This window comes from Schistocerca gregaria, chromosome 9 (assembly GCF_023897955.1).
Source record: "Schistocerca gregaria isolate iqSchGreg1 chromosome 9, iqSchGreg1.2, whole genome shotgun sequence".
In the NCBI taxonomy this organism is placed as follows: Eukaryota; Metazoa; Arthropoda; class Insecta; order Orthoptera; family Acrididae; genus Schistocerca; species Schistocerca gregaria.
Window position 1 is genome coordinate 96400872 of NC_064928.1, and position 144179 is coordinate 96545050.

The 144179-nt window shown below is 42.6% G+C and overlaps 1 protein-coding gene across 2 annotated transcripts; it reads right to left on the reverse strand.

Moving 5' to 3' along the window:
- Nucleotides 1-12464: 12464 nt before the first annotated feature.
- On the reverse strand, nt 12465-98809 carry LOC126291805 (15-hydroxyprostaglandin dehydrogenase [NAD(+)]-like). Of its 2 annotated transcripts, none has more exons than XM_049985502.1 (7): nt 98750-98809; nt 43586-43679; nt 33227-33350; nt 31198-31304; nt 22434-22607; nt 18463-18617; nt 12465-14308 (listed from the first exon to the last, which is right to left on the reverse strand). In XM_049985502.1, the coding sequence occupies exons 2-7, from the start codon at nt 43676-43678 to the stop codon at nt 14182-14184; spliced, it is 780 nt and encodes a 259-aa protein (XP_049841459.1). In that variant the 5' UTR covers nt 43679; nt 98750-98809; the 3' UTR covers nt 12465-14181. The 2 variants fall into 2 exon arrangements, with proteins under 2 accessions (XP_049841459.1, XP_049841458.1); XM_049985501.1 differs by lacking the exon at nt 98750-98809 and adding an exon at nt 84811-84881.
- Between the last annotated feature and the right edge of the window lie 45370 nt (nt 98810-144179).

Below are 144179 nucleotides of genomic sequence, written 5' to 3' on the forward strand. Positions count from 1 at the left end.
GCCACAAAAAATTTCAAATTTCTTCTTTTGGATATTGAAGTTCACGATAATGTCTTACCTACTTTTAAACACAAACTAGGAGGATACATAATCGGAAATTCTTTCTACTCTATTGATGAGTACCTGCAGATAAAGCAATGATTGTTTTTTTGTAAATTGTATTGCCATTGGTATTTATATTCTTAAAACTTAGTTTTAATGTGTTTTGCTATAACTCATTTTTAACTGTTTAAGTTGGACAATGTACAATATTTTCTTGTCAAGCAATTGTTTTATGTTATTGTAGCTATACCTTTGATTTAATTTTAAGTATCAAGCTTACTAATCATTTTATGGTGCATTTTTATCATTTTATATACATGTATTATATCTGTGTTATGTAATCTTGACTCATTCCACATCCACATGATTTATCACAATATGGATTGATGGAATATGAAATAAATAAAATTTATCTACAGCTAGCCTATATGATCACTTGCCCCCGGTCCAATCACAAATTTCATTTAATATCACATATAATCAAAGGTGTGGTACAGAGTCAGATGTGTTTGGGAAATTAAGAAATACTTCATCTATCTGACTGCCTTGATTGAAAGCTTTCAGTACGTCATGTGAGAAAAGTGTAAGTTGGGTATCACATCATCAATATTTTTGGAGTCCATGATGATTGGCATTGAGGAGGTCAATCTGATCAAGACACTTCATTATGTTTCAGCTCAGAATATGTTCTAAGATCCTACAACAAATCAATGTCAAGGATATTGGATGGTTGTTTTGATCTCTTCTATTATCCTTCTTGCAGATGGGTGTGATCTGTGCTTTTTTCCAAGAACTGAGGGGCAAACTCAGTCTCAAATTAAGTATATAATCTGACAGGGATTCCATTGGACCATGGAGCATTGTTCAGTTTTAATAATGTCAGCAGTTTCTCAACACCACTGCTACTAATATTTATTTAATTCATCTTTTCAGTGATACAAGGATTAAATTGGGAAAATTGTTCTTGGTTTTCCTTTGTACAGAAAAATTTTAAATCAGAGTTAAGCATTTCAGCTTTTGCTGTGCTACCCTAAATTTCAGTTCCTGTCTCATTCACTAGGGACTGGTCACTATGTTTGGTGCCACTAACAGCCTTTGTCTGTTAACAATGATAACTCTATGCAAATACTACTGCTGTCAGTTAAGTGAAGGCTGTCAGCCACTGTATTGTTCATGGCGAGAGATAATACTGAAATTTGGCATTCCCAGCACACTCTTGACAGTGTGAATATCAGAAAATCGAATTCCCTCATGATTTCTGAAGTAGATGTGCTATGTGTTAATCCCTGTTGTTTAATGATAATCACATCAGAAACTGTTTCACAAGAATCACCTAGTACAAATGACGACTCTGCCAATGCCCTGCCCTTTTATATCTTATGCATGTGGTGTATCTGCATATAGCTGTCCCGTGACTATTGTCACCTCAGTGTAAACACACAATTGCACAAAGTGTTTAGATGTTTATTTATTAGCCTTTCAGTGTGTTTACCATGCAGTTGGCTTTGTCAACTGAAGTTACACATTTACATGTACTTTTCAGTTAAATATATACAGTTTCTAACACAGTTTCCTGTCTCATTTGCTAGTGATGGACACTAACCTTGATGCCACTAAGGACCTTTACATACAACCAGAATTCCTTTGGGTTTTGTGAAAGATCATTTCACAATATTCTGCTATTGTAGTCACTGAAGGCATGATGCATTGCTCTCTTAACAGCCAAACATGTTTCATTCAGCATCTCTATCTGTAGCCCTACATCTTATTTTACACCTATAATGCAGGACTCAGCAGTTTATTTACAATGACTGTATACCTTGGAGATTCCCTCCCATTCTACTTGGTACATATGAATCTAGTGCATGGTCAGTTATTATTTTAAACTTGAGCCATAGTTCCTTTCCATGCACCTGTTCTGTGATGAAAGTTTCAAGTTACTCATTGAGGTATGCCACTACGCATTTTACAATACCAAATAGCGGAGATACTGAGTCGCTATAGTCACAATAAAAAGATTCACACAATCATAGCTTTTGGCCATTAAGGCCTTTGTCAGCAGTAGACACACATACACACATACACTCACACAAACACAACTTGCACACACGTCTGCAGTCTCAGAGAGCTGAAACTACACTGCAAGCAGCAGTACCAGTGCATGATGGGAGAGGCAACTGGGTGGGGGTAAGGAGGAGGCTGGGGTGGGGAGGGGGAGGGAAGTATGGCGGGGTGGTGGACGGTGAAGTGTTGCAGTTCAGATAGATGGCAGGACAGAAGGTGCTGATGGGGGAGGGGGTAAGTAGTGGAAGGGAGAGAAATAAAAATAATAACAAAAAGAAAAACAAAAATAAATTAAAAGACTAGGTGTGGCGGTGAAATGATGGCTGTGTAAGGGCTGGAATGGGAACAGGGAGGGGGCTGGATGGGTGAGGACAGTAACTAACGAAGGTTGAGGCCAGGAGGGTTACGGGAACGTAGGATGTATTGCAGGGAAAATTCCCACCTGCACAATTCAGAAAAGCTAGTGTTGGTGGTGAGAAGCAACTTTCCTTCTCTGGTATTGTTACATTCCATCCTGGATTTCCCATTGTTTGACAACTGATTTTTATCTAATTTACTGAACGTACACATCTTTGTGCTTGTTTCAGTTGTCCTTTGTACTTTTTTAATCATTGTTGTCATATCCATGTCATGTTCACTGATACTACTTTCAGTGAGGACATCATCAAAAAGATCAGATCTACTTGTTGCCATTAGATCCAACATATTTCTATCATGAGTGGGGTTCCTAACTGTCTGTTGTAGGTAGTTTTCAGTGTAGGCATTTAGTAATGCTTCACAGCATGTCTTATCACTCACACCCCTATCAAAACTGTAATTTTCCCAGTCAGTTGTTAGATAATTTAAGTCCCAACCAATGATTGCAGTATGACTGTGGACCTTACGTGCAAGTGAACTGACGTTTTCTCTGAAGCTTACATTGGCAGATGAGTGTGGTAGGCAACAAAAGGCTTCAGTTAACATTTAATATGCGCACTGTCCGTCCCTGGTAGCTGAGCGGTTGGCACTACGGAATGTCATACCTAATGGCCAGAGTTCGATTCCCGGCTGGGTCGGAGATTTTCTCCTCTCAGAGACAGGGTGTTTAGCTGTCCTTGTCATCACCATTTCATCCCCATCAACATGCAAGTCATCGAAGTGGCGTCAACTCGAAAGGCTTGCACCAGGCGAACGGTCTACCCGAAGGGAGGCCCTAGCCACATGGCATTTCCATTATTTGCACCCTGATACAGAATCTTATCCAAACAATTTTGTACGTAACTTCAGTTTCTATCTTGATGGATTTGAGTTTTTTATATACTGCAACAAATACACCATATCCACTTCCCGTCTGCCTATTCTTTCAATATACTATTAATTTTTCCCCTAAAATCTCATTTTCAGGTTTCAGTCAGCTTTCTGTATCTAGTATTATGTGAGCTTCACTGCTTTTTATGAGCACTTTGAAGTCTGGCACTTGGTTGTGAATGCTTTGGCAGTTTACCATTAGGATTTTAATACTCCCACCTTTGGGAGGCATTTCTTTTCAAGTTACACTGATACCTCTGCGTTACCTGCAGCTATTGTTATCTTGACTGGATGGAGAGTCACATAATCTCATATCCCTTGAGTGCAGCCCACACACAGTCAGCTACCTGAGTAGCAGCCTTTGTTCAATAGTGCACACCTGACCCATTTAGGGAGATCTTACAGTTCTCAACGCTATGGCGCAAGTCATGAAACTCACCACCTAGCTTGTCATAGAACCTTCAAAGTCTCTGGTTCAGTCCTTACGCTCAATGCAGAACCAAAATTCCACAAACAGTTTTGAAGACAATGCTGCAAATTTTGTGAGCTTCATTGAAACTTGCTCCACAAGGCTGGTTCTCTCAACCTTCTCTGTCAGTCACTGAAACGATTGAAGTATATCAAAATACAAGTGAGTGCTGATAACAGTTGGTGAAAGATTATGCAAAAGTGATGTGAACAGTAAAGTATGTGAATCTTGAACTTCAAATCAACACAAAAATCTTGTACACATGATCTCACACAAACAAAAATTCTGAAGTCAGCCTTTATATATAAATAAACAAGAGTGTTGCATGGATTTTTTGCTTAGCTGTTCTTGTTCACACTTCTACACTGGTGTGCCAAAGAAGAACACTGCAGCATGAGTTTATCTCTGTGAAAATCATTAAAATATGCAGGACCAACAAAGTTAACCTTTCCCCAGTTGCAGATAACAATGCAATAAATATAAGTAAATAATCTAAAGCAAAGACTGGGACAGCTGCTGGTGCAATCATAAGACATAGATAGAATTGTTGAATGAGCATAAAAAATACACAAGCTGGGAACAGGTTGTTGACCATGAAGTCCCTCATTGTTGTCACCTAAGCAGACTTTCAACCTCATACGTCAGCTGTGAGGTACCTTACAGGTCTTATTTACCTGCCACATTTTATCTTATCTCATTTTCCTGCCTCATTTTTTGCCTCACAGACTACCAATGACATAGAAAATCAAACTCTATGAACTATATTAAAAACAAAGATTCCAAGACTTACCAAGCAGGAAAGCGCCGGCAGACAGGCACATGAACAAAACACACAAACACACACACAGAATTACGAGCTTTCGCAACTGGCAGTTGCTTCGTCAGGAAAGAGGGAAGGAGAGGGAAAAATGAAAGGATGTGGGTTTTAAGGGAGAGGGTAAGGAGTCATTCCAATCCCGGGAGCGGAAAGACTTCCCTTATGGGAAAAAAAGGACAGGTGTACACTCGCACACACACACACACATATCCATCCGCACATACACAGACACAAGCAGACATATTTAAAGGCAAAGAGTTAAGGGCAGAGATGTCAGTCGAGGCAGAAGTACAGAGGCAAAGAAGTTGTTGAAAGACAGGTGTGGTATGAGCGGCAGCAACTTGAAATTAGCGGAGGTTGAGGCCTGGCGGATATCGAGAAGAGAGGATATACTGAAGGGCGAGTTCCCATCTCCGGAGTTCGGATAGGTTGGTGTTGGTGGGAAGTATCCAGATAACTCGGACGGTGTAACATTGTGCCAAGATGTGCTGGCCGTGCATCAAGGCATGTTTAGCCACAGGGTGATCCTCATTACCAACAAACACTGTCTGCCTGTGTCCATTCATGCGAATGGACAGTTTGTTGCTGGTCATTCCCACATAGAAAGCATCACAGTGCAGGCAGGTCAGTTGGTAAATCACGTGGGTGCTTTCACATGTGGCTCTCCCTTTGATCGTGTACACCTTCCGGGTTACAGGACTGGAGTAGGTGGTGGTGGGAGGGTGCATAGGACAGGTTTTACACCGGGGGCGGTTGCAAGGGTAGGAGCCAGAGGGTAGGGGAGGTGGTTTGGGGATTTCATAGGGATGAACCAAGAGGTTACGAAGGTTAGGTGGACGGCGGAAAGACACTCTTGGTGGAGTGGGGAGGATTTCATGAAGGATGGATCTCATTTCGGGGCAGGATTTTAGGAAGTCGTATCCCTGCTGGAGAGCCACATTCAAGGTCTGATCCAGTCCCGGGAAGTATTCTGTTACAAGTGGGGCACTTTTGGGGTTCTTCTGTGAGAGGTTCTGGGTTTGAGGGGATGAGGAAGTGGCTCTGGTTATCTGCTTCTGTACCAGGTTGGGAGGGTTGTTGCGGGATGCGAAAGCTGTTTTCAGGTTGTTGGTGTAATGGTCGAGGGATTCAGGACTGGAGCAGATTCGTTTGCCACGAAGGCCTAGGCTGTAGGGAAGGGACCGTTTGATATGGAATGGGTGGCAGCTGTCATAATGGAGGTATTGTTGCTTGTTGGTGGGTTTGATGTGGACGGATGTGTGCAGCTGGCCATTGGACAGATGGAGGTCAACATCTAGGAAAGTGGCATGGGATTTGGAGTAGGACCAGGTGAATCTGATGGAACCAAAGGAGTTGAGGTTGGAGAGGAAATTCTGGAGTTGTTCTTCACTGTGAGTCCAGATCATGAAGATGTCATCAATAAATCTGTACCAAACTTTGGGTTGGCAGGCTTGGGTAACCAAGAAGGCTTCCTCTAAGCGACCCATAAATAGGTTGGCATACGAGGGGGCCATCCTGGTACCCATGGCTGTTCCCTTTAATTGTTGGTATGTCTGGCCTTCAAAAGTGAAGAAGTTGTGGGTCAGGATGAAGCTGGCTAAGGTGACGAGGAAAGAGGTTTTAGGTAGGGTGGCAGGTGATCGGCGTGAAAGGAAGTGCTCCATTGCAGCGAGGCCCTGGACGTGCGGGATATTTGTGTATAGGGAAGTGGCATCAATGGTTACCAGGATGGTTTCTGGGGGTAACAGACTGGGTACGGATTCCAGGCGTTCGAGAAAGTGGTTGGTGTCTTTGATGAAGGATGGGAGACTGCATGTAATGGGTTGAAGGTGTTGATCTACGTAGGCAGAGATACGTTCTGTGGGGGCTTGGTAACCAGCTACAATGGGGCGGCCAGGATGTTTGGGTTTGTGAATTTTAGGAAGTAGGTAGAAGGTAGGAGTGCGAGGTGACGGTGGGGTGAGGAGTTTGATGGAGTCAGGTGAAAGGTTTTGTAGGGGGCCTAAGGTTCTGAGGATTCCTTGAAGCTCCGCCTGGACATCAGGAATGGGATTACTTCGGCAAACTTTGTATGTAGAGTTGTCTGAAAGCTGACGCAGTCCCTCAGCCACATACTCCCGACGATCAAGTACCACGGTCGTGGAACCCTTGTCAGCCGGAAGAATGATGATGGATCGGTCAGCTTTCAGATCACGGATAGCCTGGGATTCGGCTGTGGTGATGTTGGGAGTAGGATTAAGGTTTTTCAAGAAAGATTGAGAGGCAAGGCGGGAAGTGAGAAATTCCTGGAAGGTTTGGAGAGGGTGATTTTGAGGAAGAGGAGGTGGGTCCCGCTGTGATGGAGGACGGAACTGTTGCAGGCAGGGTTCAATTTGGATAGTGTCTTGGGGAGTTGGATCATTAGGAGTGGGATCAGGATTGTTTTTCTTCGTGGCAAAGTGATATTTCCAGCAGAGACTATGAGTGTAGGACAGTAAATCCTTGACAAGGGCAGTTTGGTTGAACCTGGGAGTGGGGCTGAAGGTGAGGCCTTTGGATAGGACAGAGGTTTCGGATTGGGAGAGGGGTTTGGAGGAAAGGTTAACTACTGAATTGGGGTGTTGTGGTTTCAGATTGTGTTGACTAGAATTTTGAGGTGTTGGGGGGAGTGGAGCTGGAAGTGGGAGATTGAGTAGATGGGAGAGACTGGGTCTGTGTGCAATGAGGGGCCTCATCAAACGGTCCCTTCCCTACAGCCTAGGCCTTCGTGGCAAACGAATCTGCTCCAGTCCTGAATCCCTCGACCATTACACCAACGACCTGAAAACAGCTTTCGCATCCCGCAACAACCCTCCCAACCTGGTACAGAAGCAGATAACCAGAGCCACTTCCTCATCCCCTCAAACCCAGAACCTCTCACAGAAGAACCCCAAAAGTGCCCCACTTGTAACAGAATACTTCCCGGGACTGGATCAGACCTTGAATGTGGCTCTCCAGCAGGGATACGACTTCCTAAAATCATGCCCCGAAATGAGATCCATCCTTCATGAAATCCTCCCCACTCCACCAAGAGTGTCTTTCCGCCGTCCACCTAACCTTCGTAACCTCTTGGTTCATCCCTATGAAATCCCCAAACCACCTCCCCTACCCTCTGGCTCCTACCCTTGCAACCGCCCCTGGTGTAAAACCTGTCCTATGCACCCTCCCACCACCACCTACTCCAGTCCTGTAACCCGGAAGGTGTACACGATCAAAGGGAGAGCCACATGTGAAAGCACCCACGTGATTTACCAACTGACCTGCCTGCACTGTGATGCTTTCTTTGTGGGAATGACCAGCAACAAACTGTCCATTCGCATGAATGGACACAGGCAGACAGTGTTTGTTGGTAATGAGGATCACCCTGTGGCTAAACATGCCTTGATGCACGGCCAGCACATCTTGGCACAATGTTACACCGTCCGAGTTATCTGGATACTTCCCACCAACACCAACCTATCCGAACTCCGGAGATGGGAACTCGCCCTTCAGTATATCCTCTCTTCTCGATATCCGCCAGGCCTCAACCTCCGCTAATTTCAAGTTGCCGCCGCTCATACCACACCTTTCTTTCAACAACTTCTTTGCCTCTGTACTTCCGCCTCGACTGACATCTCTGCCCTTAACTCTTTGCCTTTAAATATGTCTGCTTGTGTCTGTGTATGTGCGGATGGATATGTGTGTGTGTGTGCGAGTGTACACCTGTCCTTTTTTTCCCATAAGGGAAGTCTTTCCGCTCCCGGGATTGGAATGACTCCTTACCCTCTCCCTTAAAACCCACATCCTTTCATTTTTCCCTCTCCTTCCCTCTTTCCTGACGAAGCAACTGCCAGTTGCGAAAGCTCGTAATTCTGTGTGTGTGTTTGTGTGTTTTGTTCATGTGCCTGTCTGCCGGCGCTTTCCTGCTTGGTAAGTCTTGGAATCTTTGTTTTTAATATATTTTTCCCATGTGGAAGTTTCTTTCTGTTTTATTTACAAAACTCTATGAACTATTTAACATGATTCTAAGACCACTTTTCACATGTTGGCCATGGCACTCAGCATTTTCCCACACACACAAGCTGCTCTGTTTTTTTACTGTATAAATGATAAATCATTACTGAAAGATGTGTCATATTAATGTAACAGGAAACAAAGAACAGCCTTCAGAAATAGAGGTCGCAGCTACAGCACAAAATTCAAAATGCAGGAACACTAATAAAACTAAGTTCCTCGTTGAATAAGTAGGAGATAGTTACTGGTAGGAGTTGCAGCTGTGAGAGAAGGTCCTGGTTTTGTCTGGGTACATCATACACTGAGAACATTGTCCACAAAAGCAACATTTTCAGTTGAGTCCCAGTCTGACATACAATTTTAATCTTCCACGAAGTTTCAAAGCAACAAACATTCCATGGCAGGATGAAAGATTCATCTTGGAATTAAGGTAACAACTTCATTGACCATTATTCCTTCAAATTCACTTATGATTTACATTCATGGCATTCCAGCTGTGGTAAATAACCTCATACCCCCCCCCTCCACCCCCCTCCCCCCCCCCCCCCACACACACACACACACGCAGAGAGAGAGAGAGAGAGAGAGAGAGAGAGAGAGAGAGAGGTAAGCAACTATTTTATGACTGCCACATGATCCAAAAAAAAAGAGAGAGTAATACAACAAGCATAGAAATTGTTTATAGCAAATAAAGTAACTCAAGATTTAATAGTACACATTACCAGCAAAATATAAAAAAACTCTGGGATGCTGAATGCATAGTTGATTATAGTTGAATGAGGGCACTGGTCTACAGGTATGTAACAGCACAATTTTTTTCTTTTAGAAATAGTTTTCACTGTGTTAGGTAAATATAATTGTTTAAAATTTTCAGTTTACTGCACCAGAATAGCATGGAGAGCTGCATCAAACCAGTCTCAGGACTGAAAACCACAACAAAACAGCACCAGGATAATACTAGAAAAGTGCACAAGAACTGAGAAATTTCTAAATTACAGAAACATGCTGTGAGAGTGATTTGTGGAGTGCCTATATAGAAATTTCAATGTAATCTATAAGACCACCTCAGTACTTAAACTACCACTTCTCTTCACACACCAACTGATAAAGATTCATTATGACTTGGTTTAGTCATAGTTTAGATTTTTACAGGGTCTCAGTACCAAGAACACTATTTAGCCATACAGTGAGAAGGTACTTAATTTATTAGATAGTAAGTTACTGGCTACTGCTATATTCTGTGTATGTCAAAGGTACTTGTGTGAACCAGAATATATTTTAAGTAAGTTATTACAGGAAATGGCAGAAAAGGTTCAAATGATCTCTTCCTACCAATAAACAGAGTGTGTCAACAGAAAAGAGTCTTGCATTAAGCTATGTCACCATCCTACTGAAAATTAATTACATGCAGTATCATCCCTAATTCCATGTTAGGGCTTTGCTTTTTCTTGAGTCTATGAATCACCTTCCATCAGTAATGTTATCAAATGCCAATTTTGTTTTATTAACAGATGATGAAAACACTGCAATAAAAATCAAATCATTAAAGTTTTGGAAAAAACACTTAATGAAATTTTTATGAACATTATCAAGTGGATCCTGCCCAATTATTTGCCACTGAACTTTGTAGAAGAAGTTGACTATTAAATTCTTGGCATTACAACTTGTTAATAAGTTCTAGTGGGAGGAGCATACCACAGACTGCTTAAGTACATAAAATAAACTTTATTTCTGCAGATATTGTCAAACAGATGATTACAAAAACGTACCTGAGTTACTTTCATTCCTTAATTTTATATGTGATACTTTTTCAGGGTAATTTCTCCAATCCAAGGTACAGTTTCTGCGTCTACAATCGAGTAATAAGAATTATTTGTGCTCTGACCTCAAGAACATCCTCCAGGTACCTGCTGAAGGAACGGCAGGTACTAACAATGGCTTCTCAGTATCTGAATTCAGAATTCAGTTTGCAGAACACTGTGGCTATTTTCTAAATATTAGTTCATTGCCTATGACTGGAAAACTGATGGAGAAAAAAACTTGAGACAGTTTTTAGTTTTTAATTTTTCCTGTCAATATTTTTGAAGCATGTTGAACATGCCATTGTGTTGAGAAATATCTGAAAAAAAAATTAAATGCCCTCTCCAAATATTAACAAAGACAGGTAACAAAATGTACCGTAATTGTAAGTGGCCACTTAACCATCTACAGGAGGTAAACTGATCCATGATGTGAGGTATACTGAGCCACTATTGTTAATTTGTATACATTCAAAAACATAATACATAACAAGGCACCTAATGACTGCATGTAATGGAATACAGCATAATGACATACAAACAAAAAATAATAAAATTACAATAGCTTACAAAATGCTAATAAAAGCTAATACGATGTGAGTTCATTCATATCACTTTGCACATTCAAATGGTCATAAAAGAACTGGATTCAGTAATTACATGTTCAACTTTCATCTCACATACAAAACCTGTTTCACCTGTAGGCCAAAATTTAATTGTACTAGTCAAACATCAATAAAATGTCTCTATCTCTTAGGACATGCAAAATTTTAGCAGCATAAAATTGTGGGCCTTCTTGTCTGATGGTGTGCTGTGGAAGTGATAAATGTGATCAACTGTTGATGCAGTCCAATATTACAGAACTATTTGAAAGACCAGGCAGGACATTGTGTAGCATGTGATCATTAACTGGGACATAGCTGCTCCTGAAGCAATAATTATTGCAACCATGGCCACAAGTTCACCTCTATTTGTAAGTGGAGGCTGTCCAAGTGCTCTGCAGACTATTTGAGTCATCACTATCAGTGACTTCTAGACAGTGGTTGCTCCTACCTTACCCAGCTAGAGTGTGTCTTCTTGCTGAAACTCGTATTTGCATTGGAGGTCAGTTTCATTTTATGAACACCCAGAGCTATATCAGTTCTGCCATTTTCTCTCTTTACCATTTATTCAGTATAGATTTTTGACTCCCCTTAGCAGATTATAATGTCAGAATGCTGTCGGTTTTTGTCTTTAAGCCTTAATGGCTACCACATGCAGTGACAATAAGCCATAGTCAAGAAGCATTCTTTCTTGAACTTCTGTGAAAATTTTCAGATGTTCATTTAACTTCTTAAAACTGAAATCATCAATTCGTAAGGTGAAAACCTTTCCTGTACATTGTTTAAGAGTTGCTCTCCAGACACCAATGAATGATTGTCATATTTGCAAGTAAACTTGTCATTGCGGATATTCTCAATAATTGGTGGTTTTTGTTATGTTATTTTGACATTATCAATCCTGTAATTTACACCATGTCTAATTATAATGTTTCTATTGATTTATATATAACAATAATTATAAGAGAGGGCTTAAAGGATTTTTGTGGGTTTAACTGAGTGCTTAGTTCAGTTAACCCTCCATAAAATATTAAAATTTTGCAGCAGCATAACCTCAATTAAAGGGCCGCATAGCTACAACGTGCAGACTGAAGTGCCTTGCCATGGTTAGTGCAGGAGTTTGAGTCCTCCCTCAGGTGTGGGTGTTTGTGTGTGTGTTGTCCTTAGCTAAGTTAGTTTAAGTTAGATTAAGTAATGCGTGAGCCTAGGGACCGATGACCTCAGCAGTTTGGTCCTATTGGGATTTGCCACAAATTTTCCAGAATTTAAATTAAAGGAAAATTTGAAAATAAAATAATAAAAAACTCTAAAACTCTAGAAAGCACATTTTCAGTGAAAGTTAATAACAAAAGGTAGAATAAAGACAAACACAGAAAAATCTTTCAAGCTTTATTAATTCAGTAACAATTAATAACACAGCTAGCTAATTAATAATGTAGCTAAGGCAATGGAGGCTAACAATGTAAGATAGCTGTGTTTTCAAATAACTAAATGACTAAAATCTCCCTACTCGACCACTCATCACAGTATGGTTCATTAATCTCCATGAGCAGTTAATTTCACTTATTTCTAATGTGTGGCAGTCTGCTAAGCAAACATATCTATAATATGAACAATTACAGGGATTTATAGTTTACACCTCAGTTGTTTAAGCAGTTTTTCATTTTTAGGGTGTAACTATGAATGGTTTGTATTTACCTTATGGCAGAAGTTGTATTACAGTCATTAGAGCCTGTGGAATGAATGTGTTCTATTCAGTCAAATATTGCCTGTAAATTACTTTGTGTGAAATGCTCATGACAGAATGTTCATTCAGGACTGGAGAATAATGTGGGAGGTATGGGTTCTAATGGACGAAAACAAAAATGCAATAAAATTTGTATTTATAGTACCACAACATATATACTGTGATAAAAACTAAAGGAAGTCAACACAAGATTGCATAATGTTGTATGCCACTAGATTCAAATTTGCACTTCAAATCTAATTTTGAGTCGCTAAGGACACTTGACGCAAATGCTTCATTTAATTGCTTTCACAACAAACTAGATAGTATTCCAAACATAATAATATCACTTTACCTATGCAGACAACAATATCTCTGATTGACAGCCTGTTAAAAACTTTCACTACTACACAATGATGACTTCTATAGTCAGTTCAAAAAATACTTTCTTACTGCTTGTAGTTGTCAATGAGTAACTTAAAGAATTTGATTTATTCTTGTATCAGCCAATTAATATTTGTCACATTTTCACATGGTAACAACCACTAGTGTAATAGCATCAGAACAGACAGCTGAAAGAAGTAATAAGCAAAATCTTAATGGCTAAAAGCATATACCAAAGACAGTGTGTGAGGATATGGGACCCTCTAGTGAATCCAACTCCAGTCCATCTTAGCAACTTATTTGCTAGCGGCTAGCCCTCTTCTTCCTGTCCTCCCAGTTAAGTTTCAAACATGCCACCAAGCTTAATACCACTAAAAACACAAAACTTTGATGATTTTATGGGTGATACACATACAGTGAAAATGTCTCAAAGAAGCTAAGTGTGCCATGTTATTTAACGACAGCCCTTAGAACTATCTGCCACAAACATAGCAACTTTATTTTTCTATCTTTTACTCCACGTTAATAAATATTGTACAGTAATACAGTGCTGTGTTTGAAGCTTTTTAAGATGCAAAATAGGAAATTTTAAGAATAATGGAGAGGATCTTGAGCACTAGAGTTCAGAAATCATAGGTAGAAACAGTGAAAATGAACCAGTGAAAATGAAAGTTTAAATGAGGCCTAGAGTTGCGCTGTACAATCTTTGTGGTTAAGGTTAATGCTTGGAGCAAGCAGGAAATCTGATTTTGAGCCCTGCTATGGCCCAAATTTTGAATTGTTTCTACATATCCATAATTCTGTAGTCCTAGGCATTTGTGTGTTACTTGTGTGTGATATAATATTTATTTGAGTAGCCTGTTTCCTTCTAAATGTGGAATTTTTGTACTCAGTAACAGCATAATGAAGTAAACATGAAGTTTACAGCAATGATTTTTGTTTACATAGAATGTGTATTACAAAGTTCTTGTTTTCAGACATTATTATGTAGAAGGCTGCAACAGCCTTGGGTAGATCACTGGTTTGATCATTTCAAGGCTTGCTACCCACACGGATCCAGATTCGCCTTCACGAATGACTCGCATTAATCCCTCAGCGATGAACTCCGTCCTGCAAGCAGAAAGCAGAGGATGCATAAGATACAGTATTTTCATCCCTTCTCTCCAGAGTAATCATTCACATGCAGAGGATGCATAAGATACAGTATTTTCATCCCTTCTCTCCAGAGTAATCATTCACATAGGAGTTGGAAAGAAGATTTAAATTGTGCTGGATTCATCCAATCATTCATCCACACATTCTGTTCCATCTTAGTTATTCATACAGAAACCTAAGTAGAAAGTTAAGAAGTTTGAAAATAATATACCAATATATACACCCATTGATGTTTTTTGCTATTCATAACCATGTGCACAAACCAAAACCCCCTGTCACAGTCACAACACAATAAGAAAATTTGACCTGCTTTGTGAACTGCCAAAACCTTAGCACTGCGCAGACTGGAGTTCATTACACAAGAAAGTGTTCAATACTCTCTCTCTTGTCAAATGAAACCTGCTGCCAAAATGCAAACAGCAGCTCAACAATTCCTAATAGCAACATCAGTTCATAATTTAAATGCATATTTAAACCAGCAATAATTATTTATCTATATTGTAACTCAGAGCACTTCTGTGCTGTCAAGAAACACTCACACTGCAAATTAGTCCAGCCAGAACACCTGTGCTTGGATTAGAGGACGTTTTGAGAATCTGATGGGGCAATTATGTTGTGTAGAAATTATAAAAAAAAAGAAACTTTCTGGGGGGGCAACCACAGCTTAGAGATATTATAAATAACAATAACATCACTCAGCACTCAGCAACCATTCAAATTATAATAAAAATTACAACAGTTAAAAAGTGAAGAATGATGAGGTGTTTCCAAAAGGTGCATAGCTATATGAAGGTGCTTTATTTGCAGCTACTCGTTTCATGTCAGTATAGACACATCCTCAGGTTTCTGTAAAAAATACAAATCAGTATATGAAATCTTTGAAATGGTCGAAATATGGAACCATAGTGCTGGCATTGAAAAAGGAACAGTGATGGGTACTCACAATGGTTATACCTGTATTTCCATGTCATAGATGGACACTTATGGAGTCTCAGTTTTTGGGAAGTTATCCATATTAGAAGTCAAATTACAGTGGTGAGTTGTCATAGAAAAAATGAGTACACCCAGCTCTAAGTTTACAAAAGAGATACTTTACGAAATTTCATAAGAACCATACTAGAATATTTATCAATTGTATGAGACCCATTCCAAATAAGACTAACAAAGGATGTAGAATGTATACAACAAAGAGCAGCATGAATGGTCACACATTTGTTTAACCTATGGGAGAGTAAAACAGAAATTCTGGTAGATGCTGAAGAAAAATGTCAATTATCTTGCCAGAGCCTAGTAACAAAATTTCAAGAACCACAATGTATTACAATTTCTTTCCATGCCATATACGTATATAGCCAGGAAGAATGATTGCTTAAATTCTTATGTCTGTACAGTAATTAATAAATCATTTCTTTGTGGCCCCTGTGGAAAGGATATGTGGAAGGCTATGGTATATTTTTGGATTCTTCACTTATACTGTGGAGAGCACCATTCACAATGGTTTGCAGGCTATGGATGTAGACATAAGACTAGAAGCTTCCTTAATTAGGTGTCATAATTATGAACAATCTGCTACCAGCATATTACCACATCAAAACCAAAATCAGGTCTGAATTCAAAGGCGGCACATACACAGACAAAGAAACTTCATTTGTAGTTGCTTTTTATGGTCTGTAGCAACGGTCTTGCCACAGTGGAAACACCGGTTCCCGTGAGATCACCTAAGTTAAGCACTGTCGAGCATGGCTGGCACTTGGGTGGGTGACCATCCAGCCGCCATGCACTGTTGCCATTTTTCGGGGTGCACTCAGCCTCGTGATGCCAATTGAGGAGCTACTCGACCGAATAGTAGTGGCTCCGGTCAAAGAAAACCATCATAACGACCGGGAGAGCAGTGTGCTGACCACATGCCCCTCCTATCCACATCCTCAACTGAGGATGAGACAGCGGTCGGATGGTCCTGATGGGCCACTTGTGGCCTGAAGATGGAGTGCTTTTTTTTATGGTCTGTGATCAAAATGAACTGTCACCAGTACTTCACACATAAATAATGTGGATTCAATAGCACCACTAATGACTTTTTGAGGGAGAACTTGCAATTTGTCAAGAAGACAAATCACCATATCCTATATTACTTGTTTTGGTGTTGCAGAAGAGGCAGTATGTCTTTCTTGAAATAAGTGTACACTTTCATATGGTTTCTACACTTCTGGATACTGTCATATGCCAAATGTCATGTGATTAAGCATTTCCTTGTCCAGTAACCCTACCATCAGACTATTTAAAATATAAAATCTCATTTCTTTATCATGCCACTTATTTTTTACTCTAATATTCTTGAAAATTTAGAGGAATGTTACTATTCTGGATTCTTCTTTATTCATCAGAAAAACGATTATTTCAGTTTAATAAAATTCACTGAAATAAAATGAACTGAGTCAATGAGGATGAAATCAATGAAAATGTAATGGAATCAAGTTATATAAGTGAAAACCATTCATAATTGCAGAACTTGCAGCATAATGAAAATGTCATGACAAATGAAAATATGTGCCAAAATGAACTCGCTTTTCAGAAACAGTTACATAAACTCCCATTTCTCAGAATTCTTTGCCATTAAAATGGATTCCGTCTAGGGTTTAAAAACTGGGAAAAAAGTTAAGCCACAATTACTATCACACAGTTGACACTTACCAGAATTAAACAAATGTTAATAACAGCATAAGTTCTTCCTTCTCATACATTTCATATATTATGTACCTGAAGGAGATGCGTTTTGTCTTCCATAGTACAGGATATATATCCAATTAGAGAATGTCTGGTTACAATTTTTATGTGTAATGGAAGAAAACATAAATGACTTTCATAGCTTCTCAGTCCCATAGGCATGCTAAGGTAGCCTAGAGGTGGAAATTTAGTAATCTTAGCCAGATGTACAAGTAGTATGTGATACGAAAAATTTGTGCAGCACCTGATACAGTCCTGTTCTAGACACTTTTACTGATTTGAGTAAATTGTTTCATTTTGTAATTGAATATTGCAACTGTTAAATTTAATAATGTCTAATAAAAATACAAAAGTATGAGGGACTTCATTGTTTATGGAATGTAAATTCTAAATTATTTCAAAACAATGATTTTTAATATCAAAAACCAAAACCGATTGTAGTTTTAAAATTATGTTACATCATCATATTCACATGGGTGAGTAATAAAACCCAATATTAGTCATATAAAATCAAGGATGATAAAAGAAATTGAATTGAAAGAATAAATTTGAATTTTTTTATGTATGAAGAATGTCTTGAGAAGGAAAATAACATTTAAGTTGAAAGAATCAAGTTAAGAAAATGTAATATAATAAATTATGCAAAATCTGTTGCAACATAGTGAAACTCATTGTGATAAATTTTATGATAGAAGACAGGGGCACACACTTAGTGGGGGCATGGAAGCAGGCTTTTGATATTGAGCAAAAGCAAAGATGTAGGCTTGATGCTGGCAGAGACATGGGAGCAGGAGTCTGAAATGTGGCCTCAACTGCTTGTACTAATGTGACGTCAATTGTCCCCATAATGGGACAGAGCTACTAGGAGCTGCCTTCCACCCCAGCCCTCTCTGGAAGGTTCCACATTGCCATTACATCTACATAAGCAGAGCTCTGTGCCAGTACCAGCAGTCACTGATTTCAACTCCTCGTGCTAATGAGGGAGACAGCTGTCGTAGGCTCAAGTGTTTTATTCAAAATGATGCACCTTGTAAACCGGGAAGATTTTATTGAAGCATTCCACCATGAAAGACTCCAAGGACAAAAATATTATGACCAAATTGTTTAGAAAATATAAATATATGAGTGGCAGAGGCTATGAGATATTTTGTCTTTTGTCATTGGTCATTTCTCTATTGTGACGTCACACTGCCTTTTCTGCCTTACTTATTTAAATACTAGTAGTATAGAAAATTGTCCCATTAAGTGTTTTTATAAAATTTAATCACTCTCAAGACTTTCACATTTTACTTCCGAAGAGAAGCATTTCAGTTTTACCTCTAACTTATCTATCTCCATATTATGTGTTACAAATTAAGCAAGGGTGTTGTAAAGAACTAACATACTTGTTGATGGGGAACATGTTGAGAGCCTGGACAAGGGGTTCCTTGAGGTAGTCGTGAAGCACAAACTGGTGGGCATCATGCACCAGAGGAGTGTCTGAGGCCCCGGGGCACAGTGCCATTACAGACACTCCAGTCTTGTCCAGGTGCAGTTTATCCTGCAAACACAAAAAGTTCCTCTTTATTTTTATAAATATTATTATCACACTGTTAGTGAAATAACAAATGCAGTGTGGGTAAACATTTGGAGCGAAGCATTATTATGGGATCAAATGGCTGGGTAGGATAGAAATAATGATACATTTGCATCCCAGGAATTTTCTCAGGTTAACCTCACAGATGTTATAATTCCATTGAGGGAGAATGTGGAGTATTTTGAATAGGAACGAAGGTGGAATGAGCTCGTAAGTATAATGGTTTCAAAGATTATGGATACAATGTGGTGTCAGGAATCAAGTTTTCTTAAGGATGTAGGTCAGGTCAAGATATTTTTGCTAATTTAGGAGGTGAAGGAATTGTATAATCTGGTACAATACAGTGAGGTGACAGAAGTAGTTGGATGCCTCCTAATATGATGGCACGCCCCCTCTCACCTGGTGTAGTGCAGCAACTCGATGTGACGTGGACTCGAAAAGTCACTGGAATTACCTTCAGAAATACTGAGCCATGCTGCCTCTATAGCCATGCATAAATATGGAAGTGAAGTGCACGATTTTGTGCATGAACTGAGTTCTTGATTTGTCCCATAAAAGTTCAGTGTGACTTAAGTCAAGTGATGAGGGTTTCCAAAACATTCACTTAAATTGTCTGTTGCTTAGGAATATGAATCCATTAATGGCTGAAAATCCTCCCCAAGTAGCTGAACATAACAATTTCTAGTCAATGATTGGTTCAGTTGGACCACAGGCTGCAGTCCATTCCATGTAAAAACAGCCCACGCTGTTATGGAATTACCACCAGCTTGTACAGCCCCTTGTTGGGAACTTGGGTCCAGGGCTTCATGGGGTCTGCAGCACACACTAATCCTGACTGAATTTGGACTCATCTGACCAGGCCATGGTTTTCCAGTCATCTACAGTCCAATTGATACAGTCACAATTGCTGCAGGTGATATGCTGTTATAGTTCGATTCTTTTATCTTGGCGGTTCACGCATGTCTACCCAGACGCGGGAGATTGCTGCATTGCCAGTTGTATGCGCCAAGAGAAGCAGTGCCACAGTATAGTTAGCAAACTTCCGTTTAGGGGGGGAGCACGCAGTTTCTGAAGTAAAGCCCCCACGGCCGCATTAACCCTTTCGCTGCTACAGAGACGGGCTCCCTGCATTCCGCGATGGGTGCGATTTTGTCATCATTGCACTGCTCACCTGTACAGACACGTAGTGTTTCAACTGCTTTGACACACTTTATCTTTCGATTTCACAAGAACTATTTGGCCCAAAAATTTGATTTTTACACATCTTTCTTGACTGATACCTCCCCCCCCCCCCCCCCCCCCCATAAATGACTTAATTTTATTTTGATGTTGAACGCAGTTATTGTGCAGCATTAGATATATTACACCACTGCACGAAATTTTGAAGAGTTTACAGAGATAAAAGTCCATAGCATATACTTTCCGTATGGTCAATTTTAGTTGCCTCTAGAAATTTAAAAAAATTACATTCAAACGAATAAAATTCATGAAGTAAGACACTTTGAAATTGTTTTTAAATAAAGAAAATATTAAGTACCAATCAAGGTTTGAACTCAGAACTTTCCGCTTAGCAGCCAAACACTTTAGCCATTATGCTAATGGAGCTTGTCATTCAATATATTTCTGGAGGACTTTAAAATATCACGCAAAATACCGACAAACACTGTTGGTATGATTATGAATTACTCACGTTTTGTTGAAGTACAATAGGAAATAAACAATTATCGCTGTTCTTTATTGTGAAAAAGCGGTTAGTGAGAATGATACAAACACCTTTCCTTGCTATCGCCTGAATTAGGAGGCTTATTGTTTGTTTGGTTTAATTAATTAATAGAATATGAAGCGATTGGTATAAAGAATGCTTTTTCCAAACTTTCTATAAAAGAAAGTCTGCTATCAAGACATTCCTTTTGTTCAATTACTTTATTTATGACTGAACGTTTCTAAAACTGAAGGCACTCATCCATTCTCTGCACTGCAATCGAGCTCTGGCAACATCGTTCTCTGTTCATTGGTTGACTGTGTTTTGTGAAATCAGATGTGGAGAATGAACCTAAACGTGGCTGCCATCATAAATGATGCACACTTTAGCAAAGGCACTCGCATCAGTTATCTGCTGCCATTGCCCACTTATGCTAAATTTCTCCATAGTGTCATACTGGACATGTTTTTCACACATCCTTCACTGATTACTGTGGTTATTTCATGTAGTGTTGCTTGCCTCATAGCACTGACAACTCTACAAAAACACCGCTGCTCTCTGTCATTAAATGAAGGCCGTCAGCCACTGGGTTGTCTATGGGGAGAAGTAATATCCAAAATTTGGTATTCCAAGCACACTCTTGACACTGTGAATCTTGGTATATTGAATTCCGTAAGGATTTGCAAAATAAAATGTCCCATGCATCTAGCTCCAACTACCATTCTATCTTCAAAGTCCATTAATTCCCATTGTGTAGCCATAGCCACATAAGAAATCTTTTCAAATGGATCAGCTTAGCACAAATGACAGCTCTGCCAATGCACTACCCTTTTATATCTCATTTACACATTACTATGGCCACCTGCATATGCTCATATCATTGTCTCATAACTTGTCACCTCAGTGCGTACGGATGGGAGCAGGTAGCTAAATGTTGAAACTGTGGCATAGTGGCTATTGTTCAAGAATTTGCTGGGAGTGACAGAACTTGCACAGTTTGGAAATGCATGCCACATTCATATGGGTTAGGTTGAGGTACACAATGGTCTTTTATGTGTGGATGATGATCATGTGATTTAGTATCCATGTTCAGTCAATTAGTACTTTTAGTAGTTTCAATCTAATTTTGGCATATTCATGAATGATTCATGGATTGTGGATAACAAGTGCTTGAGTGGTAGTCCTAATTATTTTACTATTTTAATTAGGTGGGCTGGATGTTTGTATATTTGGGTAAGGACCTCTGGGATGGTATGGGTGGGTAATTTTCCTTGTAATGGTTTTTACGGAGCCAATGGAGATGGAATGGTTGATGTGGAGCTGAAGGGGGAATTGGAATGAATGGAGGGTAGGATGGATGACACAGAAGGCATCAGGCTCAATACCTTGGTTTGGGTGTATGGGAGAGAACTCAGCTGCGTGTAAGCAAAGAAATGGTAACAACATGGATCTTGGCACTTTCTGGATATTGGCCTTCAGTATAATTTTAAATTGGACAAATAATAATTTGATGCAAAATGTAATTCATAATTATGATGTAGGAGTTGGCTGACACAGTAATGACATCAGAAGCCACCATAAGGTAATAAGCAGCCTCTGCTGACGGTGGGCCATTTTTCTGTGAGCTTCAGCAGTTGCTAGCAGGCTGATGACACATCGATGACAGCCATATTGAAGTGTAGCAATATATTTTGTGGTGAATACCATAATACTAAACAATATTAATGCAAAGTTTTTTGTGTTATTCAACTGTTTCACATTACCTCAGAAATATGAAGCCATGTGTGTGTGACTCTGAATGAGACGAGTATAAAATGATATGTATAGCCATAGGAATTATTGATTTGAGAAACTACTGACAGGAGCTCAAATTTTATGGCAAAAACTAAACACAGGTAGATCTCAAGTGGAAAGCAAGGTATGTGTGTGGTGGAACAGCTGTGTATAATAACTGAAACCAAGCTTGCAAGGCAGTTCATAAGAACATGTCAGTGTCCCTGCACCACTTCAGCTGGGTGTCTGATTGCTTTACATAACACATTTATTTTAGAGAGGTACAGATGTGAGTAGCTACTGACCCCATAGGAACGGGTCATAGCAGCTACTGCATGCTTTGTGCCTGCATAGATGGGAAGCACAGGTACTGGCTCCAGGCCTGCTACAGAGGACAGGTTGACCACGACACCACCCTTTCCGCCTTCGTGCTTGCCCATGTGCTTGTAGGCCAGCAACATCGTGTGCACAACACCTTTCTGCAAAGCAAGATAACACAGTTGAATTATATCACAGGAATAAGACTAAAGCTGGAGTGGGTAAACATTAAACAGGGTGTACCACAAGATTTTGTTCTGGGCTCAGTCCCGTTCTTGACCTACATAAGTGATTTACTAAAGATAATGAATGCCTCTTCTAAAGCTATATGGTCCATACTATACTAGATCGGGTGGATGTCAGATCAGACTTATAAAGTGTTCATAAGAAGTAACTTAATCCTATTAAGACTAATATTACAAAATTTAAAAGAAATAAAAATAACATTTAGCTTTCCAGATTGCAAAATTTTGAGGGTATTGGATTTCATTCAGATGTGTAATAGTCTCTTCTTCATTATTGCCATGCATTATCAGTGAATTTAATTTTTCATTTTCATGGTATGGGACACAGTTTCATCATTTTAGGTTCTCTGATTGCTACAAATTTTGTGAAATAGTACCTGTGCATGTGGTTGCATCACATCCAAATTGACTAAATGTTAACTTTCATACATTTTTATTCACATTATACAGTTGTAACACTCCAAACATTTCTTTCCTTTTAGAAAATAATAAATCTAAATTTTTAATAATTATCATACGAAAATTTAAAGGGTAAATTATTTACATAGAAGGCCTGCATGGCAAAACATTCTAAGTTCGTCTTTATATTTTTATCTTTGTTTATTATGGCATCTTTGGTGTTGGTGCAGATAAGATTTGGTATTAGCATGAACCAGCTGTGAAGATGTCTTCTCTCCACAAAAGTAACATTTTGTAAATAAAAGCAAATAAATGCTGAATGCAGTGGAAAACCAAAAAGAGAGAGGAGTTAGTGTATAAGAAAATTCAAAGTCAAATACCACTTGCAGCATTCAAAAGTTGAGACAAACTCAGGTCTATGATAGAAACTGCCAATTATTTGGCTAGGATCTTTCATGAGCTCCAACAAAACACAAGATGAGTGAATATATGCTGTGATTGCTGTTCTCAAATGTTCTGATATATTTGTTTATTGGAGTAATAAGCAGCCAGGTTTCAAATTAAAATATATAGTGAAAACAATCTTAAGCTCACGAGATCAATAAGCTCACTCCAGATAACCTACATGTGTGATGTTCCAGGGCATCCAAGTGAATAATAAATTTAGCTACCATCAACACACCTTCAAATTAAGATAATAGTTCAGTTTTGTCTGCTTTCCACTTAAAAATCTCTCTCCATGTGCTGACCTGCAGATGGGATTATTAACACACTTTCACCCACTACTGTCCTAATCATCTGGAGTAGTACAGCCAGAGTCAAAAAAGTATTTATTGTGCATAAACAGATTGTAAGAATGCTATTTAAAGTTGATGCTTAATATGTTTCAGAAGCATTGTTAGGAGCATGGGGATACCTATGCTTAGATTATGTGCAAAAATGTTTACTCTTTCATGATACTGTGTACTCCCTCATAACATTATGTGAATTTAGCATAAACTATGCATTTCAAAAATGCAGTACCTGATGTAAAAATAATTTGCATACAGACTATGCATTCCTATGCAGGAATTAGACTGAAGTTTTTAAGGTAGTGATATTCTAGATAATGTTTTTGGGAGGGGAGAGGGTTTTGTTTTTAAGACTGCATATTCTTTAACCCAGATAAGTGAGTCTTCAGTTAAGCATGTATTACCCACAGGGCTGAATCCAATAATAACTCTGAAATCCAAGGTTGATCACAATATTTAGTAAACTGTGACCCAAGCTATGCATACATTAATAAGCTTCCATACTCACACAATCCCAAGACAAAAGTGTTTCTATAACATGGCATCTTTTATGTTTTTTCTCTGAAGCTAGAAGAAAGAAGACAGTCGAAACCAATTTTAAAAACTCATGAACATTAGTGTTTGGAAATTCTTCATATCAGTGAGACTTATTATGCAAGCACCTGATATAATATTTAGGTGACACTGCAAGCTTTTTAATATGGTGCAAGAGTCTGGAAACTGAAAATCCACAGATATTCAAAAACAAAGTAAAAGCTCATGTTAGATATGTAAATCCCATTTAACAGTAATTTTTTGTGTACAGATACATAATCGCTTTATTTGAAGAATTAGGAAAAAAACAGCTGAACAGCTTAAGATTAGGTTATCTGAATTTGTTGTTAGTATGCTATATTTTTAAAAATGTACGCTGTAGTAGTTCTTGTGCCTACTAATTTTTAACTCGATTAATTTCATGTCCCTGAAGGCTGAGATTTAGGTGCGTATTATATGAGTGAATCAGTATTAGTGATTCAGCACTCACACTACTGAAAACATTGAATTTAAATCTGATGCCTGCCTTCTGTTAAGCCAAGATTCCAGAAGTACAAGGGTTACACCAACATCCAATCTACACCATACTATGCAAAGCACTGTGAACTGCATGGAAGTTAAGTTACTCCTGACAACATACAAATACAATAATAATACTGTTAGAAAAGATTTATTAGAAAAGTTACAGAAGTGCATGTTGGTATCAATAATCTACATAATCACAATTCACATTTAAGTGTGTCACACTCCTTAATGGACTGACAAATTTGCTTTTGAACAGTTAACAAATCATTCTCTTTATTCGCCCATTAACTATGTGCATTGTGTGAATGTAGTCAGTTAATTGCCAGGGCTAATTGCTATAAAACTTCTCATATTTAAGTTATCTACAAATTCATGTCCCTCACTTTGATATGTGTAAATAATATTGCTTTCTTACAATCAGATATTCTTTAGTGTTTAAAAGTTATGTGTCATTAATAACTGTTTTATTTCTATTTTGAATTTATGGAATTTCACAAGTTTCTTTATTGTACCAGGCAATGCACTAAAAAGTATTTTGGTTTGATTATACACACTGTTTTCCATTAATGGCTTTCTAATGTGTGTTGCAGTGGAACTGGTCAGGGGGTCAGGGCACCTCTCTCTCTCTCTCTCTCTCTCTCTCTCTCCTCCCCCCTCTCTCCTTATCTCTCTCTGTTTTTTACACACACACAACATAGGCTATGACATACTCCAGTGTTAACAATTTTTGTTATCTAGAAACCAAAATAATTACCATATTTTCTCATAAATAAAACTACTAGACACTATCAACACAAGATTTATTAGCAAATTAATTTGATACAGTAACTCTAGTCTGAAACTACTATCATCACTCGTATTTATATGATTTATTCTGGAAATCTTTAACAAGAAATAGTAAACTGTATTAGAGTCTTTGAATGTAAAGATTGATGGATTCAAATACTTCTGGGCTGTGAGTTATTGTATCTTTGTAGTAAATCATTGTGTATCAGTCTGTAGTAGCAGAGCTGCAGCAGTTGGATGTAAAATGTTATTACAGAAGTAATACTAGTGTCACAGTGAGTTACAGAGGAATATTGTGAAGTGTCTGTCATGACATTGTGATGTTGAAGAATTGAATCAAATTGTGACATTATACTGAAATATGACATGAAAAACAAAAAGAAAGGATAAAAATTCATTGTACAACAGAGTTCATACCTGTCAGTTGACAATGAATAATACATCAAGCCATAATACAAGTACTGATGAAGATCTACAAGAACCAGATGAGCACAGTTTTTAGTTTTTTAAGTGTTATTTCTAACTTACTTCTCACTTAAAATGTTTGCACACAGTTAGTGTTACTTCAGCAAAGGAAGTGTACAAGAACAATATATGACTTTCAATAGTTACAAAGGATGGGTTTGTGATAGCATATCTGTGGAAATCATCTCTGTTTCTTGTTTTGTAGTTATGAACGTGATTGTTCAATGCTGAAAATTTATACTTTAATGCACAAGTGTCATTATTTTAAATTTTTGAATATTTCCTGTATGGCTTTCAATGGGGAACTCGTATCATTAAACCAATAGTCCCTTTTCGAAATTAGGAAGATTGTTTATCTGTACCTGTATTTCCACAGTAAATTACGCCACAGCTAAGCAAGCAATTCATATAAGCATAATAATGAATCTGCTTCCTGAGACTGCAGCCAGCCCATGATAGCATTAGGAACAGTCACTTTTTCCTGCATCCAAAGAGGTGAAAATCACTTCGAGACAAATTTGGGCTATAGTACACATGTACTAAAACTTATCATTTAGGGTCATCATTGACAAAGCAGACTATCTGAGCAGCAAGGCTAGGGCCCATGCCGCAAAGAGGCCTGCACCATAGAAATTTAACAGAAAAAAATGTCAGCTTTAGTGTTGCAATGTAGTTGTAAAGCACATAAATGTAGATTTTATGAGCTCACTCAGCTGGATCCACCAAAATAGCTGAGTGGTCAGTGTAAATGGCTGCCATAAGGAGGGCACAAGTTCGACTCTCATTACTGTTGAGGTTCTCTCCTTGGTGGCAGAACTGACATGAGGTTCCCATTTCAAAACAAATGGCATTATGACACTGCCCTCTGCTTACATTTATAATATCATCCCATTTGTCAAGTCATACCTGTTAAACAATGACTAAACATTAAAATTCAATGGAGATATTCATAACTATGCAACAAGGCAGCAATCTGACTTACATATGATTGTCCAGAACTACCTGCTACCAAAAAAGTGTTTTAAATGTTGTAATACAAATGTATAATAATTTACCAAATGAAATCAAAGCAACAAAGAACTCAAGAGCCTTCACACCTAAGTTAAAAAAATATCTCTTGTACCGTTGCTTTTATGCAGTTTATCATTCTTTTTTTTTTTAAAGGTGGTAAAATTGTAAACAATTTTATGGTAAATGTTCAATTAGGTCTGAAAATTATATACTGTGCATGTCTATGAAATATACTGGATTATTTTACTATTACATTTGTACTGGCTGTTTGTTATTTTACTATATAACATTTGTATTTACTCTTTTGTTAAAGATAGCTAACTTCCCCATTACAAAATAATGTAAAATCAATTTATTGAAAATTACTTGCAAATATGTTCTCTTGACCTGTCCAATATCATATGTACAACTGTACAAATCTATGATTTGTAGTGACTGTTTTGTTTAAGATAGATAATTTCCTTGCTACAGAATAATGTAAAAATTACTTGTAAATAGCTCTCTTGACCTGTCCAATACTATGCTTGCCTGGATCAATAAAAATCCAATACAATGCTATACAATAGGTACAGTCAGTCTCATGTTGCCAGTTGGGGTGCTACAGGAATGAGAAGCAGTGGCTGCACAGTGTGAGAAGCTTACAAAAGGCTGGAACACTAGTATACTGACCACATACCCTTCCATGCTGCATGACAGCACAAGGCTGAGGATGACACGGCAGTCTGTCAACATCCCTTCTGCCTTCAGGACCTGGACGAGGAGCTCTGTTTTTATGCAGCTGCATTTTTCAGTGGACAGCTGATATGAATTAATTCAGCATCCACCTTGCCTCAAATTCCCACTGGCACCTAATCAAATCCTTGACACTTCAGCTGGTAGAGTCACTAAGAAAATGTTTTACTGAGCCTTGGGCATTGCAACCAATTTCAGTTTCATGGAAAGCTAATTATTTCCATACCTCATTTCATACAAACCAAGCCCCATAATTACTTTTGGCTCAGTGTTGCTGCCACACACAGGTTCTTCAGTCTTGAAGTTGGGTTAAACCATTTCCAGATAGGCTAACTTTATTCATTAACAATGAATTCCAAGAAATTTATATGAAGGCTTAAGATCCACAGCATGTGACAGATAGTTTACTGACTCATTTCGTCATAGCTAGGTCATGTGACTGTCTTGAGCATCTTAGCAGGAGACTCAATAGTCAACCAAAGAATTGAATTTTCCACAAAAAAAACTGTTTTAAGGAGGAAACTATTTTTATCGTAATAGTTACAGTACCACACTTCCAACTGCAAATAACTTGAAGCAGTTGTCAACATAACTATTACAATATTACGAGAAATGGGGATGACACATAACTTGTAGGATGGCTGTACCAGTTATAGTAGGCGCATAACAGAAATGTGACATACTAAAATTTCATTTGTAATAAGATGATTTTCTCTGTAATTAAGTACTACCATAAAATGTGAACTACTTTATGTGAAATGAATAGCGAAAGTGACATATAACCTCATTAGCTTAGCACATCTCAAATTGTAGGTTATAGCAAAATATTATTGAAGTACATCAAAGTGGTCCGATACTCCAAGAATGAGTGTAGGGGAGCATAAGCAGGAATCCCATATCACAGTTCATTGAAAGGCTCTAATGGAGATAGTTTGACATTGTCTTCCTCCAACCTCTTATGAAGTGTACCTGTGGCTGCGTTGTGTGCCTGACTTCAATATGTGCTTGTATGGTCTACTCTCAGATTGGTGTTCCTTTGAGTTAAAGACAGGGAAAAGGTGAAACCCAGTCAGATAGCCTGCTCCTCTCAAATAGCACCAATGAGACAACAGAGTTCTAATGTCTCCATCCAATGAATGGTTGACCATAAACATTACCACATGCCTTCACCTCAATACACACTGAGGAAAGCTTTGGAATTTAATCCAAAGACTGGTGATCGGGAACTTTACACCACCCTGCTTCTCCACTTTGCTCTAAAGCCAAAGGTGAAACTGCCAATAGCACATAACATAACAGGATGGTTATGCACTCAAGTGCCATCCACATGTGAGGTTAACTTGGTGATCTGATGGGAAATGTTGTATCCAATGCAACAAGGCCATTGGCACACACATGCCCAATTCCCATAAGGATAATCTCCCCACCACCTCTGCCCCAACTCTGCTACAAAATTAATTACAACTTTATTTCACCATTTGTCCAGAAGAGAGAGGAAACGCCAGGAAGTTCAGAGTCAAAAAGACATCTTCTCCAGGAGCAGGGACCTTCTCAAATTCAAACTCTATGGAACTGAACGGCCATGGCTGTGAAAGTGTCGAAATTGGGAGATGAGGAACATCTTGGTTCAGATGATTTAGCACTATGTACAGAATATGGGAAAATACTCATGTTTGCTGATGACACCACTTTATCAGTTAATAATCTCTCAGAGAATGTGTCAAATGAGGCTGCAAATAAAGCTTTTGTGGATTTGACAAACTGGTTTGAAACCAATGGCCTTACAGTGAACATAAAAAAGACAAATTACATTCATTTCTCTTCTAACACAAATGTTACTAATGAAATGAATCTAAAAATGAGTAAGCACGAGATTTTGAAGGTTGAGTCCTCCAAATTCTTGGGTCTGCATATAGATAGCAAAATGAAGAGGCACCACCATATTCAAGATCTTTACAAAAGGCTAAGCTCAGCAACATTTGCCTTAAGAATAATTTCAGACACTGAGGAAATGAGCACAATAAAAATTGCATATTTTGGCTATTTTCACCAACTTATATCCTATGGTATAATATTTTGGGGAAATCAACCAATAGCAAACAAAGTGTTCCATGCACAGAAGCGAGCAATAAGAATTATGTGCAGAGTACATCCTAGGCACTCGTGCAGGGATCTGTTTAGAGCTCTACAAATCCTTACAACCCCTGCCCAATATATTTTTTCCCTGATGTTCTTTGTTTCAAAAAATAGCAGCTTATTCAAAATCAATAGCTCATACCACAGTTATAACACCCGAAGGAAACTGGATATCCATTATGAGCTAAAAACGAAAAGCATGGTCCAGAAGGGGGTTTTATACAGTGACACCAAGATGCCCTTCCACCGCACATTAAAGAACTGGTTGGAAACATGCCAAAGTTTAAAGAAAATCTGAAGCAGTTCCTTTTAGATGAATCTTGTTACAGTATTGATGAATTTCTTAGCAAAAATGCATAGAATCTCTTGTTTGTGCTTAAATCTTACTGTGTGACCTCTACAATTGATTAATCATACTCTGTAAGTACAGTGTAACTTAATACAATACCCAAATTTATGTATGTCTGTATATGACGCCTGTACAACTTAAGAACAATACCCAAATTTATGTATCACTGTATATTCTTTCAGATGTCCTGTATCTTAACTAATATGTAAGGGTATATGCTAAATTTCACAGTTTCTTTAATCTAATGATAAGATCAATGTATCCTTGCACAAAACAATAATCTGTAAAAACCTCGACTCGTTCTATATCCAGGGATATGTTCCCATATGGATCAATGGAACACGAAATAAATAAACGAATAAAATAAATAAAGACATAAAGAATCAGTTTTACCACCTAATTCGAAGGTGGTTTTGAAAGGTTAGAATGCTGGCTGTGATGTCACACTTTTCCCAAATAAGCCAAAACAATAGCTTTCAAAACTCATATTGTTGAACATTAATTATATCAGTCAGTACTTTAAAAATGGCATGAAAATAGTGCAATAGCTAAGTTAATGTAATCTGATGCGAAGTTTTGTGAGCAAGCAGTGTTATAGATGGCACCTAAGTTTCTAAACTGATGTATAGATACTACTAATGCAATGAAATGTCAGATGCTAAAGGTGCATAGTACTCAACGAATTATTTGGTTGTTTTTTGAACGAAGTCACATGGCGCCGCATGTTTAAATTAATCATCACATACAGTAATTTTGTGGCAGCAGCCACAGTACTCACAATGTTGATGTCAATTTGCTTTTCCCACAAGGAGTCTCGCATGATACCTGCATTGCTGACAACAATGTCGAGGCGCTTGAATGTGGACTTGGCTGCCTTAAATACCTCTGCAAAGAACAGTCAGTCACTTAGTTACATGTTCCAGTGATCATTTACGTGATTTACATAGAAATGGTGGGAAGCAAATCTTTTTCATTTTGTATATAAGAGATTTGTTTGTACGTGTGTTAGGTGGTACCAATTTAGAGAATATTAAATAGCACAGATGTAACATATTAGTCTGTCATTACTCATGGAAGAATTCTGATACTGTGCAAGGAAAATAATGTGTCTAGATTGAATCTTCATTTTACAGTGGAGTGTGCACCAATTTGAAACTTCCTAGTAATTAAAACTGTGCCGGCCTGGGTGACCGAGCGGTTCTAGGCACTACAGTCTGGAACCGCGTGACCGCTATGGTCGCAGGTTCGAATCCTGCCTTGGGCATGGATGTGTGTGCTGTCCTTAGATAAGTGAGGTTTAAGTAGTTCTAAGTTCTAGGTGACTGATGACCACAGAAGTTTAGTTCCATAGTGCTCAGAGCCATTTGAACCAATCAAAACTGTGTGCCAGACTGTGAGAAAAACCTGGAACCTTTGCAGAAGTAAAGCTGTGAGGGCGGGCCATGAGTTACACTTGGACAGCTCCATTGGTTCAAGACTTATCCATAAAAGGCAAAGCTTCCAAGTTTGAGTCCTCATCCGGCAAAGAGTTTTAATGGCATCTACTATGGACCCATTGATCCTATCAATCCCATAGTCGTACGGCTGTCAAACGTTTCCGAGTAATGCAAGCAACAGTATCATGGATCTATGGATGGGGGATCCAGATGAAAGCGAGTAACAGCACCAGAGAATCCTAAAACACAGTTGCAATATGCCATGGTCCTGATGCTGTCCGATCCCAAAATGTTCTGGAAGATGTTTGCTCTTCTTACCCATGGCAAAACTCGATCTTCCCGCATACAGCTAACAGTTTCTGAATGGGAAACCCACTGCATAATGTTTCCATATATACAGAATTCTAGCACTTGTAGACTTAGAGAAGGCTTTTGACAATGTTGACTGGAATACTCTATTCCAGATTCTGAAGGTGGGAGGGGTAAAATACAAGGAGCTAAAGGCTGTTTACAATTTGTACAGAAAGCAGATGGCAGTTATAAGAGTCGAGGGACATGAAAGGGAAGCAGTGGTTGGGTAGGGAATGAGACAGGGTTGTAACTCTCCCCTATGCTATTCAATCTGTATATTGAGGAAGCAGTAAAGGAAACAAAAGAAAAGTTCGGAGTAGGTATTGAAATACACAGAGAAGAAATAAAAACTTTGAGGTTCGCCGATGACATTGTAATTCTGTCAGAGACAGAGGGTAGATCACATAACTAATGAGGAAGTATCGAATAGAATTGGGGAGAAGAGGAGTTTGTGGCACAACTTGACTAGAAGAAGGGGCCGGTTGGTAGGACATGCTCTGAGGCAGTTTAGTACTGGAGGGCAGTGCGGAGGGTAAAAATCGTAGAGGGAGATCAAGAGATGAATACTCTAAGCAGATTCAGAAGGATGTAGGCTGCAGTAGGTACTGGGAGATGAAAAAGGTTGCACAGAATAGAGTAGCATGGAGAGGTGCATCAAACCAGTCTCAGGTCTGAAGACCACAACAACAACAACATATACAGAATGTAGATCGATTAAATACTACCTACTTCATACAGTTATGCTAAAATGCTTATGATTTGCATATTCAATCATACAATTTTGACGCTTGTTGCAAGCTGCCTTCACGGTGCCACAGTTGTAACAGCCACATTGTATAAAGTTGACAGATGAAAAAACACACATCAGAGCATGAAACTGTATAGCTGAAGACAACAATGAACGGAGATGTCTAGAGGACTCCTTTATCCAGAGCTGGACGTCAAATGAATGATGACGATAATGGCGCTGGGAAACGACCTTCAATTTGTGACTTCATTGGCAGCAAGAGCACTTCTCACCTTCCAGGGAAGCAGAGTTGGTGACATCGGCTTTGACAAAGATGGCGTTCCCCTTCCCAAACTCTTTTTCCAGCTCTTCCACTGCCTTTTTGCCAGCCGCCTCATCGACATCCGACAGCACCACCTGAAACCAGTCGAAAGTAGATGGTGTCAGCTTGGATCGACTGCAGAGGGAGACATGAATGCTGACGATATTTTGTTACATCCAGACGTCAACGCTGGGAGAATATTCATTCAGTCATATGAATGTGGCTTAATCTGATTATTGTCTGGAGGCCATGAAATATTTTTTATTTGCATTAATTGATTAACGTTTCATTTGCACACCATGCAGGCAGCATCATACAGAGATATCTGTAATGATTAATCTGGTTTCAGAGAATTGTTTACTGACGTGTGTACGATATACAAAGATGGGTGGTACATGAAAAATAGATACATTGTCCAACTTAAAAAAGCCTGCATTGTGACTCGTGAGCACACTAGATGGTAGGCTTGTGATGGCAATCCACAAGATGGCAGCACTGCAGGAGGCGAGATTTTGTGTGTTAGAATACGCGAAGTGTTTGTAGGTTATGAGTGTTCAGTGTGCATTCATCGTAAGCAATCACAGAAAATGTTGACTTGGCCACCAGAGCATTTTGGTTTGGTTTCGCCAGTTTCGTGATACTGAGTGACAGTGCAAAGGGAAAAGAACAGGACGAACACGTGTCTCATGGGAGGTTGTGGCAGGCAAGAGACAGAGCTTTGTGCCACAAAAATCAGCTGCGCTTGCAATCCGTGAACAGAACTTTCGGGAGAAACCATTGTGGAATATTTAGAGGCGGCATGTTGCATTTCAACCCCTACCACTTGCATCTGTTACAACATCTGACCAAGTTTCAGCCATTCTGGTCTATCTCTTTGTGTTTGTCATTCGTGTAAATCAAGGAAGTCGAGTGATTGTCAAAAAATGAATGAAAAATAATTTCGTGTGGTGATTAAACATTACTTTACGAAAGGCAAAACGCCCTCAGGAGACTAGAGAGTAGATTGATAAACATTGTGGTGACTCTGCACCTTCTGTTCGAACAGTTTATAAGTGGTTTCAAACTTTTGGAGTGGCCATGTGGGCACAAGTGATGCTGAACTTTCTGGAAGCCCTGAGGAGGTTACGACCCCAGAAATCATTGATAAAATCCATGATATGGTGATGGATGACGGAAGAGTTCAGGTGCCTAAGATTGATAGTCCTCTGGGCATCTCGAATAAATGGGTAGATAATATTTTGTATAAACATCTGGACATGAGAAAGCTATCCTCAAGATGGGTTCTGTGATTGCTCACGCTTGACCAAAAATGGAATCATGTGAAGTGCGAGGATGGTTTGCAGCTGTTCAGGAAGCATCCGCAGGACTTAAAGCGTCGTTTCGTCACTGTGGATAAAACACGGGTGCATTACTATACTCCTGAGACCAAACAACAATCTAAACAATGGGTTACAAGGGAGAATCTGCACCAGAAAAGGCGAAGACCATTCCTTTCGCCAGAAAGGTTATGGCGACTGTCTTTCGGGATTCGCAAGGGATATGGACCGCAAAGAAGCCCCTTTTCATCATGACAATGCACCAGCACACACCTTAGCGGTCGTGGTCGCAAAATTAATGGAAATAAGATTCCAACTCGTTTCACATCCCCCCTATTCTCCAGACTTGATTCCCTCGGACTACTATTTGTTCCCCAATTTGAAGAAATGGCTGGTGGGACAAGCATTTTATTCAAACGAGGAGGCGATTGCAGCAACTAATGACTATTTTGCAGACTTGGACAATTCCTATTTTTCAGAAGGGATCAACAAATTAGGGCATCGTTGGACGAAGTGTATAAGTCAAAAGGAGACTATGTCGAAAAATAAAAAAGGTTTATCCCAAACAAGTAAGTAGTTTTTATTTTTGCACGGACTTTTCAAACGCCCTTCGTAAATCTGTAAAGATGCATGTTATGCGTACACTTTATAACAGACTATAAACCACTAATGTTCAAAATGATGCGGCAGTGTTATATTTAAATAACAGTCTGCATGTCCGATGAAGTCTGAGAGCCGGCCGCGGTGGTCTCGCGGTTCTAGGCGCGCAGTCCGGAGCCGTGCGACTGCTACGGTCGCAGGTTCGAATCCTGCCTCGGGCATGGATGTGTGTGATGTTCTTAGGTTAGTTAGGTTTAAGTAGTTCTAAGTTCTAGGGGACTAATGACCACAGCAGTTGAGTCCCATAGTGCTCAGAGCCATTTGAACCATTTTTGAAGTCTGAGTGAAAGCTCCATGAAGCAAGATTCACGCAAAACCGATATATTACGACAAGACTACGGAAAAGATATCTGGGCAATGTATTCCTTTTTACAACTGAACATGAATTTTCATGATGTTTAGTACCCTTTCGTATGTGTTAACAGACAAAATCTCGTGTGGCATGTTTAATTATGGTTGGTTGGTTGGTTGGTTGGTTGGTTGGTTTATTTTGCGGAGGGGACCAGACTGCGAGGTCATCGGTCCCATCGGATTAGGGAAGGACCGATAAGTACGTCGGTCATGCCCTGGCATTTTACGGAAGCGATTTAAGGAAACCACGAAAAATCTAAATCAGCATGGCCGGACGCATGTTTCAACAGTCCAGGGCGCTAACCACAGCGCCACCTCGCTCGGGGATGTTTAATTATACAGGACTGGTTATACGGGGTGAAAAGTATTTAAAGCGACAAGCTCTGGGAGACTGTAGGGGACATAAAAACAAATATTTTTCCCTAATGTCATTTTTCCCTATGAGGAGTATTTAAACCGGTAGATAAAGATTTCTCTGGCGATAAATTAATTAAACCAACAAAATCTTTTCCACTTTTTATGACCTAGAGACAACACATTAAGACAACCCAATTTCAATTACAGTAGATTTTTAAAAATGCCTCCATCGACAAGTAAACAAAGGTTACACCATCGGATCATGTTCTGTCTGACACTGGCAAAAACCCCAGGAGTATCCTGAATTGTTCCTGCTGCTGCTACTATCCGGGCAACCAGATCCCCTTCTGATGCAGCAGGAGTTGCGTAAACAAGGTTGCGCATCTCTCGCCACAGAAAAAAGTCCAGAAGGGACATATCTGGGGATCGAGCAGGCCATGGTACAGGACCACCTCTACCAATCCGCGTTTCTGGAAACCGTCGGTCCAGGAATCGACTCACACGACGACTGAAATGCGCCGGCGCCCCGTCATGTTGGAACCACATGCGTTGTCTTGTAGGGAGCGGGACGTCTTCCAGCAATTCTGGCAATGCTCTGGCGAGAAAATTGTAATAGTGCCTGCCATTTAATGGCCTAGGTATCAATTAAACAGTCCCCAACAACACCGACCCACACATTAACGAAGAATGAAAGATGAGCGCTAGTAACTGTGGCATGTGGCTTATCCTCACTCCAAACATGCGAATTGTGGATGTTGAAGGCTCTACCACGCCCGAACGTTGCTTCATCGGTAAGCAACACAGAGGATGGAAATGTAGGACGCATTTCACACTGTTCCAGGTACCACTGAGAGAAATGTGCTCTGCGGAAATAATCAACTGGTTTCAAGATGTGGACACACTGTAAGTGAAATGGACGTAATAATTTCTCTCGAAGGACTGTTCTTACATTCGTCTGATTCGTCCCCATGTTACGTGCAATTGCACGAGTGCTGATTGAAGGATCCCGCTCCACATGCTGCAAGACAGTTTCCTCAAATTGCAGCCTTCTTATCGTGCGACGGCGTCCCTGTCCAGGTAATCTGCTAAATGACCCGGTCTCACGCAGACGTTGGTACACAGCATCAAAGGTCGTATGATGCGGGATACGGCGATTAGGATATTGTTGTTGATAAACCCGCTGTGCAGCTCGTCCGTTGTGGTGCGCTACGTAGTACGCACAAACCATATTAGTGTACTCACTCCACGTGTATAGCTCCATTAGTAAACAGAGACAATGCACTATTACACTGGTGGACAGCAGTTTCCTACAACTGAAGAGCGTAATACACCCAGAGGATGTCGGTTTGAATACTTTTCACCCTGTAGAGAATACTGTTAGCTTGCACTTGTTCTACTACTTACTGTTACGTCCGCCCTAAGTCCCTGCAGAAGGCAGCTTACGTTTAAATGAGCCAATTTCACTGGAGACTGATTTATTCTCTGGTTCTGAACTTTTTGTAACTCATGTCTTTTACATGACATTTAGAGCATCTTATGTATTCTATGACCATACTTCTGATAGCAATATACTTTTTATATAAATCTATTCCGCGTAATGTAGGCATGTCTTAAAACCATTGTCTATTACCAATAAGTACCAACAGTTTAAGGCTAATACCCTCCGAGCAACTATTTCAACAACTAAATATTCTATCTTTACCATGACTTTACATACAAAAAAAGTCGAGTTAATATAAAATGGTGCATTGAAAATTTCAAAACCAACTTAGACCTGCATTAACATAATACAAATATGTGCAATGATGTCCATGTAAAAAGAGTGAAGAAGGCTGCTGCACAGAAAGAAACAAACATTCAAAGTACAAAATTGTACAACAAACTTCCAGCACATATAAAAGAGATTTTTAAAAAATTGTCTACATTCAAGGAAGCAATATTCAAGTTTTTAATAACCAACTGCTATTACAGTGTAAACAAATAACCCTTCAACAAGCTAGTAGCAAGGTAATGTTCTGTGTTGATACCACATACCATACTCAATGTCAATAGCATTTTCTGTCAAATGTTTCCTAGGAACTGAATTAATATTCTGAACAGAAGCGTTACAACTATTTGTATTTTTATTTAAATCTCAGTTAAGTCTTCCATGAATAACATCTTTTATGCCATTAATCGAAGCTGTGTGTACAATTTCAATGTAACATTGTATAGGGTACCGTACATCCTTATACACATATATTTCTACTGCGTATTTTCAGACGAAATCGATGCACTGTAAATTGTCTCTGGATGAATAAACTACTACTAATGCTACTACTACTATTAGAGATGCTATGACGGAGGCGGTGTACGGAGCTTTCTCTATATATACACGAGCGACTAAGCTCCACTCAACAGTGTTATTGATGGACCACCTCGGGTTTACACCAAACCGGGTTAACCGATTTGAAAGTTTTGCGTAAACCGAGTTCAAAACAACTTGTACGAAAAAACTGAGACAACATTCAACACCGTTCCCTCATTCGCCGCTGTGCGGCTTACGATTCAGTTCAGTCAATCAACCGGAGATTCGCGGTTTCCTAACCAGTGATCATACATACTCAAGCCGCTATTTTTGGTCTTTCGGCTTGAAATTTTGAAAATAGATTTGTGAAAAATCCGAAAGATGCTGTACAGATTTTTGACAATTATCGGACGATCGTAAGGTAGGCAAATGGTTGTTCACGATTATGACGGGATACTCCACTACAGGTGGCACTATTGAGTCTGTTCTTTGAAACTTTGAAAATACACTTGTGAAACATGCAAAATTCAAGTTTTAAATTTTGCTAGCCATTGGCCGATCATACGGCAGCCAAAAGCCTGCTGACGAGCATAAATGCGTAATTCGCTACATGCCGCAGTTTTGGGTCTTTTGTTTTAAAATTTGAAAAATAAACTTGTCAATCTTTCGAAACTTGCTGTATAGATTTTGACAACTATCAGGCGATCGTAGTAGCCAAATTCCTGTCAACGAGTATGACTGCGAAACGGGAGTCTTCGAGTCTTTCGACATGAAATTTTGAAGATGGTGATTCGCCCGGAATTTGCTGTAATGGTAAGGCAGTCAACGCCTCGTCATGAAGATTAATGGACGCCACATTACAGACTAAAATTACAGACTAAAATCCGAAAATATGCTCATCAGGAACCGAACTGGATGGTGATGGGACGATCGTGAGGTAGCTAAATGCTTCGTCATGAATGGTTGCTGTGTTGTGGGCTGCAATTAAAAACTACTCACGAGACATTTGCTGTAGGGATTTTGGTGACGATAAGGCCATCTTACGGTAGCCAGATAGAGCTGCTCGAGCATGTGTGTTCACTGTTACGACTTCGTCATAGTTTCCCTCAGACACTTTCTACGCAAAATCTTAACTCCCGAGTGACCATTACGCTAATGTTGCGAAACAAAATAAATCACAATAATCTAGTGCATATTTTTAAGATCACAGTGGGCGAGTCCCGTTCTGTAGGCATAGACTCGACTTGATTGAAGTCGGATTCGGTCGCCGCGACGGCGATAAACTCCAACCTCGGACGAAACTGTGATCGACAATGGCGGGATCTGCGTACGGCGTGTACACAACACGGGTTGTAAGTCAACTCGAGCTGACTTGAAATCCTCCCAACTCGGTTTGGTAACTCGAACCGACCCCCATCTAAGCAGTGTTCACAGCTCTCCAGAGCGAACTGCTGCACGCCATAGTCCCTGCTGTCAGCAAAGATATGCCAGCCACAGTTTTATATTAGTTTATCCTTATGATTGTATTCAAGTGCTTTGGCCTCTAAGAAAGCGCATTACTCATCTTCACAGGGTGAATGGTCTGACTCCGATCCTATAAGATATCTAAATCAGTCAGCGAACAAAATAAATAGCTTACATTCTATTAAGGATGCTTTTTTTTTAAAAAAAAGAATTTCCTATTGTTTTGTCGATCGGTGTTTATTTCCACGAATAATGTTCCAAACATTTCTTAGTTAAAAGTCTGTTGCGTCATTGTATCACGAATGAGCGACTGTAAAGTACTGCTTAAGGTCAGGAGGGTGTTTTTTTTTTTCATGTTCTGAAAGCTAAGTACACACAACACACATAAGTAAACAACTATTGAAGACGTGTGGTGTCGAACGAACGAATGCAGAGTTATGAACAGCAGCTATTGCAGCTCTTTGACAGTGACGAGGGAAGGTGCATGACGCCAATAAGTTTGACGGTGGAAATATTTAAGGGTCGTTTCTCCCGCAGTGCTTCTGTACAGATAGTAAATGATATATCTATCAAGTTGGTTCAAAGCGGTCCTGTGCTTAAGTAGGAGATACCGAAAACACGAGACGCGTTCAATAAGTATGGCAACGCTTTTTTTTTCTCGGCCAATTTCAGTTGAAAAAATGCGTAAATTTTTATACACACATCAAAAAAAAGTTTTGCATCACCACGGTTCCGAGAGTTTCGGAACCTGCACAGAATATTGGAGTAGAGATCAACGTAAACATCATTTGCGCCCTTTTTAATGCTTGTGCAAACCACACATTGCATAAAGCGAGACCTTCAGAGGTAGTAGTCCAAATTACTGTACACACCGGTACCTCTAATACCCAGTAGCACGTCCTCTTGCACTGATGCATGCCTGTATTCGTCATGGCCTACTATCCACAAGTTCATCGAGGCACTGTTGGTCCAGATTGTCCCACTCCTCAACGGCGATTCGGCGTAGATCCCTCAGAGTGATTGGTGGGTCACGTCGTCCATAAACAGCCCTTTTCAATCTATCCCAGGCATGTTCGATACGGTTCATACTAGGAGAACATGCTGGTCTCTCTAGTCGTGCGATGTCGGTATCCTGAAGGAAATGATTCAAAATATGTGCACGATGGGGCCGCGAATTGTCGTCCATGAAGATGAATGTCTCCCCAATATGCTGCCAATATGGTTGCACTATCGGTCGGAGAATGGCATTCACGTATCGCACAGCCGTTACGGCGCCTTCCATGACCACTAGCGGCGCACGTCGGCCCCACATAATGCCACCCCAAAACCTCCACCTTGCTGCACTCGCTGGACATGGTATCTAAGGGGTTCAGCCTGACCGGGTTGCCTCTAAACACCTCTCTGACGGTTGTCTGGTTGAAGGGTTATGCGACAATCATCGGTGAAGAGAACGTGATTCTAATCCTATGCTCTCCATTCGGCATGTTGTTGGTCCCATCTGTACCGCGTTGCATCGTGTCGTGGTTGCAAAACTGGACCTCGCCATAGACGTCTGGAGTGAGATTTCGCATCATGCAGCCTATTGTGCGCTGTTTGAGTCCTGCGGCTACACGAACAGCATTATTCAGCATGGTGCCGTTGCTGTCAGAGTTCCCCCGAGCCATAACCCGTAGGTAGCGGTCATCCACTGCAGTAGTGGCCCTTGGGCGGCCTGAGCAAGGCATGTCATCGAGCAAGCAGTTCTAGGCGCTTCAATCTGGAACCGTGCGACAGCTACTGTCGCAGGTTCGAATGCTGCCTCGGGCATGAAAGTGTGTAATGTTCTTAGGTTACTTAGATTTAAGTAGTTCTAAGTTCTAGGGGAGTGATGACCTCAGATGTTAAGTCCCATAGTGCTCAGAGCCATTTGAACCATGTCATCGACAGTTCCTGTCTCTCCGTATCTCCTCCATGTCTGAACAACATCGCTTTGGTTCATTCCGAGAAGCCTGGACACTTCCTTTGTTGAGAGCCCTTCCTGGCAAAGTAACAATGCGGACGCGATCGAACCGCGGTAATGACAGTCTAGGCGTGGTTGAACTACAGACAACACGAGCTGTATACCTCCTTCCTGGCGGAGTGACTTTAACTGATCGGCTGTCGGACCCCCTCCACCTAATAGGCGCTGCTCATGAATGGTTGTTTACACCTTTGGACGGGTTAGTGACATCTCTCAACAGTGAAAGGGACTGCGTCTGTGATGCAATATGCACAGCCAATGTCTACCTTCAGGAATTCTGGGAACTTGCAAAAAAAATTTTGATGTTTGTAGGACAAAGTGGAATATTTACGCTTCAGCCCCTAGAGAAATAATGTGGAAGCGGTTCGATGAATCCTCCGCTGCGTACTTTAGTGTTAATTGCACAGTCGTCATGCAGCTGTAACTTTTCTGACTTTTAGGCCACCTGGCTTGATGGTCAGACTGTAGGGTGCACTTCTGTCATGCTGAACGATTCTTTTCAGTCGTCGTTGCTCCCGTTCTCGCGCATATTTTTCCGGCCGCAGCGATGTCGCAGATTTGATGTTTCATCGCATACCTGATATTCAGGCTACACTCGTGAAATGGTCGTGTGAGAAAATCATCGTTTCATCGCTGTCTCGGAAATAGTGTGTCCCATCGCTCATGCTCCAACTATAACACCGCGTTCAAACTAACTTAAATGTTGGTAACCTGCCATTGTAGCAGCAGTAACCGATCCAACAACTGCGCCAGACCGTTGTCTCTTATAGGTGCTGCCGCCCGCAGCGCCATGTTCTGACCGTTTACATATTTCTGTATTTCAGTACGCATGATTATACCAGTTTCTTTGGTGCTTCAGTGTATTTTCTTCACATGTCACATACCATGAAGCCAGAAGATTGCCAGGTTGTTCAAATATGGTTCAAATGGTTCTGAGCACTATGGGACTTAAAAACTAAGGTCATCAGTCCCCTAGAACCTAGACCTACTTAAACCTAACTAACCTAAGGTCATCACACACATCCGTGCCCGAGGCAGGATTCGAACTTGCGACCGTAGCGGTCTCGCGGTTCCAGACTGAAGCACCTAGAACCGCTCGGCCACACCGGCAGGCGCCAAATTGGTATTCACGCGGTACTTTGATAAATTTTATTATTAGTGTGCAGTTTTCAGACAACTGACGGTAACGGTACAATTATAAGGGCAGATCAAAAAGTTTCCGTTCGAAGGTCGTATTCAGAATCGGCTTGTCAATGATACGAAACAGCCCTGAGCACCGAAGGCCAATCATCCCAACGACGCACCAGGCTGAAGATACACGTTTGCTAGAAATACGATGTCCTGCTGTGTGAAAGAGTCCGCAACTGCCTGCTGCACATCCTCGTCCAATAGGAATAGTAGACAATTCAAGGGCTTCGTTAAAATAAAAAAAAAAGAATAAAAAAACTGACGGCGTGATAATCGCATGGGGAGAGATTAGGATTGTAAGGTAGGTACTCAACTTTCTCTCACTTGCGTTGGCCTGATTTCTGCGTTACGACGGCCGGCCGGGGTGACCGAGCGGTTCTATGCGCTTCAGTCTGCAACCGCGCGGTTCGAATTCCTGCGCGGTTTGAATCCTGCCTCGAGCATGGATGAGTGTGATATCCTTAGGTTAGTTAGGTTTAAGTAGTTCTAAGTTCTGGGGGAATGATCAGATGTTAAGTCCCATAGTGCTCAGAGCCATTTGAACCATGTTGTTAACTCAGACCAGTTGTCTGTTGTGTGTTGGCAGGCTGGACGCATGTGCAAGCTCTCGTTGCCTGTGGAAAAGGGACTTCGGGAGTGTATCGAATGATCAGATTGATGAGACGAGTGCAGATTTCAATAGGACTCGCTCGCTGCCGCAGTGCTGACCTTGGCTCCAGCGGCGAGCAGCGCCCTTGAGAAGGCCCTTCCCAGCCCGCCAGCCGCTCCCGTGATGAGTGCCACTTTGCCTGAGGGATCCATCCTGGAACAACAACAAGAACAACATCAACATCAACAGATCCTGTATCACCATGACGATGTGACGCCGTTTTGCCTCAACCACTCGACTACACCGGTCCACGTCGGTTACTCCAACAAAGACGTTGAACTTAATATCAGATAATATTCTGTAGTTTTCTTTGCTACCGGACTATTAAGCCGTGGTCAAATGGATTTCACACTATAACCCAACGTTTGGCCCCCGTCTACGGAGGACATTTTGGAGGGAGGTCATAGCTTGTGTGAGTGTCCGATTCGCACCCTGGCTCGCTAAAGACAGCTGCAAAATTTCGTTTACGCTTACTTCCGCGCAGTGGGTGACGTCACACGTTTTGAATAACCGAGCATAACCAACACCACCTAGGCCATAGGCCTTTGTGCACACTTGTGACGTCACATACTGATGGCCGGGTCTGTATCGGAACGCTCCTGTTAAGCACTCTGCAGCTATACGAACTTTACAAGTTTCAGAGCTGAGACCGCATAGAGATACTCGTGCTTTCCTCTCCTACACGGCCTTGTAATGAAAGTATGAAAATTTATATCACTGCCCAAAGTAAGTGAACAAAACTGCCCTATGATATTTCAAGATGTAAAATAATTTTGAAGATTTGCCTTGAATACGGATTTCTAGGCTCGAATACAAACTGTAATTTTAAATTCTCTCTTTTACCGCAGGAGCTATGTTTTCTTGCAGTAAAAAATCGGCAATATGCAGTAACAAGCAGACGTTTTCGGTTTTAAATAAAGCAGCTGCAGCTCCTACAGAATTTAAGAACTTGTTTCCCTGGTTATTTTCGTAAACTTTCCTCTCCACTTCAAAATTTGCTGAGCTCACACGAAACTCAAATCATTTGTCGAAATGGAGCAGCTCCTGACGTGATGTTTAATAAATCAAAAAACCCTGTTCCTCCAGAACTTAAGAAACTTAAACATGAAAATATTGTTTCTCCTATATCCTTGACTGAAATTCGTGTCACAGAGTGCTGTTAATTTAATCACAATGCTCTTACATGGAAATTCTGATTTCTATACTGCTTAATCTGTCGAACACTGAATTCATTAAAACAATTTTCTAAGGCAGTTTATTCAAATTGAAATAATTTCCGAATAGCTGTATCTGTAAAACTGAACAAAATCATTCTGTAGCTCTTCCAAATACAAGTACTGAACGCTCAATAATCTGGTAGGAATGATAAGGAATACTAAACATTTTCGAGCCACACTAATGAATACAACTATTCTGCGTGACAATAGTTGCTTCGTGTTAACCTCGCAGCAATGGTCCAGCATTAAGAAACAAATTATACTGGTACATGATGCATAACTGCTTTTAAAAACAACTGGCAAATGTGGTGCAATGGAAACAAATAACACGCTATAAATTTCTTGTCATTTACGTACCCTTGAAAGATGTGTAGACACGAATTCCTGTCTGGGAATAGCTGCAATCCAGCGATTTCTCAACTTCACACATTTGAGAAATCGAAACATGTGCTCTTTCATGCCTTTTAGGGACTTCCATGGCAAAAGGGAATGCAACACTTGTATCCCATACTTCGAAGAACTGTAGGTGAATACTTTATGAAATATATGTCACTTTCACATGGCACACACTTTCAACACAACATACACGCCAACAGGACTGCCGACTGAAGATAAGATGGCGAACAGTTTGTGACGTCACGTGCCAATATGGCCGCTGTGCGTAGGCCTTGTATCTAGGCAACTGGCGGTTGGCGACTCGTCGAGTAATGGACTGTCGCACCCTCTCAAGTGCTCCCTGACGATCTACAATGGCTCCACAGGCTTCCATGACACGCAGATCAAGATCTTTTTGGATCCGGGTGTTCTGCTGGACAGAACACGTGTCCCTGGACAGAACACGTGTCGCTAGAGATGTAAAGGACTGAGGCCAGGGAATGTACATACCACAGAAGTGGTCCTCCTGTCATGATAGCTATCGAATAGTGCGTCTCTAACTCCGAGACCGAAATGTTCTACAGTTCCACCGTGCACAAATCACACGTTTGTTCTTATTTTCAGGGGCACGTCTTCTAGTGTTGGACGACTTTCCGAATAAAGTTTCCATAGACATCACCTGTAAGACATGCTGGGAGAACGTGTGGCCCTATCAGTAACCAATACAGTTTCAGGCCAGACGTTAATATTAAACTGTGTTGAGGTCTAGCCTGTACTGTAGCCTGCGGACTGTGATCGATCTATATCTATTGGTCGTGGAAGTTTTGAACCACCCTGTAGACAAAATTCAGTTGCTCCAGGTGTTCCTGAGTCACCCATTTTTGACACCAGCCCTGCGTGACGTAGGCGGGTCTTTCCCCCACAGTGTTTCTGTACAAATAGTAAATGATATGAGTATTAATTTGGCTGAAAGCGGTCCTCTGCTTTAGTAGGAGATGTCGAGAGCATAAGAGGCGTTCAATAAGCAATGCAACACATTTTTTTCTCAGCCAGTTTGGGTTGAAAAAATGCGGAATTTGTTGTGGGATATCGTGGAATATTCCAGCTTCAGTTCTCAAAACTATTTATCACCTAGCCTACACCTTACTACATTTTTGCATTAAATATATTATATTTAGATTTACATAAAAAAGTTCTAAAATCATTCAAAGTGTCGAAATGCAATTTTCATATTGTGAATGACATGTGCCATTTGCGCGAGTGACCGTGTCAGGAATTATCATACGAGTACAAGCGGGTTAATGGAATAACAATTTTAGCTTTTGAAGTTGTGTCTTTGCATGTTTATGTGCTTCTAATTCAAAATTACTTTTCTTGAGGATAACTATGTGAAGCTGTAGCGTCTTATGAAATTATGCATCAATGTGCTCGGGATGTCTGAAAGTGTAATGTTAAGCGAAATGTGTTTAGATGTAGAAACACATCGATAGGTTTACAGAGAAAAACACCAACAAAGAATCTGCAGCGAGCACAGAAGGTGAGTATAGTGGCACGCGAGTGCAACTGTGCTTTGTTAGCGGCCGATGTAAAATAACTGTTTGATCGGTGATACTCTTTGGTGGTTTCATTGTGTGCTGCGGATAAGGAACTAGTTACCAAACGTGTCGCGCTGCTTCTCGTTCGGAATTACTACTCGGATCATTAATCTTAAAACTAGGATATGCAAATCGGCGAGCTGTCTGACTGCTAGAGATGTGCGATTTTGTCTGTAGAAACCACGAACAGTATAGTGCATATCTGAACTGTCGAATTAAGGCGGAAATGCGGTACTAGAGATACTAAAGTCCTCATTTTTTATCATTCGTTCACTTTTTAACACACATATACGCTCATTCACTTTGTTTGCTAGTGTTACTTTCCGTATTTACGTATTAACTAGTTGTTATGCCGATTCTCAAGTGGATCACTGTCGTCTGTTGTTCAAATACTTGTATTTCTGCCATTACCCTAGCAGACAGTATCCAACCACGGTTTGTCCGGTCTGTTTACTTAAGCACTTTGGTAGGAGTAAACTTTTGATTTTGGCAGGTGTGTGAATGGTCATTATTTTATAGTCTTATAAACCTTTCTTGCGTGTGTGGACGTACTATTCGGATAATTCTGGGAAAAATTAAAGATTCTTGGTTTCAGTTGCTTACAAACTTAGATACGTTGGATACCGGTTGAGACGTATCAGGGTTTCTCCACCAGCACGGTCATTTTTAGTTAGACTAATACTCGAGGCGGTCGTGTTACGCCACACAGGGAACATTGTAGATGTCCCGTGTCGTGCATTTCGCTAAGTTGCATTTGCATTGAATGGCGCTACACAGGTTCTGATGCGGTTCAATGTTCTTGTATTGGTGGTGGGCATTTCTTATGTGGTAGGGTAGTCGTCCTTGGTTATCGTTTACCTCGGTCCTAAGCAATCTTTTGCAGGATTTGAGTCTGACAGGTCCGCATGCAGCACCGCGTTAAGAGCCGGGTCGGGACAATATGTTGTCAAACATCACGGGTTCATCACTTCGAACCGGAAACAAAACGATAATCCAAAGAAAAGGTTCAAAGCCGCACCCTCAACCGTCAAAGTGGTGACGATGGTCTTCTGAGACTCTGCCTGATGTACTCCCTCTCATAGCAAAGATCAACTCTAAAGTGTATTGTGCTACACCCACAAGACTGAAGAAATCACTTCAGCATCTTCGTCGCCGCAGAGATTCACACGAACTTCTTCTCCATGACAACGCGAGGCCCCACACAAGTCATTCATTCTACAGCCCGTGTATGGCACCTTCCGACTTCCATCTGTTTGGCCCAATGAAGGATGCATTCTGCGGAAAGCTGTACGTCTCCCCCTCCACATCCTTCTACCTTCCCCAGTTCGTATCCTGTGCCAGCTCACCCACTTCCCGTACTTTCACTTCTTGGAGAACATTCGGATCCAACATTTATTATTATTTATTTAGCGTATGACTAATACAGACATGCCATGAAATTAAATTACATATACATATGTACATATTGACACACAAGAAACTTAACTTTGCCTTTACAACTGAATATCCAGTCCTTCAATCCAGCGCACTACATCTGGAGTTGCTATCTGGAAGTCCACTTTGGCGCCGTGATAGGCTCGAATCCTGCATTCACTGACAATGTGGTGAACAGTCTGGTATGGATCCCCGCAGTCACAGGCTGGATCAGACAGCTTGTTCCACTTAAAGAGAGCATCCCTGCATCTGCCATGGCCGGTCGGATTTCTTTGAGAGTAGTCCAGGTCTTGCGTAGTAGGTCGAATCCACTTGGAAGTTTAGCACCTGAGAAGATGTTATGCAGGTGCACATCTGTCACTGCTTCCCACCGACCTTTCCATTCTTCAAGAGGTTTGAAATCCTTAGCAACCATGTCAGCAACATCGGACAGAGTTGGATGGCGTGATTTCAGTCTCTCACGATTTAAAAGTGGCAGGTCGCTATGCACGGGTAGATTAGAATTCCTCGAGATCTTGTGGAATTCTCTCATGAGGACAGTACATCTCCGTAGATCAGCAGGCATTATACCGGTCAACAGTGGAAGCCAATAAACTGGAGTAGATCTGATTTCGCCAGATATTCTGCGCATTGTCGTATTAAGTTGGGTATCAACAAGCCTTGTATGATGACTGTTCATCCAAACACGTGCACAATACTCAGCTCTTGAGTACACCAAGCCCAGAGCTGCAGAACGCAGGGTGGTTGTTGAAGACCCCCAGGTAGTTCCGCATAGCTTATGGAGGATGTTGTTTCGAGTCCTCAACTTTTGACCTAAGTTAAGAAGGTGGTGTTTAAAGCATAGTGTACGATCCAGGATGACACCAAGATATTTTGGGTTTCAATTATGACGAAGAGTTCTGCCTCTGAAACTTACTTCCAGTTTCACGTTCGCCAACCGGTTATTCAGATGGAAGCAACACACTTCTGTTTTACTCACACTGAGTTGGAGTCTCCAGATTTTGAAGTAATTATCTAATGCAGACAGGTCATTGGCTAGAATCTCCTCTGTTGTCTTCATTTCCTGATGTTTTACGGCTAGAGCCAGGTCATCTGCATAGCAGTATTTGCTGGACGAAGTGTCAGGTAGATCAGATATAGTTTGAACAGTAAGGGTGACAGAACTGATCCTTGAGGCAAACCGTTGTTCAGCTTTAAGTGTTTGGCAGAGGGTTCATCGAACCACATTCATACTATCTCTCTCCCATTCCACTCCCGAACAGCGCGCGGGAAAAACGAACACCTAAACCTTTCTGTTCGAGCTCTGATTTCTCTTATTTTATTTTGATGATCATTCCTACCTATGTAGGTTGGGCTCCACAAAATATTTTCGCGTTCTGAGGAGAAAGTTGGTGACTGAAATTTCGTAAATAGATCTCGCCGCGACAAAAAACGTCTTTGCTTTAATGACGTCCATCCCAACTCGCGTATCATATCTGCCACACTCTCTCTCCTATTACGCCTGCCCTTTTTTTGCACAATTCCCATGTCCTCCGTCAATCCCACCTGATAAGAATCCCACACCGCGCAGCAATATTCTAACAGAGGACGAACGAGTGCAGTGTAAGCTGTCTCTTTAGTGGACTTGTTGCATCTTCTAAGTGCCCTGCCAATGAAACGCAACCTTTGGCTCACCTTCCCCACAATATTATCTATGTGGTCCTTCCAACTGAAGTTGTTCGGAATTTTAACATCCAGGTACTCGGTTGAATTGACAGCCTTGAGAATAGTACTATTTATCGAGGAATCGAATTCCAACGCATATTTTTTGGAACTTATGTGGATCACCTCACACTTTTCGTTATTTAGCGTCAACTGCTACCATACAGCAGTCTTTTCTAAATCGCTTTGCAACTGATTCTGGTCTTTGGATGACCTTACTAGACGGTAAATTGCAGCATCATCTGCGAACAACCTTAGAGAACTGCTCAGATTGTCACCCAGGTCATTTATATAGATCAGGAACAGCAGGGGTCCAAGGACGCTTCCCTGGGGAACACTTGATATCACTTCAGTTTTACTCGATGATTTGCCGTCTATTACTACGAACTGCGACCTTCCTGACAGGAAATCACGAATCCAGTCGCACAACTGTGGCGATGCCCCATAGGCCCGCAGCTTGATTAGAACGGTGTCAAAAGCATTCCGGAAATCTAGAAATACGGAATCAACTTGAGATCCCCTGTCGATAGCGGCCATTACTTCGTGCGAATAAAGAGCTAGCTGCGTTGCACAAGAACGATGTTTTCTGAAACCATTCTGGTTACGTATCAATAGATCGTTCCCTTCGAGGTGATTCATAATGTTTGATTACAGTATATGCTCCAAAACCCTACAGCAAACCGACGTCAATTATATAGGTCTGTAGTTCGATGGATTACTCCTACTACCCTTCTTAAACACTGGTGCGACCTGCGCGATTTTCCAATCTGTAGATACATATCTATCGGTGAGCGAGCGGTTGTATATGATTGCTTAGTAGGGAGCTATTGTATCAGCTAATCGGTATACAATCTGGACCTGAAAACTTGCCCCTATCAAGCGATTTGAGTTGCTTCGCAACATCTAAGGTATCTACTTCTAAGAAACTCTTGCTAGCAGCTGTTCGTATTTCAAATTCTGGAATATTCCATTCGTCTTCTCTGGTGAAGGAATTTCGGAAAACTGCGTTCAATAACTCCGCTTTAGCGGCACAGTCGTCGGTAACAAACAGTACCATCGGTACTGCGCAGCGAAGGTATTGACTGACTACCAATAGGATCGCTTGGCAATGACATATCAACTAAATAGCAGAAACAGTTCTTTTCAGAGCTCATTAACAACAAACATTGGACCAATTTTCGTATCCAACAAATTAACTGTTAATCTTAGCTCCTACGCACAATATTCCCTATCTTCGGCACTACTCCGTTCGAATTTGACGTAATTCTGAGCAGTGGGTTTTGTTACAACTTTTTGAAACTGGAACTTTAACTGTAACCACTGTATACATGACATGTGGTTGAAAGAAGGCGAAACGAGTAGGTGACAATGTTAGGACGTGCGGACCTCATGACAGAATGTAGAGATCGATTTGCCGCTCTGTAAGGCAGGATGGGCAGCGAACTGTGACTGATCTGACGATAGATTACCATGCTGGCTTGGCCAGAATTCCTGAACACGTCACTCAGTACATATACAGGCTTAGAGGGTCCGTTTATGTTTCCCGTTATTTCGTTTTGACCTTCAGCTCGGAGTAGTCTGCAAACCCACGACTTGTTACATATTCTCATTATCTATAGAACAATATTTACTAAAAACCAGGAGTTGGCAACTCCGATCTTTTAAGGCTTTTATGTATTCAGAAGAGATAGGAGACCCAGTAGTGAAATCAGAATCTAAAACAGGCCGGGAGAACTTAAGATCACATGAGGATGAAGGGACAGATAACATTCCGTCAGAATTTCTGAAATCATTGGGATAAGTGTGTAAGTAGGCTGTTTAGGTTTTTATGTTGGTAACGTCAGGTAGCGCTCAGTATGAAAATCACTGGCGGTGCTGTGTGCAGTCTGTGGCTGGTTTGCATTGTTGGAATATTCGCTATTGTAGTGTTGGGCAGTTGGATGTGAACAGCGCGTAGCGTTGCGCAGTTGGTGAGCCGCCAGCAGTGGTGGATGTGGGGAGTGAGATGGCGGAGTTTTGAGAGCGGATGATCTGGACGTGTGTCCATCAGAGAGAGTACATTTGTAAGACTGGATGAAATGAACTGATACATATATTGTGACTTTTGAACACTATTAAGGTAAATACATTGTTTGTTCTCTATCAAAATCTTTCATTTGCTAAATATGCCTATCAGTAGTTAGTGTCTTCAGTAGTTAGAATCTTTTAATTAGCTGGCAGTATTGGCGCTTGCTGTATTGCAGTAGTTCGAGTAACTAAGATTTTTGTGAGGTAAGTGATTCATGAAAGATATAGGTTATTGTCAGTCAGGGCCATTCTTTTGTAGGGATTATTGAAAGTCAGATTTCGTTGCGCTAAAAATATTGTGTGTCAGTTCAGTGATGATCTACATCTATATCTACATGACTACTCTGCAATTCAGATTTAAGTGCTTGGCAGAGGGTTCATCGAACCACAATCATACTATCTCTCTACCCTTCCCCTCCCTAACAGCGCGCGGGAAAAACGAACACCTAAATCTTTCTGTTCGAGCTCTGATTTCCCGTATTTTATTTTGATGATGATTCCTCCCTATGTAGGTTGGGCTCAACAAAATATTTTCGCATTCGGAAGAGAAAGTTGGTGACTGAAATTTCATAAAAAGATCTCGCCGCGACGAAAAGCGTCTTTGTTGTAATGACTTCCATCCCAATTTGCGTATCATATCCGCCACACTCTCTCCCCTATTACGTGATAATACAAAACGAGCTGCCATTTTTTGCACCCTTTCGATGTCCCCCGTCAATCAGAATAAGTAAAGAGAGAAATGTCCGAGTACGTTCAGTTTTGCTCAGCTGTTTGAAAATCAAATAACGCAGAGGTTTATCAGCACAGTAATTCATTAATTTTTCTAAGGCGTCGTTTCAAGTGGCAACAAAACGACTATTCAAGTTGGTGTGCAGAATGTATAACTCTGGTGACATACCACCTGACATTTGGGCAAATATCATCCACAATGTTCCGAAGACTGAAAGAGCTGACAAGTGCGAGAATTATCGCACAATCAGCTTAACAGCTCATGCATCCAACTTCCTGACAAGAATTATATACAGAAGAATGGAAAAGAAAATTGATGATGTGATGGATAACGATCAGTTTAGATTCAGGAAAGGTTAAGGGACCACACAGGTAATTCTGACGTTTCGGTTCATAATGGAAGCAAGGCTAAAAAAAAAAATCTAGACACGTTCGTAGGATCTGTCAGCCTGGCGTTCGAAAATGTAAAATGGTGCAAGATGTTCGAAATTCTGAGAGAAATAGGGATAAGCTACAGAGAGAGAGACAGGTAATATATAATATGTACAAGAGCCAAAGGGGAATGATAAGAGTGGATGACTAAGAACGAAGTGATCGGATTAAAAAGGCTGTAACATAGGGGTGTAGTCTTTCGTCCCTGCTGTTCAATCTGTACATCGAAGAAGCAATGATGGAAGTAAAAGACATTTTCAGGAGAGGGATTAAAATTCAAAGTGAAAGGACCTAATTGATACGATTCCCTGATAACATTACTACCCTAAGTGAAAGTGAAGAAGAATTACGTGATGTGCTGAATAGAAAGAACAGGCTAATGAGTACAGGATATGGCTGGAGAGAAAATCGAAGAAAGGCGAAAGTAATGAAAAGCAACAGTAATGAGAACAGCGAGAAACTTAACATTAGGGCTGATGGTCACCAAGTTGATAAGGGTAGCAAAACAACCCATGACGTCCGGAGCAAGGAGGACATCAAAAGCAGACCAGCACTGACAAAAAGGACATTCCTGGGGAAGAGAAGTCTACTAATATCAAACGCAGGCCTTAATTTAAGGAATAAATTTCTGAGAATGTTCGTTTGGAGCACAGCATTGTATGGTAGCGAAACGTGGATTGTGGGGTAACCGGAACAGAAGAAAATTGAAGCATTTGAGATGCGGTGCTACAAACGAACGTTGAAAATTAGGTGGACTGATAAGGTAAGGAATGGGGAGGTTGTGCGCAGAATCGGAGTAGAAAGTAATATGTGGGAAACACTGACAAGGAGAAAGTACAGGATGATAGGACATCTGTCAAGATATCACAGAATGATTGTCATAGTATTACAGGGAGCTGTAATGAGGGCAAAAACTGTGAAGAAAGACAGAGACTGGAATACATCTAGCAGATAACTGAGGACGCAGGTTGCAAGAGATACTCTGAGATGAAAAGGTTGGCACACGAGAAGAATTCGTGACGGTCCGCATCAAACTAGTCAGAAGGTTGATGACTCAAAAAAAAAGGGCCTTTAAATACTACGCATATTAGATGATGAGTATCGTGTTACAGTAGACCTTCTGGGTGACGAATAACAAGCGTTTTTTCAATAGATATATATGTACATTATTGACATAAACGTCTGGTCATTGGTGTTCCTTGACAACGAGGCCGACGCACGAGACATTTGGCCGCCTTTGACTGCTTTTCCGTTCAAGACTTCAAGTACGTTTTCGAAGGGAGACCAGGCGGAATATCTCATGCAAATAATAAAATACACAAAACAGGACTTGTCCCCTCTTAAATCTTCTTACATAATAATTAAAATTTCATGTTATGAACGATAATTCTGGATAACAAAAAAATGAATGTAGTTCTGCTAATGAAGCTTGTTGATTTATATTCGAAATTAGCACTAGATTTCACTTCGACTCAATGAAATTATTTATTTCCGAACTTTGGCTGCAAAATCTGTGGAAAATCTCGTACCCACACAAGATCTAGTTTCACTAGGATTTCTATAAAGTCTACAACATACTTTGACTTCCGCACAGTTGCAATAGAGTTATCTGGTAAGACCGAACGCCATAGTATACTATTCATTCGCAGCTGATGGCTATTCACCATACATACACCCACACACACACACACACACACACACACACACACACACACACACACTGACAATATCATAATCTTGACGGCACACCAGACTTTCCCCTACATTCTTCTCGCGTTCCCATTTGTCTTTCGAAAAAGCTGAGACAGCAAGTGTTACGACTTTAGGGCGAGCACCGAAAGCCCATTCATTACGACAGGAAAACATTAAGATGCAAATGACGCCCGTCCGACGCTTCTTTCCACATGTAAATGAAGTTTTCGACGTAACACCTTTAGAAAACACAACAAACAGGAAGAAAATAACATTCCCACGGGAACGGCATTTATTTGTAGAACAACAATCACATGAAATTTAAATTTTTATTTGTGTGACACCGACAGCTGTTCTACTACATGTTCACGGTACTGAAATCCGTCACAGTTGTAAAATATTTTTATTGGCCCAACTCATACACAACAGAAGTCGCTATACACTACCACGATTTCGGTATATTAGCCCCATCATCAACTGCATCTGAAATCTAACGTAAAAGGACAGTTGTAACATACTCCATTGAACAATTAAGAAATTTTAAAAAGTTAAAGATTAACATTTATAAATTACAATTCGGATGAAATTATTAAAAATAGTCTACCTAGCAGTACTAGGACGTCATATCAATGCCCAAACAACTTGTAGGTAAACAACTACCGCAGATGGACCGTCAAGTAACGTTCCAGAGTAGTTTTTGTCGATGTATACCAGATTTTCCTCTCATTGCACAACTGCAGAAAACCAACTCATTTGTCTTATCAATCCACTTAATTTTCGACATGCTTCTGCAGCACATCTTAAATGCTTCGAGTCTCTTCTGTTCAGATTTTCCCACAGTCCAAGTCACGCTATCATAAAATACTGTGCTCCAAACGTACATTTTCGCAAAATTTCTTCCTCAAATTGAGGCTGATATTTCCTACTAGTACAGTTATTTTAGTGTACTGTTTGCATGTGATAGTCTGCTTCTTATGTACTCCTTGCATTTTTTTCTGAAGCTGTCGGCGTCCTTAACTTCGAAACTTCCTGGCAGATTAAAACTGTGTGCCCGACCGAGACTCGAACTCGGCACCTTTGCCTTTCACGGGCAAGTGCTCTACCAACTGAGCTACCGAAGCACGACTCATGCCCGGTACTCACAGCTTTACTTCTGCCAGTATCTCGTCTCCTACCTTCCAAACTTTACAGAAGCTCTCCTGCGAACCTCCGCTATATCCTTTCTTTGAGACGAGATACTGGTAGAAGTACAGCTGTGAGTACCGGGACTGAGTCGTGCTTCGGTAGCTCAGTTGGTAGAGCACTTGCCCGTGAAAGGCAAAGGTCCCGAGTTCGAGTCTCAGTCGGGCACACAGTTTTAATCTGCCAGGAAGTTTCATATCAGCGCACACTCCGCTGCAGAGTGAAAATTTCATCCTGGAAACTTCCTTAACTTCGTTTGCTTTGCGGCCCCCAGATGTGATTTTAAGTCTGTCACTAACCTTCAGTCTAGAAGACTGAAGTCTCAGTCCTGAGTGTATCCATATTAAGCTATTCACTCCACTTAACAGATCCTGCAAATTTTTCCTCAGTTTCACTGAAGACAGCAGTATCAGCAGCGAATATTAACACTGATATCCTTGCCCTGAGTTTATTTCCTAGAAATAAGACTCACCTTTTATTTTTGTCATAGCTTCCTCAATGTATAGAATGGACGGCTGGGTTGAAGACTACGTCCCTCTCTTGAACCTTTTCTAATCCGAGCACTTTGTTACTGCGTTCCATTCTTATTTTCCCATCTTTTTTGTTGTATTAGCATTGCAAAAAGCGCTTGCATAAGTGTATAATATCTAATAGGAGCTATTTCGAATTGGATAACATCGATGCAGACGGGAAAGTAAAACTGTTTCCGAAAAACGAACATTTTTAACACGCCTTGTTTACTGGAGTAAAATGTACCCTCCGCACACGCACGTCACTGTATTTAGCAGAAAATAAGTGTAGACATCGATGTATAAGGAGTAATGATAATAACATGAATGTGAGGTAACACTGATGCTACAAGAAGGAGTTTTACAACTTCAATGTGCATACAAAATCCGAAAGGAAAGCTGTGAAATGGAACGCACGATATCGAATAAGTCAGCAGAAAAACCACTGAAAAGTACGAGAGAGAGAGAGAGAGAGAGAGAGAGAGGAGAGAGAAATCAGAGACCCGCATTTTAAGTCGTCGAGGATTCTGCATACGGCGGCAATCTCGGAGAACTACATGCCGTGGACTTCATGTATTCACCTTAAGGCCTAGTAGTCGCTTTTTCTGGTTAACAACGTTTCGCGTAGTTCAAGGGGATCGACCCGGAGGTATAGCGTGATGTTGAGTCTCTAGAACGTATAATCATTCTCCAAGGCACAGTGGGAATTACAGGACAACTTAACGTGCTTCTGTTGCAGGATCCTGTAGCATATTCTACGCTCGAAGGTAACGACGTTCCTGTAAGGAAAAAAAACCACTTCTAAAATGACCTGCATGGATTCTGGAGAAGCCACTCTGGAGCAACACAGCTTGCTTCAGTCGTATGTTGCAAGCACTAGATGCAGGAGAGTAAGTAGATCGCGTCCTTATACGTGTTCGACAATCTACCTAACCGCAGACTACTAACTAACTCTGATTAGTCACCTTCACATAAGATTCCTTTCATACTGCAGACACACGTAGGGTGACCAGATGCAGTTGTTTAAAAATGAGGACAAACAACTTCAAAAAGGAGGACAAAGGAAGAAAAATGAGGACACATCAAACGGGTCAACTGCAGATAAGGATACCACCCGTCATCTTTGGACAAGTCACGTGACTGCCGGTAATTACCGGCAAAACTAGTAGTTAATTGTTACTGATGGTCAGCTGGTGATTCCCAGAGCAATGTTTTTTTTATTTTAAATTAAATCATTTATTGTGGTTACAGTGTGGCGTCAATTGTTTTGTTAAGTCAACAACACGGTATTGTTTACAAAGCGAAAAACTTAAGACCAGTCACCTCCCTTAATTCGACGCACCGCTAGCAACATCTACAATTCAAGCAGCAGCTGACGACATGTAAACTGCACTTTAACCTTCCGAATACAAATAAATTGAATGCATGTGAAACAATGAAATAAAAGCATGACAGTTAATCTGTCGAGTTATTTCTTACCTTTATTGGCTACTGAGACGTTTGTTCCAGATCCATGTACACTCCTGGAAATGGAAAAAAGAACACATTGACACCGGTGTGTCAGACCCACCATACTTGCTCCGGACACTGCGAGAGGGCTGTACAAGCAATGATCACACGCACGGCACAGCGGACACACCAGGAACCGCGGTGTTGGCCGTCGAATGGCGCTAGCTGCGCAGCATTTGTGCACCGCCTCCGTCAGTGTCAGCCAGTTTGCCGTGGCATACGGAGCTCCATCGCAGTTTTTAACACTGGTAGCATGCCGCGACAGCGTGGACATGAACCGTATGTGCAGTTGACGGACTTTGAGCGAGGGCTTATAGTGGGCATGCGGGAGGCTGGGTGGAGGTACCGCCGAATTGCTGAATACGTGGGGCGTGAGGTCTCCACAGTACATCGATGTTGTCGCCAGTGGTCGGCGGAAGGTGCATGTGCCCGTCGACCTGGGACCGGACCGCAGCGACGCACGGATGCACGCGAAGACCGTAGGATCCTACGCAGTGCCGTAGGGGACCGCACCGCCACTTCCCAGCAAATTAGGGACACTGTTGCTCCTGGGGTATCGGCAAGGACCATTCGCAACCGTCTCCATGAAGCTGGGCTACGGTCCCGCACACCGTTAGGCCGTTTTCCGCTCACGCCCCAACATCGTGCAGCCCGCCTCCAGTGGTGTCGCGACAGGCGTGAATGGAGTGAGGAATGGAGACGTGTCGTCTTCAGCGATGAGAGTCGCTTCTGCCTTGGTGCCAATGATGGTCGTATGCGTGTTTGGCGCCGTGCAGGTGAGCGCCACAATCAGGACTGCATACGACCGAGGCACACAGGGCCAACACCCGGCATCATGGTGTGGGGAGCGATCTCCTACACTGGCCGTACACCTCTGGTGATCGTCGATGGGACACTGAATAGTGCACGGTACATTCAAACCGTCATCGAACCCCTCGTTCTACAATTCCTAGACCGGCAAGGGAACTTGCTGTTCCAACAGGACAATGCACGTCCGCATGTATCTCGTGCCACCCAACGTGCTCTAGAAGGTGTAAGTCAACTACCCTGTCCAGCAAGATCTCCGGATCTGTCCCCTATTGAGCATGTTTGGGACTGGATGAAGCATCGTCTCACGCGGTCTGCACGTGCAGCACGAACGCTAGTCCAAGTGAGACGCCAGGTGGAAATGGCATGGCAAGCCGTTCCACAGGACTACATCCAGCATCTCTACGATCGTCTCCATGGGAGAATAGCAGCCTGCATTGCTGCGAAAGGTGGATATACACTGTACTAGTGCCGACATTGTGCATGCTCTGTTGCCTGTGTCTATATGCCTGTGGTTCTGTCAGTGTGATCATGTGATGTATCTGACTCCAGGAATGTGTCAATAAAGTTTCCCCTTCCTGGGACAATGAATTCACGGTGTTCTTATTTCAATTTCCAGGAGTGTATCTTACATTCCGCTTCAAGTTCATTTCTCCCTTTCTTGAAAGCCGGATATTTACCGGAAAGGACATCATAAAATGTACACTTTCGTTTAAGCATAGCCAAATATTTTACGTAACTCACTCAGTTTAAAATTACTCACAAATCACACGTGCACTACAGGAAGCCAAGCCAATACAGAGCGAAGATACGAAGCGAAAATTTTAAATAATCGCTATTTGCATTCGCTTATAGGTCGATCAACGGTAACATCGACGATCTTGCTGCCACCTACTAACACCACCTTCGTGCATGTTTATCACGAAGGCTGTGCCAATAAGAAAAGAGCAATAGAACTGGACGAATTCTAAATTTAATTGTATTACGCTCAACTTTGCGAAAAAGCCGGACAGTGTAAAAATCCGCCCGGACCCCGGACAAAGAGCTGGTCACCCTACTCACACGTATCTCTTAAATGTTACAACTCGCATTTGACACCAACGTAATGAGGCTATTGCTCAACATGATACAAACAGGGTGCCCAAGGAGGAATGGTCAGTAGTCAGGGAAACAGCAAGAAAAATCTATTAAACAGGGACTTATATGCTATGAACAGTTCTTCTTCGCTACTGTGAAACGAATCTCTTAGCTATCCACATTTTGAGAAGTGGTATGTACCAAAACAAGAAAAAAATGACTAGTTACCGTGGGCTGTAAAGTGGATATCTTAACAGCTATGAGCCTTGTTGATCTTCGGCACTCTGGAACACATCTCCTCTACTGAACTAGTTATTGTAGCCTTTTAGAGCGTATGTTTACTAGACCTTTTAGTGCTGAATGATCGTTCCTGTCATATACTCGAATACTGACTATTCCTGGGACACTCTACGTACAGGGTGCAACGGATATGAGTCCAGATATTTTTATATGTGGTACCTTAATATGAATATACAGAAGCGTGTTGACAGCTTTTTCTCTGCGTCGGATACTCTTTCCACAAACACGTCACAGATTTTACGACCTGATGTTTTCTGCATGGTTGTAACTGCATCACTAAGTGGGCTACACCTGTCGGTATAGACTGTTTTCTGTCCATGCGTCCAGACTTGGGAACTTTTACTGGCTGACATGCCGCACAAAACAATGACAGGAAGAAAGCTTATCGCTTACTACATTCTCGGTGTTCATGCAGTAAAACTCGAGCATTGGAAACGGCTTTCAATTTGTCACTTCTTTCCTAACAACTCTATTAGGAATATATTTTGCTTTCAGTGTCCACACATACCGCTGAATGTACCGTGTAAAATTATATCATTGTGCGGCATATAATGCGGGAGATACTACGTCATAAAAACTTAGACCCGCGGAAAACTACCTTCTCTTAGAAAGGTGAGCAAATTAACCACAGTAAACTCATCCAGCGAATAATCCAAAACTAACAAAAGGAACATGATTTGGGTTTTGCGTCTACAACCATAAAAGTTTCACATGCTTAACGTGAAACATACGTTATCTCATTGGTAGGTTTATCAGAAGTTTGAAGCTCTTTTATACGTTGTAGGTCGATTTTTGAAAGAATCGGTGATGGGTTTCAGGCGATGGACAAAAATACAGGGTGTTACAAAAAGGTACGGCCAAACTTCCAGGAAACATTTCTCACAAACAAAGAAAGAAAATATGTTATGTAGACATGTGTCCGGAAACGCGTACTTTCCATGTTAGAGCTTATTGTATTACTTCTCTTCAAATCACATTAATCATGGAATGGAAACACACAGCAACAAAACGTACCAGCGTGACTTCAAACCCTTTGTTGCAGGAAATGTTCAAAATGTCCTCCGTTAGCGAGGATACATGCATCCACCCTCTGTCGCATGGAATCCCTGATGCGCTGATGCAGCCCTGGAGAATGGCGCATTGTATCACAGCCGTCCACAATACGAGCACGAAGAGTCTCTACATTTGGTACCGGGGTTACGTAGACAAGAGCTTTCAAATGCCCCCATAAATGAAAGTCAAGAGGGTTGAGGTTAGGAGCGTGGAGGCATGGAATTGGTCCGCCTCCACCAATCCATCGGTCACCGAATCTCTTTTTGAGAAGCGTACGAACACTTCGACTGAAATGTGCAGGAGCTCCATCGTGCATGAACCACATGTTGTGTCGTGCTTGTAAAGGTACGTGTTCTCGCTGCACAGGTAGAGTATCCCGTATGAAATCATGATAACGTGCTCCATTGAGCGTAGGTGGAAGAACATGGGGCCCAATCAAGACATCACCAACAATGCCTGCCAAAACGTTCACAGAAAATCTATGTTGTAGACGTGATTGCATAATTTCGACCGGATTCTCGTCAGCCCACACATGTTGATTGTGAAAATTTACAATTTGATCATGTTGGAATGAAGCCTCATCCGCAAAGAGAACATTTGCACTGAAATGAGGTTTGACACACTGTTGGATGAACCATTCGCAGAAGTGTACCCGTGGAGGCCAATCAGCTGCTGATAGTGCCTGCACACGCTGTACATGGTACGGAAACAACTGGTTCTCCCGTAGCACTCTCCATACAGTGACGTGGTCAACGTTACCTTGTACTGCAGCAACTTCTCTGACGCTAACATTAGGGTTATCGTCAACTGCACGAAGAATTGCCTCGTCCATTGCAGATGTCCTCGTCGTTCTAGGTGTTCCCCAGTCACGAGTCATAGGCTGGAATGTTCCGTGCTCCCTAAGTCGCCGATCAATTGCTTCGAACGTCTTCCTGTCGGGACACCTTCGTTCTGGAAATCTGTCTCGATACAAACGTATCGCGCCACGGCTATTGCCCCGTGCTAATCCAAACATCAAATGGGCATCTGCCAACTGCGCATTTGTAAACATTGCACTGACTGCAAAACCACGTTCGTGATGAACACTAACCTGTTGATGCTACGTACTGATGTGCTTGATGCTAGTACTGTAGAGCAATGAGTCGCATGTCAACACAAGCACCGAAGTCAACATTACCTTCCTTCAATTGGGCCAACTGGCGGTGAATCGAGGAAGTACAGTACATACTGACGAAACTAAAATGAGCTCTAACATGGAAATTTAGCGTTTCCGGACACATGACCACATAACATTTTTTCTTTATTTGTGTGTGAGAAATGTTTCTTGAAAGTTTGGCCACACCTTTTTGTAACAGCCTGTATACTTCTCTCGGCGAGAAATGCTAAGAGAAAAGTAATAGGAAGCGATCTTTGTCCGCTATTGTTCAGCTTGTACTGCGAAGAATCACTGACGGAAATAACAGAAAGGTTAAGCAGTGGGAATAAAATTCAGTTCGAAAAGATATCAGTTTTAAGACACGCCTATGACATTGCCATTCTCAGGAAAAAAAGAGCGTAGGATATAGGTTGAGCCACCTACATCTATGCAGATGCTCCCGAAGTCACCATACGTTGGATGGCTGAGGGTACGCTGCACCACTACTTCGCATCTCCGTTCTATTCTATTCGCAGACAGAGCGAGGGAGAAAGGACTGTCTCCGTATGACCCCTAATTTCTAATACAGGGTGTCCAGAAAAGGACTCCCTGATTTCAAAATAAAATATCTCGAAAACAAAGTTCGATACAGGAATGCAGTAAACGATATGTTTCACAGCTGTAAGAAGTTTATACAGCAGTTTGAAATAATAGTTGCAAAAGCTCCTAACAGATGGCGCTGTAATCTCCATACGTAATGCCTAGCACAAATAGTGATCCGAAGCCCAGAGCGATCAGTTCCACTACTGAAACGTGAAAGGAGGTTAGCGTACCGAAGGAAGAGATTAAAACCATGTACTCCATTGAACAACGCGTTTTTCTGGTGGTGGAGTACCACAGGTTAGAAGAGAGTCCTACGGCAACAAGGCGAAGTTTTCAAGCACGATTTGATGTTCCAAAAGGACCCGATGCGAAAACCATTCGTACGCTCTTCGCAAAATTTCAACGAACAGGCAGCGTAACTGATGATCTAGTGGGGCATGTTGGCCGCAAGCAAACCGCAGTTACGCCTGATAATATCGCCACAGTTTCTGGAATTAGTCAGCGAAATACAATGTCACCCGTCCGTAGAATTGCATCTGAGACTGGTTTGAAGCGTTCCAGCACGCAGAAAATACTGAGAAAGAGCCTACACATGTATCCATTCAAAATTCAAACGCACCAGGCCATACACGTACGAGCTGTGCAACAAAGGGTTACCTTTGCTAATCAGATGCTCACAATGATTGATAGTGAAGGATTTGATGTTGGCTGCATCTGGTTTACAGATGAAGCACACTTCCACCTGAATGGATACGTGAATAAGCAGAACTGGTGATTTTGGTTTTCCGAAAAGCCGTATTGGTGTGAAGCGAAACCCCTGTATTCTCCTAAAGTTACTGTGTGGGGTGCAGTATGCAGCAGAGGCATTATTGGCCCTTTCTTCATTCGAGAAACGGTCACTGGTGCACGTTACGATGCAATTTTGGAACAATTTGTCGCCACACAGCAACCGTTAGAGGATCGACCAGGTACTGAATGGTTTATGCAAGATGGAGCCCGACCACATCGGACCGAACAAGTGTTTCGCTTTCTTGAGGAATACTTCGGGAATCGAGTCATTGCTTTGGAATATCCCAAATTTACTGGTGCAGGCATGGATTGGCCTGCATATTCGCCGGATTTGAATCCCTGTGACTATTTTTTGTGGGGGCAGAGTGAAAGACATGGTGTACCCCAAGCATCCCGCCACGCTGGACGAGCTTGAATCGGCGACCTCTGTGGCATGTGAATCCATTTCGGTTGAGACACTAAGAAATGTGATGGCGAATTTCATTCTTCGTTTGCGCCACCTCTGTAGTGCCAATGGTGAACGTTTTGAAAACATTGTGATGTAATTGTTTGCAAAGATTGTTTTCATACGATTATTTCACTTACGTGTGCTGATATGAGCTGTACAGCGTACAGCGCCATCTCTTAGCAGCTTTTGTAACTATTATTTCTAACTGCTGTATAAACTTCTTCCAGCTTTCACTATAAACATACCGTTTACTGTATCCCTCTATCGATCTTTGTTTTCGAGATATTTAATTTTGAAATCAGGGAGCCCTTTTCTGGACACCCTGTACCTTATCCTCGTGGTACTTACGAGCAATGTATGTTGGCGGCAGTAGAATCGTTCGTCATTCAGATTCAAATGCCGGTTCCCTAAATTTTCTCAATGGCGTTTCTCGAAAAGAACCGTCGCCTTCCCTCTAGGGATTCGCATCCGAGTTTTGGAAGCATCTCCGTAACACGTGTTCTTCGGATCTACCGGTAACAAATCTAGCTGCCAACCTCTGAACTGCTTCGATGGCTTCCATCAACCCGATCTGGTACGGACCCCAAAACACTCTAACAGAGCTCAAGAATAGGTCGCACCAGCGACCTAGCTAGGGTCTTCATTACAGTTGATTCACTATTTCCTAAATTCTCCTAACAAAACGTAGTCGACCATTCGCCTCCCCTACCACAGTATATACATGCTCGTTCCATTTCAAATCGCTTTGCAACATTACGCCCAGATATTTGAACGAATTTACTGTGTCAATCAACACATTAGTAATACTGTATATGGAAACTACAGGTCTGTTCTTCCTACCCATCCGCATTAACTTTATTTTTCCAGATTTTTCTGCGATTTACCCGCCACGGTAGCCGAGAGTGATACCGCGCTGCTTCGTGGACTCGGGTAGGCGCGCCGACCCCGGATCGAAGCCGCCTGGCCGACCAGCCTGAGTGTGGTTTTTAGGCGGTTTTCCACATTCCGCGAGGTGAATACCGGGCTGGTTCCCACGTTCCGCCTCAGTTACAAGACTCGCAGACATCTGAACACGCTCGCACTATTCCATTAATTACACTCGACGCAGACAGTAGGGGTACACTAATTCCGTCCCGAGGGGTATGGGGTGGTGGCAGGAAGGGCACCCCTTTCCACTAACATTGCCAAATCCGTTCCTAACAATGTCGACCCAGAGTGAGTACGGGACATGGCAGCAGTCAAAGAAAGAAAGAAAGAGCTACACTCCTGGAAATTGAAATAAGAACACCATGAATTCATTGTCCCAGGAAGGGGAAACTTTATTGTCACATTCCTGGGGTCAGATACATCACATGATCACACTGACAGAACCACAGGCACATAGACATAGGCAACAGAGCATGCACAATGTCGGCACTAGTACAGTGTATATCCACCTTTCGCAGCAATGCAGGCTGCTATTCTCCCATGGAGACGATCGTAGAGATGCTGGATGTAGTCCTGTGGAACGGCTTGCCATGCCATTTCCCCCTGGCGCCTCAGTTGGACCAGCGTTCGTGCTGGACGTGCAGACCGCGTGAGACGACGCTTCATCCAGTCCCAAACATGCTCAATGGGGGACAGATCCAGAGATCTTGCTGGCCAGGGTAGTTGACTTACACCTTCTAGAGCACGTTGGGAGGCACGGGATACACGCGGACGTGCATTGTCCTGTTGGAACAGTAAGTTCCCTTGCCGGTCTAGGAATGGTAGAACGATGGGTTCGATGACGGTTTAGATGTAGCGTGCACTATTCAGTGTCCCCTCGACGATCACCAGAGGTGTACAGCCAGTGTAGGAGATCGCTCCCCACACAATGATGCCGGGTGTTGGCCCTGTGTGCCTCGGTCGTATGCAGTCCTGATTGTGGCGCTCACCTGCACGGCGCCAAACACGCATACGACCATCATTGGCACCAAGGCAGAAGCGACTCTCATCGCTGAAGACGACACGTCTCCATTCGTCCCTCCATTCACGCCTGTCGCGACACCACTGGAGGCGGGCTGCACGATGTTGGCGCGTGAGCGGAAGACGGCCTAACGGTGTGCGGGACCGTAGCCCAGCTTCATGGAGACGGTTGCGAATGGTCCTCGCCGATACCCCAGGAGCAACAGTGTCCCTAATTTGCTGGGAAGTGGCGGTGCGGTCCCCTACGGCACTGCGTAGGATCCTACGGTCTTGGCGTGCATCCGTGCGTCGCTGCGGTCCGGTCCCAGGTCGACGGGCACGTGCACCTTCCGCCGACCACTCGTGACAACAGCGATGTACTGTGGAGACCTCACGCCCCACGTGTTGAGCAATTCGGCGGTACGTCCACCCGGCCTCCCGCATGCCCACTATACGCCCTCGCTCAAAGTCCGTCAACTGCACATCCGGTTCACGTCCACGCTGTCGCGGCATGGTACCAGTGTTAAAGACTGCGATGGAGCTCCGTATGCCACGGCAAACTGGCTGACACTGACGGCGGCGGTGCACAAATGCTGCGCAGCTAGCGCCATTCGACGGCCAACACCGCGGTTCCTGGTGTGTCCGCTGTGCCGTGCGTGTGATCATTGCTTGTACAGCCCTCTCGCAGTGTCCGGAGCAAGTATGGTGGGTCTGACACACCGGTGTCAATGTGTTCTTTTTTCCATTTCCAGAAGTGTTTCTGCCATTCACCACATCAACTAGAAATTTTGTCTAAGTCATTTTGTATCTTGCTACAGTGACTCAACTTCGACACCCTACCATGCCGCAGGGCATCATCAGCTAACAACCGGGGTCTGCTGCCCCCCCTGAACGCCAAATCGTTTTTGTATGTAGAGGACAGCACAGGTCCTGTCAGACTTCATTACGGAGCGCCGTAGCCATCTCAGGCGTCTTGTCACGGTCCGCGCGGCTCCGCCCTTTGGAGGTTCAAGTCTTCCCACGGGCATGGGTGTATGTGCCGTCCTTGCCGTACCTTAGTTTACGTTAGGTTAAATACTGTGTCAGCTTAGGGGCCGATAACCTCAGCATATGATTCGATAAGTTCTTACCACAATTTCCAATTTCATGTAGACTTAGAGAAAACTTTTGACAATGTTGAATACTCTCTTTCAAATTCTAAATCTGGCAGGGGTAAAATGCAGGGAGCGCAAGGCTATTTACAATTTGTACAGAAACCAGATGGCAGTTATAAGAGTCGAGGGACATGAAAGGAAGGGAAGCAGTGGTTGGGAAGGGAGTAAGACAGGGTTGCAGCCTCTCCCCGGTGTTGTTCAGTCTGTATATTGAGCAAGCACTAAAGGAAACAAAATAAAAACTCGGTGTAGGTATTATGGAGCAGAAATAAAAACTTTGAGGTTCGCCGATGAGATTGTAATTCTCTCAGAGACAGCAAAGGACTTGCAAGAGCAGATCAACGGATTGGACAATCTCTTGAAAGGAGGATATAAGATGAACATCAACAAAAGCGAAACTAGAATAATGGAATGTAGTCAGATTAAGTCGGGTGATGCTGGGGGAATTAGATTAGGAAATGAGACACTTAAAGTACTTAAGGAGTTTTGCTATTGGGGAGCAAAATAACTGATGATGGTCGAAGTAGAGAGGATATAAAATGTAGACTGGCAATGGCAAGGAAAGCGTTTGTGAAGAAGGGAAATTTTTTAACATCCCGTATAGATTTAAGTGTCAGGTAGTCGTTTCTGAAAGTATTTGTATAGAGTGTAAGCATGTATGGAAGTGAAACGTGGACGATAAACAGTTTGGACAAGAAGAGAATAGAAGTTTCCGAGGTGTGCTGCTACAGAAGAATGCTGATGATTAGATGGGCAGATCACATAACTAATGAGGAGGTATTGAATATAATTGGGGAGAAGAGGAGTTTGTGGCACAACTTGACCAGAAGGAGGGATCGGTTGGTAGGATATGTTCTGAGTCATCAAGGGATCACAAATTTAGCATAAGAGGGCAGCGTGGAGGGTAAAAATCGTAGAGGTAGAGCGAGAGATGAATACACTAAGCACGTTCAGAAGGATGTAGGTTGTAGTAAGTACTGGGAGATGAAGAAGCTTGAACCGTATGGAGTAGCATGGAGAGCTGCATGAAACCAGTCTCAGGACTGAAGACCACAACAACAACTTAAATTGGGGCACTGCTGACTGTAACTCTGACTCTGATGAACTCTCGCCGCCAAGAACAACGTACTGGGTTCTATTACTTAAGAAGTCGTCGAGGCACTCACGTATCTGTGAACTTACTCCACACGCTCGAACCTACGTTCACAGCCTGCACGGTTAAATCTAGAAATATGCATGTGCCTGTTGCCCTTCATCCAAAGTCCACACAATACCATCCACATCGGTGGTCGCAAAGTAGAAACGAAAAGGTCTGCTACCTTGAAAGCAAAATAAGACAGATCGGACGAAGCAGTGCGGACGTTAGAGATTAGAACAGACAAAGAGGACAGTCGCCGTTACAAAAGTCTGCTAGTGTCAAACACAGGCCTCGTTTTGAAAAAGAAATTTCTGACAACGTGCGTGTGGGGCATAGCATTCTATAGAAGCCCGTCTCGGACTCAGATAACAGAAAGCATGTGCAAACAGACCTTATCAAACAGAAAGCTGGTTACAGCTCGTAGGCACACAGGTCGCATTACTGCTCTAAGACGTGCAGGGGTCGGGTTTTATGTAACACAGATGTTTTTTGATGTTGGTGATAGTGTAAAGGTGGATTGCTTTTACACGAAGAAATTTGTCAGTGAAGTAGAAGATCACAAATAAATCCTTCGGCATTTCTTAAACAGACCTTTATATGTAGCTAAATATATTACGAGTGCTTGCAAGTTATTGAAAATGTGTGTTGCTGGATAATGGAGGCCTTTTAGATCTATAGTGACTTTGAATCTTTATAAAGATTATTCCGAATTCTATGATCTGCTCTATTACTTGGAAAAAGAGTTATGCGAGGTGTGTGAAAAGTAATGAGACTGGTTTTTTATCTACTAAAGTTTTTACGTTTTTCAAACAACAAAATTGTCCACTCAGATTAGTTCCCTTCGGCAGCTATGCACCGATGGAGTCGTTCTTTCCAGTCTTGGTAGCAGCACCGAAAGATTTTAATTGATAGGGCCTTTGACATGCAGATCACATTCTTTTGAATCTTCTACAGAGGCCCCAAATAAGGGCCTTTCAAACATTTTTCAATTTCGAAAAAAGAAAGAAGTCACAAGGACTCAGATCAGCTGAAAATGGCGGCTATTGAGCAACAGGAATGCCTTTTGAGGTCAAAAATTCCGTGATGGGAGCGGCTGTGTGACATGGGGCGTTGCAATGATGCAGCGTCCACTTGTCTGCAATGTGCGGTCTTACTCGGTTCATCCTCTCCTTGAGCCTTTGAAGGACACCTTTGCCCACAGTTCGTCCTAGAGGAGCAAATCCTATATGCACGGTGTCCCTAATGTCAAAAAAGCAGATCAGTCTTGTTTTGAACTATGATTTTCTCATTCGAACTGTTTTCGGTCGAGGAGGAGTCTCTGACGTTTTTTCTTAGAAACGTGCTCAAAAATCCAGGATTCATCACCTGTTACCACACGAATCAACCATTCATCGTCATTGGCAGTCCCCTCAAGAAGATCAATGCAAGCATTTCTTCGATTGCCCTTTTCTCAGTTGTGGGACTTTTCGGCCATAAACCTTTGCGCAAATCTGAGGTCGAAATTTGATGTACGGTGAAAGTGTTTAACAGGTCACCTGTCATCTCTATTGTTAAACGTCGGTCTGATCTCACAAGAGAACGCACACGTTGGTGTTTTAGTGGGTTTTTGCAGTTTAAGACCTCCTGAGTGAGTTTCATCTTCAAAGTGTTGTCGGTCTTGCAAAAAATGAATTGTGCCAGCGAAAAACTTTGTACTCTTGATAAGTATTGTTCCCCATAGGTCTGTTTCAGCTTTTCAATGGTCACACAGGCGAATTCCGCAAGTTTAACACAGAATTTGGTGGCATAACGTTGCTCTGAATCCTGCTCTTTCATTTTCGCAATACCCGACAAAAGCAGAACTTCAGTGAAGGCACTCTCAAGAATAATGTGATGGCTGTATGGAGCTGAACCTCTGACTGTTAAGTGGGACGTTCCGAAGGGTCGGTGCTGGGGTCACTGCTGTTTCTTATTTATATAAACGATATGCCTTCTAATATTACAGGTGATTCAAAAATATTTCTGTTTGCTGATGACACCAACTTGGTAGTGAAGGATCTTGAGTGTAATATTGAAACAGTATCAAATAATGTAGTTCATGAAATAGGTTCGTGGCTTGTGGAAAACAATTTGATGCTAAATCACAGTAATACTCAGTTTTTACAGATTCATATAAATGATATGCCTTCTAGTATTACAGGTGATTCAAAAATATTTCTGTTTGCTGATAACACCAGCTTGGTAGTGAAGGATCTTGTGTGTAGTATTGAAATAGTATCAAATAATGTAGTTCATGAAATACGTTCGTGGCTTGTGGAAAACAATTTTAGGCTAAATCACAGTAAGACTCGATTTTTACAGTTTCTAACTCACAGTCCAACAAGAACCGATATTTTGATCAAATAGACGGGCATATTATAAGCGAGACGGAACAGTTCAAGTTCCTAGGCGTTCGGATAAATAGTAAGCTGCTGCGGAAAGCCCATGTCCAGGATCTTTTTCAGAAACTAAACGCTGCTTTATTTACCATTAGGACAGCATCTGAAGTAAGTGACAGTTCAACACGAAAAGTAGTCTACTTCGCATATTTTCATACGCTTATGTCGTATGGTATTACATTTTGGGGCAATTCTTCTGATTCAAAAAGGTAATAGTCTGGGAATTCTGACATTGCCCTCACAGTATATCCTTTCTTTAACGTCGTTTGTTGTTAGCAATATTAGCCTATTCCCAAGAGTTAGCAGCTTTCACTCAGTTAATACAAGGTAGAAATCAAATCTGTATGTGGAGTGCACTTCATGACTCTTGTGCAGAAAGGAGTGCACTATTCTGCTGCATCCATTTTCAATACGCTACCACAAGAACTCAAAAATCTTAGCAGTAGCCCAAAGTCTTTTAAGTCTAAACTGAAGAGTTTCCTCATGGCTCGCTCCTTCTATTCTGTCGAGAAGCTCCTGGGAGAGCTAAACAATTAAGCAAATTCCAGTGTTACATTGTTGATTTTCTTTATTTAAACTTAAGACTTTTTTATATTTCATTTTATCTGTTTCTACTATCGTGTTATAATTTCATGTATTAACTTGTTCCATAACCATGGAGATTTCTATTTAATTTGGTCCCACGGAGCAATAAATAAAAAACACCGGTCTGCACATGCAGAGCAACACAGCGTTGCCAGGTCGCTCGAAGAGTTGTCAGTCTCTTTACTTTTCTCGTACCATTTATGACAAATTTGTCATGTTCATATAAAATAATTGCCACAGCTCTCCCTGAATGACCTAACTGTGCTTTTCCACAGTTCTAACATGTAATTTTACACCCGCGACTCTGTGCGAATGGCTGCAGTTTGTCATTACTATTGAATAAAATTCTTGATTTGCTGTTGATATTATAAAAAGCAAATGGGTACTTGCGAGACTAAATTTTTCACGAGGTTATTTGAAAGTCTGCCAATGTATGGGGTGATGCACTAATTTTAGTACCTCCTGACAGGTTCCTGTTGACCAACACCCGGACGTGGTGTAATTTTGGGCATTTTCCTTCTTCATAGTATATCATCGAGCTACAGCCATCAATGGAAGCGAGCTGTAAGATCGTCTGAGAGAAGCAAAGGTTTAAGGCAGAAAGAGTCAATCTTTGCCTACCATCTTTTCACAGAAAACCAGTCTTAGGATGTGCAATGTGAAATTTTCCATTCTGTTTAGAAATGCAGGAAGATGACTGTACTGGAAAAACTGAAAATTCACTAACATGTGCCACAGAATGTGAGCTTAGTATTAAATACCCAAATGCAATTTCCTTTTTTCCCCCTCTGTTAAATTAAGTTTTCTTTGAGGTTCGCCGATGACATTGTAATTCTGTCAGAGACAGCAAAGCACTTGGAAGAAAAGTTGAACGGAATGGACAGTGTCTTGAAAGGAGGGTATAAGATGAACATCAACAAAAGCAAAGCAAGGGTAATGGAATGTAGTCGAATTAAGTCTGGTGATGCTGAGGGAATTAGATTAGGGAATGAGACACTTAAAGTAGTGAAGGAGTCTTGGTATTTGGGGAGCAAAATAACTGATGATGGTCGAAGTAGAGAGGATATAAAATGTAGACTGGCAATGGCAAGTATAGTGATACTTTACTATGTACTATGAAGCTTTTGTTTCAACTTTTTGATTTATGGCATGCTGGTGCTCTCCTGGGTCTTCGGCCGACGGTCGTTTTTGAGTTTTTTCTGACGTTTCGCAAGCACGAGTGGCTAGCATTGTCAAATATTCACACTCCATTGCTATCTGCTGACTTCAGTTACCAGCAATGCACGGTGAACATGTCAAAATGCCAGGTGTTCCAAAATTTTTCTTCTGACCGAACTCTTTGAGAATCCTGATATTTTAATGGAACACCTGGTTCACTTTGAAGGGCAATAACACTAATAAAATTTTAATACAAGAGGGAAAAATAATTTAGTGAATAGCTGAACTCCCACTGCTTCGTTCGCATCGACTGTACGGTCTGCATAGATTTTTTGTTTTTCTGTAATTGAATTTTTATGTTGTCCACAAATTGCAACATATTCTAAGCTTTTCACTCGTATTAAAGCCATAGAAATATGGTCTTTTCCGAATTCGCTTCTGACCAAAAGGCGATTCTGATAGCTCTTGTGGTGATATTCTAACCGAGAAGTTACATAGCAGTTTTCATAGATTCAGCTTTAAAATTTTTTATTTTAATGAAATATTTTCTTAAATAACTTCATCCCCTGATTCATCCCCTTAGAGTTTGAATTTCCAAAAATAGTGGAATAAGCATTCTTTATTTCATAGATTTAGCTTTGAAAATGCTTTCATTATGAAATAATTTCCTAAAACTTTTCATCCTCTAACTCCCTTAGGGGGTTGAATTTCCAAAAACACTGAAACATGAATTTTTTATTTCTAGCCTAGAAGTTAAATGCCAATTTTCATGACTGTAGCACAAATAATGCTTTAGTAATTCTTTAATAATGATGATGAGAAATTACTCACTACAAGTATTTTTTTTATTTCTGATTGAGAAACCCAATACCAATTTTCGTGGTTCTATCACCTTAATTGCCTCAATATCTACATATTTGTAAAAGGCCTTTCATCCTTTATTTCACTCCTCTTAGAAGTTGAATTTCGAGCAATCTCTTCTTAAACGATGTCTATAGTATAAGATCCACATCCTCTCCAAATTTCAAGTTTCTATCCTTAACGGTTTGGACTGAGCAGTGATGTGTCAATAAATCAACGTACGCTATTTGACTCCCTTGAGGGTTGAATTTCAGAAACAGTGAAATACACATTTACCATTTCGAACTAAGAAGCCGAATACCAATTATCGTAGATTTAGCAGTAAAAATGTTTTCAGAATGAAATATTTACATGAAAAATTTCACCTCCTATTTCACTCCCCTTAGGGGTTGAAATTTCCAAAAACATTGAAAGCCGTATTTTTTATTTGTAACCAAGAAGTTAAATACCAATTTTCATAGTTGCAGCTTTAAAAATAATCTAATAGTTCTTTCATAATGATTTATTGTTAAAAATCTCTCGCGCCCCATTTCGCCTCCATAGAGACTACATCTCCACAAATGCTGAAACACGTATTTCTTTGTTTCTGACCGAGAAAGCAAAAATCTTTTGTCATAGGTCTCGCTTCCAAATTGCCCTCCTAGCGATATATTGCGAAACAGTTTTTCATCTCGTAGGTATTTCACCTCTAAGGAAAGAAATTTCGGGAAACGCATTCTTTAACTATTCCTGCAGTATAAGAAAACAACACCCTCTCCTAATTTAAAGTTTCTGTCTTCTGCGGTTTTGGCTGGACGACGATGAGTCATTTAGGGCAGAGAGAGAGAGAGAGAGAGAGAGAGAGAGAGAGAGAGAGAGAGAGAGAGAGATCCATTTTAAATCATAAATAATAAGAAAAAACAACAATATTTTTTTAATAAGAAAAAATGTCGAAAAAGCCCAGCGTTATTAATTATTCATTTTCGCGTTAATTATACATTTTCGGGGAGCAGTTATTCAGTTCCTGTTGAACACAAGTGTTCCGTGGAACATAACTTGGGACTAATGAGGGCAAAACTCCAGAAAAAACTCTAACTGAACGTCTGCTTAAGTTTCCGGGGCGAGTGATTGTTGGCTTTTTGTTAATAAAGCATACGTCTGTATCTACAGCTGTGCTCCGCAAAACCACCTCATTTGTGGCAGAGGGTAGCTTAGGTACCACTGTTACTTCGCCCCTTCCTGTTCCAAATGCGAAGTTCCGGGGAAAGAACGATTCCTAGTGAGCCTCTGTGTCGGATCGAACATCTCAATTTTTTCCAAAAAGGAAAATAAATCTGTATTGTAAAAGGATTTACCGCTAACGACGTGTTTCGCATGATTGATTCCTCTTCAAAATGTTTGCAAGTAATGACACAAAAGTTTCTGTTACATGGAAGTGTGGGAATCTATCTGACACTAACAATCACTGAGATGGGGTGTAAAAATTATTGTACCTCCCTCGAAATAGCGAAAGACTCATTAGTCAGATAGTGGGAAGCCTCAGTAATATGAGGCTAAAACGAAATAAGGACGGCACAGAATGGCGAAATGAGTGAAGCTATATTAAAATTATTAAAAATTCTATTGACCTAAGAATCAACATGTAATCCACTTGAGATAAGGAATAATCAGAGTACGGAAGTAAATACTCACGAAGCTAAAGTGGAAAGCGTTGCATGGCTAGGAAGGCAGTCATAAACATTTAATACATTTGAACAGACAATTTAGCGTATCCACGTAACAACCAGTGGATCGGTTCAGGTAAGCCACTCTGCCCTTTCTTGGACGCACGAACTTCCCCTCACCGGTTTCAGACATATTGGCCGGACGTGTAAAGCACGACTAACATATCTAACAGGAAGATGCAACTCTCAACCATTTTCGAGAAAATAATAGTTTGAAAATTTTATGGCCGCCTACATCCTCTGAAAGATCATCATCATCCAAGGAGCTCGCAGCTGGGAGAATTAAGTGGTTAGTTTCATAATCGCGAGGTCCCTTGATCGAATCTGGCTGCTGGTACTTTTTTCATTCCCACGTTATTCTGCCAACGTGCAGTATTAATGTAATACCATCTCAAATGTGTTACGCTGGTGCAGCCAAGCGACTTTTGTTTTTAAATGCAAGAGAAGAACATCATAAAACGATTACAAAATTGTGCGTATATCATCGAAAAGAATAGCTTCTGCAGTAGACGTTATAAAAAAATCAATCAATCGTACACCATCATTCGTCAGTAGCAATATTGGGCGAATTATTTATTTGTAATTTCTGCTACCAATCACGTTTGTTTGTTTTATGTTTAATCTAAAATAATACAACGCGTTTCGAACATGTTCTGTTACCATAAGGCGTTTGTACATACATACATACAGAGCAATGTTACTTAAAAGTAAATTGTCTTATACTAAATTAACCTAGAACTTTTTGTCCATTGTTCGTTACTGTAGTGGCTGGCGTGGCATATGAGGGAGACGGGGCCAGTGGATGCCCAGAAATCGATGTCAGTAATATCTTCTGCTGGTTTTTCTAGTTGTTGGTTATGTATGACATCATACTCTGTACGGGATTCAGATAGTTTTGCATCAGTTGTGTGCTGCGAGAACCGTTTGAAAGGCGTTTATAGACGCGCGGTTGGAGGCGCTATGTCACGGATTGCACGGCCCCTCCCGCCGGAGTTTCAAGTCCTCCCTCGGGCATTAGTGTGTGTTGTTCTTAGTATACGTTAGCTTAAGTTAGTTGACGTAATGTGTAAGTCTAGGGACCGGTGACCTCAGCACTTTGGTCCCTTAGGTATTCGCACACAATTTTTATGTCGGAATAATTGTTGTTTTCCAAGTTCACACTGTCATCATCATTCTGGTTCACGCAGTGCTCCATAAATTATATACAATACTTATCAAAAATGTAAATCCTTCGGCAGCCAAGAAGAGAATAACAGGACGTTGGTCCTGTTTGGGAGCGTCTGATAATAACGTTTACCGCGCAAAACATAGGCTACACGAACGCGACACTAATACCTTGCCTACACATCGGTGTTTATACAGGGTGAAAAGTATTTAAACCGACAAACTCTAGGAGGTTGTAGAGGACATCAAAACAAATATTTTTCCCTAGTGTCATTTTTTCTTATGAGGATTATTTAAACCGATGGAGGCCGTATTACGCTCTTCAGTTGTTAGAGGCCGTATTACGACCTTCAGTTGTTAGAGGGCGTATTACGCTCTTCAGTTGTAGCCAACTGCTGTCCACCAGTGTAACAGTGCATTGTCTCCGTTTACTAATGGAGCGATACATCTGGAGTGAGTACACTGATACGGTTGGTGCGTACTACGTAGCGCACCACAACGGACGAGCTGCACAGCGGGTTTATCAACAACAATATCCTAATCGCCGTATGCCGCACCATACGACCTTTGCTGCTGTGTACCAACGTCTGCGTGAGGCCGGGTCATTTAGCAGATTACCTGGACAGGGACGCCGTCGCACGGTAAGAGCGCTGCAGCTTGAGGAAGCTGTCTTGCAGCATGTGGAGCGGGATCCTTCAATCAGCACTCGTGCAATTGCACGTAACATGGGGAAGAATCAGACGATTGTAAGAACAGTACTTCGAGAGCAATTGTTACGTCCATTTCATTTACAGCGTGTCCACAACCTGGAACCAGTTGATCATCCACTCAGAGCACAGTTTTCGCGGTAGTACCTGGGACACTGTGAAATGCATCCTACATTTCCATCCTCTGTGTTGTTTACCGATGAAGCAACGTTCGGGCGTGATGGAGTCTTCAACATGCACAATTTGCATGTTTCGAGTGAGGATAATCCACATGCCACAGTTACTAGCTCTCATCAACTGCGGTTCTTGGTTAATGTGTGGGTCGGTGTTGTTGGGAACTATTTAATTGGGCCGTATCTGCTACCTAGTCCATTAAACGGCAGGCACTATTACAATTTTCTCGCCAGAGCATTGCTAGAATTGCTGGAAGACTTCCCGCTCCCTACAAGACAACGCATGTGGTTCTAACATGACGGGACGCCGGCACATTTCAGTCGTCGTGTGCGTCGATTTCAGGACCGACGGTTCCCAGAAACGTGGATTGGCAGAGGTGGTCCTGTACCATGGCCTGCTCCATCCCCAGATATGTCCCCTCTGGACTTTTTTGTTGGTTTAATTAATTTGTAGCCAGAGGAATCTTCCTCGTAGGAGAAAATAACATTAGGGAAAAATAATTCTTTTGATGTCCCCTACAACCTCCCATATTTTGTTGGTTTAAATACTTTTCACCCTGTATAATGATTTGATTGGCAGTTCCCTTGTACTCTTTTTTTATTTCGTTATATCCTTACGAAAAATATTTTCTTCCTTTCTTCAGGATAATTTTTTTTTAAAATAATAAGTGAAAAATTAAATATTGATAATTTGCATAGTCGTAATAAATCTGTTGTTATAATTACGTGGGAATGAAAAAATTACCAACTGCGGGGATCGATCAAGAGACGTCGGACATACTAAACTAAACTAAGAGTTTATTTTTTTCACCTTACCACTTTTTTTTGATTTTTTGTTTTTATGTGGGGGATCAGGTCATTGGCTGGCGGAGGCAGGGAGGACAAGGGTCGCAACAGGACGCTTGGCCACAATGTCTCCACCCTCCTTTTTCTGGGGATGGGGTTCAAGATGTAAAAGGGATTTTTTTCTTTTCATATTTTTTAAATTTTTATTTGAGGTATTTTCTTGTGGCTATTGATTTTTATTGCCTTTCATGGGTACTTAACAACAACATACAAAATCTAAAGATGGCATTCAACACATCCAAACGTAAGAAGGGCTCCTAACGCCGTCTAGAAAGTTCACTAGAAACGGGATCCTGCAGTGGCCCTGTTGGCGTGTATCCATGTCGGCTCACCGCTAACTTAAAAACGATGTTACTTCCTGAACGTTGAGCTGTCTCCTCATTTCACTTCTCATAAACGGAACACCCCAATTATCCGTCTACATCTACGTCTACATGGATAGTCAGCAAATAACGTTTAAGTGCCTGGCAGAGGGTTCATCGAACTACTTTCACACTTCTCTATTATTCCACTCTCGTATAGCGCATGGAAAGAACGAACACCTATATCTTTCCGTACGAGCTCTTGAGTTCCCTTACTTTATCGTGACGATGGTTCCTCCCTATGCAGGTTGGTGTCAACAATATTTTGGCATTCGGAGAAGAAAGTTGGTGACTGGAATTTCGTCGCAACGAAAAACGCCTTTCTTTTGATGATGTCTAGCGCAAATCCTGTATCATTGCTGTGACACTCTCTCCTATATTTCGCGATAATACAAATCGTGCTGCCCTTATTTGAACTTTTTCGAAGTACTCCGTCAGCGCTATCTGGTAAGGATCGCACACCGCGCCACAGTATTCTAAAAGAGGACAGTCTTCTTAGGAGATCTGCTACATTTTCCAAGTGTCTTGCCAATAAAACGCAGTCTTCGGTTAGCCTCCCCCACAACATTTTTATGCGTTCCTTCCGTTAATAACGAACCGAAGTAACTGGGAAAACATGTTCTGTATTTCACGTGCCGCGCAAGATATTACGTTGCTCTTGCAGTATGTACCAGAAGTCTATGACGTTCTCGTCGTCGGTGCGATACAGATAATACGTGGCCATCCTCTTCATCCAGTTTACGGCGTTTGTCCTGGCGGTGGGAAAGTATACTTTGCCCTGGAACAGTACGTCTTCAGCTTTGATTTATTCGCTCAGCTGCGAAGTGCTTGAGTACCATACTTGGTATATAGGCAAGTCAAATAGTTCCAAACTCGATGTTCTTGAAAACGGCTAGAGATGCGTCTTCCTGTTCGCATATGATGATGCCCTGCTGGTGCCCTACACACATTACCAACATGAATCATCTCGTTAAGGGAGTTTGTAGGGCCCTCCTTGTTAGCTTACCTTCGATTCATTCGCTACAGTCGTTATCAGTGATCGCTGCATTGCCTGATGACACGTCGTATTACATGTTTGTCGTCGTCTTCCTATCGATGATAAGCTTTACGCGTCAGCTTTGTGTTTACTTTCGTTTTATTACACAACTGGCCATTAAAATTGCTACACCAAGAAGAAATGCAGATGATAAACGGGTATTCATTGAACAAATGTATTATACTAGAACTGACATGAGATTACATTTTCACGCAATTTGGGTGCATAGATCCTGAGAAATCAGTACCCAGAACAACCACCTCTGACCGTAATAACGGCTTTGATACGCCTGGGCATTGAGTCAAAGAGAGCTTGGATGACGTGTTACAGGTACAGCTGCCCATGCAGCTTAAACACGATACCACAGTTCATCGAGAGTCATAACACATCTGAAATGTAACGTCCACTGTTCAAAGTGCCGTCAATTCGAACAAGAGGTGACGAGACATGTAACCAATGACACCCCATACCATCACGCCGGGTGATACGCCAGTATGGCGATGACGAATACACGTTTCCAATGTGCGTTCACCATGATGTCGCTAAACACAGATGCGACCATTGTGATGCTGTAAAATGAACCTGGATTCATCCGATAGAATGACGTTATACCATTTGTGCACCCAGGTACGTTGTTGAGTACACCATCGCAGGCGCTCCTGTCTGATACTGCGTCAAGGGTAGCCGCAGCCATGGTCTCCGAGCTGATAGTCCATGCTGCTGCAAACGTCGTCGAATTGTTGGTGCAGATGGTTGTTGTCTTGCAAACGTCCCCATCTGTTGACTCAGGGACCGAGACGTGGCTGCATCATCCGTTACAGCCATGCCGATAAGATGCCTGTCATCTCGACTGGTAGTGATACGAGGCCGTTGGGGCCCAGCACGGCGTTCCGTATTACCCTCCTGAACCCACCGATTCCATATTCTGCTAACAGTCTTTGGATCTCGACCAACGCGAGCAGCAATGTCGCGGTACCATAAACCGCAATCGCGATAGGCTACAATCCGACCTTTATCAAAGCCGGAAACGGATGGTACGCATTTCTCCTCCTTACACGAGGCATCACAACAGTGTTTCACTAGGCAACGCCGGTCAACTGCTGTTTGTGTATGAGAAATCGGTTGGAAACTTTCCTCGTGTCAGGACGTTGTAGGTGTCGCCACCGGTGCCAACCTTGTGTGAATGCTCTCAAAAGCTAATCATTTGCATATCGCAGCATCTTCTTCCTGTCGGTTAAATTTCACGTCTGTAGCACGTCATCTTCGTGGTGTAGCAATTTTAATGGCCAGTAGTGTAGTTCAGTAATTGTCACCCTATATGTAGCGGACCACAGCCAATTCCTGCAACAAGGGACGTTCCTCGACAGCTCTTTCTGCATTTCGCTATAATTTTCTAGCCTTGCAATTTCTCTGTGTGAAACACCACCATCCCCGAAATGCCTTACGGAGATTCCGACGTTATCCAGCGCGCCATTTGAATATATTCTGCGCTGCACTCATGGACTGTGTGGCTGGTCCCGGCAGAGGTTCCATTCCTCCCTCGGGGATGGGTGTGTGTGTTTGTCCTTAGGATAATTTACGTTAAGTAGTGTGTAAGCTTAGGGACTGATGACCTTAGCAGTCAAGTCCCATAAGATTTCACACACACTTGAACATTTAAGAAATATATATATTCTGCTAACTAACGGTACTGCGACATTCGCTTAGGGTAAACTCGAAATTACTTTTACGTATGATGATTTCTCTCGATTAAGAAGGAGAATATGTGTTCTGTTTGTGCTCACTCACATTCGCCCGCTCGGAACTATATCTAACGCATTCCCGTAGTAATACAGCAACTACCTCGGCACCAGTATCTGTTGCGTTCTATGTTTTGTGAACTGTCAGAGCGAAGTGGGTTTCACACGATCGTTATTAACCATTCACTTATTAATAATTTTCCCCATAGTCGTTCCCATATTTGCTATTTAAATTTACGAAAATCGGCGTATTTCGTCGTAGATACTTTCTTCAAAATTATATATCTTTTGACAGGAATTCTTTGTAAATCTGTACTTACTAATTATTGAAGATATGAGGACTGAAGATAATATTGCTGTAGAAGTTTTTGTTGGTACTGTATATACGGAAAAATACAGGCATGCGTAATACCGCTAGACACTCGTCACATTCATGCCGTGTATCACTTTTCTTCTTCTTTGCTTTGCAGACTACAGAATCTCTGGACGGTGTTTTCTTGACGGGAGTAGGCCGGAGGGGGGATAAACCTAACAGAACCGTGAAACGATTGTTTATGCCTCGCAAAATGTCGGAAGAAATCGAATGAGTTATACACCACTAAATAGATCGATTTCTCAGCTTTCCAATTGTATATAACACGTCGTGCCATCTGTTAACAGAGAAAAAGGAATAGAAGCTACAGTATGCTCGGACCGTCTCAGACGGCAATGCAATAACAAACTTGAAACCACTGGCCGGTTTCGAGCCGGCAGTATAAGCCGATGGGCTACGTTGCTACGATTTGGTTGCTTTTTCTGTCGCAGATCTTGATTAGTTCCACGTCCCCTGGGGCTGTGCATCTTGTTGTAATGTTGTAAGCATGCTGTTTAGGTTTTTGGGTTGGTAACGTCACCTAGCGCTCTGTATGCAAATCACTGGCTGTGCTGTGTGCAGTCTGTGGCTGGTCGGCATTGTTGGAATATTCACCATTGTAGCGTTGCGCAGTTGGAGGTGAGCCGCCAGCAGTGGTGGATGTGGGGAGAGAGAAGGGAGAATTTTAAGAGCGGACGATCTGGACGTGTGTCCGCCAGAAAGAGTAAATTTGTAATACCGGATATCATGAACTGATATATACAGGGTGTTACAAAAAGGTACGGCCAAACTTTCAGGAAACATTCCACACACACAACGAAACAAAATGTGTTATGTGGACATCTGTCCAGAAACGTTTACTTTCCGTGTTAGAGCTCATTTTATTACTTCTCTTCAAATTACATTAATCATGGAATGGAAACACACAGCAACAGAACCTACCATGCATACACCCTCCGTGGCATGGAATCCCTGATGCGCTGATGCAGCCCTGGCGAATGGCGTATTGTATCACAGCCGTCCACGAGCACGAAGAGTCTCTACATTTGGTACCGGGGTTGCGTAGACAAGAGCTTTCAAATGCCCCCATAAATGAAAGTCAAGAGGGTTGAGGTCAGGAGAGCGTGGAGGCCATGGAATTTGTCCGCCTCTACCAATCCATCGGTCACCGAATCTGTTGTTGCGAAGCGTTCGAACACTTCGACTGAAATGTGCAGGAGCTCCATCGTGCATGAACCACATGTTGTGTCGTACTTGTAAAGGCACATGTTCTCGCTGCACAGGTAGAGTATCCCGTATGAAATCATGATAACGTGCTCCATTGAGCGTAGGTGGAAGAACATGGGGCCCAATCAAGACATCACCAACAATGCCTGCCCAAACGTTCACAGAAAATCTGTGTTGATGACATGATTGCACAATTGCGTGCGGATTCTCGTCAGCCCACACATGTTGATTGTGAAAATTTACAATTTGATCACGTTGGAATAAAGCCACATCAGTAAAGAGAACATTTGCACTGAAATGAAGATTGACACATTGTTGGATGAACCATTCGCAGAAGTGTACCCGTGAAGGCCAATCAGCTGCTGATAGTGCCTGCACACGCTGTACATGGTACGGAAACAACTGGTTCTCCCGTAGCACTCTCCATACAGTGACGTGGTCAACGTTACCTTGTACTGCAGCAACTTCTCTGACGGTGACGTTAGGGTTATCGTCAACTGCACGAAGAATTGCCTTCGTCCATTGCAGGTGTCCTCGTCGTTCTAGGTGTTCCCCAGTCGCGAGTCATAGGCTGGAATGTTCCGTGCTCCCTAAGACGCCGATCAATTGCTTCGAACGTCTTCCTGTCGGGACACCTTCGTTCTGGAAATCTGTCTCGACACAAACATACCGCGCCACGGCTATTGCCCCGTGCTAATCCATACATCAAATGGGCATCTGCCAACTCCGCATTTGTAAACATTGCACTGACTGCAAAACCACGTTCGTGATGAACACTAAACTGTTGATGCTACGTACTGATGTGCTTGATGCTAGTACTGTAGAGCAATGAGTCGCATGTCAACACAAGCACCGAAGTCAACATTACCTTCCTTCAATTGGGCCAACTGGTGGTGAATCGAGGAAGTACAGTACATACTGACGAAACTAAAATGAGCTCTAACATGGAAATTAAGTGTTTCCGGACATGTCCACAACGTCTTTTCTTTATTTGTGTGTGAGGGATGTTTCCTGAAAGTTTGGCCGTACCTTTTTGTAACATATATTGTTTATTCTCTATCAAAATCTTTCATTTGCTGACTATGCCTATCAGTAGTTAATGCCTTCAGTAGTTTGAATCTTTTATTTAGCTGGCAGTAGTGGCGCTCGCTGTATTGCAGTAGTTCGAGTATAGGTATAGGTTATTGTTAGTCAGGGCCATTCTTTTGTAGGGATTATTGAAAGTCAGATCGCGTTGCGCTAAATATATTGTGCGTCAGTTTAGTGGTGATCAGAATAAGCAAAGAGAGAAATAACTGAGTATGTTCAGTTCTGCCCAGCTGTTTGAAAATCAAATAACGTACATCTACATCTACATCCATACTCCGCAAGCCACCTGACGGTGTGTGGCGGAGGGTACCTTGAGTACCTCTATCGGTTCTCCCTTCTATGCCAGTCTCATATTGTTCGTGGAAAGAAGGATTGTCGGTATGCTTCTGTGTGGGCTCTAATCTCTGATTTTATCCTCATGGTCTCTTCGCGAGATACACGTAGGAGGGATCAATATACTGCTTGACTCTTGGGTGAATGTATGTCCTCGAAACTTCAACAAAAGCCCGTACCGAGCTACTGAGCGTCTCTCCTGCAGAGTCTTCCACTGGAGTTTATCTATCATCTCCGTAACGCTTTCGCGATTACTAAATGATCCTGTAACGAAGCGCGCTGCTCTCCGTTGGATCATCTCTATCTCTTCTGTCAACCCTATCTGGTACGGATCCCACACTGCTGAGCAGTATTCAGGCAGTGGGCGAACAAGTGTACTGTAACCTACTTCCTTTGTTTTCGAATTTCATTTCCTTAGGATTCGTAAGAGGTTTATCAGCACAGTCATTTATTAGTTTTTCTAAAGGGACGTTTCAATGTGCGGAGCAATCTGAGTGAGTGAATGAATGACGAAGAGTGTAAGTGCTACTCTGCGATTAACATTCCGGTATTGGAGAAGCGAACGACCAGAAGACTTGATAACTCCTAACCCTATGCCCCCTCAGAGGGCGTAAACAAGAGGCCTATAAACGTGAAACGAGAGAACCTTGCCAGACGTACCTCTTAGCGATGCTGCGCGTCGGTGCGTCGCTTTCAGACTGTGGAGGATCTCCTCTTGAGTGGTGGCAGCCACGGCGCATGCGCGCAGGGTGCAAGGTCGCGACTTCCGGCAGCTGATAGCTGACTCACGGCGTTATGACACCGATCTGGGTTCACGCAACCCGGAGCGGCCAGGCGAAGGACGTTCTGACTGCTCCGATCAGCTGATAAAGACAGTGCGCCTAACTCACGCTAGACGTATTGGAAACAGCAGGTGAACGTCAACAGGTACACTGAAGCGGCAAAACGTTACGACCACCAACTCGATGCGGTAGGCCAGGGTAGAAGATTCGAACAACTTACGGGTCTGCTGCCGGGTGACGCCGTAGACCACCGCCGGTATTTCGACAGGAGCACACCCTCCCATTCTCAAGGCACAAACGCAAGGAGGAAGAAATGTGCAAGGAAATTTAATACCTCGGTTCACAGAGGAGAAACAAAGGAAGATACCACACACAGAACAAGTGTCAACACAAACAAAGATGACCAACACCAGAAGTATCGATAGTGACTAATCAACAGGTGAGGTAGCACTAATTTTGTAGCCGCGCGGGATTCGCCGATAGGTCTCAGTCGCTGCAGCCATAGACTGTGCGGCTGGTCCCGGCGGAGGTTCGAGTCCTCCCTCGAGCATGGGTGTTTGTGTTTGTCTTTAGGATAATTTAGGTTAAGTAGTGTGTAAGCTTAGGGACTGATGACCTTAGCAGTCAAGTCCCATAAGATTTCACACACACTAATTCTCTCCCTCCGTTTTTTGATGAGAGACGGAGCCGGATTCCAAGCAGCATTTAAACAAAATCCACCATCTCTGTTAATAAGTTTGCTGGATAGTTTGATTTCAACAGCTTCCTTAATAACACTATCCCAATAGCTGGACGTGCAAGCCAGAATCTCCGTGTTGTTGTATTCCATAGGTTGACCGGTGTCGAGGCAATGTTCTGCAATAGCGGATTTGCTCGGCTGTTGTAAGCGTGTGTGACGTTTATGTTCAATACACCGGTCTTCCACAGTCCTGATTGTCTGACCAATAAATGACATGCCACAACTGGAAGGAATACGATAGACACCAGCCTTAGGCAAACCAAGATCATCTTTTACGGACGCCAACAGGGCCTCAATCTTAGAAGGTGGTCGAAAAACACATTTCACATCATATTTCCGCAAAATACGGCCAATCCTGTTGGAAATGCTTCCTGCGTAAGGCAAAAAGGCCGTAGACTTGGGTGCCACTCCGTTGCTATCGTCACTCACCCGTTGCACAGAAGGCTGATGGCGCAACGCACGTTTGATCTGCCTCTCAGTATAACCATTCTGACGAAAGGTCACTTCGACATGTGATAGCTCAGCTGCCAAACTTTCAGGGTCTGAGATATCGTGGGCCCTGTCAACCAAGGTGCGAAGTACTCCTTCACGCTGAGCTATCAGCTCGCAGACACAAGTCAGTGTGGGTGGGCCTCCTATAAACAGAATGTCCCAACGTATCATCAGTCTTCCTTTTGACCAACACATCAAGGAAGGGAAGGCATCCATTCTTTTCCACCTCCATACTGAACTGAATATTCGGGTGGATTGAATGCAGATGTTCCAAAAACCAGTTTAAATTCTCACATATTTTATACTCATAAGGCACCTAAGCAACTTTGGATCGATTTTTCCCGGGATTTTCGGGGAGTGCCTCCGAATATTTTAACCACGTGAGGTGTTAGGGGTCCTCTTTCACCACACAAAACTTCGGACAAATCGCCGACCCCACGATCCTGCCGTCTCCTTGTCAGTCAGCGAAGATTAAAGCTGTCTAGTCTCCTAATGTTAGCTTTGTAACAGCACCAGGTTTCCGAGGCATAAAGCTGGTTATATCATTGCTTTGTAGACCGACATTTTAGTTTGAGATCATGTGATTTCCATACTCGGTGCCGGCCGAAGTGGCCGTGCGGTTCTAGGCGCTGCAGTCTGGAACCGCTAGACCGCTACGGTCGCAGGTTCGAATCCTGCCTCGGGCATGGATGTGTGTGATGTCCTTAGCTTAGTTAGGTTTACCTAGTTCTAAGTTCTAGGGGACTGATGACCTCAGATGTTGAGTCCCATAGTGCTCAGAGCCATCCATACTCGGTGAAAACTGAGACTGCATTGGCTATACGAGGTGCAACTTTTGTCGTCAGGCTGTTGTCGCTTCTAATTTGGCTACCTAGATATTTAAGGTGTGATACGTTTTCCAAATGTTTGTTGTTCAACTTAATACTGCAGTCGTCTGCACTGGAAGGAAGATACTGTACGATCATATGTAATACGTTCAGGATATGTGAGAGTGGCTACAACACTTCTTAAGTTATAGAACCCAACATGTTCTCCTCGACGGATAGTGTTCATCAGAGACGAAGGTATCGTCAGGAATGCCCCAACGAACTGTGAACACACCACTATTATTCTCTGTATATACCGGGTGATCCAAAAGTCAGTGTAAATTTGAAAACAATAAATCACGGAATAATGTAGACAGAGAGGTACAAATTGACACACATGCTTGGAACGACATGGAATTTTATTAGAAACAAAAAATACAAAAGTTCAAAAAATGTCCGACAGATGGTGCTTCATCTGATCAGAATAGCAATAATTAGCATAACAAAGTAAGACAAAGCAAAGATGATGTTCTTGACAGCAAATGCTCAATATGTCCACCATCATACCTCAACAATAGTTGTAGTCGAGGAATAATGTTGTGAACAGCACTGTAAAGCATGTCCTGAGTTATGGTGAGGCATTGGCGCCGGATGTTGTCTTTCAGCATCCCTAGAGATGTCGGTCGATCACGATACACTTGCGACTTCAGGTAACCCCAAAGCCAATAATCGCACGGATTGACCTGGGAGGCCAAGCATAACGAAAGTGGCGGCCGAGCACACGATCATCACCAAACGACGCGCGCCAAGAGATCTTTCACGCGTCTAGCAATATGGGGTGGAGCGACATCCTGTCTAAACATCGTACGTTCCAGCAGGTGCTTATCAGCCAGGCTGGGGATGGTGCGATTCTGTAACATATCGGTTTACCTCTCACTCGTCACGGCAGCAGTTACAAAACCAGAATCACGCATTTCCTCGAAGGAAAAAGGCCCGATAACGGTAGACGTCGTAAATCCAACCCATACCCTGACTTTCTCGTCGTGCAATGGAGTTTCAGCAATACTAGGATTTTCGGCAGCCCAAATTCTACAGTTGCGGGCGTTGACAGACCTTCGGAGCGTGAAATGAGCTTCGTCGGTCCACAACACGTTACTCAATCAATCGTCATCTTCCGCCATCTTTTGAAATGCCCACATCGAAAATGCCTTCCGCTTCACTAAATCGCCAGGTTACCGTTCATGATGCCGATACACGATTGTCATGCGCAGTCACTGACGGTTTGCTGTCCATTGCCATCTGTCGGACATTTTGTGAACTTTTGTTTTGTTTTTGTTCTAATAAAACCCCATGTCATTCCAAGCATGTGTGTCAATTTTTACCTCTCTATCTACATTATTCCGTGGCTTATTAAGTTTTCAAATTTATACTGACTTTTTGATCACACGGTATAACTGATTTGGCGGACAGAGTGAGCATCAATCTCCGGCTGACTACAGATGGTGTTGTGGGGTAGGGTAAGGGGTCGAGGTTGAGGAACTGTAAGAGGATACAAGATGCCTTAGACAACATTTCTAGTTGGTGTGATGAACGGCAGCTGGGTCTAAATGTAGAAAAATGTGGGTAGACGCACATGGGTAGGGAGAACCAACGCATAATGTTCTGGTACAGCATTAGTAGTGTCTTGCTTGACACAGCCACATCGTTTAAATATCTATTCTTGAGTACTGGTCGACCGTTTGGGATCCATACCAGGTCGGAATAAAGGAAGACATCGAAGCATTTCGGCGGGATGCTAGATTTGTTGCTGGTAGGTTTGAACAACACACAAGTGTTACGGAGATGCCTTGGAGACTCAAATGAGAATTCCTGGAGGGAAGGCGACATTCGTTTCGAGGAACAAGACTGAGAAAATTTAGAGAAGTGGCGTTTGAAGCTGACTACCGAAAGATTCTCCTGTCTCCAACATAAACTGCGCTCAAGGCTCAAATGGTTCAAATGGCTCTAAGCACTAGGGGACATCTGAGTCCCCTACACAGAACTACTTTGCAAAGGTCCCGAGTTCGAGTCTCGGTCGGTCACACAGTTTTAATCTGCCAGGAAGTTTCATATCAGCGCAGACTCCGCTGCAGAGTGAAAATCTCATTCTGGAAACATCCCCCAGGCTGTGGCTAAGCCATGTCTCCGCTACATCCGTTCATTCAGGAGGGCTAGTTCTGCAAGGTTAGCAGAAGAGCTTCTGTAAAGTTTGGAAGGTAGGAGACGAGATACTGGCAGAAGTAAAGCTGTGAGTACCGGGAGTGAGTCGTGCTTCGGTAGCTCAGTTGCTAGAGCACTTGCCCGCGAAAGGCAAAGGTCCCGAGTTCGAGTCTCGGTCGGGCACACAGTTTTAATCTGCCAGGGAGTTTCATTATTGTTGTTGTTGTTGTTGTTGTTGTTGTTGTGGTCTTCGGTCCTGAGACTGGTTTGATGCAGCTCTCCATGCTACTCTATCCTGTGCAAGCTTCTTCATCTCCAAGTACCTACTGCAGCCTACATCCTTCTGAATCTGCTTAGTGTATTCACCTCTTCGTCTCCCTCTACGATTTTTACCCTCCACGTTCCCCTCCAGTACAAAATTGGTGAATCCTTGATGTCTCAGAGCATGTCCTACCAACCGAACCCTTCTTCTAGTCAAGTTGTGCCACAAACTTCTCTTCTTCCCAATCCTATTCAGTAACTCCTCATTAGTTATTTGATCTACCCATCTAATCTTCAGCATTCTTCTGTAGCACCACATTTCGAAAGTTTCTATTCTCTTCTTGTCCAAACCAGTTATCGTCCATGTTTCACTTCCATTCATGGCCACACTCCATACAAATACTTTCAGGAACAACTTCCTGACACTTAAATCAATACACGATGTTAACAAATTTCTTTTCTTGAGAAACGCTTTCCTTGCCATTATCAATCTACATTTTATATCTTCTCTACTTCGACCATCATCAGTTATTTTGCTCCCCAAATAGCAAAACTCCTTTACTATTTTAAGTGTCTCATTTCCTAATCTATCCTTATCCTCGTTTTGCTGTTTTTATGTTCATCTTATACCCTCCTTTCAAGACACAATCCATTCCATTCAACTGCTCTACCAAGTCCTTTGCTGTCTCTGACAGAATTACAATGTCATCGGCAAACATCAAAGTTTTTATTTCTTCTCCGTGGATTTTACTACCTACCCCGAACTTTTCCTTTGTTTCCTTTACTGCTTGCTCAATATACAGATTGAATAACATCTGGGAGAGGCTACAACCCTGTCTCACTCCCTTCCCAACCGCTGCTTCCCTTTCATGTCCCTCGACTCTTATAAGTGCCATCTGGTTTCTGTACAAATTGGAAATAGCCTTTCGCTCCCTGTATTTTACCTCTGCCACCTTCAGAATTTGAAAGAGAGTATTCCAGTCAACATTGTCAAAAGGTTTCTCTAAGTCTACAAATGCTAGAAACGTAGGTTTGCCTTTCCTGAATCTTTCTTCTAAGACACGTCGTAGGGTTAGTATTGCCTCACGTGTTGCAACATTTCTACAAAATCTAAACTGATCTTCTCCGAGGTGGCTTCTACCAGTTTTTCCGTTCGTCTGTAAAGAATTCGCGTTAGTATTTTTAAAATTACCCTCGTAAAAAATCCCGACAGCCCTGTGTAATACGGAACTGACTGCTAAATGTTATGGGAGATGCCCCCTCAGTGTCAAAGAAGGATGGGCGTTTTGTGTTGGCAATAAAGAAGTAGTAGCATCATAATGGTTCGCTCAGGAGGGTTCAGTGATTTCGAATGTGGACTAGTCACTGGATGTCACCTGAGTGGCAAATGCATCAGGCAGAGTTTAACCCTTCTAGAACTCCCGAAGTCAACTGCTGGTGATGCGTTTGTGAAGGGGAAACGCGAAGGAATAACCACAGATAAAACAAGACCACACAGACGTGATGTAGTGACGAACAGGGACGGTCGAACATTGATGCTGATAATGTTTGGTTTGTGGGGCGCTCAACCGCGCGGTTTTCAGCGCCCGTTCTAATTCCCAACCTTTGCTCAGTCGAAACTCGCCACATTCGTGAATGATGATGAAATGATGAGGACAATACAATCATCCAATCATCTCGTGACAGGTGTTAATACCTGACCCCGCCAGTAATCGAACCCGGGACCCCGTGCTCGCGGGAAGCGAGAACGCGACCGCAAGACCACCAGCTGCGGACGGTCGAACATTGCACAGGGTGGTCGTATAAACTGGCGAAAGAAATCAGTCATGAGTCCCAGCAGTATAGCTAGTACACTGACTGTGAGCGGTGAGTTACAAAAACTGGGGTACAATGTTACATAACCCACGCATTTCTGTAGTAAACGGTAAGCGACGCTTGAGGTGGTGTAAAAACAGTGGACGACTGGGAACCAGTGATTCGGAGCGACGAACCACGATTTGCCTTGTGGCAGTCTTAAGGGAGCGTCGGGGTTGGCTGAATGCCTGGCAAACGTTACTATGGGTCATTTACGACGGCGGCCGAGTTTAGGTTCGTTCTGCGTACCTGACGTCACAAAATACAGTCAGCCAATGAACAGGGAACGACGTTGCCAGACTTCGACTGCATTGCAGAGCACGGACGAGCGTCTTCAGTTTTAGAAAAGTTCAGTCATAAAGTAATTGAACAAAAGCAATGTCTTGATAGCAGACTTCCTTTTATAGAAAGTTTGGAAAAAGCATTCTTTATACCAATTGCTTTATATTCTATTAATGAATTAAACCAATCATGCAATAAGTATCCTAATTCAGACGATAACAGGGAAAGGTGTTTGTATCATTTTCACGAACCATTTTTTCGCAATAAAGAACAGCGATAATTGTTTATTTCCTATTGTACTTCGACGAAACGTGAGTAATTCATAGTCATACCAACAGAGTTTGTCGGTATTTTGCCAGAGATTTTAGAGTCCTCCAGGAAGTCTGTAGAAAAACAAGTTGCGATAGCGTTATGGTTAAGCCGGCACGTTAGCTCAGCGTGTTCGGTCAGAGGGTTACCTGTCCTCTGTAATAAAAAAACTGAGTGATGGACCAATGTAGAACCTAATCGAGTTTCATCGAACGTCCGCCCTGAACAAATGCAGTGAACAAAATTGATCAAAAAAAGAAAAAAAACAGCTGGCACGGTCACTAAGCGTGTTCGGTCAGAGGGTTAGCTGCCCTCTGTAACAAAAAAAACTGAGTTAATAGATTAACTACGAACTAAAACGAGTGTCTTGCGACGTCCGCCACGAGCATATAGAACGAATGAAAACGAACAAAAGGAGAGTAAAAAAAAATGACTGCTAAGCGAAAGGTTCCAACTTCCAAACTTGTTCGGTGCTTAATATTTTCTTTATTTAAAAACAATATCGAAGTGTCTTACCTCATGAAATTTATTCGTTTGAATGTAATTTTTTTGAAATTTCTAGTGCTTTGCCTCTTCATAATAATCATAATAAGTGTTCGGTTTTTCTAATTTTGTCCTCCAATACATTATTCACAGCAATTAAAAACAATGAAAAGGCACACATACAATATTCATGTTATCTGTTTTGTTTGTATATCTTCTCTTCCGCAGTCGTTGTTTTACTATTCATATTGAGATATATTCTTTTGCGACTGTATTAAAAGTATTATTTAGAGCACCAATTCGGCTCGTACGTTGCCGAGCTACTTGATTGTCTGTCACAGTTCTTTGTTTCGCTGCTTTGGCAACATCGTCAGATTAGATGTTTTCGTCGACTGATCTATGTTTTGGCAAATATTTGCTGTCCGTTGTGACAAACACAAATTGTTTGCGCACTGCGCTTCATTGACAATATATTTTAGTTTCTATGTTTTATTACGTCCACAATTCAGTTTTGTGTACTTCGCCAACTTTGTTTTAATCAGAACTTTTTAGAAAAACGCGAAATGGCTCTGCTATAAATAAAATTTTTATTATAGTCGCGAAAGACGGAATATTTCTCAATATTACATACGACACCTATCGGTACTTAAACGAGATATTGTTACACAGTAAATTTTATATGAAATTTAGGTATCATGTCCACATGTCATTCTCAACTATACGGAAAGTATACGCTATGGACTTTTACCTCTGCAAACTCTTCAAAGTTCGTGCAATGGTTTAGTACATCTAATGTTGCACAATAAGTGCGTTGAACATCGAAACAAAATTAATTCATTTGTGAGGGGAAGGTATCAGTCAAGAAGAAGTGTAAAAATCAAATTTTTGGGCCAAATAGTTTTTGTAAAATCGAATGATAAAGTGTGTCAAAGCAGTAGAAACACCATGTGTCTGCACAGGCGAGCAGTGTAGTGATGGCAAAATAGTGCACAGCGCGGGAAGCAGGGAGCGCATATCTGTAATAGCGAAAGGGTTAATGCGGCCGTGATGGCTTTACATCATAAACTGCGCGCTCCCCCCTAAACGTAAGTTTGCGGATTATACTATACTATGGCGCTGCTTCTTTTGGCGCGTGCGTCGTTTGCAACTGGCAACGCAGCAATCTCCCGCGTCTGGGCGGGCATGCGCGAACCGCCAAGATAAAAGAATTGAAATATAGTCATCACGTGTGGTACCTAGAATGAAGTACAGGGAAGGTGGTGTTACAGTCTGGGTTCGTTTTGCGTTTTACTGCACTTGCGAAAACATAAAATACGCAAGAATACGAACACATTTTACCGAAATATGTTCTAGCAAACGGTGAACAGCTTGGAGACGATGACTCTATGACAGAGCACCCTGACGTAAAGCGGCATCTGTGAGACAGCTGTTTATAGACAATAACATTTGTAAAACCGACTAGCCTGCCTGAAGTCTGGGGGAAAAACAAGTTTCCTCAATACAAGCACTATGGGACTTAACATCTGAGGTCATCAGTCCCTTAGACTTAGAACTGCTTAAACCTAACCTAAGGACATCACACACATCCATGCCCGGCAGGTTTCGAACTTTCGACCGTAGCAGCAGCGCGGTTCCGGACTGAAGCGCCTAGAACAAATTTATGAGCCAGGAATTAACTATAAAGCTACGTTCTCAGTTAAACAAAGCAACTGGAAAACAACGAGTTGTGAAACGAGAGTAACCAAAGACAAGTTCACAGAGTGAAAACACTCGAGGACATATGGCAAATGTATAGAAATTTCCGCGGGAATTTATTTAACTGACAATGTAGCTTTACAGCTGATGCCTGGAGCATAAAGTTTTATGGAGGAAACTTGTTTTTCTCCCAGACGTCTGATGATGCTCCTGTGAGAGTGAAATGCGCCACAAATTAAATAAACAAATAACCATTTTGCATCCGAGACTGCCTATTCATTCCTAATAGCTAAAGCATGGAAAAATAAATTACTGTACATCAAAAGAACTACGGTACAAAATGTCATTGACAACGAGCAGAAAACATTGAAGTTTAAAAGAACTGAACATACTTGTTTATGGTCAAAACTATTCCATGAAATAGGCGTACATAATATCAGATGAACGGAAATATAGGTTACATCACTACGATATAATACATCATGGACCCCTCTAAGAAGTCATAATTGTAAAACAAACGCTTAAGCAGTCGAAAGTTAAAAGAAACTTTGAACATAGTTGTTTACAGTTACAAAAAGTCCGCAAAATAGCAGTAAGCGTTAATTGACAATTATTACTTGGAGAAATGAAAACGAATACATATAAAATACCGTTCTATAGTTAGCCTTGAGCAAAATCATCATATTACATAAAGGGAGGCGCTGCACAGTAATTGTCATAAAACAAACTGGGTCTGTTAAGATAATCATGAATAAATAGTAAATACACAAGCAGACAAGAGTTTAAAATAAATAGAACAAAGTTTTATATAATGAAAATAACTTCTCATAAAAGTAAAAGAAAGTATGAAAGAGGAAACTAAGAGCAGGAAAATTACGTAATAAGTCTTCGAAAAGATCATGGAAATATTTTTCTATGAAGTCTAATTGCTCGCCGAGTATGGACGAGTGTTTATTATTATAGTGAGCATAAATTTCTATCTCTTGTAAAGTGTTGAGTAACAATCCTGTAGGTGCATTCTGAAGAACTTTTGAGTTATTCGTTGTACGAGGGTTGTCCAGAAAGTTCGGATCGGTCGCTAAATGGAAACCACTGTGAAAATCAGAAACATTTTATTTGCAAGAGTTAGCTGCACTTTCCGGATACTTCTCTATATAGTCACTGTTCCTACTTACGTATTTGACGCTGCGCTGTACCAACTTTCCAATACCATCGTCAGAGAAGGCAGCTGCCAGTGCTTTCTGCCAATTCTCTACGCTGGCCTATAGCTCTTTGTCTGTGCCAAAATGTTGTCTTCATAGCCAGCTGTTCATGTGAGCAGAGATGAAACTGAGAGGGAGACAATTACAGGCTGTGTGTGGGTAATCAAACATTTCCAACTGAAAACGATACAGGAGCATCTTCATTGCCCCTGCAGAATGCGGCTGAGAATTGTCTTGAAGAAGAAACCGCACGACAGCTGTGTAATGTTGGTTGCATAGCTTCAGGCGAAATTTCTCACCAGGTCCTCGTACTTGGCGGGAGACACTATTGTTCTAGGTAAAGGTATCTTTATGTGCTCCCTGTGTGCTCAGAACTAAAAAGAACAACAAAACGCGATCGACGGCCTTACTAGAGACACTGCCCAACACACCTGTGCAACACTTCATGGGATTTTCACTGTGGTTTCCATTTCGTGACCGATCAGAACTTACTCTCTGGAAAACCCTTGTAGATCCTTCTGCGTGATTGTGACGCTTCAGGTATAGGCCAAATACTGATTTCTTACGAGATGTACCTGAAGTGTGTTCCTCATAAGGAGTAGTGTAGTTCTAACATATCAGACCAATGTACTATTTGTCTCAGTGTTTACGTAATGTTTTAATAACGCCGAAATTTAGAAAGATATTACTGCACTTTCCAGTTGTATGTTTCAGCCTATTCTGCAAACGATTGTTAGTGGTAAAGGCTATTATCAAACCGGTATTCTCGAAGAATTTATTTTTTATCAGAAATTAAGCCTGTTTATATTATTTTGGTAAATTTGCTGTTGCGAGTTGCAGAATATTGCAATTTACGAAGCAAGTGATCAACTTCCTTGCAATTAAGACAGCTTTGACAGTTGGCTTCAAAATGTTTAGTCCTTTTCGGATTGTATCTGATGCCAGAGATAATTTAAATATTCTGTGAATCACAGATTTGAAAAAAAGGCTTTTTTCCTATTTCGAAGGATGACATGAATCTGCGTTAATAATTAATTATACATGTGGCGTTCGGCTTCCTATAAATGGCAAAACTATAATAAATGAAAAGCACTAGTTTGCTTTCAGTTGAAGCAGAAACGTAAAAAAATAACAGATGTGACAGACGTTATTTACCTTACATTTCTGCTTCATTCTAGATGTGTAATTTCTTTTCCAATGTCGTTCACGAACATTGTCGCTTCTTTGGCGACAGTAGTCAGAAACGATAGCCTCCTAAGCGGAAAACCAGTTAAGGGGGGTAGGACGTCAAACGGGACAACTTGGAGCAGGAGAGACACCACACGATATTTTAATTTCCACTGTCTGTACTTTTACAAGTAAATTCATAAAACGTTGTCAGAACGACCAGAAGGGATTCAGGATTTAGACTTATAGTGGTGGAAGTTCAAAAATATAAGAAAATAATTTATTCTTTTACATTTGTATTTCACCTTTTTTCACTTACCATTGGCTGCATTTGTTGCTATAGGTACACTTTTTTTTATACGTAAGGGAGATTTTTCGATTAATTATCCACAGCATACAAACCATACTTACAGGTGTATGAAACTCTAGACTCTTCCAAATCTATTAAAAACTGTGGTAAAAATTGAGATAATTAAATGTAAAACTTGAGTTTTTTCTAAACATGAAGTTTAGAATATAACAGCACATTCATTTTTTCATAAATTAAATAATATCTAGAGTTTCATATACCTGTAAGTATGGTTTGTATGCTGTGCAAAATTCATCGAAGAATCTCTCTTACTTATGAAGAAACGTGTACCTATAGCAACAAACGCAGCCAACAGAAGTGAAAAAATGATGAACTTTCACATGTAAAAAAAAATGGTTATGTTTTAGAACGTCCACTGCTATGACTGTGAAACCTGAATCCTTCCTGGTCATGCTGATAAAGTTTTATGAATTTACTAGTAACAGTATAGACAGTGGAAATTAAAATGACCTGTGTTGACTCTCCTGCTCCAAGACGACCCGTTTGACGTCCTACCCCCCTTAACACAATAAACGTAATACTGTAGAATGAAAGAAAACTAGCGGTTTTCATTTATTATAAAGCTGTTCTACCAAGAATCGACGAAAGATTCAGTTAACAAGGTAGAATTATGTTTATCACTGCAATACAAAGTGGCTATATCTAAAACTTTCTCAAAAGTTACACGGTATTATCTTGATGTCTCCACTAGGTGACTGATGCTTGTCCAATGTGCTAATGTTCCAATGTGAAAGAAAAAAAACGAACAACCAAAATTTAATTGCTTGCAAAAGTTTGCCTCCTATTCCATAATCTCGTAGAACAGACAATAACTTCCTCCTAGGAACCCGATCGTATGCCTTTCCTAGATCTATAAAGCATAGATACAATTCCCGGTTATGAGCGGAACAGGGAGTTGTATCTATATAGATCTAGAAAAGGCATATGACCGGGTTCCTAGGATGAAGTTATTGTCTGTTCTACGAGATTATGGAATAGGAGGCAAACTTTTGCAAGCAATTAAAGGTCTCTACATGGATAGTCAGGCAGCAGTTAGAGTTGACGGTAAATTGAGTTCGTGGTTCAGAGTAGTTTTAGGGGTAAGTCAAGGCTGCAACCTGTCCCCACTGTTGTTCATATTATTTATGGATCATATGTTGAAAACAATAGACTGGCTGGGTGAGATTAAGATATGTGAACTCAAAATAAGCAGTCTGGCATATGCGGATGACTTAGTTGTGATGGCAGATTCGATTGAAAGTTTGCAGATTAATATTTCAGAGCTAGATCAGAAATGTAAGGACTATGGTATGAAGATTAGCATCTCAAAAACGAGAGTAATGTCAGAGGGAAAGAACTGGAAGCGAGGTGTAGCAAAGCTAATGCAATGAGCGCTCAGCTACGATCTACTCTCTTCTGCAAGAAGAAAGTCAGTACCAAGACTAAGTTACCTGTGCACCGTTCAATCTTTCGACCAACTTTGTTGTGGGGGAGCGAAAGCTGGGTGGATTTAGGTTACCTTATCAACAAGGTTGAGGTTACGGATATGAAAGTAGCTAGGATGATTGCAGGTACTAGTAGATGGGAACAATGGCAGGAGGGTGTCCACAATGAGGAAATCAAAGAAAAACTGGGAATGAACTCTATAGATGTAGCAGTCAGGGCGAACAGGCTTAGATGGTGGGGTCATGTTACACGCATGGGAGAAGCAAGGTTACCCAAGAGACTCGTGGGTTCAGCAGTAGAGGGTAGGAGGAGTCGGGGCAGACCACGGAGAAGGTACCTGGATTCAGTTAAGAATGATTTTGAAGTAATAGGTTTAACATCAGAAGAGGCACCAATGTTAGCACTGAATAGGGGATCATGGAGGAATTTTATAATGGGGGCTATGCTCCAGACTGAACGCTGAAAGGCATAATCAGGCTTAAATGATGATGATGATGATGATGATAATGAACCAAAATAGCCTAATGCTGTACCTGTGACTCTTCCGTCAGCGTCCGCTAAGCAACTGCTACAAGACGCCTTCCTGTGTGTTTATATGAGCCCCGCAGCCGTACAAAGTCCACGACCGCGACTTGACTCGCCGTGTTATCAGTCAAGTGCACCTCATACGAGCCGCCCACTCCGCTACTTGTAGCGCTAACACCTGAGGTACTTGAAAACGCGCTGTTTCACTGGGCTGGCGGTCCAGGTGCTACACCTCTAGTTTCTCCTTTGCAAAGGAATTTTTGGTTCAGAGCTATACAGGGTGAAAAGTATTTAAACCGACAAACTCTGGGAGGTTGTAGGGGGCATCAAAACAAATATTTTTCCCTAAAGTCATTTTTTCCTATGAGGAGTATTTAAACCGCCAGAGAAAGATGTCTCTGGCGTCAAATTAATGAAACCAACACACACTTTTCCATATTTTATGACCAAGAGACAACACATTAACACAACCCAATTTCAATTACAGCAGATTTACAAAAATGCGTCCATTCACACGTAAACAAAGGTTACACCGTCGCATCATGTTCTGTCTGACACCGGCAAAAACCCAAGGAGTATCCTGAGTTGTTCCTGCTGCTGCTGCTATCCGGGCAACCAGATACTCTTCTGATGCAACAGGGGTTGCGTAAACAAGGTCGCGCATCTCTCCCCAAGAAAAAAGTCCAGAAGGGACGTATCTGGGGATCGAGCAGGCCATGGTACAGAACCACCTCTGCCAATCCGCGTTTCTCGGAACCGTCGGTACAGGAATCGAGTCACACGACGACTGAAATGTGCCGGCGCCCCGTCATGTTGGAACCACATGCAATGTCTTGTAGGGAGCGGAACGTCTTCCAGCAATTTTGACAATGCTCTGGCGAGAAAATTGTAATAGTGCCTGCCATTTAATGGCCTAGATAGTAGATACGGCCCAATTAAACAGTCCCCAACAACACCAATCCACACATTAACGAAAACCTGCACTTGATGATCGCTGGTAACTGTGGTAAGTGGGCTATACTCACTCCAAACATGCGAATTGTGCATGTTGAAGACTCCATCACGCCCGAACATTGCCTCATCGGTAAACAACACAGAAGATGGAAATGTAGGACGCATTTGACACTGTTCCAGGTACCACTGCGAAAACTGTGCTCTGGGTGGATAATGAACTGGTTCCAGGTTGTGGACACGATGTAAGTGAAATGGACCTAGCGATTGTTCTCGAAGGACTGTTCTTACATACGTCTGATTCGTCCACATGTCACGTGCAGTTGCACGAGTGCAGATTGAAGGATCCCGCTTCACATGCTGCAAGACAGCTTCCTCAAATTTCAGCGTTCTTTTCGTGCGACGGCGTCCCTGTCCAGATAAGACGTTGGTACACAGCAGCAAAGGTCGTATGATGCGGGACACGGCAATTAGGATATTGTTGTTGATAAACCCGCTGTGCAGCTCGTCCGTTGTGGTGCGCTACGTAGTACGCACCAACCATATCAGTGTACTCACTCCAGGCGTATCGCTCCATTAATAAACAGAGACAATGCACTACTACACTGGTGGACAGCAGTTGCCTACAACTGAAGAGCGTAATACGCCATCTAATAATTGAAGAGCGTAATACGGTCTCCACCGGTTTAAATAACACTCGTAGAAAAAGTAACATTAGAGAAAAATATTTGTTTTGATGTCCCCTACAACCTCCCAGGGTTTGTTGGTTTACATATTATTCACCCTGTATTTGCGACTATTTAGAAATGACATGATGTTTAACCCGTCTCTTTATTTCACGCTAGCTAATTACAAACTCTTGAAATGTAACGAGGCGGCTCCATTCCTTAAAAAAACATTTTTTTAAATTGTTGCTGGTAGAAACTGAAGAGCCATAGAAGTTGGTACACCTGCCCAATACAATGTAGGCACGCAGAAGTGCCGCAACACGACGTAGCATGGACTCGAGCAATGTCTGGAGTAGTACAAGAGGGAACTGACACCATGAATCCTGCAGGGCTATCGATAAATCCGTAAGAGTAGGACGGGGTGAAGATCTCTTCTGAACAGCGCGTTCCACGGCATCCGAGTTATGTTCATGTCTGGGGAGTCTGGCAGCCAGTGTAACTGTTTAAACTCACAAGAGTGTTCCAGGGGCCACTCTGTAGCAATTCTGAAAGTGTGGGATGTCTCATTGTCCTGCTGGAATTGCCCAAATCCGTCAAAATGTACAATGGACATGAATGGGTGCAGATGATCAGACAGGATACTCACGTACGTGTTACCTGTCACAGTCTTATCTACTCGTACCAGGGGTCCCGTATCACTCCAACTGCACACGCCCCACACCATTACAGAGCCTCCACCAGCTTGAAAAGTCACCTGTTGACATGCAGGGTCCCCATGGACGTTGTCTCCATCCGTTCTGTACAACTTGAATCGAGACACGTCTGACCAGGTAACATGTTTCCAGTCATCAACAGTCCACTGTCGGTGTCGACGGGCCCAGGCGAGGCGAGAAGCTTTGTGTCGTGCAGTCATTAAAGGTACACGAGTTGGCCTTGGGCTACGAAAGCCAGTATCGATGATGTTTCAGTGATTGGTTCGCACTCTGATGGCCCAGCATTGAAATATGCAGAAATTGGCGGAAGGGCTGCACTTCTGTCATGCTGAAAGATTGAAGTCACAATGAAATGAACACACTTAGCTGCTTACAGATGTTGACATACGTCAACGGGGACAGATGAAATTGTGTGCCCCGACCGGGACTCGAATCCGGGATCTCCTGCTTACATGGCTTTCGGATAGCCCAAAGCAATCACACGATCATCGAAAAATTCATTCACGAAATTAAAAACGTCGGCCGTGCAATGTGGCCGGGCACCATCTTGCATAAACCACGAGGTGTTCGCAGTGTCGTCTAAGGCAGTTTGTACCGCCACAAAGTCACGAAGAATGTCCAGATAGCGTAATGCAGTAATCGTTTCGGATCTGAAAAATGGGCCAATGATTCCTTTGGAAGAAATGGCGTCCCAGACCAGTACTTTTTGAGGATGCAGGGACGATGGGACTGTAACATGGCGCTTTTCGGTTCCCCATATGCGCCAGTTCTGTTTATTGACGAAGCCGTCCAGGTAAAAATAAGCTTCGTCAGTAAACCAAATGCTGCCCACATGCATATCGCCGTCATCAATGCTGTGCACTATATCGTTAGCGAATGTCTCTCGTGCAGCAATGGTAGCGGCGCTGAGGGGTTGCCGCGTTTGAATTTTGTATGGCTAGAGGTGTAAACTCTGGCGCATGAGACGATACGTGGACGTTGGCGTCATTTGGACCGCAGCTGCAACACGGCCAACGGAAACCCGAGGCCGCTGTCGGATCACCTGCTGCACTAGCTGCGCGTTGCCCTCTGTGGTTGCTGTACGCGGTCGCCCTACCTTTCCAGCACGTTCATCTGTCACGTTCCCAGTCCGTTGAAATTTTTCAAACAGATCCTTTATTGTATCGCTTTTCGGTCCTTTGGTTACATTAAACCTCCGTTGAAAACTTCGTCTTGTTGCAACAACACTGTGTTCTAGGCGGTGGAATTCCAACACCAGAAAAATCCTCTGTTCTGAGGAATAAACCATGTTGTCCACAGCACACTTGCACGTTGTGAACAGCACACGCTTACAGCAGAAAGACGACGTACAGAATGGCGCACCCACAGACTGCGTTGTCTTCTATATCTTTCACATCACTTGCAGCGCCATCTGTTGTTGAAAATTGTAACTACTGTAATTTCGAAAGTTTGTTCGCCTGAAAATGTACTGTTGTCCCAAGCATATTGCAACAAACGGTGTATTTCTATCGCTGCTCGTTTAGTTTGTATTGCCGTTTCAAATATACCGGTCATTTTTGAAACACCCTATATAATATATATATGTAAGGCTCATCGGTCACTTGACCATCTTCTTCTTCTGTGCGAACTCTTACGGGAATCGGCAACGCGCCGCGAGTAATGAGTATAATGGGCGGGGGCATTACGAATGTAGTGCGGGACAATACGTTGAGAATGTGGGTTTCGCGGGAGGCGTGCCAGAGATAAATCCCTGCAGTCGCGCTATCCTCTGTGTCCTCGGTGGCTCAGATGGATGCCGGCACGGTAGCTCAGCGTGTTCGGCCGGAGGGTTGGATGCCCTCTGCAATAAAAAAAACTGAGTTAATCGATCAACTTCAATGGATGTCTTACGACGTCCGCCCCGAGCAAGTACAACGAACGCAAGCGAACAAAATGAGATTAAAAAAAAAAAGATGGATAGAGCGTCTGCCATGTAAGCAGAAGATCTCGGGTTCGAATCCCAGTCAGGGGCACAAATTTTCATCTGTCCCCGTTGACGTATGTCAATGCCTGTAAGCAGCGAAGAGTGTTCATTTCATTCATTTCATTCTAGCGAGCTCCATGGCCACTGATGGTATGAACATGTACGAAAGAACAGATACCATCTTAGTATATGCTGGAAGATTCTTTTCAGTCGTCGTTGGACCCGTTCTCGCAGGATCTTTTTCTGGCCGCAGCGATGTCGGAGATTTGATGTTTTACCGGATTCCTGATATTCAGGCTACACTCGTGAAATAGTCGTGCGCGAAAATTCCCCCTTCATCGCTATCTCGAAGATGCTGTGTCCCATCGCTCGTGCGCTGACTATAACACCATGTTGAAACTAACTTAAATGTTGGTAACCTGCCATTGTAGCAGCAGTAACCGATCTAACAACTGCACCAGACCGTTGTCTCTTGATAGGTGCTGCCGCCCGTAGCGCCATATTCTGCCCGTTTATATATTTCATTATTTCAGGACGCATGCTTATACCAGTTTCTTTGGTGCTTCAGTGTATTTTCTTCATATAAGTCACATACCATGATGGCATAATATTGCCAAATCGTTCAAAAATGGTTCAGATGGCTCTGAGCACTATGGGATTAACATCTAAGCTCATCAGTCCCCTAGAACCTAGAACTACTGAAACCTAACTAACCTACGGACATCACACACATCCGTGCCCGAGGCAGGATTCGAACCTGCGACCGTATCGGTCGCGCGGTTCCACACTGAAGCACCTAGAACCGCTCGGCCACACCGGCCGGCGCCAAATTGTTATTCACGCCGTACTTTGATAAATTTTATTATTAGTGTGTAGTCTTCACACAAGTGACGATAACGGTACAATTATAAGGGGAGATCGAAAAGTTGAAACCTTCCCGTCTCCTCTATCTTTTTTTTTTTTTTTTTTTTTTTTTTTTTTTTTTTTTTTTTTTGTTACGCAACATTCCTATGAAACCTATCCTTGGGATTTCTATCTCTTGCTGAATAAAAACAAATTAAATCTTCCCTTTGAAATTTACTCTCTTTCTCAATCTACGCATACAAATTTAATTGCTGCTTTTTAAAACTGATTTTCGGATTATTTCGACGAAACATAGAATGTGTCGTCGTCGTGGCCCTCAGTCGTTACCTGCAATAACCCAGAACTGTTCCTCACCTTTTTCGCTGTGACTGGATCGCCATCTGATTGCTACATCGAACTGCGACATGAATGTACTTACTCTGGTTTACTATACTCTATTAACTGCTGGTGGGATGTCATAATGAGTGGCTGTATTTATCACCAAAGCTGACGTTACTCTTTAATTAATTTGACTGAAGTTACGTAATTCATAGTTACACTTTTTCTTGACAACAACAAAAGTATTGCAAAGTTTTACGTTGATGGTTTTTGGGATTCGAATGTAATGCAACATTGCTGGCAAAAATTAATTATATTCTGAAAACGCTTCAAATATTTACTGTTGGTTATGGAAATGATTTTACAAACGTTCATATGGGACTTACTTTTTACAATAATCTTACAACTAGCACTGCGCAAACATACCTTCAGTAGACTTGAGTTTCGCAAAGAAAATAATTCAATAATATTAGTTCCTCTTAAGATAATAGTTAGCTGATGTCTCTGTACATCCGCTTATAATCTCTTGTAAGTCATAGCTAGTGGCTGGCAGGCACACCGCTTCTCTCAACCTCTCGCTTCAGACCTTCTACGAACTCGCTTCACATCTCGCTTACTACTGACTTTCTACGAACGCTAAAGTGCGGTCTCTCCTACCAACAATGCTTTCTGGTGCTGACAATCCCTGCTACCATTAGAAAATGTATCAATGCGCGGTCTTTACCGCTCTTTTCATAAAATGTATCCATACGCGGTCTCTCCCGCCCTTTTTAAAATTATATCAATTTGCGGTCTCTCTTGCCAACAATACTTTGGTGCAGACATTCCCTGCTACCACAATTATTTCCAACATGACAAATATTAATTATTCCTACTTAATCCTGTTAATGAAATACAAACATTTTTCATAAATTGTAGTTTGACAATAGGCAATTGAAATATACACGTCTTACAAATTTTCTGTTCGAGGGTCGTATTCAGAATCGGTATGTCAATGATACAAAATAGCTGTGAGCACCGAAGGCCAATCATCCCAACGACGCACCAGGCTGAAGATACACGTTTGCTAGAAATACGGTGTCCTGCTGTGTGAAGGAGTCCGTAACTGCCTGCTGCACATCCTCGTCCAATAGGAATCGTACACTATTCAAAGGCTTTTTTAAAAATAAAAAAAAAAACTGAAGGCATGATAATCGCATGGGGAGAGACTAGGATTGTAAGGTAGTGGCACACGCAGTGGTTACGGCTACTACAAGCCACACCACAAGTTGGGAAACGGGGCCAAATTTCTGGTAGTTTACTGTCCACTTGAGATTTTCACAAATGTTATATTCGTATCGTACAGAAACTAGCAGTACGGCAATAAACTACCTTTTAAAACACGCCGCTAACGACAATGAAAGTAATTTATAGCAATACAACAATTTTAAAAAATTTAAAGAAGATTAGGAAACAGGCTCCTAAAGTAAAAACAGAACTTTGTTAATATAGTACGGTGAGGTAGTGAAGCTAACAACACCGCCATTAAAAAAAAAATTAAAAAGTTCTCAGCAAACACACGATTAATGGCGATAAAAGGAATTTACAAACTTGGAGGAATTAAAAAAAATTTAAACATAAGTTTCCTGGAATATCATTAGGACATAACAGATATGGCGGACCCGTGTAAGGCGGCCACAAATCACCCACTCAGGAATGCTCAGGCTAGACAGAATACTGAGCAATTTAAATACGCCCGTAAACACAATTGCCACTCTCAGGCTGGTCACTGCACTGACTTTTAGCCAGCCAAAACTTATTATAAGATGGCTTAACTTGCTGACAGAATCAGAGCTAACCTCGTGCAAGGAAACATTACACCACGCAAACCTGAATGAGCGACCACATGATCAACCAACAAGAAGCATGAATTTACTCATAACACAAGACAGAATAGCGAAACAATTGAATTGCCAAAACTACACCTCCCATCGGGCAGTAACGAGAGGAGGAGGGAAGATCACTGTCTTCAATTACACCGGAGCCGGGGACGGGAAACCCGATAGCCGGAGGCCACAAGGCAGAAGAGACACTGGTTACGCAAACTTATTACTTAATGATTAAACCTTCCACTAACTTAACTTGCAGTTATGCTCTAACAGGCAGTACACGACCTCCTATGGCAAGGATCCACACATCCGACCGCGCACGCGTCGCCAGCGTACCCAACACGCCACGGTCACGCGACAACACGCTCTGTCACCGGAGTTCACGTCTTGTCTGCAACGTTGACGGGTAGTGACCGCTCCTTCATGTTAGGTGTCCCCTTTTAAACTCCAGTGTTGAAACGGAGGATTTAAAGAAGCTTGTTAACGTCCCACCAAGGCGAAATGAACAGCAACTACTCGTGGGGCGATTCTGTATACAACCAACACGCGGGGAGCTGTTCCGTCAACTCGACCCGCTCGTTACACACAACCGACGTACATCACGTGGCGACTCGGTACAACCGACCACGCCTGCTTCGCGCTGGAGAGCCACACTGCCCTCCCGTGTCCACCACACTCTCTCTGCGCGCAAACGCCACTACTTCCGTGCCTCCACAGGAGGCTACAACCGATCTCACTTCCTGCATAGCAGTATCCCGGAAGCATAAACGCAGATATCGATAGCAGAGGGAAAAGACAACCAAGCAGCCACTTAATGACAGACAACATATCAAACAAACGTGTCAGGGGAAGAAAAGGAAAACCAATTCAGTCTAAACGCAAGGTGTAGAACGAGTCGATACACGGCTCAGGTAGGTGCTGGAGTGTCTCCCACTTCACTTGGCCTAATTTCTGCGTTGCGATGGCCGGCCAGTGTGGCCGAGCGGTTCTAGGCGCTACAGTCTGGAACCGCGCGACCGTTACGGTCGCAGGTTCGAATCCTGCCTCGGGCATGGATGTGTGTGATGTCTCAGTTAGGTTTAAGTAGTTCTAAGTTCTAGGGGACTGATGACCTCAGATGTTAAGTCCCATAGTGCTCAGGGCCATTTGAAGCACTTTTTTTTTTTGCGTTACGACGTTTGCGGTATGGGGACGTGCATTACTATGCAGAAATGGCACCCCCTGGCGCATCATCTCACAATGGTGGTTTTCGGCAGACAGCATAATCCGATTAATGTTTACCGCTGTTTGTCCTTCGGCAGTCAAGAAGAGAATAACAGGACGTTGGTCCTGTTTGGGAGCGTTTGATAATAACATTGTGCTACACGTTTCCACGTTTACCGCGCAAACACCCGCTACACGAAGGCGACACTAATACCTTGCTTACACATCGGTGTTTATGCAGCGTGAAAAGTATTTAAACAGACAAACTCTGGGAAGTTGTAGGGGACATCAAAACAAATATTTTTCCCTAATGTCATTTTTTCCTATGAGGATTACTTAAGCAGGTGGATGCCGTATTACGCTCCTCAGAGGCCGTATTAGTATCTTCAGTTGTTAGAGGGCGTATTACGCTCTTCAGGTTTAGGAAACTGCTGTCTACTCTATTTAGTAATGGAGCGTACACCTGATATGGTTTGTGCGTACTACGTAGCGCACCACAACGGACGAGTTACACAGCGGGTTTATCAACAACAATATCCTAATTGCCGTATCCCGCATCATACGACCTTTGCTGCTCTGTACCAACGTCTGCGTGAGATCGGATCATTTAGCAGATTACCTGGACAGGGACGCCGTCGCACGGTAAGAACGCTGCAATTTGAGGAAGCTGTCTTGCAGCATGTGGAGCGGGATCCTTCAATCAGCACTCGTGCAATTCCACGTAACATGGGGACGAATCAGAGGAATGTAAGAACAGTCCTTCGAGAGAAATTATTACGTCCATTTTACTTATAGCGTGTCCACAACCTGGAACCAGTTGATCATCCACCCAGAGCACAGTTTTCGCAGTGGTGCCTGGAACAGTGTGAAATGCATCCTACATTTCCATCCTCTGTGTTGTTTACCGATGAAGCAACGTTCCGGCGTAATGGAGTCTTCAACATGCACAATTAGTATGTTTGGAGTGAGGATAACCCACATGCCACAGTTACTAGCGCTCATCTTTCATTCTTCGTTAATGTGTGGGTCGGTGTTGTTGGGGACTGTTTAATTGGGTCGTATCTGCTACCTAGGCCATTAAATGGCAGACACTATTACAATTTTCTCTCCAGAGCATTGCCAGAATTGCTGGAAGACGTCCCGCTCCCTACAAGACAACGCATGTGGTTCCAACATGACGGGGCGCCGGCACATTTCAGTCGTCGTGTGCGTCGATTCCTGGACCGACGGTTCCCAGAAACGTGGATTGGCAGAGGCAGAATGTTTGTTGGTTTAATAAATTTGCCCGCCAGAGAAATCTTCCTCTGCCGGTCTAAATACTCCTCATAGAAAAAAAATTACATTAGAGAAAAATATTTGTTTTAATGTCCCCTACAACCTCCCAGAGCTTGTCGGTTTAAATACTTTTCCGCATCGTAGTCGCACTATGTTGCGTATATGCTGCAACAACACCCACAAACAAACGTTTTGACCGCCTCTTATAGTTCACACTGAAAAACTTTATTTAAACAAATATTCGTGATTTAAGAATAATGTAAACGACGAGTACCAAAATACTCGACCCCGCTGATAATAGCTTGTTTTAGGATTGACCTACCTTCTCTAAACCTCCTTTAAAATTCCTTATTCTAGTCTGACTAAACAACATACTACCGATTCAGAATATTGTTTCATTCAGAAGTTGTTCCTATTCAGATTATCGTATTATGAAATGTTCGAATGTTAAAATGTGGTCCATTCCAAAATCCAGTTCTGTTGTTTTGTGGTACCAGTTTTTCCGTTTCCAAAAATTTGTAATTTTACTAGAATAACATGTCACTTTGTGAAATATTCAAATTAGAGAATTAAAATTTCCAGAAAATTCTTGGCGATCTTTTGTAGATCCAAGTGCACAACAATACTTCTGCTTCATAAAAGAGAAATACGAAACAATCTTGCTTAATGTATTTTTGTACTTTTTTCACTGTCTTATCTTTTACGTGGATACCAAAAATGTATTACCTGTTTCTTGTTTATATAAATGATATGCCTTCTAGTATTACAGGTGATTCAAAAATATTTCTGTTTGCTGATGACACCAACTTGGTAGTAAAGGATCTTGTGTGTAATATTGAAACATTATCAAATAATGTAGTTCATGAAATAAGTTAATGGCTTGAGGAAAATAATTTGATGCTTTACAGTTTCTAACTCACAGTCCAACAAGAACCGATATTTTGATCAAATAGACGGGCATATTATAAGCGAGACGGAACAGTTCAAGTTCCTAGGCGTTCGGATAGATAGTAAGCTGTTGTGGAAAGCCCATGTTCAAGATCTTGTTCAGAAACTAAACGCTGCTTTATTTACCATTAGAACAGTATCTGAAGTAAGTGACTGTTCAACACGAAAAGTAGTCTACTTCGCATATTTTCATACGCTTATGTCGTATGGTATTATATTTTGGGGCAATCCTTCTGATTCAAAAAGGTAATAGTCTGGGAATTCTGACATTGCCCTCACAGTATATCTTTTCTTTAATGTCGTTTGTTGTTAGCAATATTAGCCTATTCCCAAGAGTTAGCAGCTTTCGCTCAGTTAATGCTAGGCAAAAATCAAATCTGCATGTGCAATGCACTTCCTGGACTCTTGTGCAGAAAGGAGTGCAGTATTCTGCTGCATCCATTTTCAATAAGCTACCACAAAAACTCAAAAATCTTAGCAGTAGCCCAAACACTTTTAAGTCTAAAGAATTTCCTCATGGCTCACTCCTATTCTGTCGAGGAGCTCCTGGAAGAGCTGAAAAATTAAGCAAAGTCCAGTGTTACATTGTTGATTTTCTTTATTTAAACTTACGAATTGTCGCCAGAATACGTTTCTTGTATTTCGTTTTATCTGTTTCTACCATCGTGTTATAATTTTTATGTATTGACTCGTTCCATGACCATGGAGACTTCTCCTTAATTTGGTCCCTCGGAACAATAAATAACTAAATAAATAAAATAAAAACAAAAAAATTATTTTATGCTTTATACTATTTCGTGCTTCCAAACTACAAGCTCGTGAAATGAGGAAATGTGTTGAAACATAGCAAAGTGGAGTTCCTCCATTTCCTTGCTATAATTCTATTCCATAAATAAACATTTTTCTTTTCTTTTCTGCTGTATTTCCTACACATATATCATGACTAAATAGTACTGAAAAATTGTTACTCACGCTGTAATTTCCTAAATTTGATTACACAATGTATAGTTTTCAGACTACTGATGATAATTCTACAGTTATGAATGGTGGGCTCCATGTGGTTCTCAAGTCGTCCAGCGACCGTAAACCATAAAATTACCAAATATTCAGCAATCAGTCGCGAAATCATGTTTTATTTGTTCACTTTTGCAAATCTATTTCTGCTGATTAACAGCCGTCATCGGTGCTTTCAACCAATATGTGCCCTGAGTAATAATACTGTCTTAAGCAGAGGTCAAACATAAAGTGCTACGGTCGCAGGTTTGAATTCTGCCTCGGGCATGGATGTGTGTGATGTCCTTAGGTTAGTTAGGTTTAAGTAGTTCTAAGTTCTAGGGAACTTATGACCACAGATGTTGAGTCCCATAGTGCTCATAGCCATTTGAACTTTTTTTGAACCATAAAGTGAGGGAATGTGTTGAAACATAGCAAGGTGGAGTTCCTCCATTTCCTTCCTATAATTCTATTCCATAAATAAACGTTTTTCTTTTCTTTTCTGCTGTATTTCCTACTCATGACGCATATGTCAAAGTTTATGTTTGGCCTCTGCTTAAGACAGTATTACTACTCAGTGCACATGTTGGTTGAAAGCACCGATGATGGCTGTTAATCGGCTGAAATCGATTTACAATAGTGAATAAATAAAACATTATTTTGCGACTGGTTGCTGCATATTTGGTAACTTTAAGTCTATAGTTAGTTTACACTGAAACATTTTATTTAAAGAAATATTCACTAATTTAGAATCAAATAAACTACAAGCACTTAAAATTCTATACCGCTAATAACAGTTTGTTTTAGGCATGTAAGATTTCACGGCCGGCGACTTCATTCATTAAAACTTCCGGGCTGAATTGCCGTGGTCCATATATAAAACTTCTTCTCTTTCCTGACGTTTCGTTGCCTCCTGCGGGCAACATCTTCTGAGGTGAGTCGGCGACTGGCTGCTAGGCGCTGGAGGTCCCGCTTGTACAGAGCGATTAGATGGCGCCACCACTCGTCACGTGTTTTTGACTTTAAAACTACCTTTGGCTAGTGCCATCTCTCTCGATTACAGGTAATCGATTGTCACTCTGTTGGTACAAAGTCGACCGCCATATCTTGTCTAGTTTTAATCCTTCTTCTTTTCTATTAAAATTATTTCCGTGCTTGTAGATCTTTATAGCTCCTCTATACATGCGAGTATAACAATGTGAGGTCCTAGCTATCACGTTTGTCTCACTAAATTTTATTTCGTGATCGCCGTTTTTGAAAACGTGTTCCGCTACAGCTGTTATGTCAATTTGTCCCAATCTACAGTTCATTTTGTGTTCCGTTAAGCGGTTATTAACTCTACTTTTAGTCGTTCCAATATAAACCATGTCACAGCTACACGGAATTCTATACCCACCTGGGGTGGCTAAGGGGTGTCGTGTATCTTTCACCGATCTAAAACTTTCACTAATTTTCTTGGTAGGTCGAAAGATTGTCTCCACTTGAAACTTGGCCAAAACTTTACCAATACGGTCCGTGATGTTATGAAGAAAAACTTTTCCAGCCGACGGTTGTTGTTGTGTATTTTCGGACACTTTTCTTCTAGGGTGGAGCGCTTGATCTATTTCCTTGTCAGTGTACCCATTTCTCTTGAAAGCTGTTCGCAAATGGCTTAATTCATCTTGCAAGCAAATTGGCTCACAGATGTTGTTAGCTCTGTCCACTAAAGTTTTTATGACTCCCCTCTTCTGCCTAGGTAACGATCGGTGTGTGTGTCTTTCCTATACACCTTGCGCCTTAAAGTCCCATCTGCCCGTTTAACACCCAATGCATCAAAAAAAAAATTAGTTGTCCATTACGCTCTTTTCCATGGTGAATTGTATCTTTGGATTGAAACAGTTTATGTGCACCAAAAAATCACTTAGTTCCTCTTCACCATGATTCCATATCACAAGTGTGTCATCCACGTATCGATACCATTTCAAAGGGCTTTTTTTTGGCCGACTGCAGCACCTGTTGTTCGAAAAATTCCATAAATAGATTAGCAATAGCAGGGCTTAGATGGCAACCCATGGCCACCGCATCAATTTGTTCATAAAACTCGTTGTTATATTGAAAATAAGTCGAGCATAGAAAATGTCGAAACAAAGCTATTATAACAGTAGGAAACATATCAGCTATGTAACAAAGAGCTTGCCGGTTGCGGTGGTCTCGCGGTTCTAGGCGCGCAGTCCGGAACCGCGCGACTGCTACGGTCGCAGGTTCGACTCCTGCCTCGGGCATGGATGTGTGTGATGTCCTTAGGTTAGTTAGGTTTAAGTAGTTCTACGTTCTATGGGACTGATGACCACAGCAGTTAAGTCCCATAGTGCTCAGAGCCATTTGAACCATTTTAACAAAGAGCTTCGTCAACATGGACCATGGTGGACAGGGATACTACATCGAAACTGACAAGGATGACACTTGGACTAACTGTGATCTCCCTCAGTTTTTCGATAAAATGCATGGAATTTTTAATATGTGTGTCAGTTTTACCTATATACAGTTGCAACAAAGAAGCAAGATATCAGGCCAGCTCTTGAGTAGGAGCCCCAATGGCACTTACTATCGGTCTCAATGGGACATTGGGCTTGTGTATCTTAGGTAACCTATACAGTCTAGGAAGGTAAGCTTCAGTTTTGCAAAGGTATCTTTTATCTTGTGTGGGAATGGAAGAGCTTTTTATTAATCGCTGGGTAGCACTTAACACTTTCGTTGTAGAGTACTTTTTCAGTTTTTTATAGGTGGGAAGATGCAGGAGGTCACTGATCTTTCTGTGACAATGCTCACTCTTCAGCACGACAGTAGCATTACCCTTATCAGCAGTAAGTACAATAATATTCCTGTCCGCATTAATCTCCCGTAACGCCTTCCTTTCTCCTAGGGATAAATTACTGCTGGGTGGCTTGGCTGTTTCCATCCTGATTTCATCAGCAGAATGCGGTGATGAGAGACGAATCCCTGCTTCTATATTGGCAACCATATCTTGCGTGGGAATCTGTGATGGAGTGATGGCAAAATTTCCTCCATTCGAAAGAACAGAGACTTGCTCCTTGGATAGTTCTTTCTCAGAAAAGTTGATAACTGTATGGGAATTGCCCGTAATCAATGTTTCCGGTTTGAGCATTGAGGGGTTGCATGGCGGAGATAAATTGCTCCCAATAATCCTGCACCCTTTTGTTTATCAAAAACCACGTTTTCGCTTTCGCTCTTGGTTGTTATTGCATTATCCAAAGAGGGATGCGTTTGTGTCATTGAAGCACCTTTGACGTTCCCTGATAGCTGTGGATATACACTCCTGGAAATGGAAAAAAGAACACATTGACACCGATGTGTCAGACCCACCATACTTGCTCCGGACACTGCGAGAGGGCTGTACAAGCAATGATCACACGCACGGCACAGCGGACACACCAGGAACCGCGGTGTTGGCCGTCGAATGGCGCTAACTGCGAAGCATTTGTGCACCGCCGCCGTCAGTGTCAGACAGTTTGCCGTGGCATACGGAGCTCCATCGCAGTCTTTAACACAGGTAGCATGCCGCGACAGCGTGGACGTGAACCGTATGTGCAGTTGACGGACTTTGAGCGAGGGCGTATAGTGGGCATGCGGGAGGCCGGGTGGACGTACCGCCGAATTGCTCAACACGTGGGGCGTGAGGTCTCCACAGTACATCGATGTTGTCGCCAGTGGTCGGCGGAAGGTGCACGTGCCCGTCGACCTGGGACCGGACCGCAGCGACGCACGGATGCACGCCAAGACCGTAGGATCCTACGCAGTGCCATAGGGGACCGCACCGCCACTTCCCAGCAAATTAGGTACACTGCTGCTCCTGGGATGTCGGCGAGGACCATTCGCAACCGTCTCTATGAAGCAGGGCTACGGTCCCGCACACCGTTAGGCCGTCTTCCGCTCACGCCCCAACATCGTGCACCCCGCCTCCAGTGGTGTCGCGACAGGCGTGAATGGAGGGACGAATGGAGACGTGTCGTCTTCAGCGATGAGAGTCGCTTCTGCCTTGGTGCCAATGATGGTCGTATGCGTGTTTGGCGCCGTGCAGGTGAGCGCCACAATCAGGACTGCGTACGACCGAGGCACACAGGGCCAACACCCGGCATCATGGTGTGGGGAGCGATCTCCTACACTGGCCGTACACCTCTGGTGATCGTCGAGGGGACACTGAATAGTGCACGGTACATCCAAACCGTCATCGAACCCATCGTTCTACCATTCCTAGACCGGCAAGGGAACTTTCTGTTCCAACAGGACAATGCACGTCCGCATGTATCCTGTGCCACCCAACGTGCTCTAGAAGGTGTTAGTCAACTACTCTGGCCAGCAAGATCTCCGGATCTGTTTCCCATTGAGCATGTTTGGGACTGGATGAAGCGTCGTCTCACGCGGTCTGCACGTCCAGCACGAACGCTGGTCCAACTGAAGCGCCAGGTGGAAATGTCATGGCAAGCCGTTCCACAGGACTACATCTAGCATCTCTACGATCGTCTCCATGGGAAAATAGCAGCCTGCATTGCTGAGAAAAGTGGATATACACTGTACTAGTGCCGACATTGTGCATGCTCTGTTGCCTGTGTCTATGTGCCTGTGGTTCTGTCAGTGTGATCATGTGATGTATCTGACCCCAGGAATGTGTCAATAAAGTTTCCCCTTCCTGGGACAATGAATTCACGGTGTTCTTGTTTCAATTTCCAGGAGTGTATTTTCAGGCCACCATGGCACCGGCGATGTTGACTGAGCGAGCTGGCGCAGAGGTTAGACACTGGACTCGCATTCGGGAGGACGACGGTTCAATCCCGCGTCCGACCATCTTGATTTAGGTTTTCCGTGATTTCCCGAAATCGCTCCAGGCAAATGTCGTGATGGTTCCTTTCAAAGGGCACGGCCTACTTCCTTCCCCGTCCTTCCCTAATCCGATGACCTCGCTGTCTAGTCTCCTTCCCCAAAACAAGCCAAGCAAAAATACCTATAGAGGAGAAACCTTGAAACATCCTGGCACATTAAAACTGTGTGCCGGACCGAGACTCGAACTTTAGACTTTTGCCTTTATTCGGTAAGCAGTCCACCAACTGAGTTACCCAAGCACGACTCCCGCCCCGTCCTCACAACTTTTACTTCTGCCGGTACCTCGTCTCCTACCTTCCATTTACAGAAGCTCTCCTGCGAACCTTGCACAACCAGCACCCCTGAAAGAAAGGATAATTGCGAACAAAACGGACTCCACGGCATGACGGATTAGCACACAGCTCATCAGTTTGCAGCGTTAGACCCCTACCGAAGATGCCGCCCGGGGTGGCCGAGCGGTTCTAGGCGCTACAGTCTGGAACCGCGCGACCGCCACGGTCGCAGGTTCGAATCCTGCCTTGGGCATGGATGTGTGAGCTGTCCTTTGGTTAGTTAGGTTTAAGTAGTTCTAAGTTCTAGGTGGCTGATGACTTCAGAAGTTAAGTCCCATAGTGCTCAGAGCCCAACGAAGAAAACGCCTTGCATTCTATTGAGCTTGGTATGAGAAATGGTGACTGATATATTTATCTCCACACAGGCTGAAGTGCCTGTGATTGGTTGGCGATGTCTTGACCAGCAGGAATCCATTTCTAATCTTCTCTATTGCAGCAGCCTCTCCAAATCGATCATCAATATGCTAACGAAAAACCGTGGCTTCATTTTAACAAAAGATTCAGCGTCGGTCCGAGAGTAAATCAAGAACTCGGTAAAACTGTCCACTTCTATTTCCCCTGACCTGACTCTCTTCTTAAGGCATGGTCAGAGACGGATATGCTTTAGGATAGCAAACTTATGCATTAAAATCACTGTTCGTAACTGCTGAGACAGCCATCTTTTGGAATGGCCTCCTTGAAGTGTGATCCGTCTCATAGAGGATCATCTGCGCCAGTGCCACCCTCGTCAGAGGCTCTCCCCGTGGGCGCCACCCTGCCAAGGCGAACGCCATCTAGCACAGTGGCCACTACCTGAATCCCGGTAGCCTGAAGCTCAAAATGGTTCAAATGGCTCTGAGCACTGTGCGACTCAACTGTTGAGGTGATCAGTCGCCTACAACTTAGAACTACTTAAAACTCTACAGAGCGAGGTGGCGCAGTGGTTAACACACTGGACTCGCATTCCGTAGGACGACGGTTCAATCCCTAAAAAATTCTACCGAAATTTTTACTAAGGCACAGACAGTGTTCAGAAAGGATAGATTGCATGCAACCAGTGGTGGCGTGTTTGTCGCTGTTAGTAGTCGTTTATCCTGAAGTAGAAGTGGATAGTTGCTGTGAATTATTATGGGTGGAGGTTACACTCAACAACCGAGCTAGGTCAATAATCGGCTCCTTTTACCGACCTCCCGACTCAGTAGCATTAGTGGCAGAACAACTGAGAGAAAATTTGGAATACATTTCACATAAATTTTCTCAGCTTATTATAGTCTTAGGTGGAGATTTCAATTTACCAGATATAGACTGGGACACTCAGATGTTTAGGACGGGTGGTAGGGACAGAGCATCGAGTGACATTATACTGAGTGCACTGTCCGAAAATTACTTCGAGCAATTAAACAGAGAACCGACTCGTGGAGATAACATCTTGGACCTACTGATAACAAACAGACCAGAACTTTTCGACTCTGTGAGTGCAGAACAGGGAATCAGTGATCATAATGCCGTTGCATCATCCCTGCATGTGGAAGTTAATAGGAAGGTTTATCTGATTAGCAAGTGTAATAGAAGGCAGATTTCAGTCTGCCTAACAGATCAAAACGAAAATTTCTGTTCCGACACTGACAATGTTGAGTGTTTATGGCAAAAGTTTAAGGCAATCGTAAAATGCGTTTTAGACAGGTAGGTGCCGAGTAAAACTGTGAGGGACGGGAAAAACCCACCGTGGTTCAACAACAAAGTTAGGAAACTACTGCGAAAACAAAGAGAGTTTCACTCCAAGTTTAAAAGCAGCCATTACCTCTCAGACAAACTGAACCTAAACGATGTCAAAGCGTAAGGAGGGCTGTGAATGAAGCGTTCAGTGAATTCGAAAGTAAAATTCTATGTACCGACTTGACAGAAAATCCTAGGAAGTTCTGGTCTTACGTTAAATCAGTAAGTGGCTGGAAACAGCATATCTAGACACTCCAGGATGATGATGGCATTGAAACAAAGGATGACAAGCATAAAGCTGAAATACTAAACACATTTTTCCAAAGCTGTTTCACAGAGGAAGACCACACTACAGTTCCTTCTCTAAATCCTCGCACAAACGAAAAAAATGGCTGACACGAAATAAGTATCCAAGGAATAGAAAAGCAACTGGAATCACTCAACAGAGGAAAGTCCACTGAACCTGACGGGATACCAATTCGATTCTACACAGACTACGCGAAAGAAATTGCCCTCCTTCTAACAGCAGTGTACCGCAAGTCTCTAGAGGAACGGAAGGTTCCAAATGATTGGAAAGGAGCACAGGTAGTCCCAGTCTTCAAAAAGGGTCGTCGAGCAGATGCGCAAAACTATAGACCTATATCTCTGACGTCGATCTGTTGTAGAATTTTAGAAAATGCGTTTTGCTCGCGTATCATGTCATTTCTGGAAACCCTGTATCTACTCTGTAGGAATCGACATGGATTCCGGAAACAGCGGTCGTGTGAAGACCCAACTCGCTTTATTTGTTCATGAGACCCAGAAAATATTAGATACAGGCTCCCAGGTAGATGCTATTTTCCTTGACTTCCGGAAGACGTTCGATACAGTTCCGTACTGTCGCCTGATAAAGTAAGAGCCTACGGAATATCAGACTAACTGTGTGGCTGGATTGAAGAGTTTTTAGCAAACAGAACACAGTATGTTTTCTCAATGGAGAGACCTCTACAGACGTTAAAGGAACCTGTGGCGTCCCACAGGGGAGTGTTAAGGGACCACTGCTTTTCACAATATATATAAATGACCTAGTAGATAAGCCGGCCTCGGTGGTCTCGCGGTTCTAGGCGCGCAGTCCGGAACCGTGCGACTGCTACGATCGCAGGTTCGAATCCTGCCTCGGGCATGGATGTGTGTGATGTCTTTAGGTTAGTTAGGTTTAAGTAGTTCTAAGTTCTAGGGGACTAATGACCACAGCAGTTGAGTCCCATAGTGCTCAGAGCCATTTGAACCATTTTTTGAACCTAGTAGATAGTGTCGGAAGTTCCATGCGGCTTTCCGCGGATGATGCTGTAGTATACAGAGAAATTCAGCGAAATGCAGGAAGATCTGCAGCGGATAGGCACTTGGTGCAGGAAGTGGCAACTGACCCTTAACGTAGACAAATGTAATGTCTTGCGAATACATAGAAAGAAGGATCCTTTAGTGTGTGATTATATGATAGCGGAACAAACACTTGGCAGCAGTTACTTCTGTAAAATATCTGGGAGTATGCGTGCGGAACGATTTGAAGTGCAATGATCATATAACATTAATTGTTGGTAAGGCGGGCACCAGGTTGAGATTCATTGGGAGAGTCCTTAGAAAATGTAGTCTATCAACAAAGGAGGTGGCTTACAAAACACTCGTTTGACCTATGCCTGAGTATTGCTCATCAGTGTGGGATCCGTACCAGGTCGGGTTAACGGAGGAGATAGAGAAGATCGAAAGAAGAGCGGCACGTTTCGTCACAGGGTTATTTGGTAACTGTGACAGCGTTACGGAGATGTTTAGCAAACTCAAGTGGCAGACTCTGCAAGAGAGGCGCTTTGCATCGCGGTGTAGCTTGCTGTCCAGGTTTCGAGAGGGTGCGTTTCTGAATGAGGTATCGAATATATTGCTCCCCCCTTCCTATACCTCCCGAGGAAATCACGAATGTAAAATTAGAGAGATTCGAGCGCGCTCTGAGGCTTTCCGGCAATCGTTCTTCCCGCGAACCGCACGTGACTGGAACAGGAAAAGGAAGTAATGACAGTGGCACGTAAAGTGCCCTCCGCCACACACTGTTGGGTGGCTTGCGGAGTATAAATATAGATGTAGATGCGATGTCTGCGTTGTCAGATCACCACCGAGAGGATACATAACTCCACCACGACGGACTGTCTACTGCGCTGGATTCTGGGTGCGAAAAATAATAGTGCATGGTGGAGAGTTAACGCACTACAGTAAGACGTCCTTCCCCAAACGGCCAACACTTCTGTAAAATTTGGAAAGCGCAGGTCAAACCCAAAAATGGGGACCAAGATTTAAAAAGCCAAAAAAGGCGAGGGAGAGAAGCGTTGGAAAAGTGAAAAGAGCGAAAACCTTCAGATGCCCAAAGAATAGTCGAAACAGAAAGCTAATATCGTGACCAAATAAAGAGTCCTACTAGTTGCCTCTTACGACAGACAAGGAACGGACGCGTGTCAATTATAACCCCAACCCGTAGAGGCTATACTTGTTGTGGTCTTCAGTTCAGACACTGGTTTGATGTAGCTTTCCATGCTACTCTATCCTGTGCAAGCTTCTTCATCTCCCAATATCTACTGCAACCTACATCCTACTGAATCTGTTCAGTGAATTCATCTCTTGGCCACCCTCTACGATTTTTACCCTCCACGCTGCACTTCAATACTAAACTGGTGATGCCTTGATGACTCAGAATATGTCCTACCAACCGATCTCTTCTTCTAGTCATGTTGTGGCACAAATTTCCTTTCTCGCCGATTCTGTTTAATACCTCCTCATTAGTTATGTGTTCTACCCATCTAATCTTCAGTATTCTTCTGCAGCACCACATTTCTAAAGCGTCTATTCTCTTCTTGTGTAAACTATTTATCGTCCACGTTTCAGTTCCATACATGGCTACACTCCATGGTTAATTATCACCTCGAATTAATCGAGTTAAGTATATAATTATTTGCCTCTTAACAGATATATACTTCGTATGACCAAACGGCCAGTTGTGTTTGTTACGCGCTTAAACATTCGAAACCAGTTGTAGAGTGAGGAAGTAGTTTAAATACGTATCGTGTAGGTGGGAAAATATCACATTCATTTACCAGGGAATATATTTTTAAACAAGGGAATATTTCTCTAAACAACGCACACGTAAAGAGAGTCGGCGGCTGTGCAAATCCACGCTTTGCCCTCAACTACGTCTTGTTTAGCTCACGGTTGAATTGCTTCCCTTTCATGCCCCTCGACTCTTAACTGCCATCTGGTTTCTGTACAAATTGTAAATAACTTTTCGCTCCCTGTATTTTATCCCTGCCACCTTTAGAATTTGAAAGAGAGTATTCCAGGCAACATTGCCAAAAGCTTTCTCTAAGTCTAGAAAAGCAGGTTTGCCTTTCCTTAATCTTTCTTCTAAGACAAGTCATAAGGTCAGTATTGCCTCACGTGTTCCATTGTTTCTACGGAATCTAAACTGATCTTCCCCGAGGTCAGTTTCTACCAGTTTTTCCACTCGTCTGTAAAGAATTCGTGTTAGTATTTTGCAGCTGTGACGTATTAAACTGATAGTTTTTTTTCTAAATTTACAATTTCTGTTTTTACTCTGGAATCTCACTGCCTGGAGTAGAAGTGTCTTCGATGATAAGTCCAGCTTCGAACTGAGCCAAAATGACCACCGAAGACGTGTCCTGAGGCACCCCGAGCAGTGGAGGGATACCAACTTGACCATCGTCCGTCATGGGTAATGTCAACCAGGAGTGCTGGTGAGGGGTGGTGTTTCTTTCCTAGCAGGACCTCTTTGGTTGTCATCCGCTGCACCTTAGCAACACAACGGGATGTCGATCATACTCTCCACCCCGTTTTGTCGTCATCCGTGTCAAACCAACCTGTGCTTACATTTTAGCAACATAATGACCGCCACATACGGCAAGAGTTTCTACCGCTTGTCTTCGTGCTTGCCAAATCCTACCTGGGCCAGCAGTATCGCCGGATCTCTTCCCAACTCGCAATGTTTGGAGAATTACGGGCAGGGCGTATGTTAACGATCTAACGCGCCAATAAGAATGTGGAACGATATCCTCACGAGGATATCCCACAACTCTGTCAATCAATACCAAAACGAATAACTGGTTGCGTAACGTCCAAATGTGAACCAACGAGTTATTGACTTGTTCACAAGGGAACCTCCCCATCGCACCCCCCACAGATTTAGTTATATGTTGGCAAAGTGGATAGGCCTTGAAAAACTGAACACATAGCAATCCAGAAAACAGGAAGAAGTTATGTGGAACGATGAAAAAAAATAAGCAAAATATACAAACTGAGTAGTCCATGCGGAAGATAGGCAACATCATGGATGAAGTGAGCTCAGGAACGCCGTGGTCACGTGGTTAGCGCGAGCAGCTGCAGAATGGGAGGCCCTTGGTACATGTATTCCCTCGATTGAACAGTTTAATTTTTTATTTTCAGACAATTATCGAAGTTCAGGCATTCACACATAATCAACTTCGCTATCCAAAATACCAGGACATTTTCAGATTTGCTTGGACATATGCAGGATTAGACGGCCTACTCACGGAAAAATTTGAAAACGTTAAAAACATAAGTTTTGACAGAGCACAGGGTAAACTGTGCGACTGTGAAACTGTTGCATTCATTTGTTGCAGTTTATGTGACAAACTCTTACGTTTTCATCACTTTTTTGGGAGTGATTATCACATCCACAAGAAAACCTAAATCGGGCGAGGTAGAAGAACCTTTTTACCCATTCGGCAAGTGTACAAGTTAGGTGGGTCGACAACATATTCCTGTCATGTGACGCACATGCCGTCACCAGTGTCGTATAGAATATATCAGACGTGTTTTCCTGTGGAGGAATCGGTTGGCCTATGACCTTGCGATCAAATGTTTTCGGTTCCCATTGGAGAGGCACGTCCTTTCGTCTACTAATCGCACGGTTTTGCGGTGCGGTCGCAAAACACAGACACTAAACAGTGAACAGAGACGTCATGAACGGACGGATAGATAATAACTTTGCGAAAATAAAGAAAGAAAACGTTTCGATCGAGGGAAGACTTGAACCAAGGACCTCCCGTTCCGCAGCAGCTCACCCAAACCACGGGACCAAGACGCTCCTGAATTTAGGGTATCCTTGATGTTGCCCATCTTTCTCATGGACTACTCAGTTTCTATATTTTTTTTCATAGTTCCACGCAACGTCTTCCTGTTTTATCGATTGATCTGTGTTCAGTTTTTCAAGGCCTATCCACTGTACCAACTTATAACTAAATCTGAGGGGGGTGCGATTGGGAGGTTCCCTTGCCAGTTTCTGAAGCTCTTTCTCTTTAAAAAAAATCATCCAGTTTTTCTGAATCTGAAATCATTGTTTGGAAAGTACATGTGCATCACATCTACAGATTGCCTTGTGATTCAGATAATTTCCTCGTTGTCGGTCGTTTTTTTATGTTTTAGAATATATTTTGCCTATTTGTGTTTCTACAAATTTCCTTCAGTTTTTCAGCTCTACAAAATTTTTTTTTTCATCTGAAATTATGGGAGCAGTACTGTTGGCTATTATTTCTAGAAGACTTCCGTGACTGCTTCAATCAAATTTTCTTAAAGTATTGCACAGGTTTTTCTTGAGTCCATTTGTTGCCGCTATCATGGTGGTTGACATTTCGAACAAAATGTAAGTTACACAAATTTAAGGCAGGCCACGTATCTTTCATTGAGTGCTGCACTACACTTCAGAGTAATATAAAAACGTGACACTACTTTTCATCATATAAATGGTTCAAATGGCTCTGAGCACTATGGGACTTAACATCTTACGTCATCAGTCTCCTAGAACTTAGAACTACTTAAACCTAACTAACCTAAGGACGTCACACACATCCATGCCCGAGACAGCATTTGAACCTGCGACCGTAGCAGTCCCGCGGTTCCGGACTGCAGCGCCTAGAACCGCACGACCACCGCGGCCGGCGTTTTCATCATAGTCACCAAGTCTTTGTAAAGAACGGTCGGGACGTGGTACCATTCGTTTAATTCCTGGCCGATAGAAATCCTCTCGCTGGCAATTCGAGAACCGCTGCATTAACGTCCACAATGTTGGAAAATCTGCAGTTGCTGCAAATCAGCTCCTCGAAGGCCTGGAAATTGTTGTCTGTGTCTGTTGATCCATTGTAGACACTGGACAGCGGCTGGTCAAGTATTTAACAATGTTTTTCCCCCAACAGCCGTACAATTGAGATGTTATTTTAACTACCAGTCCCGCCATTCCACTATCCCATCTTCAGGCCGCTAATGCATCTCTCAAAAATAAACGAAGGAAGCACTTGCTATATGGTTTGGAATTCACGACATCCAGGAACATATGGTTCCAGTATTCCAATATCGTTTATTTTTGAGCGATGCGTATGAGGCTGAAGATGTCATAATGGACTGCCGAAGCTGTTAGTTAAAATAAAATAGCATCTCAATTTCACGGCTGTTGGCGAATCCCATTGTTAAACTTTGTCGTCTGTGTTCGACGCCGACAACCTTCCTTCGTGATCAGTGGCCTCATCCCTAAATTAGTGGGGAGGGAAGGCAGATTGTAATACGTTATAAACTGCTCCACATGTGAGGACAGCCTTCGTCCCCCCCTCCCCCCCCACGAGATGGCATGGGCTGATGACCATGATGCTGAGCGCTCCTCCTCTCAAATCATCATCATCGTGATCAGCGCCACGGGCGTCTCTGCGGCCCTGGTGAGACAGTTGGCACCACATTACTGTGGCTAGACGCGACATCTCATTTCGTCCAGATACCACCAGATTTTCACAGCGAATGTTGAGCTATTTAGAAGTTTTGCCCACAAGAATCGTACTGCCCTGCCTGCTTTTACTTTGGAGTGGAACGTTTCCAGGTGTCGCCCTTTCCACTCGCTCACTGTGACGTACCTGTCGTCCGTACGGCAGTAAAAATGTGTTTGCTGGAAACCATAGAAATGAAATCGCTGATAAGCTGGCCGAACTGGCTACCAGTAAACCGACTCTTGAGGTCGATATCCCGGAAACAGTTCTCTGGCCGGTGATATGCCGTCAAGTTTTAAGAATCTGGAATACGGAATGGCTCACTCTGACTTCACCAAACAAACTATGGATGATAAAGGAGATTACGAATGTGTGGGGGGATCTTCGATGCCGGCCTCTCGCATGGACACTATCCTTCGGCGGCTCCACATCAGCCATACTTGGCTTACTCCCGCTCATCTTCTCTCTCGCGAGGAATCCACACCAGTGTCGTTGTGACACGCTGCATCAGGCTGACTCGCTACCCTTGGTGTTACGAGACGATGCCTCAGCAGCTGACTTAGTTTCACGTTTTATTTGTGAAGAGAGCTTTTTACCACTTTAAGGAAAGGCCACTTAACCTTATTGGCCCCTTCAGGCATTGGGAGAGCACTATGTTGCCTCCTCTGCCCAGACTGGGCTGAAGCTGTCTTGTCTTGGTGGTCCAAATGGTTCAAATGGCTCTGAGCACTATGGGACATCTGAGGTCATCAGTCCCGTAGACTTAGAACTACTTAATCCTAACTAACCTAAGAACATCACACACACCCATGCTCGAGGCAGGATTCGAACCTGCGACCGTAGCAGTGGCGCGGTTCCGGGCTGAAGTTCCTACATCCGCTCGGCCACAGCGGCCGGTTTGGTGCTCCAGCCCGAATCTCTACCTGCCGTTTTATCCTCCTTCCCCTCCTCTCGAAGGTCTGTTAGACTTGTTAATCTTTTGCCACTCTGTGTTTCTCTTGCCCTGCCCGTGTTGCCAGTCTTGACTTACGAAATTTCTGAGTAGAATACCTCTGGTAAGTGGCCGAGGCTGGGGGATGCATGGCCACTTACAGCACTCTGCTTTCCGGGGCTTCTGGCTGCTCCCTAGATGTGGTATCTTGCCTGCCTTTCTTCCTCTGTCACCCCTTGCTCTTTTTGTCCTTTATCTCGCATTCGTTGACCTTTCGTAGACGTTAGTGTTTTCTTGCTCTTTGGTTTATGCAGCAGTCTACATTCAAGTAGACCAGTCTGTTCGAGGAAAAAGGGGCTGATGACCTAGTACTTTTGTCCTTTTAATCATCCATCCCACAACCAACCAACTAAAAATGGAAGATACACTGTATTTTCGGACAATGCTCCACTCTTGTTACACAATGGTCTTAGCGTGGAAGAATATGTGTAACTTACATTCTGAGGTCCTATCGCAGATGAAAAGCAAAAGTTCTCCGTTTATTGCGTACTGTACTGTACTCTACAATTGCAGAACAGACTGAACACACTGTGATAAAAGTGTACTTTCTTCGCCTGAATTCCGTGTTTGATGTTTTACGTTTCGGTGATTACAGGATTTTTCGACATTGAGCAGATATTTTCATGGGAACGGAGGTATTTGCGGTAACAAGCAGAAGAAATCATACTTATAGTATTACTCTGTAACGAGCCACTGGGGATCCCTTAGGTCAAAATACTCAGATAATACACCTCAAAATCTTTGGAAATTTCGTCGGTGGAGTTCGCGTTAACCGTGTATGTTGGGCATTTGTAGTCTGATATCTGTTGTAGCAGGAAATCCTCCTCTAGCATTTCATTCCCTCAACAGTCCTTGTCGATACCAGTATTATTTTTCGAATTTTGGACAGATCAGTATTGTCTTAGTTACTTTACTGAAAATTTTCATATAATTTTGTACACAGTATGTTCTATTTCAAGCTAAAATTTATGAAAAGGAATTACTTTATAAAATATTTTACTTTCGATATTAAAATCGATAAGTACTAGTTCTGAATGAACAGTTAAAATTACTTTTTAGACACATTTGAAATAACGAAATATTTGCACATTTAAGATTTCTGTTATGCATACACAATCCCGTACCATTTACTATTTTTATTTACGGATTCATTTATGAAATAATAATCAAAATTAACAATACAATGAAAGCCAGTAGTAATTCATTTGTTAACAAAGATTGTAAGCCCTTCAGAATAAAGTTTTTTCCGCAGAGTGAGTGAGTCCTAAGTCTGCCTGTGATGAAATCGGAGGTATTCTTGTATAATAGGCGCGAACAATGTAATTTAGGATTTGTTGATGTAATGTAAGTCGTGTGACTAGGGCGTCCCATCGGGTAGACCGTTCGCCTGGTGCAGGTCTTTCGAGTTGACGCCACTTCGGCGACTTGTGTGTCGATAGGGATGAAATGATGATGATTAGGACAACACAACACCCAGTCCCTGAGTGGAGAAAATCTCCGTCTCAGCCGGGAATCGAACCTGGGCCCTTAAGATTGACAGTCTGTCACGCTGACCACTCAGCTATCGGGGGCGGACGGATTTGTTGATGTAAAAAATCAAAAGACTGTATGATATACTGAAACATGAGAAAATGTATTTCATCCTCATCATCATCATCATCATCCTCATCATCATTTAAGACTGATTATGCCTTTCAGCGTTCAGTCTGGAGCATAGCCCCCTTATAAAATTCCTCCATGATCCCCTATTCAGTGCTAACATTGGTGCCTCTTCTGATGTCAAACCTATTACTTCAAAATCATTCTTGACCGAATCCAGGTACCTTCTCCTTGGTCTGCCCCGACTCCTCCTACCCTGTACTGCTGCCCATCAGTCTCTTGGGTAACCTTGCTTCCCCCATGCGTGTAACATGACCCCACCATCTAAGCCTGTTCATCCTGACTGCTACATCTGTAGGGTTCATTCCCAGTTTTTCTTTGATTTCCTTATTGTGGAAACCCTCCTGCCATTGTTCCCATCTGCTAGTACCTGCAATCATCCTAGTTACTTTCATATCCGTAACCTCAACCTTGTTGGTAAGGTAACCTGAATCCACCCAGCTTTCGCTCCCATACAACAAAGTTGGTCGAAAGATTGAACGGTGCACAGATAACTTAGTCTTGGTACTAACTTCCTTCTTGCAGAAGAAAGTAGATCGTAGCTGACTGCAATCTATTGACCATTTTCTCCACTTCCTCAAATGTGATCCTATTTCCATCATCATTCCTATCCCATTCTACATCGAAATCTGAAACATTGCTCATCGTATTTTCACCTACATTGAGCAACTCTTCAAAATATTCCCTCCATCTGCCCAAGACGCCCACAGGATTCACCAGCAGTTTTCCTGACCTGTCCAAAATACTTGTCATTTCCTTCTTATCTCCCTTTCGAAGACTGATAATTACACTCCAGAATGGTTTTCCAACAGCTTGACCCATGGTCTCCAATCTGTTTCCAAAGTCTTCCCAAGATTTCTTCTCGGATGCTGCAATTATCTGTTTGGCTTTGTTTCTTTCTTCAACATAACTTTCTCTGTCTACCTGAGTTCTAGTATGTAGCCATTTTTGATACGCCTTCTTTTTCCTTTTACAGGCTGCCTTGACTGTGTCATTCCACCAAGCTGTTTGCTTCATCCTACTTTTAAACACTACTGTTCCAAGACATTCTTTAGCCACTTCTAGTACTGTGTCCCTGTACCTTGTCCATTCCTTTTCCAATGACTGTAATTGACTACATTCAACTAACTGGTACCTTTCTGAGATTGCTGTTACGTACTTGTGCCTGATTTCCTTATCCTGAAGTTTCTCCACTCTTATCCTCCTACATATGGACCTGACCTCCTGCACTTTCGGCCTCACAAGCCCAATTTCACTACAGATTAAATAATGATCAGTGGCATCAAAGAATCCCCTGAATACACGTGTGTCCCTCACAGCCTTCCTGAATTCCTGATCTGTTATTATATAGTCAATGACAGATCTGGTTCCCCTGCCTTCCCAAGTATACCGGTGAATGTTCTTATGTTTAAAAAAGGAGTTTGTGATTACTAAGCCCATACTGCCACAGAAATCCAAGAGTTGTTTCCCGTTCCTGTTGGCCTCCATATCCTCTCCAAATTTACCCATAACTTTTTCATACCCTTCTGTTCGATTTCCAATCCTGGCGTTAAAATCACCCATGAGCAAACACTGTCCTTGTCATTTACTCTAACAACTACATCACTGAGTGCCTCATAAAAACTATCCATATTATCTTGATCTGTCCCTTCACAGTGCGAATATACTGACACAATTCTAATTTTCTTGCTAGACACTGTCAAATCTATCCACATCAGTCGTTCGTTTACATACCTTACTGCAACTACGCTGGGTTCCATTTCTTTCCTGATGTAAAGCCCTACACCCCATTGTGCTATTCCTGCTTTGACTCTGGACAGGTAGACCTTGCATTCTCCCACTTTCTCTTTTTTCTCGCCCCTTACCCGAATGTCACTAACAGCTAAAACGTCCAACCCATCTTACTTGCAGCCTCTGCCAGCTCTACCTTCTTCCCAGGGTAGCCCCCATTGATATTAATAGCTCCCCATCTCATTAACATTTGTTTGCCAAGTCGTATCTTAGGAGTCCCTGGTTTGTCAGTTAGAGGTGGGACTCCGTCACCTCCAAAGGTCCGAGGCATTTTGATCTGATTGTTGCCAGCATCAAATTTAAAGTATCGGGGAAGCAGGTTGCTAGCCTTACTTGCCCCGAGTCCGATTGAGTTTTACCCCTAACGGTTGAGGGACTAACCGGTGGATTGGGTAGTCTTTGCCGTATGAGCACAAAGGTGACCACGACTCAGAATATGTCCAAGATGCCCAGCCTTATTCCAAAGTAACTGGTATCCCGACTGTCGGGACCACTTACTTAGCCACTCATACGTTGCCCGTACTTCATGAACTAGGACATGACTACAGGAAGCCACACCATGAACCACAGAAAATATATTTAATTAAAAAATATCTGCAACACCATTCTTCAAATTTATTTAGTTCAAAACAACTGTGAGGACCTGTTGTGAGATTTTCAGCTTCAAGAATCAGACCCCTAGACAAGAACTGGAGCCATCTTAACATGACAAGCTAAGCAAAGCTGAAAGTTCATTATAATCTTCGCTCCTCCCAAAATCTTCATACTTTGCCTCTTAATTACTTGGACTGGGCACTGTGTAATGTGGTCAACAGCTGGAAGAAGGAAGGAGGGGGGGGGGGGGGAGGGGAGATTACACTGTCGAAGACATAGGTCGTTCATCTCGTGGAATACAAATTTCGTCAGTTCTTCCACGTTTCTTACACACAATGCAGAACAAGCCTCTCTCTCAGCAGTGTTCATCAGTCCTAGACTCCGAAGGGGTCAGCGGGTGCAGTGATATAGACTCCCTGATCTTGGAGTGGAAGAAACGAGATATGGATTCCATTTTTCGGCGGATGGCCCTCGACCTGAAGAGCACGCCGAATAAGTAATTGTGTGTGTAAGTGGAACCACGTGCCACTGTCGTGGTATTTACCGAGATAATCACCACATTGCTATCACCACTGAAGAATACTTTTGGAAAACCTTTTATATGCCCTTGTAAGTTAAAGTCGTGGGCTCCTGTCTTGTCTGATGGAAAGTAATTTCCCGCATCTTGTCATTCAAGGACTTTCTTTTGTGTCGCACACTGCCGGCATCGTAGAATCCCCCGCATACAGCGGATTCCCAATTCTCAGGGTCAAAATTATACAGGCGGTTAGAAGCAGATCTTAGGGAAGACAATTTTGGATTACGCAAAAATGTAGGAACACGCGAGCCAATGCTGATTCTACCACTTATCTTAGAATATATACAGGGTGTTCAATTTATGTGAAAACACTGAAATATCTTGAAAGCAACACGTTGCATCAAAAAAATTTATAAATAATATGTGATTGTCTCATATGGGGACATCCGATGATAACTTAAGTCAACCGCTGTCCTCACCCCGTGTGTGGAGGCGGGAGCAACTTTGAATTCTCAAGTGGGAACCCCCACTTTTAACTCATATGCAGATTCTACAGAAAAAAATGCAATATTTCGTCTACAACAGTTTTTTTCCCCTTACGCGTCAAATTCCGCTGCAATCGGAAAAATCAAAGTGGTTAGAAAGTCGTATATTTGAAAGTGCTGTCCAGGGGTACTTGAATTAACACCCCATCTCCATGATGCGAGGGTACGACAGGCAATTATTTCATAACCCTTAATGGGGCTGCATTGCTTTACGGTTAGTCGTAGTTCAGTAATCGGCCACAGTGTCGCGTCGAGCGGTTCCATTTTCGTATTGTCAGAGGAATTCAACGTTGACAACGGCATTTCCAATTAAAAGTTGTGAAATAATTGGCTGCCCTATTCTCGCAGCGTGGAGGTGGTGAGTTAATTCAAGTGCCACTGGGTTGCATTTTGATACATATGATGTTCTAACCGTTTTGATTTTTCCAGTTACACCGCCATCTGCCGCGAAATGAAAAAAATGTTTCAGATAAATCTTATGTACTTCGCCGTGGAAACCTAATCTGAAATAAAAAATGAGGGGTCCCATTTAAGATTTCAATATTCCCTCCTCCCCCACACACAGGGTGGAGTAGGCTGTGTAATTGGATGTGCGCCTCCGTGGCGAATAAAATTCAACTGTAAATTGTTTGGATCCCATGTGTAGTTTTCGAGATGTTTCCATGTCTTCTGATGAACTGAACACCATGTATACGTTTATACCATTTGCAAATTTAAAGGAAGCTTTTGAGAATGTTATTGAATTTGAACATTGTGCGAACAGTAAAGGAAAATAAGGAAACATTTCGAAAGGAAATTAAACATGAGTGAGAAGAAATAAAAGTTTTCTTCGTCGAGGACATTATAATTCTGTTAGAACCGGAAGAGCCTTTAACAGAATGGGTGGTGTCTAGAAAAGAGGTTGTAGAAAGAACGGCAACAAAGTAAACAATGGTCATGGAATGTAGTTGAATTAAATTAGGAGATTATGAGGGAATTAGATTAGGAAATGTGGCACTAGAAATAATAGAAGCATTTTGCTGTTTCGACAGCAAAATAGCTAATAATGTCAGAAACTAAGAAGATATAAATTGCATACTGGAAATAACAAGAGAAATGTTTCTGGAAAAGAGAAATTTGTTAAAATCGAATGTAAATTTAAATGTTAGGAAGTCTCTTTTGAAGGCATATATTTGGTGTGTGGAGTGAAATTTGGACGATAAACAGCTGAGAACAGAAGAGAATAGAAGATCTTGGGTTGTTGTGCTACAGAATAATACTGAAGATTACATGAGAAGGTCAATGACCTTGCCGCAGTGGTAATACCGGTCCCCGTCAGATCACCGAAGTTGAGCGCCGTCGGGCTGGGCCAGCACTTGGATGGGTGACCATCCCGCCTGCCGAGCGCTGTTGGCAAGCGGGGTGCACTCAGCCCTTGTGAGGCAAACTGAGGAGTTACTCGATTGAGAAGTAGCGGCTCCTGTCTCGGAAACCGACACACGTCCAGCAGAGCGGTGTGCTGACCACATGCCCCTCCATATCCACATCCAGGGACGCCTGTGGATGAGGATGACACGGCGGCCGGTCGGTACCTTTGGGACTTAATGGCCTGTTCGGAAGGAGTTACATGGGAAGACCAATAACTAATCAGGAAGTACTAAATCGAGTTGATGGAAAAATTCTTTACATAACCCTATGTGGTGTGCGTACTGTAGGACCTGTAGTACACGCACCATCAGATTATTTGACTTGTCGCTCTAACGAAGTAGGCGAGTGTCAGCAATATGTCTTGTGGTTTTATTGTGGCGTGTTTATCTTCTGCCGCTAGGTCAGACGATAGAAATGCCACTTGCACGCTTAGAGTAGCAGATTGACAGTGACCAACTTTAAACAGAACTTGATTAATTTTCACACACATTTATTAAAATAATAACAAGCATAAAAATTACTTAGCTTGGTCCTGGATGCTATTTACAATTGACAACCTGAAGTTGCTTTGGTATTGGTACGTTAATCTTATTCTCACATATGTCTCTGATACTTGACAAAAGTATCTTCATGGCTATGTACAGGAATATGGTAATCTTGTTAGGCGCAGACTGAAACTATAGACTGGGTCAGACAAAGGTAGAAATCGTACAGACTGGTACAGACTAATGCAGACTGGTACAGTCTGGTGCACACAAATGCAGACTGACTAATCGGAGGTCTGTTCACTCGTTATAATACCTCGGGCGTTCAGGTATTACTGCGCGAGTGAGATCCGTGAGGAGAAAAGGTTCTAGGTTAGCAGCAATCTCATTGGCTGCGTTACATATTAATACGCGGATCGGCGGAAGCAGAATTTGGTCCGTCTCTAAGGCAGCGCCATCTCGTAGTGCGGAGACGGACGAGCGCTGCGCCTGTGCTGTTGTGCTTAGCGGGGCGCGCTCTAGTGGGAAAGTTGTGTACACGCTGACTACGCGCAATTATGTACACAACACCCTACTAAAAAGGGATTTTTGATAAAATAGACCCCAAGGCATCAACTAATCGACAACCTGCCCACGGAGAGATGTTTGGGGAGTAAAAATTACAGATGTAAATCGATGTTTCAATTCAGTAAAATATGTAAATAGATGCCGGTTTTAATAAAATGGTTTAAATGGCTCTGAGCACAATGGGACTTAACATCTGAGGTGATCAGTCCCCTAGACTTAGAACTACTTAAACCTAACTAACCTAAGGGCATCACACACATCCATGCCCCGAGGCAGGACTCGAACCCGCGACCGTAGCAGCAGTTCCGGACTGAAGCACCTAGAAACACTCGGCCACAACGGCTGGCCCGGTTTTAATAATTATGCCGAGATGATCAGACTTGTGCCAGGGAGAGTAGAGTGAAGAGATGCATCAAACCAGTCTTCGGACTGAAGACCACAACAACAACATCAGATGATGCTGAACTGAGAATTTTAATGAACATGACTTACCTAATGTCTTGGGCTAGATGAGCACACATGGCGTTGGTGTGTTGTATGTGCACCACTCGCACCCTGTGCCAGCTCTTGTGTGGAAGGACTTCTGACAAGGGAACTTCCCCATCGCACCCCCCTCAGGTTTAGTTATAAGTTGGCACAGTGGATAGGCCTTGAATAACTGAGCACAGATCAATCGAGAAAACAGGAAGATGTTGTGCGGAACTATTAAAAAAACAAGCAAAACATACAAACTGAGTAGTCCATGAGCAACATCAAGGATACCGTGAATTCAGGAGCGCCGTGGTCCCGTGGTTAGCGGGAGCAGCTGCGGACCGAGAAGTCCTTGGTTCAAGTCTTCCCTCGAGTGAAAAGTTTGCTTTCATTATTTTCGCAAAGTTATGATCTGTCCGTCCGTTCATTGACGTCTCTGTTCACTGTAATAAGTTTAGTGTCTGTCTTTTGCGACCGCACAGCAAAACCGTGCGATTAGTAGACGAAAGAACGTGGCTCTCCAATGGGAACCGAAAACATTTCATCGCAAGGTCATAGGCCAACCGATTTCTCCACAGGAAAACACGTCTGATATATTCTATACGACACTGGTGACGGCATGTGCGTCACATGACAGGAATATGTTGTCGACCCACCTAACTTGTACACTTGGCGAACGGGTAAAAAGGTTCTTCTACCTTGCCCGATTTAGGTTTTCTTGTGCATGTGATAATCACTCCGAAAAAAGTGATGAAAACATAAGAGTTTGTCACATAAACTGCAACAAATGAATGCAACAGTTTCACAGTCGCACAGTTTACCCTGTGCTCTGTCAAAACATATGTTTTTAACGTTTTGAAATTTTTCCGTGTGTAGGCCGTCAAATCCGGCATATGTCCAAGCAAATCTGAAAATGTCCTGGTATTTTGGATAGCGAAGTTTATTATGTGTGAGTGCCTGAACTTTGATAATTGTCTGAAAATAAAAAAAATTAAATTTTTCACTCGAGAGAATTCCTGAACCAAGGGCCTCTCATACCGCAGCTGCTCACGTACGCTAACCACGGGACCACGACGCATTTTTTTTTTTTTTAGTTGGGTCTCCTTCCTCCCCTTCAACCCATCCTTGCGCTCGCCAATTTCTGCCTTCTCGGCCTTGCTTCTATGCCATTAAAAGAACGTTTAACGCAAAGGGCGCTTCTTCTGCATCAAGAAACGTGTTGTCACTGCAGTGGAAAGTTCAAGGTGCGTTGCTTCTGCTGCAAACGAAACGTTTCATTCCTTGTTGATGACTCTTTACAGCAAAATTTTTATTTTCATCGTGTTTTGTTGTTTTTTTAACTTTTAATATACAAAAAAGATTTTTTTAAATTATTTGTTTCCACTATTCTTTGCGAGAGGCATCTCGGCTTGCTGACGGCACTCAACGCTCGTCTTCTCCAGGGTTGCCTATTATGGTACACCCCAAGCGTATAGCTTGGTCTCTTTTCTTTTTCCCCGTTTGTATGTGATCTCCTATGTCGGCTGTTGTCTTGCCTTAGCACTGAGTGCCCAATTGCCGGACGCTACACACTGGTTGTGATGTGGGGAAAAAAAAAGACAGCAGTTGCGCTTGTGTGGCTAGATATACTCTGTAGCCCCGGTAAGATGGCGCATCTTCGGCTTGAATTAGGTAATGCAGAGTATGTCCTGTCAGCAATGTCCATATATTTTTCTTCGTGATGGGGTAGTAAGTGCCATCAGGTTGCAACACCGATGTGATGAAGATTGTCTGTCTAGCTGTCCTGCAGATAGAGGCAAGGTTCATTCTGCACCATTCCCAGACCAATTTATTTTCTCCGCAGACACATCTGTGTAGCAAGTTGTCTATGAGGGCACACTCCCCACATCTGTCAGTGGCCGACAATCGTATTCTGTGTAATTTTTCTTTCGTAGGTATGGTCTCATTAACTACTTTATACTACGTTGATCTGATATTTGTTCCGAGCACTTTGTTGTGGATGTTCTTCCAGATTTGAGCCCAATCCCGTAGGGAATATTGCGTTTCCATGCGGTTTACTCTTCCACTACTATTCATTATTCGGTATAGTTGGGCGGTTGTAAGGTCCTGTAGTACTGAGCTCAGTTTTGCTCGGAGGTAACTAACTTCGAGCAGAAACATCCTGATGTGGTTGGCTTTGTAGTGGGTTTCCCCCAGGTTTATCGGTATTGCCATATCAGTAGGTGTATACAACCGTAGGGCCATATGGAGCGCGCTGTCTGGGTAGTCTTGAAACAGATGAATAGTTCTCCGTATAAGAAGAGCCTTGCATTTAATTTCAACATCTATTAGCCCTAGGCCCCGTTTCTCTGGTGGGAGAGTAATAACATAAATTCCCACATTGAATATTTCGCCCCTCCAAATATACCAACCAATTGCCGTCATTAGGCGAGCTCACTTCATCCTTGATGTTGCCTATCTTGCTCATGGACTACTCAGTTTGTATGTTTTGCTTATTTTTTCATAGATCCACACAACTTCTTCCTGTTTTCTCGACTGATCTGTGTTCACTTTTTCAGGGCCTATCCACTGTGCCAACTTAAACTAAATCAGAGGGGGTGAAATGGGGAGGTTCCCTTGTGAGACGTGGTTGTGCAAATGATTTGTGTAGCATGCAACATCATTGTGACGACGACCCCATTCGAACGTGGTATGGTGGTCGGTGCCCGACCGATGGGTATTCCGATTTCGGCAGGCGCACATATATTAGGCTTCACATGTTCAACTGCGCCCAGCGTGCGTCGTGAATGATTGAATGAGGGTGTCATAGCCGACAACAGACCAACTACCGACCGCGCAGCTATTCTCGATGACGGGCGACATCTGAGATGGTTCGTCAATAGCGGCAGTAGGCCAACATTGCAACAAATCACGGCTCATTTCAACACTGAACGTGTTGCGTGCGCCTCCCAGCGAACAATTAGTCGATAGTGTCGGACGTTCCATGCGGCTTTTCGCGGATGATGCTGTAGTATACAGAGAAGTTGCAGCCTAAGAAAATTGTAGCGAATTGCAAGAAGATCTGCAGTGGATAGGCACTTGGCGCAGGGAGTGGCAACTGACCTTTAACACAGACAAATGTAATGTATTGCGAATAGATAGAAATAAGGATCCTTTATTGTATGATTATATGATAGCGGAACAAATACTGCTAGCAGTTACTCCTGTAAAATATCTGGGAGTATGCGTGCGGAACGATTTCAAGTGGAATGATCATATAAAGCTAATTATTGGTATGGCGGGTACCAGGTTGAGGTTCATTGTGAGAGTCCTTAGAAAATGTAGTTTGTCAACAAAGGAGGTGGCTTACAAAACACTCGTTCGACCTATACTTGAGTATTGCTCATCAGTGTGGGATCTGTACCAGATCGGGTTGACGGAGGAGATGGAGAAGATCCAAAGAAGACCGGCGCGTTTCGTCACAGGGTTATTTGGTAAGCGTGAAAGCGTTACGGAGATGTTTAGCAAACTCAAGTGGCAGACTCCGCAAGAGAGGCGCTCTGCATCGCGGTGTAACTTGCTGTCCAGGTTTCGAGAGGGTGCGTTTCTGGATGAGGTATCGAATGTATTGCTTCCCCCTACTTATACCTCCCGAGGAGATCACGAATGTAAAATTAGAAGAGATTCGAGCGCGCACGGAGGCTCTCCGGCAGTCGTTCTTCCCGCGAACCATACACGACTGGAACAGGAAAGGGAGGTAATGACAGTGGCACGTAAAGTGCCCTCCGTCACACACCGATGGGTGGCTTGCGGAGTATAAATGTGGATGTAGATGTAGAATGTGGGTTCCATGTGGTATGGGAGCGGGTGCCTCACATGGTTGCCACTGTTAACCCAACGTCATTGGGCACAACGACTTGAATTTGTCGCCGATCACCAGGGGTAGCCATTGGAACGATGGTGTAAGGGTGGTACGGTCCGAGGCTGACGAGAAAGGCAGGCCGTGGCGAGTACGACACATCACGTGACACTGCAGGTCTGAAGAGTGTCAGTAGCGGTCTCCGGCGGAGAGCGAATAACTGTCTCAGTCGAGTTTAATATTTCTTGTCTGTGTGTTTAATTGCACGCAAGTTCTTGATACCACACGACAAAATGGAGATCTGTAGTGGGTACGTTTTCGATTATGGATTGATTTCTCCTGGGTTGAAAGAGACCGAGCGTTCACGAAGTGTGGCGAACAAACATGTGTGACGTCACATGTTCGTTGCAGGGTCTGTACATATCACTGGCCCAGTATGGTCGGACGAATCGTGATTTCAACTGCTCCATCCCGATGGGAGGCACCTTGTGTGGCGCAGACCACATGAATCGATGGATCCCGCCACGAAGAAAGTGTGGTCCAAGTCGACGGTGCCTCTGTCATTGTTTGGGTTGGAATAAGCCCCCCATTTGTTGTGAAAGGGACTTTGAATGGTAGGCGGTATGCTGACTGCTCAGGGACCATCCCCGCCCATTTTTGACCTTTCAGTCCCCTGACGGTCCTGCGGTGATTCACGATGAAAACGCGTCGCCACATCGCTCTGACGTCGTTTGGGAATGGTTCCAGGAACGTGAAGGGCAAGTCCAATCTCTGAGATGGCCACACCAGAGCCCAGATTTGAGCCCCATCGAGTGTATCTGGGATACAGGCTCTGTGGCACGGATCTTGCACCCACGAACAGACCAGAATTGGCTGTCGCTGTGCAAGCGATTTGGTGTCAGAAGCTTCCAGAGCAGTACCAGGGACTTGTAGCCCCACTTCCATTGTGTCTCAGTTGAGATCGCAGGGCCAAAGGATTCCCCACGCATTATTAGGTGCTTATCCCATGACATTTGTTAAGTCAGTGCATACAACCAACATGAGCCGTGGCTCTCGTTACTGGTGCGCCAGTCTCTTGGATGTCCATTATCGATCCTTCGATGTTTCTTATCTTTGCTTGCCTTGTTGTTTTCCGCATTCGCGGGGTGAGTGGCAGTTGACGTTTGCTCGGGCTACCTGCTGAGACGCCGCCAGGTACGAGTTGGAAGCAACCACGTATATATGGTTGTACGCGGTCTGCCGGTTCAGCATGGAGGATATGTGTTGGCTGCCTGCCTGTCTGCCCTCCTGATTTTGCTCGCCGTGCCTTGCGACCGCCTAGCTTGGGTTGCTGCCTGTGTATCCTACATGAGCTATACCGGACGTCCAGCAGCCTTGTGGTTCTTTACAGAAAAGGAGCAAATGTATAAGACTTTTTGTAAACAATTTTGGTGGCCTCTTAGGTGTGGCCTTCGCGTTTACACTGCTGGGGAGAGCTAATTCTTTAAATTTAAATAGTTGGGGTTCCCTGTCCTTTATAATCTTTTGGGAGTTTTATTTGATTTCCTCTTTGAGGTTTCTTCCTTGTGCTTGGTTAAATGTTTACTTCTATAGCGGGAAGTGACTCCTGGTTAAAACTCGGAGAAGGTGTTTGATGTTACTGCCGCCTCCGACATTTGTCTTTTCAATTAAGTGTTGTCATTCCTTCGAGAGACCTAGTGTAAATTATGCTGGTTTATGTGTACTTAATTTTGAATGGGCCATTTGAATTAATATTTTGGAGCGCAGTATATCACTAAGGCGATCTCATTGTATACCACCTTGTGCTCCGGTCTAGTATCTTAATTTTCAGTGGCACGAGTTAGCTCCACTACCGGTTTTACTGATGTGCTCCCTTCAAAATACAGTATTATCTTGTATAAGTTTGCCCCATGTGTGTCTGGGAACACAGAGATGAGCTTTAGTGTTACTTCAGTGCTAGTCAGTTAATGGAATCTTCGTTTTGGCATGGCTTCCACTAAAGAGTTTGAGTGGAGCGTAGTGTGTTTGATTTGTTATTCATTTAATTACTGTCAGTTTGTTTATTTAATGGGGAGCAAGACATTTAAAGACTGTTGGTATTAACTCCCCTAGGTGATGGGTGTTGCTAATTTGTTCCAAATGGACTACTACTTATTCAATGGCAAGGCTGTTGATTAGTTGGTTACTGCGAGTACAAATTCACGCTATTTATTTGTTACCGAAATTGTTGCAGTGTCTGTGTCGTGATTCAATCACTAGCTACCTTACATTGCCTCCTTAAAATCTGTTGCCAGCAGAAACACTTAACACAACTAAGTTTTGTCACTGCTTATATTAACCTTCACTGGGAGCAATATTTCATGTAGTTAAATTTTGTCTTAAAATGTGTATTTCTATTATGTAATAACCGAGTGATAAAAGAAAAAAGCAAAGGGGCCTGGTCCTCCACTTTGTGTCCGGTTTGTAACACGTATCACAGCAGTTGTATGTAAACACATTTAGTGGTTCGAGGTCTCCAGATAGCATTCCATTTTGAGCTACACGGCTGAAAGCTGCTTACTTTTCATAAGCAACAATGCCAATTCATGTTACTGACGATACATCCCAAAACAGCAAATTTTAAGGAGTTTACCGTTGTTCACAGTTAATGGCTGGTTCTCCAACATGGTTAGATTGTCAGTTGAGTCCATGCTTTTAGATCATATCTACGATAAATCTTGGGATGTGGAATGTCTCAGTTAAACAAAAATATTGCAGCGTAAATAAGAGTCACAACACAAACAGGTACAGGAATATAAAACGTGCGATTCATGTTCGATGTTAACGGATGAATGACGGACGTTTCAGTTTCGACTCTGACAAGTAAGCATCAGTGGCAAAGGTTCAAATGGAAAACTGCCTGACGGAACTTTAGCTATGTCCACAAAAATGTGGAAACGCACCCACCTTTGAAATAATCCTACTAATTCCCATCAGACACTCCAGAAGGTAGCATTGCCATAGTTCAGTACAAAAAAATCGTACCTGAGCTTGTATCTGTATCGTGTAGGAAACGATTTATCTTAAGTAGCGCAGGCCTCTCTTGATGCACCTAACGACGGAGCCTCACCCAAGGGCCTGCTTGGCGGTGTTGGCACCCCCATAGCTGACTGGCCACATTGCTTCCCAATTTTAGTACATTCCTCGGATTCTTTTACGAAAAATTTAAAGCTCATTCTAACAAGCACTATATCACTATAGTCACCTTTTCGAGTGCTTTCGAATACCGTTGAAGTACACCATTCTAGGTAAAAAATCATACTTACTTCAAATTCTCGATCAATACAAGAGTACCATGTTGTTGTTGTTGTTGTTGTGGTCTTCAGTCCAGAGACTGGTTTGATGCTGCTTTCCATGCTACTCTATCCTGTGCAAGGTTTTTCATCTCCCAGTACCTACTGCAACCTACATCCTTCTGAATCTAGTATATTCATCTCTTGCTCTCCCTCTACGATTTTTACCCTCCACGCTGCCCTCTAGTACTAAATTGGTGATCCCTCAATGCCTCAGAATATGCCCTACCAACCGAGTCCTTCTTCTAGTCAAGTTGTGCCACAAATTTCTCGTCTATCCAATTCTGTTCAGTACATCCTCATTAGTTATGCGAACTGCCTATCTTATCACATACCAAACTGCACTGAAGAGCCACCTACATAATATTGTGTAGGGCCCCCGGGAGTACGCAGAGGTGTCTCAACACGATGTGGCATGGACTCAACTAATGTTTGGGGCAGAGACACCATGAATGCTGCTGTCCATAAATCCGTAACAGTACGAGAGGGTGGAGATCTTTTCTGAACAGCGCATTGCAAGGCATCCCAAATACACTCAATAATGTTTATGTCTGGTGAGTTTGGTGGCCAGCGGAAGCGTTTAAAATCAGAAAGAGTGTTCCTGGAGCCACCCTGTAGCAATACTAGACCTGTGCGGTGTCGCATTGTCCTGCTGGAATTGCCCAAGTCTGTCGGAATGCACAATGGACATGCATGGATGCAGGTGATCAGACAGGATGCTCACGTACATGTCACCTGTCAGAGTTGTATCTAGACATATCAGGGGTCCCATGTCACTCCAACTGCACACGCCCAACACCGTTACAGAGCCTCCACCAGCTTGAACAGTCCCCTGCCGACAAGCAGGGTCCATGGATTGGTGTGCTTGTCTCCATACCCGTACACGTCCATCCGCTCGATACAATTTGAAACGAGAGTCGTCCGACCAGGAAACATGTTTCCAGTCATCAATAGTCCAATGTCGTTGTTGACGGACCCAGCAGAGGCGTAAGTCTTTGTGTTATGCAGGCATCAAGTGTATACGAATGGGCCTTCGGCTCCGGAAGTCCATATCGATAATGTTTCGTTGAATGGTTCGCACGCTGACACTTGTTGATGGACCAGCACTGAAATCTGCAGTAGTTAGAGAAAAGGTTGCACTTCTGTCACACTGAGCCGGCCGCAGTGGTCTCGTGGTTCTAGGCGCGCAGTCCGGAACCGTGCGACTGCTACGGTCGCAGGTTCGAATCCTGCCTCGGGCATGGATGTGTGTGATGTCCTTAGGTTAGTTAGGTTTAAGTAGTTCTAAGTTCTAGGGGACTGATGACCACAGCAGTTGAGTCCCATAGTGCTCAGAGCCATTTGAACCATTTTTGTCACGTTGAACGATTCTCTGATGACCGCAGATGTTAAGTCCCATAGTGCTCAGAGCCTTCTTCGGTCGTCGTTGGTCCCGCTCTTGCAGGATATATTTTCCGATCGCAGCGCTGTCGGAGATTTGATGTTTTATGGGATTCCTGATATTCACGGTACACTCGTGAAACGGTCGTACGGGAAAATCCCCAGTTCATCGCTACCTCGGAGATACTGTGTCCCATCGCTCGTGCGCCGACTAGCACGAGTAACGAATCTAACAACTGCACCGGGCACTTGTCTTATATAGGCGCTGCCGACCGCAGCGCTGTGTTCTCCCTGTTTGCATATCTCTGTATTTGAATACCCATGCATATACCAGTTTCTTTGGCGCTTCAATATGCATGCCCCTTGATGTACTATCATTTTCTGAAAACGTCATTTAGATACCTCGGTCCGTGCACGAAATAAAAGGGCAGTTACGTCTTACGTGACTCACACTGTATAATTATACACTGACGGGAAAAAAACGGCAGCACCAAGGAGGAATTCTGCTACCTAAACGAAAATTGGTAGGCCTGTTTCTACATCTGAAAAATGACATCTATTCAGATTTCGCGCCACTCACGTAGGAGTGGCCGTAGTAGCGCCACTAAGGATGCAACTGAGGTTTGCTTTATACAGGGAGGTCCACTAACCGTGACCGGGCCAAATATCTCACGAAATAAGCATCAAACGAAACTTGTCTAGCTTGAAGGGGGTTGGCCCGCTAGATGGCGCTGCCATACGTCAAACGGATATGAACAGCGTTTTTTTTTTTTTTTAATAGGAACCCCCATTTTTATTACATATTCGTGTAGTACGTAAAGAAATATGAATGTTTCAGTTGGACCACTTTTCTCACTTTATGACATATGGCGCTATAATAGTCACCAACATATGACTCACAATTCTTCACGAACACGTTGGTAGCAGCAAGGTTTTTTAAATCAAAATACAGAACGTAGGTACGGTTGAACATTTTACTTCGGTTGTTCCAATGTGATACATGTATCTTTGTGAACTTATCATTTCTGAGAACGCATGCTCTTACAGCGTGATTACCTGTAAATACCACATTAATGCAAAAAATGGTCAAAATTACGTCCGTCAACCTCAACGCATTTGGCAAAACGTGAAACGACATTCAACAGCTAGTAGATCGCCTTCTGTAATGTTCGCACTTGCATTGACAATGCGCTGACGCATGTTGTCAGGCGTTGTCGGTGGGTCACGATAGCAAATATCCTTCAACTTTCCACACAGAAATAAATTCGGGGACGTCAGATCCGGTGAACGACCAATCCGGCTGTAATGAAATATGCTATTCAATACCGCTTCAACCGCACGCGAGCTATGTGCCGGACATCCATCATGTTGGAAGTACATCGCCATTCTGTCACGCAGTCTTGTAGTAACATCGGTAGAACATTACGTAGGAAGTCAGCATACATTGCACCGTTTAGATTGCCATCGATAAAATGGGGGCCAATTATCCTTCCTCCCATAATGCCACACCATACTTTAACCGGCCAAGGTCGCTCATGTTCCATTTGTCGCAGCCATCGTGGATTTTCCGTCGCCCAATAGTGCATATTATGCCGGTTTACGATACCGCTGTTGCTGAATGACGCTTCGTCGCTAAATAGAACGCGTGCAAAAAATCTGTCATCGTCCCGTAATTTCTCTTGTAGCCAGTGACAGAGCTGTACACGACGTTCAAAGTCGTCGACGTGTAATTCCTGCTGCACAGAAATATGGTATGCGTGCTATCGATATGGATGTAGCATTCTCAACACCGACTTTTTGAGATTCCCGATTCTCGCGCAGTTTGTCTGCTACTGATGTGTGGATTAGCCGCGACAGCAGCTAGACCTACTTGGGCATCACCATTTGTTGCAGCTCGTGGTTAACGTTTCACATGTGGCTCAACACTTCCTGTTTCCTTAAATAAAGTAACTATCCGGCGAACGGTCCGGACATTTGGATGATGTCGTTCAGAATACCGAGCAGCATACATAGCACACGTCCGTTGGGCATTTTGATCACAATAGCCATACATCAACAAAATATCAATCATTTCCGCAATTGGTAATCGGTCCATTTTAACACGGGTAAAGTATCACGAAGCAAATACCGTCAATACTGGCGGAATGTTACGTGATACCACGTACTTATACGTTTGTGACTATTACAGCGCCATCTATCACAAAGCGAAAAAAGTGGTCCAATTAAAACATTCATACTTCTTTACGTACTACACGAATATGTAATAAAAATGGGGGGTTCGATTTAAAAAAAAAACGCATTTCATGTCCGTTTTACCTATGGCAGCGTCATCCAGAGGGCCTCCATAGCACAATCTGGTTTCCCCCTTCAAGCTAGAGGTGTTTCG

Coding starts and splice junctions, on each gene's coding strand:
- LOC126291805 (XM_049985502.1), bottom strand. CDS start 43,678: ATGGATCCCTCAGGCAAAGTGGCACTCATCACGGGAGCGGCTGGCGGG. Junction 31,305..33,226: donor CAACTCTGCTTCCCTGGAAG/GTGAGAAGTGCT, acceptor TGTTCTTTGCAG/AGGTATTTAAGGCAGCCAAG. Junction 18,618..22,433: donor CTATGACCCGTTCCTATGGG/GTCAGTAGCTAC, acceptor TTGTGTTTGCAG/GATAAACTGCACCTGGACAA.